Below are 144,179 nucleotides of genomic sequence, written 5' to 3'. Positions count from 1 at the left end.
CTGTACCCAACGAGGGTGCTCGGAGCAGCAGGAGTGAGGAATGGAGAACCAGTCACTCGGTCATGACGAGGCAGGAAAACCACGCGGCTTAAAGTGACCAGTCAGTCATCAATTCCTGCTGTGAAAATGTTTGTCTGAGCTGTATGGGTGGAAAAACGAAAAGAGCGTGTAAAGAAAAATAAGCATTGCTGCTTAACTGGAAAAAACCAGAAGTTCATTCCAAAATGAATAATGGAGCCAGCGTGGTACGAAATTCAGCTGTTTTAAAATAATATCTACTTTAATTGCATCAATCTTTTAAAATAAGCATGTGAGAATAATAACTTTTCCTTCCATTACAGAGCTTTCTGTGTGTGTTTGGAAAACATTTTTATCTGGTTTGCTTCCACAGTTGCAGCTTTAAAGGTCGTCTGGTTTTATCAAGATACCATTCCGTGGCAGCTCTTTCAGCGTTCTCAGTGGTACTGACAGCAGGCGGTGGGTGAGCTTCCTCCAGAAACGGGACACGGTGTATGCAAACAACCCCAAAATAATGGATATTCCTTTTGCATTTTAATTTAGCACTGTTTAACTGATATACTTTGCATATGTGTTTAGAACACAAAGAACAACTCTGGCCCCCTGAGTGGATTCTGTCACTGGGTTTCAGCAAGTAAAACAACTCACTGAACCTCAGAAGGAGGATGAGTGAGCGCAATAAATGCTGCAAAACATGAAATTGTGAGCTTAAAATGCAGTGATACAGAGAATAAGGCTAAAACATCTCTGAGATGTTAAAGAGCGTGTTGATAGCTGCATGCATCCTTATTTCTTTGAGATAAAGTCATTTGCTTAATGTTTAGGAGTATTTCATACCCTCTGTTTTCTCTCCAGAAAAGCTTTCAGTAAGTCACAATATAAATATGGTTTGTCAATGAGCCATAGGCCTGAACCGATACCCTTCTTGCTGCAGGTGCTGCAATAACTGAAAGGTATTCTCATAGCTGTTATAAGGACAGGGGTGTTTTTTTCATTTATGCAAGTGAAACGTGGTGTTGCCATCTGATGAGATGAGTTGACTCTGAGGTTTCTGTATTTGTGGCAAAAATCCGAATATTCCTGCGGCATCCTGCAGTCAGCAGTTTCCCAGCACTGGTTATTTGCAAAATAGCCTCCACTTTATAATGCGGTGACACATAAATCTGCTGCTCCCGAACTGCCAGCACTGGCCTTTCCAAATCCAAAGTTAAATGGATTCTACCCCAAGAGCTGAATCGTCACCTCAACTGTAGCGCTTGAGAGATTTGCTGTTACTGAGGAAATTGGTCTCCTACATATTTTTATGGAATAATTTCCCAAGGATGTATCTTCAGTGTATGGGTAATACAGTATATAACAACGTTGTACCTTCTGGACAGTCCAATAGAGATGTAATCTTCTTTTAGCAGAAATCTGGATGCTCATAGACTTACTCATACAGAGCAGTAATTTGCTGTACAAACAGTACCCCTGAAATGGATAGGAAACCTGGTGCAGGTATTGTTTGGTATCTGAAAGTACCTTCACAGCTCGTTCGCTTACAGCAGTGACCTCAGCAGAGTCCCCTCCTCCATCACAGTAACTCCATCCTCCTCCATCGCAGTAACTCCATCCTCCCCCATCACAGTAACTCCATCCTCCTCCATCACAGAAACGCTCGGGCCCTTTTCTGGTGAGCAACGTGTTTTTCTTTGTGTAATAGTAAAATAAGAAAATGGCACCTGAGGGTGGTGACTTTCCACTGCATTTCAGGCCTCCTTAACCCACATTCGTGACGTCCTGCATGCTCAGAGGATCTTAGTCACAGTACCTTAATCTATCGTTATTCATGGTCACAGTGAACTCCCTGGTACATACAGCACCACTCCTGCACCCCCGTAGTGAGATGTTGGCCTGGTTTTTGTCTTGGATCATTGTGGATAGGAGGGAAAACAGTAAATCACGTATATTCCATAGAGTAACCCTGTTCTACCCATCTCCCCCTTCCCTGAGCACACTGGAAACCAGCAGCAGACACCAGTTCCCCACTCATGTTCTCACCAGCTTCCTCTTGATCTTCCATAATTGCTCTTTTCTCCCTGCACCTTGCACAGATGTAGATGGACACGGGGGACGCTTTGCTGCTGAGCAGGATGAAATGCGCACCTCTGACAGACGTGACTGCAACTTGCACTGGCTTTCAATTGCAGCAGAGTGTGAAAACCGTGACAAGTATTCACCTGGGCAGGCGCAGTGAAGATCGCCCTTCGCTCTGTTGCTTCCGATACACTCAGCACAGGCGCTGCCAACATGAGTGGCTTTTCTTCAGCATCGCTGTGGTCCTGTGCAACACAGCTGTGATGTTCAGATGTTATCACAAGTACCGTTCTTGCCATACCTGCACTAGCCACTCCTATCAAAGAGGCTTTTCAACTCAGATCTGCAAACAATCTCAAATGGGACCTTTCCCTGACCTGTGACAAGCAGGTGCACGTCTTACCTATCGCACGCCGGGACGTGCAGCTGCCTGGGGCGCGATGCTCCAGGCGCACCTCGGCCTATCAAGAAGCCCAGTCCGCAGCCGTTTTGCTCTGATAAGCGCGGCCGGGGACCTTGTGTGGCAGTCTGTCTATTTGTAGATGCGCTGCATGGACTCAACCCCATGCGTATGCTCAGCTCTCACCCAGACAAAACAGCCTGTGATGACTTCCCCAGTAAAGAGCAGCAGTGTGAACAGGGGCTGGAGGACCAGCTCCAATAGCTCGAGAGGCACTTGAGGCTGTCGGGAAGACGCGGCCACGCGTGAGTCCCCGCGGGTGCGCGGGAGGCCGCTGCTCCTGCAGCAAACTGTTCTCTCACGCCGAGCACTCTGCAGGCAAACACAACCTGAATAAACAGTGGCACTGTGGTCTTCTGAGAGCCCGAACAGAGGGCTCTGCTGGGCTCGGCGCTGGCACGGGGGCTTGATGTTGGGTATCAAAGGACTTTCTCATAGTACTTGATTTCTGTGCTAAGAATTAGCATTTTATGTTATTTTCAGATAAACAGAACTACATTGAACATACTTGATGCTATCGTAGTTTTTTCTTCTTAAGGAAACAATAAAGTTTTGACTAACATTTAGGGGTAAAAAGAAGTGATGTTATTGAATACCTTACCATATCAATTTCCTGTTTTGTTTGATGGGATGACTATGATTTACAGTATTTCTTTATGAGACTCAATTAAATATAGAATTTATAATATTCATGCAGTTTCTGTGCCAAATATACATAGTGCTGATACAGCAGGGATCTCAAAATATCAAGCACCTGCTTGGAAGGAACAGCGTTATGAATACATCTCCTTAAACAATAATTCATCATACTCAGAAGCCTAAAGTTAAGCTGCTCCAGAGCCAACACAGCTGCTTTATCATCTTATTTGCGGGATACTGCTGACTTACAGTGCTGGATCCGATTCTTGCCACTCATGACTAAGGCTGAATTCCAGGATTTAGAGCCAGAGAAGCAGCACTGACTGTGCCGTGAAGGCTCCTGGCTGGCAGAGGGAATCCGAGCTGTGGATGGTGCGTCCGCACTTCTCACATAACGCACCAGGAAATCGCATCAGTCAGATCAGGGAACCATCCAAAGCTGATGCATTCACAGAGAACCTTTGCAAACCTCCTCACGGACTGCAGGGAAATGGTCCCTCTCCACCAGGATCCTCATCCTTGACCACCTCCCCCCAAAAAAGCCGGTAATGGGCCAGGGTGTTCCCTAGTTAAAGTCAGCTGAGGCGCCAGCTCAGCAGAGGCGAGGCGACACCTTTTCCCCAGGGAAGACTGCTCTGCTCAGAATAATGAAATTAATTTTAATCTGCATGACTTCCTCATGAGAGGACTTTGATCTCACATAATTTAGGTTTATGATATTATTTTTCCAGACAGGCAGCACTATAGAAGCGAGAGAGCCTGAGAGCACTCAGCGCGGCTGGGAGCACCTGCGCCCAGTTTAGGATATAGACGTGTGCAGCATGCGTGGGATTCTGGGGTACAAAACCCAGCACCACAGTACGGCAGTGGTTTCCAGTCCATTTTCGCTGCATGGAAGCAGAATCCTGCTGTGCCCATTCCAGACAGGTGTTGGTATAATTGGTCCTTTATAGCTCAGATTTTACAGCAGCCAGCTTCCCTGATTAAGTATACTTCATTAGGAAGCTTTTCCAAATCTCTAATTGAAACCTTTGCTGCATGTGGAGCCACCACTTTTCCTGCCCCTTTGCTGACCAGGACAGTATTTCAGAAGCATTCTCTTTGCAGACTTCTTGATAATTAGAAACCTTTATCATCAGGTCTTTTCGTTTCAAAGCTCTACATATTCACCACTTGACATTTTCTGCTTACAAAAAGTAAATTTGTTTAAACTTCCTTAAAATGCCTGTTGCTCTCCTGGGACCAGAGACACTTGAGCCCTTTCTGCCCCTGTTCACCACCGGAATGTATTTCAGACGACTGCTGCTGTGATGTGCGCACTGAAAGCTCTATCAGTCGATACTGGGCTGATGCCTTATGAACGTTGCTGAACTTGTTGGATGTATTGGGATTACAGCCTCCTGAGCAATTTCAAATAGAGTATGAGCAAGTCTACCACTGCAAAACCAACCTGTTGAAAAATACCAATCCTACCAGTAGTATCCACGCTTCAATACAGTTGCTTATAGTAAAAATAAATAATTAAAAAAAAAAATAAAAAGAAAAAACCCACAAAAGCCAAAGAAACAAAAGCAAACACTCTGAGCAAGAGCTTTTCCAGCCCAGAGCGGGGTTTGCAGGGCAGCTCTGGACACCACAGACGCTTTGAGAGCATGATTGCTGGGCAGCCTTTAAACACCACTCCAGACCACACAGCTCAGGCCTGTTTCTATTAAAGTCTGTGCCATTGTGAAGGCAGCAACCGCCCTCTTATCTCCACGAAATAACCCTTCGGGTTTGAACAAATAAGGAGTGTTTCATCCCGACTGCTATTGCCTGAGGTGTAAAAATAGACTGAGGGCTGTTTTCTGAAACAAAATGCATGAGCATGGCAGACTTGGGATGGGGCAAGAACAGAGCAAGAAAACCTCAGATTTGTTTGAGATACAGGGAGATTTGCCTGTCTAATCCAAACCCCTGTTATCAGCATTTTCAGCATCTCACATACCGTCCCGTGGTACCTTTTGCTCCCGTCAGCAGGATGGCTGGGTCGGGACGGTTCTCTGCACTCTCCGTCTGCCGCGTTGCACTGAACCTCCGTTTCAATGATGCAGAAAATTAATTAGGGCATTTTATTTCCTTCGCATGCAGACCTAAATACTGTTTCCAAGGCTGCAAACACGGTAACTCTGTAAATGAATAAACACAAAATTAGACTTCTTTTGCATGATTTCTGAAGCCAATAGCAAAAACAACCATGATGAGACCTCGACACAGAATCTGCTCTTTTAACCATACTCGAAAAACTCCTGTGTACCAATTACAGAGATTACATTGCTCAAAGTGATGCAGAGAACTAAATAATCAGGCAAATACACGAACCAGATGTCAGCTCATCAGACCCAAGGAAGCAGTACTCCGCGGTGAATGGAAGACGATCTGTGGGATGCCCATTGGCTCAGCCGTAAACTTCCTCCCCATCATTGTTTTTTCTGTGGCCTTTTTGCTCGTGAGCAGCACAAATCCCTCCGCTGCGCTCGGTGCAAGAGCCCAGCGACGGGCTGAGCTGGGCTGGCGGGGACGTGCGCCCAGGAGGCGGAGGCTGCGTGTGGGATGATCAGCGCTGCGCTCACCTCTCCCGCTCCACTCGTGCACCGCCTCAAATGTTTAAATGCCAGCAGGACAAAATGTGGGTTCAGGTCTTTAGTGTCACTCATGAAAATCTGTACAGGGCATGCCCTGGCAAAACTGACAGAAAAAGACAAGGCCAAAAAAGACATTAATAATACCAGAGATGACTAAGTATCCTTGCCTGTTTTCAGATGCTATGGTTCACCAAGCCTTTGGAAATCTTAGCCATATTCAGGTTTTTAGAAGTCATGCATTTCACCAGATGAAAACCTTTGCCATATTAGTACTCCGCTACTGAAAAATACTTGTTTCCACCCATATCTAATAAATATATGGTTGCAGCTCAAGTTGATCTAATGTGAATTCATGCTCAGCTGTGCATGTGATGTTTGGATATGAACATCCTTTTCACATTGTACAATACCACCCCACTGCTGTTGTGTCTTCCCCCTCAGCCTTAGTTGTGTGTTATTGTATCATCAGCTCAGTGGCTGACTGGATAACTTAAAATGTCTGCACAAAATTCCCTTCTCTTTAAATGGGGCTAAAGATGTCAAAGCGTAGCTATGTCTATGTTTAGTCCAGTTAGATTTCTTTGACCGAGCTAACTTGCCATGAAATGGCACAGTTTTTCCAAAATAGGCCAAGAAGTTTTCCATCACGTATTGTTGGCAAGTTTAAAACAATAAACCAAATAAAAGCCAGTTCCAGACTCTGCTTACCTGGAAATCCCCTGTGATCCTGGCTGGGAATTATTTCAGCCATGTGCCGATGCACAAGTTCCGCACTGCAAGAGAGCACTAACGAAAAATGCATCCCTGCTCACAAGTCCAACCTGCAGCCACTTTCTGCTCGACCCCAAGAGCGCGCTGAATGCTCGGCCATCACTTCAGTCCTTGTCTGCTCCATCTGAATCGTAACAGCTGCAGTGGCTTCAATAGAGTGATGAGCATTTATTCTAGCAGGAAGTCCTACCCAAAATCTTTCCTAACTGTAAGATCACTCTCGCTGCTGAACAGGATATTCCACGTGACATTATGCTAATGTAGTGGCATATTTTCAGCAAGCACAGTTGAGTAACTCATCAACAGCACCATGGAGACAGCGGTGACCACAATCCCCTTGCTCAGCCTTGTAGCACATCTTCTACATGTCGTTGCACTTTTAAGTCCTCCACAGGTACTTTCTCTTCGTGGCCACAGAATTAACAGATCTGTTGCACTCCACGAATAGGAACTGTATTCTCAAAAAGGTAAAATACTAGTTAGAGAAGACTCTATCTGGAGATAGTTTAATCTAGGAAAGGCTCATTGTAGTGTGGATATTTCATTGAATCATGAAGTGCATTTAAATAAGAAAATGCCAGGTAGGGGAAGAAGACAAATATTTTTACTATGCTACTATTGTCTTCATTAAATATCTTTAAAAAATAAAACAACCCCAAACCAACCATTTGTGTCAAGCCATGCGCAATACTACGGCAGTGGAAGATCAAGCAAAGAAGCATTTTTAAAAAGTTTGGGCTCTGTTTAGTAGGTGGGAGGTTCCAATTGAACATCCCTGGGCTGGAGATCACCTTGTATCTCCAGAACCTGTTTTCACGCTCCCCGGTCCGCACCGGTACCCGCTGCCCCTCTCACCGCCACCCGCTGCCCAGGCTCACCTGCTGCGCTGTGCAGAAGGCAAGAGGTGACAGGGGACACATCCTGCGCAGTGAACACGGCCTGCAGACAGCAGCTTCTGCAGACAGCAGCTTCTGCAGACAGCAGCTTCTCTCAGCATCGCATGGCAATTATTTCTGTGTAACAGGCAGTGACCCCATGACCCCCTCCTCAGTGTGCACCGCTCGCCCTGTCAAGTGTTAATCCCGTTGTTAGCGAGTCAGCTGCACATTCATTTAGGAGGGCTAATGACTTACACTGGTCCTTCTTCGCATGATTTCAGCGGACGTGTAATTAGAGGTGAGCGGAGCCTTCAGAGGTGCAGCGGCCGCCAAAGCCGGGGGCAAAGTCAAACTATTTGTCTAATTTTGCAATCGGCTGTTTCAGTGAATGAAACCATGTGGTCACCTGCACACAAAGGAACAGAAAGTACAAAAGCCAAAAATCAGCCTTTAAAAAGAAATACATAACAAATTGGATTGCCTGGCACTCACAGAGCTCTGAGATGAAAAGGAATGTGTTTCAAAATATTTTTGTCCGAGGCGCCAGGGAGCACGTTGTAAGATAAATGCCCATGAGGAGCCTGTTCTTCTCACAGAGATTGAAAAAGTATCTAGAGGTGAAAAGCTTTGTTTTAAAGTGCTTGAGATCCTCAATCATTAGTAGAAAAAGTGTGAGAGCTGGAAAGCAATAAAAAAAAGATCTGAAGGTGAAATGAAGAACTTTCCGCGTGCCACAGCGCTGGCTGAAGGCCGGAGGGTGTGCAACGAAGCCAGCGCTGCGTGCCAGGCCCCAGGACACCCTGCAGCCCTCGCACTACGCGCGGCCGCCCCTTGGAAGTCCAAGGGATTTTTGCGTATGTATTAATACCACAGGATGAAGTAGAAAAGCACAACAGAGCCATAGGCCTGAGAGATTTTAGATGGAGAAACAAACACAAACTCTTCTAGCTCTTGATTTCTGTGTATGCACAAAGTACAGAGCAGGGCCCGTTTTGCTCTGAGCTGCCGCTCCGGTTGCACCGCGCAGGGTTTGCGGGTGAAAACGGGTCCCAGCGAGAAGCGCCGGCACTTTATCGTCACTTTGGCGCTATGGCACCGATCTCCATAGAGATCGTGCAAAGGTGCATTCCTGGGTGACACGACGTTTGCGTTAAGTAACACCTACTCTCAGTTACAGAGCAGCCAGTCGCTGTGATGTTTTTAAGGAATTAAAAAAACACACTTTCCCTAGTGCTTTGAATTCAGGAGCATAATTTCATTGAAAATTAAAAAATAATTAATAATTGTTTTAATTCAGGCTGGGCTTATGAGCTAATATCTCTCACACACTTGTCTAATACAATTATAAAGATAATTTCATGCTTAATGAAATATAAATGAAGCAATTGAATGGCATGCCACAACACAATTTCCCTATCAGTCAGTTGCCCCCCCAGCCCCTCCACCTTCAGTTGGTTATTTGATTTGAAGCAGAGCTTGTGTTTTGGAAAGCTGTGGTTCAAACCTGCAGGCAGCGGGTAATCCTTTACGTCCAGCAATGGTGAACTGCCAGCACGACTCATACCGCCTGCCTTGTCACCAGCATGAGGCCATTACCACAGCAATTTCTTCCACGTTTTCACCAGCAATGCCCAGTGGCGTCATTGTGAAAAGCCTCGTGTGCCGTTGCGTGGATTGCAGCTACAAATAGGTAATACTGTAAAATAAATACTTACTGATTTCTCCTGTACACATTCCAAGAGCCTCAGCGGTGTCCGTCCTCACTGCGCACCTACAGAGCGGGAGGGAGAAGGAAAACTAATCCCTCTTATCAGAGCTGTAACAATCCTGATGAGGGGCAAGCGGAATCCAGCAGACTGAGGAAAGCTTGCTGGGGCTTGGCTCTCTGCAACTGTACATACATTTTATTTTGCTGGGGTTTGGCTATAATTGAACCAAAGTTTGTTGGACACTTAGCGCAGGCCTGCTGAAAGCTTCAGCCAGCTCCAACCCAGGCAGTTCTGCTTGGGTCAGGTTTAATTATGAATGGTTCACTCAGCCTCAGTAATGACTCGTATTCACTAACCATCCTGTATATGAGATGTGACAAAAGTGCAGTTCAGATACACAAAGCATAATTATTTAATGATGAAGTAAAGTTGATTAGGAAGCCTTTAAGAGCTATTACACTCTTAGTAGGGCATTTTGCAGTCACTGAATAAATGAACATAATTCTTAAAAGCTATATAGCTCCTGCTGCTTTTTAAAATTATATGTAGCTAACAAGTTGGTAGAATTCTATGTGCTGCAACAAAGAGTACACAGAATTCAATGTATTGCCACTAAGAATAAGGGAAACTATTCTTAGCAACTATCCAGGCTAAAAATGATAGAACTTGCATAGCCAGTAACAATCATGAACCTACGAAATGAAGCTTGTAAAGCCTGTGGCATGATCTGGAAACCCAACAAGCTCAAGAAGGATATCTGCTTTAAAAACACACTCTTTCCTTCTGGATTCTTTCTTTTCCCCCTCCATAAGATGTGCAAGACTGAACAGCATGAGAACAGCATGAGAACGGCTGTGCCACCCAAGGGCTGCATTTCTATATTATGTTGCTGTGTTCCAATTATGAAATTGATCCATGGATAAAAATCCCTCAAGGGTGGCTATTAATGAGATTGCCTGCTCTTAGTGCATCCACTAAAAAGATTAGGTATGCATTTATCCAGAGCACAGATAAACCAATGACAAGTTCGTGCCAAGATAAGACAGTTTTGAAAGGCAATTAAACGTGGGACATAATGTGCGTGCATATGTCCGTGGGAGGCTGCAGAATGGAGAGTTGCTTTTCAGCTGCAGAAGCGCTGCTGAGTGTGACAGGTAGGGAGAAACAGGCTTTTCACAGCGGGGAAATTAAACTTGAGCTTAAAAATCAAAATATTTGAGTTTGGCATTTACAAATGGGGTTTCTAAAATGTGCAGCCTCGCCTTCTTGGCTTTTTCTTCACTTACAGGAGGTTTGGAAACACCTTGACAATTACCAGCTGCCCGGTGAGACAAGTCTTGACTGGCCAGTTGGACGTGTACCGCGCGGAGCCCAGGGCGCAGCGCCGCAACAGCGGGACGCTCCCAGGAAAAAGCCCCATTATTTCCTGCAGGATTTGCAGTAGAAACACCCATGTCATAGCCACAGCACCACATGGGTCGCAAACGCTTGCACCGGGATTAAACCTGGAGAGTCTGGGTAGCACTGAGGAGCAGCCAAAGCAGCACGGAGCTCGGCACACGCAGAAATGCACATAAAGGCAACGGCTCTCACCACAGCGCACATCGTCTCTGTCCCCATATCATGGCCATCATTTGCTTACTCATCACTCTCCTGCAAGACAGCTGAAATGTCTCCTAAAATCTTATTTTTAGAGCGTTGGGAAAAGTTTATCCTTCTTAAGCTGTTATTACTGCGGTTGCTCAGGATATTGTTTGGTTGTAGCATCTCCAATAATTGGTGTACACAGAGCGCAGAGGCCAGAAATCCCTCCAGAAGCAGAATCTTCTCTTATACATAAACAACTCAAGCTCAAATCAAATTTTGAATTACTGAGCTGATTAAATAGACCTTAAAATCCTGCCTCTGCTGCGTGTATCTGAACCAGAGCCAATTAGCCCCAGCCTGTGCCTGTGCGGCGAAGCCCTGGGCGCTGCATGGGACGGTACCGGGCAGCGGGTAAAAATGTGACCGGGGAGGACAATTATAACCCCACTTCTGGAGAAGTCTCTGGGGAGATAACACAACGACTACAGCATAAAGGGTGCAAACAAAGGTAAACACCGACACCACTTGTGCTCCCTCCAGTTTTTGCTGGATCGCCGTGCGGGGGGAATGAGCAGCCTGGGGCGCCCGCACCACACTGCCTGGCACGTCTCTAAAGAGAGGTACGGAGTGAGCGGGCAGCGCCGCAGCCACGAGCACGGGCGCCTGCCGCGGGACACTGTGCGAGCTCTCACAGGCAAGAATAACGATTTCTAGTAACAGTGTGCCTTCAACAGTCCCGTACTCCAGAAATATCAGCGTTTCAATGATGTGTGCAGTAAAGGAAACTGAGTTCCACAGGAAATTCCCTTCTTAAAATATGAAAACCTCCTGTTCAATTGTCAAATATCCAAACTTCTTTAAATTGAAATCTGGGTATTGGACATTTCATCTACATGTAATTGAAAGGGATAAACAGACTTTCACTATATATTCACAGGCCTCAAAAGGATGGCTGTAAGTTTTCACACATCCACTGAAGGGGTGTTCTGCTCTCAGGCGGTGAGTACAGAAAGGAGATGCAGGAGATGTGTGTGCCTGGGGAACTCCCGAATGCAGCCATGTACTTTTATGAGCCTTCCGTTAAGAACTTGCAAAAAACCATATGGTATCTATTAATAAATATATTTAGCATTTCCTGATTTATTCACAGGTAATTATGTGCTTAACTTATTTGAAGTTCTTAGCTGCAGAAAGCTGATTTACTTCCACCTCTGAAGTAAAACACCAGGATGCCTTCGCTAGCCCATCTCATCTGAGAGAAGCTGTGCTTATGGCCAAGGGAAGCCACCCTGCTCCTGCTTCACTCAAAAATAATGCATAGCCTGCCTTTCTGTTTAAAAACCTCATTACAAAATACTAAGAAATGCCGTAATTAGGTGAGCGATGTTGGCGTGAGGTGCTGGTGCCACCGGGCTGCCCAGGGCCGGCCCGGCGGGGCTCGCGGAGCCTGTCCCGGCGTCACTCGTGGACACAGCGCGCAGCAGCACCGCCAGCTCTCCTAACACACACTTGGAGTCATCAACTTAGTTCTGCCTCTCGGGGTGTCCAAAATCATGTGTCTTCTAAATGAGCAGCCAAGATTTCCTGGTTGGCTGCAAGATGTCTGGGCTCTCTTTGAAAACTGGCACTTTTCTTTCTGTGTCCTTCCTTCCCTGTCGCTCCTGTAATCAGGATCCCGAAGCGTGTGCTTTCTGATGAGGATGAAGCCGTGACCCATGCATGAGTGCAGGAAATAAGCCTTTCAAATACGCCTAAGTGCTCTGCTTGTTTGAAGTTACCGATCCTTAAAATAGATGTCTGAAAAAATGTGTAATTTCAAATGTTTCTGCAGATATTGTTCCAGTATGTGTAACAAGGAGACACAGCAAGCCAAGTTACATCAGTTATGCTCCATTATATCATGAACTGAGCCAAATGAATCAAAATATACAGTAATACTTCAAATAAAAATGCAAGCCTTATAGATTTTCTTTCCCTAGTTACCACTTACAAAGCATTAAAATACTCAGCTTGATTTGGAGGGTTTATTTTAGCTATTTATGAGAAATCTTTTCACTAGGAAAAGTATTTCATGTATTGTGAGAAAGGATGAACAACTGTTCCCTGTTTCTGTTACCAGTATCACTCATGCCTGGACAGCCCAGCAGGGTGTCCTCTCCCACCACCGCGGCCGACGTCCGTCCCGCTCACCTCACACGGACGTTTCTTCCTTCCAGATCCGCCTGGTTTTCCTGATCTCCATCCTCTCCTGTTCTTTTCAGGCCTTTCCAGAGCCGATCACGAGCGGGGTTTGTGAGCTGGTGCACCACAGGATGTTCCAGCTTTACCGAAGGTCTCAGCCCCCTCACGCCCGCGTGCGTGCAAACCTACCAGAAAAACACTCCAGTCACCGCTACAGCAACGACCAAAGAAAAATCACAAATGCAATGGACTTCAAAGACAAGGGCAACGGCGCAGAGCCAGCGCTGAGGCAGCGTGCACAGCATCTGCGACATCTGAACTCAATGGCTTAAAAGCAGCTCCCAGTTTGCAGCACTGGTTATTTAAGGGGGCACGAGCTCTGCCAGGTCCAGGGCTCGCAGCTGCACGGCCGCAGAGGTGGGAGAGGAGCGGGCTGTGCTGCAGGCGCGTTTGCGTTTGACAGCATCTACCGGGGCAAATGGCTGTAGCCTTGAAACGCCGCAGCTCCTCTGGGCCAGCACAGCTCCCCCAGCAGCAGTCCCAATGCTGTAAGTTATTTATTGCCCTAGGTGTGCTATTTAAACCCACCTTGCTAATGTGCATCACCGACAACCAAAGGCAATTTTCTGTGGGTGCCTGGGGAGATGGGAGAAGCGGCCGCGTTGCCCCGCGGAGCCGGCACGGGCCGGCTGCGAGCTGAACGTCAGGAGTCTCATTGAACAGAGTTAAAGCTTCAATTTCCGCACATTGTGGTGCCTGCACAATCATGGAGAAATAAATCTTGGTTAAATTTTTGATGAGCTTTCGGTTGCTCTAAATAATTAACTAGGACCTCTCTCATTTGAGCAGGGGTGCAACTTTCCGTGTTTCAGGCACTTCCTGCCTTAGTCACGAGGGAATTGCTCAAATTATTCAGGTCACTTCAAATGTTTATTTATTTTCAACGTCTCTAGTCAAAACAGATTTTGAACCTTCACACAGGGAAGGGAGACAGCAGTTCCTTTTTGATCTCGCTCCAGGTAAATCCCCAGGAGAAGTATGTCTGGTTTCCAATACCTGAGCAATAAGAGATTGATAGGTTTATCAGTTCCAATACAACTTACATAGCAATAGTGTGCACTCGTCCCCTAAGTCTTGACATTCCCCCAGTCCAGGACATTTCGAAGATGATAGTGCAGGGTATCACAGGATAGGATTTGAAAGACAGATGCATTAATTAGGATAGTCCTGTATCCCCCTCATGTGAAGCACTGGAGACCGAGCCTGCTTTTGACAGGCTGACTGTATGACAGTGGAACTACTGAAGTCCGTCCTGCTTCACCACCATGTAACAGCATAGAAAATGAGGCCGTAAAACTGCTCATTCTGTCCCTTCATTAAGTGTCAAAAGCAGCTTGAATGTTGTTTAATGCAGAAACTAGGCTATCTTATGAGTATATAATGGGCATTAAGCGTATTAAATACTGGACTCAGTCCCCTAATGAGGGCCTTTGATCTCCTATCATAAGACTCAGATGTGAAAACTGGGCTCCGGAAGCAGATTAGTAAAACAGCTCCTTCCTAAGCACTCCATCCCAGCACTGCTCCGTGAGTCGAGACTGTGCCTGGACCTGGATACAAAGCCTGCAATAGGAAATCAGCAGTGTCCGCTCTGCAAGCCCCGTTTCCTGCAAAGCACAAAGCAGGGACACGCAGGGGAGGGGGTGAAAATTTGGCTTCAAGTCATAATTCAGCGCATCTACCTCTGAGCTTCAACATCTCACCCACAAAAATGGGCCGACCTGCATCACTGTCTCAAAGGCCCCATGGGAAAACAGACGTATCTGAAACGGCAGAGGGCTTCAGGAATATCATCGATGCGGGAGCAGATTGTACTCCCAGCTCAGTTTCTAGCCACGGTTTACCCAGGGCTTTCAAACTTGTCAATAAATGCAGGATTAATGGTCTCAGTCTGTGGCAGTTTGTAATTCGTTACTTTAGGCACCGAAGCCGGCGAGCTGCTCCAGTCCTATATGACTTTCTTTCTTTTATGGATGGTCATTGCAAAAATCTGAGCCAATTAGTTATTTCCCAGCAACTCTGGTCGTTGGTGTTTAGCAGTTATTGGAACCAAGTTTCTCTATGTGCTGTTTTTCACTAATTTGTCCCCTTTTGCAGTGGAAACTGTCACAACTGCTTGATTTAAAATGCAGACTGCCTGAGAAAGAGCCTCCGAGCAGTGGCAGGTTCAGCGCAGCCTGTGTGCAGCGGAGAGCGCGTTCAATTGCAAGCAGAGCTCCCGTGTTCTGCAATGAGACTGGCAGAGCCATTAAAACTGGCCTCTTATAAGAGTTTCTTCAAAAAAGCGTCCTTTGCTGCTATCCCTCCCTTTAACCGGTTTCTCTGAATTGTGCATATATAGATAGCCAAAGGTCAAAATCCATTTAGTTTTTACTTGATGGTTGTGTTGCCAACACATATTTTTGGCCATAAGTACTGAAAGCATCTACCACGATGGAGAAGATCAGGAGCAATAGAATTGGGTACAAACTGCCACAGTTTGGCTGTCTCAACAGTCCTGTTTCTTTGCTCCAGCCCAGCACCAAGTCACTAAAGGCTGAGCCAGGAGCACCATCTCACAACAGAGGCACTGCGAGATCTCTCAGGAAAGCCCTGCACAAAGCCACCAGCCTGTGAGCGGTTCCCGTGCCACAGGAACAGAGCGGTGCCCAGAGCCCAGGGCCGCCCGGGGAGCGCCGGAGCCACCAGCCCCACAGCTGATTAAGAGACATAAATGTGAGGTGCCGGAGCCACGGTGCAGTGGGGGACGCGGCAGTGCCAGGACAGTGGCTGGACTTGACGATCTTAAAGGTCTTTCCTAATCTAAATGGTTCCATGATCTTTTTCAGTCTTTTCCAGCTTAATTTTTATATATCTACATACAATAGGCCATCTAGTATTTCTGTGGTCTAATGCATTGCCATACGTTCTATTTCAGTGCCTCCTGAGTGTGATTTATTAAAACGACAGACCACAGTACCATTTGCAATGCAGGGCTAATTCATTCCCACTTTTTAATACAGTCCCTCACATAATTTCCAGCATTTGAGAGAATATGTATTTATTTTAATCACCGTGTGCTGCATATATAATCTTTTTCCTAGGTGAAATTTCCTTTTAATGGAGGCTGGGGCAGGTGAGAGCAATTATATGAGTTATGTGCACGTTACAGAACAATTTAAAATCAGCTTTCAGGTCAATCTTTTTTAATTATCTATTTCATCAACTGTTTTTGACTAGCAGTTTAAATAATTGTGTTTGCCTAATACCTGGAAATGTAATTGCTTTTAGACGGCCTTCATTGCGATCTCCATGTCAGTGTCTTTCCCTGCACACTGCGCATGTTTGCACCTGCCTGCACGGTGACAGATCTGCGCTGACAGCTCGTATAACTTATTTATAAAATGACAAATTATTTCAGAATTTCTTTAGGTTCACAGACTGGAAATATGGAGAACACCTGCTCGCTGCACAGAGCTGAGGAGGATCTGCCAAGTCAAAGGGAAACCACGTGAATTGGTGAAGAGCACATTCCGTGTGAAACAAAGCCTGCGGGCCATCCTTCTGTCGGTCCACATTTCAGGGAGGGCTCTGCAGTGGACAATGAAGGCGATTTTTTAGCACAAAAACAAAAAAGGGAGAATTATGGGGGACTGCGGTGGGTCTGTGGATTCCCTGACGGAGGGCATGGGAACAGAAATTAGCCTTGAAGATATGAAGGCCTACCCATGAGAAAGGTGGGAGCAAAGGAGTATCCGGAGATGTTAAGGATGCACCCATGAGAGAGAAGGGAGTAGAAGAGTAACATTGATGACAGCAAAAATAGCCAAGGAGATGTTACTGCTGTAACTTGTAACCAACAGTGAAGAGACACATGAATTGGTAAAACCGTATAAAAATGCACTTGTGGCAATAAATGGCATCTACTACTTGTATCCTGGAAGAACTTGTTTGTCCGTCTCAACCACAACAGGCTCCATGGACGTTACATTTTTAGCTACGAAGTCCCTGCTGCTGAAGCCAGAGGTCCCCAGGAGGGTTCCCAAAGGCTCTGGGACACAGAAGCCTCATCTGGAGTACGGAGGAGAAACCAGCTCCTCCTGGGGGTGGTTCGGAGCAGGAGCCAAGCGCAAGAGCTTTGGGTGGCGCTGGCAGCCCCTCCAGCCAGCGCAGTGCAGCTGCGCACCCTGCCCTCCGCCGTGCCGCCCGCGCAGAGCCGCCCGCACGCGGCTGTTCCCTTCCAGCGTTAAACACCCCGCGCCTCTCGCGGTAACTGCAGCCGGACTGCTGCTATGGAACCATCTTGTTAACGTAAAAGGATGAGTCCATCAGCAGGCAGCTGCACTAGGTAAGGGAGTCTGGATGTCCAGCTGATGTGCTATAGAAAGAGTAACGAGATCCTCTGACAGCAATTAGTCCTCATTCCCAGCAGTACAAGCAGGAATAAACAAGAGAATTGCCTTGCAGGAGCCATAAGTGGACAAAGCAACTGCTACAGACACAGACTGAATTGCACAACCGGTAACAGGTACAGAGCACGCCAAAGAAGGATGCCAGCGGAGCAGCACACACAGAAAGTGTGTTCTGACCAGCTGCTACAGCAGCAGCACTCAAGAGCACCAGTTCGGGAAAGTCTATGCAGGGCAGGCAGTTTCTATACATGTAGGAGTCATTATAACAACTAGCTGTTGGCTTAACTGTTAATATGTCTGAACAGAGGCAGCCCAAACCAGCACACGCTCTCCTCCTGTTGCATTTTTGGTATCTGCAATTTCAAGTCATACCGGTAGTGCTGTTGTTGGTTCATTTTAGACAGAGTGATTCCTGGATCTGTGGCCACAACTGTACTGCCTGCTGCGCATCCCTGCAGCTCAGCACCAGTTTAGGGGATGTGTGTTAGGACGGATAATGAGAATAATCCGCAATACACCAGCTGATGGTGTGGCCCTGCATTTAAAAAGAAGTTATCACATATACCTGAATGAAGCCTTCCTAGACATGTCCTTCTAATTGACAGATAACCCATTATGCACCTTTCTCACAAAGTCACTCTCACAGTTGCTTTCATACATAAAGATCCTAATCAATATGACTCAGAAAAGGCATTGGTTTGAATTTAGCACGTACTCACAGAAAGTTCTGTTTTTCAGCTCCTTAATGGCCTCTTGGTCGGAGGGCAGCTTCTTTTCTAAACTCGTGTGTGGTTTCATATTGTCCAGGTCAGTTACTGGTTTTATTAAGCAGCCCCGTGTAGGTTGGCATTTCTGAGCCGTAATATTCTGAACCAGACTCAGGTCACCAGTGGACCTGGCTGTTCAAGCTCTGTGCCAGCTCTGCTTATTACTGTGCACTGCCCAGCCTGCTCGCTCTACGGCAAATCAGACCAAGTCTGGGCCCAACCTGGATTTCCAATGCTTCAACACTCATAATAAAGCAATATAGCAGCGTATCAGTGACTAGGAAATGAGCTGTACAATTGCTGCTGGATGCAAATGTACACAGCATTGACATTTATTTTCCTACCAAGAAAGACTTAATTTTATTTTTGAGAGTGACTAAAATATTGGCATAGTGCTTTGTGCTTTTCAAATTGTCTGTGGCTGAAAAATGAATTATCCCTCGAGGTAAATTAAATGAGCCTTTTTCTTTCTTCTTTAAATCCTTCTGCGAGAAGCCGAGCGCTGTTCAGCTGGAACTGCGTGTAAGTCAGAGATACACAGTTGCTCCTTTGAGTATTGATTTCCCAGGAAGCGTAGAGACAAAGAAAACCCAGCAGGGATGAAACTAACCAGTCCAGACTATCTGCACTGTCAGAAGAAATGCAGCTATTTACTGTGCTTATGGAGGAATATGACTTGGTCAGGCCATGTGGTGATGCACTCAGTAACACAATTACAAGAGTAAGAAGCGAGAAGGGAATACGGGAACGTCCAGAAAAGATGGTGGCGGGAGTCCCACCCCAGAGATCACTCCGCGCCTGATACCACGCTCTTAGAAGGCAAAATTCTGGCTCCATTTAGACCCATCATCCTGCTTGCAGCATCAATTTAATTGAACATAGTAGGGTTCCTAGTAGACCTTGTGAATACTGTGCAATGTTTCTCCATCAACACAAAACCCTCTTCCCAGCTTTTTCTGCCTCGGTGGGAGTGCAGTGCACACAGGGGAAATACAGCTGAACCAGAACCAGAACTGTCCACGTGGACTCACCTTTCCAAACGTAATCTCGGTCCTGGGAGAGAAGCGCGGCTGGTGTGTGCTCTCCTGACACTGGGCTTGTCCTCTGCTTCCGTGCAGCCTTCTATTCCACCTCTTCGGTAACGTTTTCCACTTGCAAACACACTTCCTGCTTGTTCCTGCTGGAGTGTGAACACACATGTCAGTGCAAATCTATGCTTTTTTCTCTATATTTGTATATGTGACTGTGTTTGTATTTCACTTCTAATTATTTCCTTCCGGCTGCACTGAGAAGCTGTGGATATTCCCATTTCTTCTGGCACACACAAGCAGTTGTGATTACAGCCGTGCAAGTCTGGAGATAACAGCTGACGCATTCAGTTCTGATCACAGCTTTGGGGGAAGCTTGCCTCTTGGGGGCTGTGTTTGGTAAGGAAAATAGGAGTTCCTCACTAAAGTAAAACTGTGTCAGCTGCACTTACCTGGGGATGTGCTGAGCGCTGAGACAGGTGAGCTTAGTGCTGGGACTGAAGAGCACGCTGTGAGTTGAATGCTACAAATGTATTTTTAGGTACGTGAGGATCAGGAAGCCACCTTACGTTTTTAAAATAAATTCCAGAAGTTCTGCCTAAATAGTAGAATAATGTCATTAAGGTGAAAATACATTGAAATGGCAGAAAAAAAAATGTATATACTCACGTGGGGAAGATTTCTGCAGTCGCACTCCATATGAACAAGGGTTCACATCACTTAGCCCTGACACGGTGCAAATCTGAAGAGCACCAAAGACCTCAGATTCCTTCATTTTTTCATTTTACTTTGAAGTATCAGTATCTCAGCTGCATCTGTAGTTTGATACAAAAGCAGCACTTTGATTAGCGACAGGTCATTTGTAAAAAACAATTCACTGAACGAACCTGTCTTTTCTTACTCCCATACTATCTCTGAACGCATCGCAGTTTACATGAATCTGACCCCATTAAAGAACAGAACTCAGCAGCTGGTGTTAAATGTCTGACACCTGAACTGTTCTGTGGCCCCAAAGCTCCAGCATTTAATGAATGGATAGATAGGTTAAAAGAACAGATAACACGGATGATGGAGATCTCAAAGCAAACGATTTCTCTGCCATGTAAAAGGCTTTCCCCTTGCCCAGCCAGCTGCGCCGCCAGCGTTCAGAGGGGAAGCTGCTCCTGCCGGCTCTGCGCTGCTCCTCTTGGCTTCACTGCAGCCGCTGCTCTGAAACCGCCTCAGGCACCTAGGACAGTCTCTACGATGAAACACAGCCTTGCTTATCTATTTGCTTTAGTGTTCACTGTGTAAAGCCAGGAAAATTCGTGATTGAAATCAGGTTTCATTTGTTGAAAATAATCACAATTTGTGAAGTGCCCCGTATTTACTGCCCAGCATGAAATCAAAATGCGTGACGGTGAAACGGCTCTTCCATCAGCACTGAAACACAACTACCGGTCTCAAGGGTTGGAGGGCAGGATAAAGCCCTCCCAGGTGCGCGGTTACAACACAGAGATCCCCACCAACCCGCCTGGGCCAGGACCAGCGGCTGCGCTGAGGTGCCAGGAGGTTTATCTGCCTCACCCGGGGCTTTGCCTTCTGCCGGGCCCCTGTAACGACATGGGTGAGCCCCAAAACCTCTGCAGCAACGGGGATCCAGGAGCCAGCAAGGAACGGGCAAGCCAGGACCACAGTGCAAACAGATAGAGCCAGCGCCACACCACAAGCTGGGTTTGCCCACAGAGCTCCTGCATGGTTTGTAAAACCACCCGACCATGAAACAAAGACTTACGGGGAAACAGAGCCACGGTTTCCAGCACTGTTAGCGGGGGTCAATCTCCTGCTTTGGTTCCAGCGAGCCTGTCCTGCAAGACAGCAAGTCACACCGAAAGCCACACTGTGCAACTGTAGTGTGCACCAAACCTCTTGGATGAACAACAGCCCATCCAGGCCCAGACAGAGCCATTATAACATATTAAGTCAATACAGCATAGAGTCCTTTACATTTTTGTCCTGCTCTGCAGACATTAATTGCATTTATAATAGCTCCAGGGGGCCTGCAGACTAAAGGCAATTTCAATGAACTATTAGAGCTCTTTCTTGGAAAGGACCATTAAGATTGCAGAGCAAGTGCCGTTTGTACAAACTGTGTCACAAACAGTGGAAAGGACTCGCAGTCTCCGTAGTGAACAGGATGTGAGGCAGCACGCAGTGAAGAGCTTTGCTGAAACCCTCCAGACCTTGGTCCTGTGCAGTATTTGAGGCAGGGCTTAGAAGTAACAGGGTACACGGACAAGTCTCACTGCGAGACCTTTTGGCAGATTGAGGTGGTTTTAATCGAATGGAGCTTAGTAATCAATCCTGTTCTACCACTGCTATTCATAACCATTCACTCCATCTCCACGGAATTACAAAAATAGCTCCCACCCCCTTGGGATTCGGTATTCAAACACAAATAACTCCTATGCGATGAATTGTTTTTAGCAGCATCAGAAAGCTCTGGTACTGCTTAATCTTTTGGTGATTGAATTTAGTGTTTGGCTTTTGAAACGAGGCACGACCAAGTCCTTACGTTCCAGCAGCACCAGCAGCGGGGAAGCGCTTGCGAGGCGGCTCTGCTCCCCGATGGCGCCCGACCGGGCCCAGCGCCGCGCCGCCCGCGGGGACGGGACCGCGTGCAGGAAACAAAGCACAGGGAACGGTGTCTGCAGCGTCACAGCTTGCCAGACCTCTCACACCTTTATGGTTGTCAAAAGAGATTCATAGTATGTTTATAAACATGTAGCTAATTTTCAGATGTTGCCTTGGGACAGACACCGAGGCCCGTCTGAAGAGGCGTGGCGGAGGTTCATATGAAAGGCCTGAACAACACCTGCTGTTCATACAAGACACTGAAGGTGGTTTTTCTCGCATTGCAAACTGCCCGTGAGAAACTGAGATGAGGCCCTGGGACTGTTTTTCAAGGCTTTAAATGAACTAGGGTTACAATCACACAGTGTTAGTTTTGTCATGTTAAACGCCTTTTGTGTTACATCTTTGCAGACACTTGTAATTCATTCTTTTCATTTTCACCGGCAACGTGAGCTTGAACAAGAGACCTGCTGTAGGTCTCTTAATAATATATAAATAAATATAAAACCAACACTGGATGCAGAAAAAATAAAGACCAGCTTAGTTCCTACTTCCATCTAAAACTTACCTGGCTGGGGACACGAAGGGGCACAGAAGTTGCCACTTTTCTGAACTCTGAGAAGGGCAGAACAGGGTCCGTGAGTGCACGACGTGCAGAAGAACCTGGGTGCAGGTTGGAGCTCCCGTCCTTGCTGCAGTGCTGCAATGCAATGAACAAAACCTGTAGTGAGATTAAAGGCCAGGAGCAGTTCATACAGCTCGCAAAAAAGTAGAAAACAGATAAAGCTGCTTCCTACCAGCAGGTAGATGTGGTAGCTTTACAGCCCTGTTTTCTGTGCAATTCTAGGTCACATGAACAATTTCATAATTTCTTCTGGATCCAATATCAAAACCTGGAGATGGTGAATGCGGCCTCTCGCTCTTTCAGAAGGAGCAGATTTTCCAGGCACTGCAGGGCTGGATGCTCCTCAGACTGGGCACCCACGGTCACAGGGACTGACACCAAGAACTCCCAGTCTTGTTCAACACCCAACAGGCTTCTCTGTTTGAATCCTTAATACCACCGTTAGGCATAAAGGTCTGTTAAAATAATGGGGGTTTGGATGTTCTGCCTTTTGCCTGTTTCAAATTATCTTCACAAACCATACAAAAAGTCACCTGTCTTACAGTGACCTTGCTTGCGGCAGCCTGGATGTGCTGTCACCTGCTCTGCAGGCGCCATTCGCACAGCTGTACTCTGTGCCACCCCGTTACCAGTTCGGTCAACTGTCTTTCCCAGGCAAAAGCCATTCTCTTTCATAGAAGCTAATCTCTTTGTAATTTATACATAAATTAATGAAAAATCAGAATATAAAGATGTTCATTTTTGATTATTTGCCCATTTACATGAAATTCAGTTTAAACTGTTGAGTTTTATCAACAGTAGACAAAATAAGCATGACAGAATATTCTGAGCTCTGGATGATGCAGATAACACACAGAAACGTCATTTACATTTGCATTCTTTTCACAGAGCAACAAACCCATGTTTGCAAGCAAATTAAAATTCAGAACTTAATTGGATTTTTATACTCCCTTTAAACAGGTAGTATTGTTTTTCTTCTTTTTATAATTGTACCTGAACACGGGGTTTTCATTTTGCGAGCGTGCCACTGAAGGCGAGAGGTGCCCTGTGCCAAACGGTCCATTTAACGCCTCCTTTAACAGCTGCTCTTACTCAGCACGTTGGAGGGTTTAGGTTGTTGAACACCAGTACGTCAGTATCACTGCTGAGCAAGAGAAAGGCTGCGGAAAATTATTTTCTTGTGTGTATATACGAACATAGGTGTGTATGGGCAGCTTAGGCAAACACAGCTAAATATTCTAGAGCTGGCCAAGCAGATTTAATTGCATCTTTCCTCTTCCTTCCCACCCTACTCTCCTCAAACTAGAAAATTCCACACAACACCTATACCAATCTCAACACCCTCGGCACAAAAGCGCAGACGGCTCAGGAATACGCTGCAGGAGACGCCGCTGTTCCTGCCATTCATATAAATGTGGCCAGTTTATTAATGAGTCATTACAATTTGCCACCTGTCTGTCCCCGTGGCAGTGAGTGCCAGAGGCGCCACGGGCTCTGTGACAGTCCGACCACCGTGACCAGTGTGACCACCGTGACCACTGTGACACCTCAAGCCTGAACCCACTTTTACAACTTTCTGCCTGGTGAAGAGATTAATTTGTGGCAAGATCTACCAGTCATGGGTTTTCCTTACTTTGTTTCCGGTTCAAAATATAAGCTCAATATCTCTAATGCTTGAGACACAGGAAAAGAAGTGGAATGTGGCCTTTAAAGGGTTTGTTTGTATTGTTTTGCCACCTTGCTGACCCACGTGGCACCTCAGCAACACCCCCGGCAGCACACCGTAGGGAGATAATGCCCATGTTGATTGGCGCGCCGCCGCTGCTGCGCAGGCTGGGTGGCCCAGCGCCTCCCTGCCCCAGCTACGGGTCATCCGCCCTGGCCCAGGTTTGAAGGCAAAGAGAAGGTCACCGGGCACTTGCACCGCATCTCCTGCTGGTGCTGTGCCAAAACACCACAACAGCCCGGCTCTCGGGTACGTCTGCCAGCCTACACCTCTTGTCTTAGACTGGATCTCAACAAGCAGTCGTGTATCCGCACCATTCACAAACGGAGTTCACGTTCTCGTGCACCAACTCTAAAGGCCTTGACAGGAAGCAGCGAATGAGCTGGAAATTAAGCTATAAAACACGCTATATCTGTACATTAGAATACGGGAATGGGCAGGTAACAATAAATACACTCATGAGTATTACAACAATAAATAGAACCTAAAGGGGAAGAACTGTTACATTTTTTTCTATCCTCTGGGCCATACTCTTCCTTTGAAAATGCTGGTTTACACTTCATTACGAAACAAGACCAACAATATCAGAATTTCCTCTCTTCCGTTTTGGAAACCAAATCGAAAGTACAGCATGATTTTAAAGTACAAGAGGTTTTGATTTTTCCAGTAATTCCACTATCTAGTTGTGCTCCTTTAATTAGCTATCAGCACCACTTCATTTCTTTCTAGCGCGTTGTTGCCAGCTTTTTGCATATCTCTCCCAACCTGTGAAAAATTACAAAAATAGACCCACAAAAATTAATCTCCCTGTTCCCTGTGCAGGGATATTAAAATGGTAATTGCATTCTTTATACCTCTAAAACCTGGTTCTACTTCCAGATACTTATCTGAGAGCCCAACGAAATTGTGTGATAGCTGTTGTTGATGCTACTTACACGTTACCGGGAGCTATTGAGATCTGATAATAACGACTGCATTGTAGCAGCTTCACACAGTCAGGCCAAAGTTCACCGGTGCCTCTGATTTCTGTACTGAAGGGTGATTATCTGCACAAATAAACTCCATTTATTAATTATCAGCATCATACTTACCTTTATTTATTACAGCACAGGAAGATATCTTGTCATCTCAAAGGTATTAGCTTGCAAAAGGGGAATTTCTTAAAAACTCAGAGCTTAAATATAGACGGTTTCCCCATGAGGTCGTGCAGTCAGATTCCACTTTACTCCCTCACGTAACTCACTGCCCCACAGAAACTCCTTCTGTCCCCCGGGCCGGGGCCACGCGCGGCTCCGAGTGCTGCGGCTCCGAGTGCTGCCGCTCCGAGTGCTGCGGCTCCGAGCGCTGCGGCTCCGAGTGCTGCGGCTCCGAGTGCTGCGGCTCCGAGTGCTGCGGCTCTGAGCGCTGCGGCTCTGAGTGATGCGGCTCTGAGCGCTGCGGCTCCGAGTGCTGCGGCTCTGAGCGCTGCGGCTCTGAGCGCTGCGGCTCTGAGTGATGCGGCTCTGAGCGCTGCGGCTCCGAGTGCTGCCGCTCCGAGTGCTGCCGCTCCGAGTGCTGCGGCTCCGAGTGCTGCGGCTCCGAGTGCTGCGGCTCCGAGCGCTGCGGCTCCGAGCGCTGCGGCTCTGAGTGCTGCGGCTCGCTGCTCAGCTTGTCAGGACCAGATCCGCCCTGAAACTCTTTCTTCCAGTTTAGCTGTTTGCTGCACGCTCCATGACAGCACAGACTTCAAACGATACCTCATCATCGGGCTGTGTAACAGGAACGAGTCAGAGGCTGCTCACCGTTGTCTCTTGCGGAACGTGCCAGATGGCGGTTCGGGGTATTTTCCAGCGCTGGAGTGGCGCGGGGCCTGTGCCCCGAAGCACGGCGCGGTGTCCCAGCGCCAGCGCGCCGGCCTGCAGCGGTCGCAGCACTGCGGGGCTTCGGGGGTTTGCTTTCCCATCAAGTTATTCGAAGGCTTTGCTTCCTCCAGGCCCAGCACACGGAGGCTCAGCAAGAACCGCCAGCAGCTCAGGAGGCACCTTTCTCACCTGTGACCCCTCAGGATCCACCACTGCTCCGACGTTTGTTCCAGAACCGCAGCCTGGGCTGAAAGAGTGCTAGCAAAGAGAAGGAAGCAAACAGGTTACACTGAAAACCTCTCCTCTAACACCTGGACTCAGTGCAGCGTTGTTTGGCAAGTGCTCGCAACAGGCAGCTTCAATGCCCGCGAGTAATTGCAGAAGAAAGCCCATTAAGAGACCCTGATGAGGGAAACTATTAAAATTGAATATACTATTTGCTCTGATGAATTTTCTACTTCATTTTTGCATCAAATTATATAGTTCCATGTGGGTTTTTTTTTTGTTTCACTAAAATCGTGAATTACAGTCCTATAAATTCACCCTTACTGTCAATTAACTTAAATAAACATTGTCTGAGTGCATTAGGAAAAGATACGAAACAATTCAATATCAGAGTTAGTTATTAAGGAGGCTTTTTAATGACCATAAATGGATGTAATTACAATGAATCTGCTTTCCCCGTGTCCGGCGGCCGCCCTGCGGCAGCTCCTGCAGAACGCCGCAGCGGAACCGGCTCCGGGCCAGAGCCGCGGTGCTGCCCAGGCGGAGCCGGAGCTCCCCGCTCGCCGGCGCGTGACGGACGCTGGAGGTGCCGCTCACACACACGTTTCTTGAATGAGTGGAAAAGAAAAGACAAAGAATATTGGTTTTGTTAAATGGAGTTTTTCCGCCAGCATCACCTTCTTTTTACAGACGGAAATGAGTAGACAAAAATGCCTTTCAATATTACTTTTTATAGGCTGTTGGTAACTATTTGGTAGCTTCTATGAATTCTGCTATTGGAAGGTGTTTTGTGAGTTGTGATACCATCATATGTTAGGACCACATTTAAAACCAGCATGCAGGGTTAGAGAAGCATTTTTCTGTGACAAGATCTCTCCCCCTCCCTTCTTTGTGTTCCTAAAACAGTAACAACAGGATCGGCACCATTACTGAGGGTTTAGGGGCAGGAGGTACACGCTGTCTCTGGAGCAGCAGCTGCCAGGTAAGCACAGGTAAGGTGCCAGAGAAAACTACCGTATCTGACAAGACCGCCAGTCCTCCCCTCGCCTCCACTGCCTGAGTCCTCCAGCTGAGGCTCCATGGCCTTCATCAGATAAATCCTCCTCGCCTTCCATTTCAGTTCTCCTTTGCATGGTACAATTATCCTGTCTGGAAAATAAGGAAAGGATATTTTTTGTGTGCAACAGTGTCATTGAAAATTAGTGCCTTTGGCATCTCCTCTACAGAGAGAGGAATTTCACTCTGTAGACGAATAAAGAGCTGAGGTCTCCAGGGCTGTCAGCCTTTAACGTACACTAAATGCATGCAATGCTGCAGAAGGGCATGTAAATCAGAACAGCAACTTGAAGGGTCCTTTTTAATAACACAACATATGCTTATCTCCCAGAAAAGAAGGCCTGGCAGCTAGCAAGCACCACAGAATTCCCACACACCACGGCACTGTCTACGGCTCTTAGAGAGGTAAAACGGGCTTGAGTAGATGTCCATGTTCTTAACACCAGCAACCTGCACACCTAGAGGAAGGAGATGACAGCCGCTGCTGCTCCCGAGGCAGCGCGGAGAACTGTGCCTTGGAATCGCAAGCGTTGGATTTAAACACATTTCCACAGCCCTGATGAGTTGTGCTGCAAAGCGGCAGCAGCCCGAGCACGGGCTGAGGCTGTGCTGCACAGCACATCGAGTCCTTAAATCTCGACGCACATGCCTCTCCAGCCTGAGAAGACGGTGGCTTTGATAAAGGCGCATAGCTGGGAAGCACAGGAGTTCATTTACAGAATGCTTTTAGCGTCAGGCAGTTCTGCTCTTTTCAGTGTATAAATCTTTCTCTTTTTCCCCCTCGCTCTTGTGATTTTTTCAATGTTATTATCTCAATGCTTTTTCCTTGGTCCCAGCTCCTCTGAACTCGAGTTCACAATGACTCACAGCAGGGAGGCACAGAGAGCTGCCACTGCAGCCTCCTCCCTGGAGAAGCTTCACAATGCTGCCTGTTATTGAGCAACTTGAAGCGCTGGCTTAATGGCCCAGGTCCTGAGCACCCTTCCACGGGCTCGCCCGGGGACCTCGGGGCCGTCTCTGCTCTGTGCCACCGTCCCCGCTGGCGGGCGCAGGGCACAGGGGCTGCACACCTCAGCCCGGCTGGGGCCGCCAGCACCGCCCCGCCGCAAATTCAAGCGGTGGGCTCCAAAGCTACGTGCAGCCACTCCTTTACCCACCAGTGAAAGCCCTAAAAACTATTAGAAAAACCCAGCACATCTTAGGGAAGCATTAAATTTGGGGGTGTTTTCCTTGATCGCTGTCATTCCTCTAACCCCAAATCAGAGGTGGAATGGAGTGAAGACACTGCAGATGTTGTGGCAGTTCTGGGATGAGGGGTGAAAGCTTCTCTGCTGCTGCTCAGTAGACGACCTCTTTAGTAGAACTAAACCATCCATAGCAGAAGATGTTGCTGCAGTTTAAAAAGTCAGCCGTCTCTTCTTCCACTCCCACACAGTATTTATAGAGCAGAAGAGGACAGATATTAGAGATACACAAACATAAAGTTCTGGAAGGAATTAGACTCCTCCAGTCTCGTTAATGATGACAAAAGCCAGACCGTTCTGCCTTGGTGTGGGCTTTAGCCCTGCAGCTTGAGGACAGAGTCCTGCAGGCTGACAACAGGATCCAGGGCCATTACGTGCTATTGGCAAACCCTCCAACTAACCTACCCGTCATTTCAACCTGGCAGGTGAAATCCAATACCACGCACTGACTCACAAATAGCTATTAACTTTCACAAGTCTTTCACCTGAATCTCCTCTTAGAAGCTTCTGAGGAAAACACGAGGTAATAGAAAGTGTAGGTGAAGTGACAGGTTGGACTGATTGCACACAACAAACAAAGCACCTGGGGCTTCAGTTTGCCACGGCTTGCTTTGGACGAACAGGACCATGACGTGAGCCCAGCAGTGGCTCAGGATTACCGGCTACTGCTCGGTTCTTCATTAAACTCACCTTGTGATGCTGACCATGCCTCGACACATTTGCTTCTGCGTTAACCATTTGCAAGAGAAGGTTCTCAGAAGAAGGTCTGTCTTCTTCCATAGACTTCTCTGTCTCTGTTCCAGCCCCAGCACCATAATAGCATCTAGAGATTGTCTTAGCATGTATAAAATTAGTACTAGTTATAATAATAGAAATAACGATGGGATTTACGGTCTTGTGACCTGTACAGCAATTTGTTGAAACATTAGTCACATTAAGTCCAAGATGATAATGGTAACATTCAGCCCCTGCGATGACTAGACACAGGGTGCTGGGCGATCGCTTACAGCAAAAATCGTTGTTTACAAGGTACTGAAGAGATGGCAGCACTGCACTATTAAAAACATATTAAATTAATGCAATTCACACAATGAGCCACCACAATCAAAAGGAGGAAGTACGTCTCCACCAGGAGAGCATGCAAAAATGAACCCTCCTCATCAGACGTGGCACGCAGGCAGACGGGTCAGCTTCTGCTCCTGTTTCCTCTGTAACCTTCATGGGATGTGACAAGAGGAAATGTAGAAAATGGGGAGTTCTCCCCTGGCTCCTCGCCCTCACCCTGCTCCTTTTAGCAATTTAAGAACAGCACAGATTAGAAACAGCACTTTCCTTCCATCCGGGATTGCTCCCCATAGGGAATCGCCTGCAGAGCAGCAGTGTTGGATCTGCACCTTCCCAGACCCACAGCGGCAGACGAGCTCCGTGCAGCTGGGACGGGATGCCTGTTCCTGTCCCCGTGCCACGTACCGACCCTGTTCGCTGGGTCTGCGAGCACCCCCGATCCCGGAGCGCTGAGCCAAGGGGCTCGGATGGTGGCTCCGAGCTGAATGAAGCCCAGAAAGGTGCTGCAGTTTGGCAAAACACCACAATATTGAAAAACCTACCAAAAAATCCGCTGCCCAGTGGAGGAGGGTTATAGTCTTCCTGTGGAACTTCCTCCTTCACGTCACTGAGGAGTCCAAAACGTCTTTTTCTTCAGTATGAGATCAACCATTTCCATGTGATCACAGAACAGCAGGAGGAGAAACTTCAGCCAAAAGAGCAGAAATTGCAAGCCTGGCGACACTGGAGAGGAGAAGAGAGGAACACGTGCCCTGACACAGCGGCATCAGCCGTCTGTGGGTAAAGGGCAACTGGATTAGGCACAAATCAAGTTAATGGAGGGCGGAGAAACAATATCCTCCCTTCCCCAAGGACACCCCGTTAAAGCGCTTCAGCGCGACAGGGCCGAGCTGGCCCGCAAGCTGCTGGATGGTGCTCCGCCCCGCGCCAGCTGCACTGGTGGCCCCAGCCCTCAGCTCCTCCTGGCCCCCGCTGTCCCGCTGCGGCGCTGCAGCAGGAGGGTTCACGAGGTTCCGTCAGACTCACCTGGAACTGCAGCGGTCCGCGCTGGCCCAGCGTGCCGTCTGCTCTGCCAGCAGTCCCCGCTCGCTGCGGCGGGGACACCTGTCCTCCTGTCCTCCTGTCCCCCTGTCCTCGGCACTGCTGGACACCAGCGCTCCAGAACCAACACCGACTCCTCAGAAATCGTTAACACGATGCAAGCCATGCTCCAGGAGTGCTGTAGAACAAAGCAGCGCCCTGCTCGCAGGGTGCCGCTTTCCACTCTCAGGCCGATCCCGGCAGTATTTAAACATGCAGCTACAGTCTTATGCTGAAGCATTAATACAACAGATCCCAAGGATATTTATGCTGTTAACGTACCTTTTGAAATGGTTACTTGACTCCCATTAGATCCTGCGCTACAGTAACATTTCCCGGGAGTTTATTTGTATTTCAAAGAACACACTGACCATGTTCACACTTTCCAATATTTCTTCCAGACACGAGGGATTATTTACCCACGCCTGCATGCAAATATCTCATCTAATTCATTCTGTTCTTTTAAAATGCTGTTTAAATAAAGCTTTTCAGGGAAATAGAGCCTGTTTCAATTTATCTTAGTTGAAACTAGGACTATAAATCTCTTCGGTTTCCTTTATTGATCTTAGACAAAATTACAAATATAAATTACAGCTGCTGCAAATTAAATGTTCTAATGACTGTGTTTGAAAGCAAATGCAATAGCATCAATAACACATTAGATAAGACACAGCGAGAACAGCACAAAGCTGCTATTCACTGGTGAAATCCCAAAGATCGCTGTGGAAACGGCAGCCGGGGCTCCTCCTGCAGCCAGACCGCTCGTGTTCCTCTGTAAAACCACCTACACCAGCTCTACAGGACCTGCGCATGACTTCAGGAACCCACCAGGAACATGAAGGTTGTCAGCTGCTCGGTTAGACACCATCGCTTCAGGGCCTGACGGCCACTAAAAGCGCTAATCTGGGAAGTCTTTCTTGCAAATGCACCATAAGTGCCAAGATTTGGCTGAAAATGTATCAACTGTCTTTAGGAAACCAGGACTTTGTACACTGGACCAAGGCTGAATCACCGCACCTGAGGAGACCACACGTGTTCCATACGGCCCATACTGAAACATATACACATATCTCCAGATGAACTGTCCCATCCATCCTCTTCACTCTCAGTCTCACTGAAAACACTGGCCACAGGGTCATGCTCCACAAGGGCAAATATCAAGTGATGCTGCATCAGGTGTGATACATGCCTTACGAAGACGCTCCTATTTCACAAAGCAGCATAAGCATCTGTTTTCTACACCACTGACACTTGGACCCTTAAGCACAAAGGTATCTGCTTACCAGTCATGAAATTACAAGTATAATGGCAGTGACTTTGCTGCACTTGATAAAACCATAGAACATTTCATTCACTGAGCTTTAAGAAACGCCGCCACTGGAGAGGAGACGGCACTCTTATTACACCGAGTATCTCAGAATACCTGCTTTTCTGCTCGTGATCTCTAGACATGCACTTTCCCCTCACTCCAGCTCTTCCGCTCCTTTCTGGTGCACACAACACTGTAAATTCCCAGGAAAACCAACTCCTTGTATGGTTTCTTAAGCGTTACCTGATCACAAAGCCTCTCTGGATACGTACATCCACGCATAGTCAAGGTATTAACATTCCTACACATTTTATGAAATGGGCACCTCTGTAACTAGACAAACAAGCTCTCAGTTTATCTGGAGATAAACACAAAGAATGAGGACTGGAAATGCCGTTGTCTTTGTGGCTCACAGAACTAATTGCTTCTCAGCAGAATTCAGCTGGTCTGACAGACACCATTGTTTCAGGGCCTAGCAGCCATTGGAAGTGTTGCTATTGAAGCCTTGCTTCTAAATGCACTATGAATGGCGAGATTTGGCTGGAAGTCCACTGGCTGTCCTCAGGAAACCAGAAAGACTTTGCACCCTGGACCGAGGCAGGAGCCCAGGCTGGCCGGGGGTGCTGAACGGGAAGGGCAGACCTGGCAGACCCTCCTGGGCTCTGGGCTGTGCCGTAGACTACACCTGGACTAGCTTCCCTCGTCACGTAACAAGGAAAACTGCTGGCGCAGCAATCTCTGTTGTGCTGCTCGTGCTCCGGTGTCGGTCGGGCTGCTGCTGAAGAGCGACCTCCACTGACACCCAGTACTGCTGGCATCTCTATGGTTTTGGAGGAAGAAGCTGGATTTATTTGTCCAAATCAAAGCATTCAGCCAAGTTCCCCCATTCCTTGTGATGATTCAGGCACCACTGGCTGTTTTAATAGTGAAATTAGTGGGCACTGCAGTCATATTCCAAAGCTCTGGTCAATAAAGCCGGTAGACCCGCATCTCAGAGGGGCAAGAACAGCTGGCCCTGATGCAGGGACAGCACTTATATAAACCAGTCTCTGACATTCTGTGTTATCCTCCACTGTACAGCAGTTTCTGTAATTTCATTCATGATTTACTTTGACCTTTAGCTGTGTTTGATATTTTCTGGTACCAAAACTTGACACTTAGCGAAGGCAATTTGAAGAAAACACCAGCCAGCAAGCTAAATATCCACACAGAAAAGGCAGATTTGATAGTGAACTGATAAAAATCATTGTGTTGCTGAAAGCCTAGAAAGATGCCCCCACTTCGGCCTCAAGGTGCCCAAAGTACGAGCTCCTTCCGCCCTAACACTGCAGATTTCCACTGATTCTTTCTCAAAACAGCCAGGTCTTTATTCAGCAATTCTGGGCAGCAATGCTGTATGTACCTGGCTTTAGGAAGATTTTTCTCCTTTTCATTAATATTACTTAGCCCAAGCTACTCTGCATGCGTGCACCCATGCATGTATCCATTTCACTATCTTCCATGGAAATATGCTGCAAAAATCATCTGCTAGATGCAAAAGTTCAGCTGCGAGAGTTATTAACATCCCCCAGTAAATGCTGTAATCTTGGTGTTAAATGGCAAAGAAGCAATTACAGAGATCAGGTTAAATACCTTCCAGAATGCCTACGAGCTATAAGCCTTCAAACATTAGCTGTTGGAACGGTGACTGGGCAGCGTGGTCTGGGTACAGCGAGCCGGGGGGGCTCCTGTGGCGCCGGCCCCTCCTCTGCCGTTCTTTGCAAAGGGAAACCACAACCTTCGGGTTCAAAACTCCCAGGGAGCTCTGCAGGCAAAAGAAACACGAAAAAGTCTTTGATCATGTTTAAATATTTCAGAGAGGTGACCAGACTTCAGAGGCTTGATTACCTTCAGCCACGAGAGGGCACGGAGCGAGGGCACCGGCAGAGGCAACGAGAACGAGAACAAATGAACTTCTTCCAGGACAACGGGATGTTACTATTTATGAACCTGCAAGAGAATTAGAGCTGAAATAATCAGACAGAACAAGAGATTTTAATTAATGATGGTAATTCTTATGAAAGGAACCAGACGGCCAGCCCTAGAAACTGCCAGTTCTTCTTATTCACAACGTACATACAATCCGAACGAGACCATCGCAAAGATCCCCAGCACAGACATCACCCTGAGCTGGGTCCAACGTCTGACCGGTTGTACGTCTCGACTTTTGCTGCAGCCGAGCTCTGCAGTGTGAATACCTGTGCACTAAATCAATGCCTTGGTACAACAGATCCTTTGACACGGGTCAATTGATCTCTAATGACTTGAAGCAGCTTATAGTGGTGACCAAGAATCACAAAACCTACTGAAACACAGTCATCCAGGTTCAAATGACCACCGAGCCCCAACCTGGGAAGTCGTGGTAAATGGATTACAGGCAGGCAGGGAAGACCTTTCATTCACATCATGCCACTTTGATTAATTTCCTAGCATCGTGTCACTTCATTCCAGCCCGTGTGGGTTCCACGGCGGTGGGGGACACGAGGCTCTGCGTCCTGGGAAGAGCAGCAGCTGCGGCGTTTGTTCCGCAGGTGGAAGCTGAGGGGAAGGGACTGGTTTGTTAGTTGTTGTTAATAATATTCTGTTGTAATGAAATGTTAACAGAAGCCTTTCACCATCTACCTTTACATCCTGTTCTCCGTGGCTGGATGGAGAATTCCAGCTCCCCGAGCGCTGAGCAGACCGGCACACGGGGGTACAAGTCCTCTGGTAGAGGAAAAACTAGTCTGGCTGGTCCCTGACAATGGAATTTCTAATCCCTGTTGGCTAAGTCACACAGCCGGCTTAAGCTAAGTTTGAAAAGTAACCCCTTGCTGCAGCTCTCATAAGCTGCTACGGCATGGAGAGAACGATCTTCACTGCTTCAGCCTGATGGGAAACAGATTAAGTCAGATGTATCAGCTTCACTTTAACGTGAGTATTTCTATTACCTGGGTCAGAGAGTGTGTGCAGTCACTCTCCAAAACCTGCGATCATTAATTCAGCAATTATAGCTTTATGGTGGCGGGGAATCCTCAGTGTCTGAGCTGGCACTGGAAAGCTGTAATTCTGAATGGGACATGACATGAATTACTGGATTGCTGTAATTTTTCAGCTTTTCATGCATTTTCACTGGATATAAAAAAAATATAGCAAGTAATTCACTTTTAATTATGCAAGTTCAAAGACAGTAAGACAAGAGATGGATGAGTTTTTAAATGCCTGCTCTGCCTGGCCACCTGTGGTTAGAACAGAAACTCTACCAGCTCATCGGGTAACCTGCCCCCCGCGCTCCTGCCCGCGCGGGCACGGAATTACTTGGTTTCAGTATTCAGCACCGTTACCAGAGCACAGAGTACAGGAAGGAAACTGCCAGGCAGCTGGGGAGCCGGGCAAAGGCAGAGCTCATCTGAACCCAAAGGCAGAGCTCATCTGAACCCAAAGGCAGAGCTCATCTGAACCCAAAGGCAGAGCTCATCTGAACCCAAAGGCAGAGCTCATCTCCACCCAAAGGCACAGCTCATCTGAACCCAAAGGCACAGCTCATCTGAACCCAAAGGCACAGCTCATCTGAACCCAAAGGCAGAGCTCATCTGAACCCAAAGGCACAGCTCATCTGAACCCAAAGGCACAGCTCATCTCAACCCAAAGGCACAGCTCATCTCAACCCAAAGGCACAGCTCATCTCAACCCAAAGGCAGAGCTCATCTGAACCCAAAGGCACAGCTCATCTGAACCCAAAGGCACAGCTCATCTGAACCCAAAGGCACAGCTCATCTGAACCCAAAGGCACAGCTCATCTGAACCCAAAGGCACAGCTCATCTGAACCCAAAGGCAGAGCTCATCTGAACCCAAAGGCAGAGCTCATCTGAACCCAAAGGCACAGCTCATCTCCACCCAAAGGCACAGCTCATCTCCACCCAAAGGCACAGCTCATCTGAACCCAAAGGCACAGCTCATCTCCACCCAAAGGCACAGCTCATCTCAACCCAAAGGCACAGCTCATCTCCACCCAAAGGCACAGCTCATCTGAACCCAAAGGCACAGCTCATCTCCACCCAAAGGCACAGCTCATCTGAACCCAAAGGCAGAGCTCATCTGAACCCAAAGGCACAGCTCATCTCCACCCAAAGGCACAGCTCATCTCAACCCAAAGGCACAGCTCATCTCCACCCAAAGGCACAGCTCATCTCAACCACCCAAAGGCACATCTTGACCACCCAAAGGCAGAGCTCATCTCGACCCCACAAAGGCAGAGCTCAACCTGCCACCCCCCATTCTTCAGGTGCTCAAGGAGAGCTGACACACAGCTGTCCTCACATCTGACAGCAATACTAGACCTCACAGGCTTTCTGTTATTTGGCAATTAGCTTCCTGACATCAGGGCTTGGTTTTACTGGTACAGCATCCTCAGCCACTATTTCTCACGGGAAAATTTGCCCAATAGAGATATTATGAATAACTTCTAATTAGCATATTCACAGCAGGACCAGGGCACGCATCGGCTTACACTGCCTGCGTCTCCACCATCAGCCTCCTCACCGTTTCTTAGCGAAGTCTATGGCTGCAACCGCCTTTTACACACGTGTCCATGCACACGTCTGTGAGTTCCTTGTGAAGGAGAAACAAGTTACACTGCTCTCTAAGACACTGCTGTTATATTGTAAGATAGCAAGTGTGAGTAACGATGGCTTGTTAAAAGTCTAGTGGCTGTATCTAATAGCTGCAGTGTTCAGTGTGGTAATTATAGAGGCGAGAGATTGCTGAACACGTGTAAAAACAGAAATAATTGGGGTAGCAGTAATACAAAAGCCTCTCCAAGCCTAGAGCAATTGTTATTCTGCCCTCCTACTGGCGTGCTACTTATCGGGGATACAGTGGTGAGAAACCAGCTCTTTAATGAACGTTCAGTTTAGGTGTTTTCTATCCAGGAGCCCCAAGGCTCCACATCCAGCACATCCCCAGTACAGGACATTGAGGTGAAATTACCCAAACATCTTATCATCTTGCCCTGGAATGACACATCTGTCTCTTTTCCTTGGGAGCCTGAGAGAACTTTCAAGCAAGCAAATTAGCAATGCAGATCTCCAGCCACCTATTGAAAAGAGGGTGCTGAAGAAGGTGCTGGCAAGGCACCGCTGTGCTGAGTTCTTTACCTTAGTATTTTCAAACCAGGTGGAAACCTTTCATTTTCTCTGATTTCTTCGCCCTCCTCTCTGCACTCGGAGGTGACTCATTTCAGTCTCGCTTCTCTAAAGGTGAGTTCTTGCAGCTTCCTGCACTCGAGTCTGTGAGTGCTGCCCTGAGTGCCCAAAGGAACAAACCTTCTGCAGGGGAGCGGGCGGTTGGAGCGGTTTCTTCTGTTATGTCCTTGGCACTGCTGTACAAATCCCACTCAGGTAACGCTACCTGCCCTGCAATTCAGACATATTCCCATGGATTCTGAAACTCAGTGCTCCGCTCTGGCAGCCCCACCGAGCACAGCCGTTACAAATGCAGGCAGAGCTGAGCACCACCTCCACCTTACAGCCTCGGGAACCTCGGCTGTGTCAGCCATTTGCTGCCTTGGCCACTACTGCTTTTAAGGTTGTGTGAAACTCCTGCTCTTCACAAAGCGAAGCCCAGAACTGGCTGGCTGACCTGTTCACCTGCATTACTTTTACAAGGCTGTGCCCCGTTGGGCAGGGGAAAGTCATCATTTCGGTCGCTCACCAGCATGTATCACCAGCTCATCCCCTAATTCTGCTCCCCAGCCATTGAGTGGTTTCTGTCTCGGTGTCCTCAGGGAACACTTTGGCTAGATCGACCAAGCATCTGAACGCGCTGTTTCTCTATGAACTCCCAGTGAAGTCTAAGGCCACAGAGCTGAGGAACTGAGACACCGTCTTCCTTCTGCAGCAGGAGAAGCAGCTCTTGCTCGCTGTGAGCAGAAGAGCTTGGACTTCGCTCCTTCCCAGTCTTGCTAAAGGAGAAGCTGAACCATATTTGTGACCGGAAGGAAATGAAGAGCACAAAAGACGTAGATAGTGTGATTAAAGACTTATTTTAAACTACAAAATAAAGCACAATTAATAGCTTGGTTTGAAGGAGATTAAAGACTTGTGTGGATTCTTCCATTCTCACCTGATATCACTATTATGTATCAACGGTTCTTATAACTGTCTCAAAATGAACTCTGCAACACACATCTGCTGCCGGCTCTACCACCCGAAGACGGTATAAAGATCAGCTTGTAATGAGAATCAGTTTAACCCCATTAACTTTCTTAATGTCAGTGGTATCATCAAGATCGCTTATAACCTTGCATGTTAAGTGCAGCAGTTAATTGTGCTGCTGTACCAGGTTTAGACATAAAAGGCAGAATTAATAATAGGTTTAAAGAAAGGGCTTAGAATAGAAGTTCTGAATGCAGAAAAAGGGCTGGCATGAGTTAACACCAGCTTGTACATAGAAAGGTTAATATTTCATTAAGAGGTGAGACTATTTTTTTTTAATTTATCTAAAGGTCTTATACATATGATAGAGGATAGAAAATGAACATTTTGATGAAAACAAGTGTCAGAAGCACCAAGGCTGCCCCGCTGTTTGCAGTATGGTGCTCCTGAGCAAACGTGGCTGCCAGACTAGAAACGTCAGTTCCTGAGCTCACCTCCAAGCAATCTCATACAACCAGCGGAGACCAGAGATGCTTCGTGATCCCATTCGGTGCTGGACCCGGGGAGGCTGCGGGTACCCACGCCCAGACAGGCGGGTGGGTGCTAAGGAATGGCTGCACTGCTCGGGTTCCCCTGAACCAGCAGGGTGCAGGTCAGTACCGCGGTGGAGGCGCCCTGGGGGGCACTGGGGCACACAGCACCGCTTCGCTGGCCTGGAGGGAGCAGGCACACGGCTCCGCTGGGTTTCAGGGACCGCCAGCAGCCTGCCCTTCGTTCCGGTGCGGGGAGAAAGACGAAAAAAGGCCCACCACTCTGAGCCTGTTTGCATCTTTAGGCACTTCAACACCTTTTTTAATACCTTTATTCTCAATGGTCTGAATACCTGCTTAGAGCAAGCAGGAGCGTAGGTTGGCCGGAGAGATCAGAGACTTTCACCTCGTAATTCATTCCCCGGCTGTTCCTGGGGCTCAGCAATCGCACCTTCCCCTGCCCAGGACCGGCTGTGAAACGACTGCATTGTCCTTAGAGACTAAATCAAAGGAACAAAAGGTAAGTCAACAATTTCTACATGACTGCTGCCATTTTATAGAAAAACCTATTGAACGTAAAATGAAAGGTATCCATAGGTACATAAACAACTCTATTTTGTTTTAGTTCTAATGATCCAAGGCATTGTTTAAACAGCAATGCTATTGCAGGTTCACTTAGGTGATTTCTGAGTGCCCCAGAACCCTGCTCCAAAGTGTGCTTGTGCAGCAGCGAAACAGAAAGAACTGGGACAATAATGAGCAACCAAATAGTAACAGTGAAGGGTGCTGCTGTGCAGGAGACAAGTGACTGTTCTGAGCTCTGAAGTGCCAATGTAATGAATCACAAGAGCCCACTTAAATGAGAGCAAACATATAAATTCTTCTTATTTCAGTATGTACAAATATCAAAGCAATTTTGGGTTGTTAACCTCCGCAGCTTGAGGACAATATGTTCATCGTTATTGTACAGCACTTCTCTCTTCAGAAATTCTCAGTATATGGTTTTGATGTGCCACTGCAGTGCAATGCGTGTCTGGACGGAGGCTCCATACCAGACCACGCTGAGGAGCTCAGAAAAACGAGGAGTTCTTTTTCTTTTGTAAATCAGCTAGTACAGGAAGCGAACTGATACCACACCTTGTTCCTGACAGCACAGATTGTGAAGAGGTACGAAAAAAATCTGAATTTTTGCTTTTCCGTGGATGCCACAGCTCCTCCTTCCCCCGGGACGCTAACAGCCTGGAGCTGCCCTGGAGCGGCGCTCGTGCTCTGCCCCGCGGCCGCAGCTGCGCGCCCGTCCCACCCGCTCCGCTCCAGCCCCGGCCAGGACCACAACCACGCGCCTGTCAGACACCCGACTGCCAGGACCGGATCTGACAGGAACTCACCCAAAGGACAGGGAGCGGATGCGACTGCCTGTGGCGTGGGGCTGGCTGGGCTCACCGCGCTCCTGGTGCCACAGCCAGGGTCGCCGTGTCCTGTCTCCTGGGCTGGACACGTCACCCTGTACTCGGATTTGAGACCCTGTCTAATGCAAATTCTGTCTTCCTACACATGGCTGAGGATGGCCTTCCAAAGACAAGGCACTGCACTATCCGCCTGCTATCGCCCCTGTGGGGAACGTCGCCGCCACGAGGGAAGGTGGATTCAGGTACTTCAGCGCTGTCCCTGTAGATGTGCACCGCAAGTAACTCCTGTGCTATAAAATCACCTGCTAATTGCAGCTCTGACCGATGTGTTCGTGCATTGCTGCCATGTTTCGCTGAGCCTCGCTTAGACAGAGCTGCCCCTCGGCACTCCCGACGGGACGCACAGCGCGCGAACTGAGGTAGAACACCAGGCACAGGACGAGAACTCTCCTCACCCTAGGAAACGCCTTCTCAGCTTACCTGAAGTTTCAGGACAGATATATTATAACGGAAATGTAAGTAGCAAAACCCAAACATTTCTACACCTATTAATTATCCATGGAGAACAAAGAAACAACAACGAAAAAACCCTTAAGAATTCTTCAGTAGGCAATTGGGTCTTTTAAGAAATACCCCAGAACGTGCACGGCCACTTCTTTAGTGGAGGAGGGGAAAATACCATAAAGCTTAAGCAGCACTTTATTCAGGAAATCACATCTCTCCCATTTTCCAGCTGACACATTGCACTGCAAGTCTGTCACAGCACATTACCTCGGGATGCCACGTAACGCAACATTGCTGATGCAAACCAATCCGACGTGTCTAATGTGATCCATCAGCTACAATGTTTTGGAGGATTTTTCTGAAAACAACACCCATAGAAGAGATTCTTCCCCCATCTTGGCCAATTAAAAGAGCCTTCCCAAAGAACTGCATCACCTGCAGATAATTGGTTTTTCACAGGTGATTAGCAAATACAATTAGTTGTGGGAAAGGTTTGCTGTTCAGCAACTCGGGCAAACATGATGATAGCTGACGCGTAACTGCTTTCTCCAGGCTAGGATAGCTCACCTGGGTAGGTGTTATTCATGGGCCTTGGCTGTGCCACCATCAGGCTGATTTTTCTTGTTTCCCTATTGATAAGCAAGAATTGAGGCTTTGGAGCTCTGTGCTCACAGTTTTTCATTTAGGGCCCCAAATTACAGTCATGACCTGAGAGAAATGACAGTAAAGTCATCCATTTGTCCAGAGGTGCATTGGAAGTCCAGGACAACAGGCAATGAATATCAACCTTACGAACTCTTCAGTGCACAAACTGCCTGGCAGTTAAGTTGGTTGATCTGTGCAGCAGATCAGTATCACCAAAATTAGAATCTAATAAAGATTCACCTCTCAGCAAACATGGCGGGCAAGTGTAGTGAATTCAGAGTGATTTATTGCAACGTAAGCCCCGAGCGCTGCAGGAGTTCAGGACCACCTGAAATCCCGCTCCCCTTGTTTCCCAAACCAACACCAGCTGCGGACAAGTGCTGGATTTCCCCATAGAGAAGGGACGCGGTCCATGGCATGGTGGGCAGCTGGACAGTGAGCATCACCGGACACGGGCCGTGAACAGCCCACTGCTGCGGGGATGCTGTTTGCCGGCAGAGGAGACTGCAGCTGAAGGGACCGAAATGGCACCGGGCTGACCGCAGCACAAAGCTGAGAGTAACGGTTCATGTGTCACATCTACGACTGGGGGAAAAAGAGAATCGCTTTTCTACTCGGGGGTTTTGTTTAGAAGTTCACTGACACGGGAATTCGTTATCTGCTTCAACATCAGGTAACAGCACCACCTTCTGCCAACACGTTACCATCTCTTTAGAAAACTATTGCATCAATTTGCGCTTTGTGATTTCAGCAGCTTGCTCAGACGTTTCTGATGTAGACAGCAAACTTTGGACCCACATCCTTAAGGCCATTTTAGAACATTCCAAGCTGCCCAGAAGAGACATAGATGAAATTACTGAAATTTAACACATTTGTTTATGAAAATATAATAAATGTAAACATGCTCTGCTTCAGTAAAACACTTAAATACGTGCTTAACTGCACTATGCTTGAATGAAGTGTCTTGCCATTGCGAGATTACCAGTCCAGCTCCCTGGGCACCCGCACGGCACCTGCAACGTGACCTGGGAGAGCAGGCGGGGCCGCAGCACCAACCTCGGCCTGCAAACAACACCTGGGTGCTCGGGGTGTCCGTCCTGGGAAAAGGAGGAACAACAAACAGCAGCAGAGGAAGAAGGAGCCGCGAAAGGGACAGGTCTGTCCTGCACGGGTGTAAATCCAACTGATCACCCCCCGCCCTGCAGGGGACATCTGGCACATCTGTGTTTGTGTGGCACACACCACACGCGTTTGCTCAAATGGGCACTGCCAGCATTCCATAGGTACAAATTATTGTATGCACATACAGGTACAGGCAAATACACCTCCTACGATACATAATTATATAATGTACTGTCAGGTCCAAAGCTTGTATATCCATCTGATACATTAATAAGAACGCACTTCAAGTCTCTAAATTAAAGCAGCCCCAGGCGAAGGCGAGTCAAAGCAAGGTCAGCACACCGTCTCTGCCCCTTGGTTGCCAACACGAGCCCCAGCAGCCCCGGCTGGGCAACTGCTGCGGCGAAGGGAGGGCCGGGGTCAGCAGGGAATGCTGAAGAAAGGCTGCAGGGCAACCTGGCCCAAAAGCAGCAGGTTTTTCCTCAACCCTCCTGTCCAGAGAGCAAAAAGAACAGCAATGCATCCTCCCGCCTCCTCTTTCTCCCCCAGCTCTTATTTTGCTTCCCATAACTGAATGGCCAACACTCACCCGGCAGCGCTGGCGACACAGAGTTCAATTCTGCACACACAGCGGGGAAGCCTTGGACAAACTCCACTTTTCAACACTACAGCCATACCTAATGCTACAACCATCCAGTGTAAATATGTCTTAACAGTTTCCATTCACATAATCACCTTTTTCCAGGCTGTCGGCAGAAGCACAGGAAGGAATCGGCAGCAGGTTCCTGCACCGCCGGCCACGCAGGTGAACGCACCGCGAGACGGGACGCGCTGCATCCAGCAGTAACTCACACCTGCCGTGCGCTGCATCCAGCAGTAACTCACACCTGCCGTGCGCTGCATCCAGCAGTAACTCACACCTGCCGTGCGCTGCATCCAGCAGTAACTCACACCTGCTGTGCGCTGCATCCAGCAGTAACTCACACCTGCCGTGCGCTGCATCCAGCAGTAACTCACACCTGCCGTGCGCTGCATCCAGCAGTAACTCACACCTGCCGTGCGCTGCATCCAGCAGTAACTCACACCTGCCGTGTGCTGCTCTGCTCCCTCCCTCCCCGGGGAAGGGTGAGAGCAGGGAGGCTTTGGTTATGGATTATCATCATCCAGGCTTGTTTATCACAGGAGCTGCAACGTTTTATTCTACTAGTTCTTGCATCCAACTCGTGACTGCTGCCTGAACTGACAACTTGGAAAGGAAAACCAGGCCCATCGGCAGAGAGAAGATTGGTGGTGGCAAACACAGCGCGTTTCTAGGCAAACGGCTGTAACTATTCTCTCTTTAAAGCCAATTCATTGTTTCTAATATTGCTGTTTGTTTGGCTTGGGTTTTTTTGTTCTGTCTTGTTGCTGTTTGTTTGTGGGGATTTTTTGTTTGTTTGGGTTTTGTTGCTGATTTTGGGTTTTTTTGTGGGTGTGTTTGTTTGTTTTTCGATTGGGTTCTGGCATCTTCCAACCACTGGGCAGCAGTAACACCTGAACACTTGACACACTACGCTGGGTGACATTGCTGGGCAACGAGTGACGATTCAAAGTGGGGACACCAGTTCCTGGGCAGATAATGGACCAGCTCTGACCGAGTCTTCAAAGAAGACTCACTTCCCTTTTCCTCCATGTTTTCCATCTCATTTTCCCCACATTCCCTCTCTCGACCCCCCCGTTCCTGTGAGTTATAACCCAGGGTGCTGGTGTGAAACTACTGGCGCCTCCCTGCAGCAAGGACGAAGCAGAGCTGGGGAGCTGTGCACCAGGCCCTGCTGGGGACGCTCCTGCTTCTCCTACATCTTCAAAAGATTCCTAGAGACTTCCAGGGGAAAAAACCTCACTTCAAAGCGCGTGTAGAAACTCACAGTGGGGTCTTTTAATAGCAGAAATCCTGCAGGAGGAAACAACCTCCCGCCTCATTTAAGATGCTTAAAGATTAGGCGCCTGTCCGAAGGCCTCGTCCATGTCCTCTGGTACCGAACGGGCACCGGCGAGCGGCCTGCCCTGCCTCATCTCCACACAGCAGAGATGAGTCCTACACAATGCCCATGGTTACTCTGAAGAGTGAAAGTGTGCTTTAATCACAGGAGACATCGTATTTTCATCATCAAATTGTCCCCTGTTGTGGAAAGCACACCGAGGTGCCTTTGAACCATGGGGTCTGGGAGAGACAGTGTCAGTGGACACAGGGATAAAGAATAAGGCTCTGATGAGCCAATCAATAAACCAGTAATTAAGGCTGTTTGGCAGGTTGGGGGTGTTTTGGTTTTGCTATTTTACTTGTGTTTTTTTCCTCTGGATTTGAAAGAACTTTGCTTATCTAAGTTTTATAACCACTTAAATGAATCCCAGTTCTGTTCAAATCAATGAACGCCGTGGTGAGACAGCTGTAATTTTATGTGCATGTGTTTTAGTAAATTAGAGGGTTTAGCCTTAAGGATTCACTTTAGTGTAATCCACTAAAACGATAAGTAGAGCCAGATGTGGTGTCTTACAAACTGCTGGACAGTTGCAACTGGAGCAGCAGCACTGGAAGCAACTTCATAGCACAGGCAGCACATTTCCTGACTCAAAAAAGCAGTATTTTACAGAAAGAGTTGTGCATATGTTATATTTATAACGCAAAGAAAGAAGGGTGAAAATAGGTAGAATTTCAAAAAGCAAGCCTCAGTAGCTGGTAATGGTTTTAACTTGTTCATTTGTGCATATCCATGGAGAAATACAATCTGTAGTATAAACCATTTAACTAAATTAAATTCTAGTTAGCATCTGGGTTTCCATCAATAAGAGTCTATATTTCTGAAGAGCCACAGACTGGTGGCACTAATAGGCACATAAAGATTGTAATAGGTAAATAAATTTGTTGTTGCATTTCTCCCGCTACCAGAACACAGTTTAACAGAGTAATTAGTGGTTAGATATCTGACTATAATGAAGAAAATTCCCTAATCATTAAAAATTCTCAAGACAGAGCCCTCCCCCAGCCCGCAGTGCTCGCTGACCCAGGCACACTGGGCGCCGGGAACGGCTGCACCTGGTCCCTCGCTCTGCATGGGTCTTTAAGAGATTTTCACCACCATCACGAGGTCACCACCAATCCGTGATCACTTCTTGTGTCCTTCGCCACCCACATTAAAAAGATAAAAGCAATACAGTTTAGCTGTAAACCCACAAGAGCTGAGTTGTCTCAAATTGTCTTTATCTAATAGTCCCAACTTCTTATTTGTAAATCTCACAACTCTTCTCAGTCGTCATGAGATCTGTGCATGGAGTAAGTGACCACAATAAATCTAGAGAGATAAGCATTCACTCCAGCTAACCAGACGTGTTATGTTCAGGGTTAAACGTCTGGGTGAGTACAAGTTTGACTCTGGTTCCCAGCGCCGTTCCACAGGCGCACACGGCGCTGAGCCCCACAAGGAGCTGGACACGGGGACCTGAGGCTGGTCCGCGTCTGCCCGTCTCTAACGATGACGTGAGGCTGGACCCGCGGTGGGGCTTTGCCAGCACGCTGGAAACTGAACCCACATCTCCTGATGTTAGATCTAGTGCCCTCTTCACAAAACCCCATGTGCTTCTGGTACACAATTTGCCACTTCTGAACAGTTCGGGGACCAAATTCCCATTGAAGTCAATGGAAGTTAAACAAGAACAAGGACTGATGACAATGCAATTGTATTTTGGAAACTACCAAGGAAAATAAAGCTGGTGGTGCATTACATTTGATTTTCAAAGGCTGTATCTCAAGCTTTCTTATTGCAACTTCCAAACTGCAAACTTGCCAAGCTCAACGAGAAATCCGTAACAATATTAAGCTGATTTCTTTTGGATTACAAATGATCACCAGTAACAAACATTTCCCAGAGAGGGAGAAAGGATTGCAAAGTCACTGCAAGACAGAGAGCAAAGAACTCATTCGGACCCCCCAGAGCAGCCAGCGTTAGAGAGCAGACCACAGGGACAGACTGGAGAGGAGGGGGCAGTAACAAACCGCATCACAGCATTGAATCCAGGGGATGGGCAGCCCACAAGAGCCTAATTCCTGTCAGTAAGGCACGCAGCTATCATTTGGAACACCCTGGAAAGGGGACATTTCCACTGAAACAACCAAACACCAACCTTCCTGCTCACAGGCAGACGGTGGGAGCTGCAGCGTGTCAGCGGTTTGGCCGGAGCGCTAACGGGACGGCGCCTGGTTCACAGCACTGGTGAAGAGCTTCAAGGCCAACTCAAACTGCAGAGGCCAAACAGAGTCTGGGTGCAACCGCAGCTCTCGATCTGCAGCAACACGCGTTACAGCAAACAGGCTGACATCTGGCAAACACCTGGACGGAAAGACTACCAGCACTTCTGCATTTGCTGAAATGCTTCTCTCATCCTCTTCTGAACTTCTTCCTTTTTTTTGGTGAATTGGCAATAAGATTACATCTTCTTTATTGCCCCTCATTGATTTGCTCCTCAGAAGCAAATGACAGCATTTCTGAGAAATAAATAAATAACGAAATAAAGCTGAGAGGCAATCTGCATGTAAATCAGCGTTAGTCATTGACATTTGAGACTCGACAATGAGCCATCCCGGTCCCAGCTGTCCCCACAAAAGCTGATCTCCTTTGTGCGACAGGGAGCAGCGCTAGCAAATGGAACCAGGGAGGAAAACGGACAAGACATAAACCCTCTCTGCTTGAAGTTTTTCCTGAAACCTCCTTTGTTCCTGAGCACTGGGGAATACTCTCACCTGCTGCTCCACTGGGCGAGTTCTGTCCTTGGTGCTTTCTCCCAAGGCTGCAGTTCCCCACAGTTCACACTCAAGTCGTTTGCAGTTTGGTGCATGTGCAGCTGCAGCCCAGGATGCTGCTCCAACTGGGGAGCAGTAAAAGCTGGAGTCAAAGCTGTCAGGTTAAACCAGGTCTTTCTACTGCTCTTCCAACTAATTTCTTTTGCTCTCAATATTCTAGCACCATTCAGACAACATTGCTTCTACTAAAAATCAAGAGATTTGCATTTACAACACAAATATTACCGGAGATTGTGCATAGCTTTGAATATCACTAAAAATACTTGATCTGGCCAAGTCAAATTGCTTGGCTCTGGATCTTGGCAGTATTTCTGCTGAAGGCTCAGCGGCAGGTTTGCTGCCGCTCTGACCTTTGTCATCCACGCGGCTGCAAGGCAGCGCGACGGGGAGTAACGCACAGGGCAGGCTGTGCAGGGACCGGAGCGCTCCAGCACGTCCCATGGGCACCACCCACGCCAGAGCACGACTCCTATTGCTGCCAAAGCCCGAAAACCTGCAATCAGTTACCATCTCACACAGCAGTGGAAGATGCTGCATGGGATCAGAATAAAACCTTTCCCAACATCTCCCTTAATCTATTACACAACGGAGAACATCATGTAACTATCACCCCCAAAAGCAGCTCGCTCAGGTGTGCCAGCAATTACACAGAGCTACACGTGCCCAAGTGCAGCTCATCATTCCCTTTTAATGGGCCGTCGTTCTCCTCCAGGGCCCTGGTGGCACCGTACGTCTGAGCAGTGAGGCGCTCGCTGCAGTGCTGCCCCGGCTTCACCTGCAGTCCTTCGGTGTCCCCTCTGTGTCGGTAACACTGCAGCATTGTGTGACCTTCCAGCTCAGGAAAGGTCAGGACCGCGGGCAGGAGCCGGACTGTCTGGACACCGAGTCCCTCCTTCCTGCACCTTTGTCTTTGCTCTTTTTTTTTAATTAAGAATGCAGAAAACCATCGGAAAAAAATCCCTACGCTGGAAAAATCTTCATTCTAGTTACAGATAACATACCTCCAAATTCCCAAAGATCTAATTATGTGCATAAGTTTCATCATAATTTAGGCTTGGTGTTGCTAAACAGAGCAATGAGGTTACGGAAGAATGAAAATCTTGATTTTGTTTGCCGGGGAAAGGGAGAGCTCAGCTCTGGGCTCTTGCACTGCTGTCAGCAGCTTAACTGGGTCTAGTTATCGTCATTCGTTGTGGTCAAGTTTAAATGCAGGTAGAAGAAAAGTCTCATCAACAACCAAGAGCACAACCAAAGGCCTAGAAACACTGGCCCGTATTAATTTTTCCTGCCCTTCCTACACTTGTTGGAACATGGGCAACCCAAGCCCTTGAATCCCCAAAGGGCGACGCACTCCGAAAGGCAGCAAAAACCCACTCGTACAACAAGGTCTTAAAACGGCAGGGACCTGGCGCTGGGAACCCCGCGGGGAGACGGGAACGTCTGCCCGTTTCCGCACGCGCTCGCCGCCTGCCTAAAGAACCCACACGGGTCCGCAACCAACCCTCACGTTTCACATTCCGAAAGAACAGTTCTGAACTTTTCCGTGCTGCTTCACTCCTCCTGCATTTTCAGTTTATTCATGAGCAGTTCCCACCCGTCACCGTTTTCAAAAAGCAGTTTTACGACACAGCATTGTTAATGCTGGCACCTGTGTGTTACACCTCTGTACCTGATATAACCAGTGCTGCTGGAAAAACAGAGAAAATCAGATGCAAAAAGTACATTGTAAGATAAACCAAGTAAGTTTATTCTGGGTTCTTTGGCCACCAACTCTCTCCCTGGCTCCCGTGTGAAACAATCCAAGCAAATGATAATACACCTCAGCAACCACACAGACTACGAGCCATCATTTCGCCCTCTGTCACAAGATACCTGCTACGGCAGGAATTATTTCACCTGTATCCCAGATCACAGAACACCCAGAAGCCCGTCACCCCTTACTCTGCTTTGCCCTGCTCAGAGTGATGTTCATCACCAGGCACAAGCCCACGACGGTGTCACAGGGAACCCTAAGGGAACCTTTAAACAAAGTCTGGCTGGTGTCAGCAACCGGTAAATTGCCATATATTAGAATAATTCCCCCTCCACCGCATTTCCCCCCGGGACTCCTCTAAAGCAGCCACGCCTGGCTCAGCGTGGCTGCGCAATTACCTGATGGCTATCAGAGCAGTGGTCCTCCAGTCTGCAGCCACTACCCTCGCCTCTTTTAGCATCCCCTACAACAAGATCCAGATGAACTCCTAGCTTAGCGAAATTCAGGCTCCAAATCAGCTTCACTTCTGCGTGTGCTCATGTGTATTACTTGTATACTGCTTGATTTTTTTTCTAATTTCTTTTTTAAACCCAAGACAAAAGCCTCTCATTTCAGCACCTTGTTCACTGGTCTTTCCAGCCATCTGGGTGTTGCATTTTGTGGGTCCCAATTTAGCTGTCCTTTATTCTCACCAAACTGAGCAGCTAACACAAGAATGAGATCAGCAACAATTCTTGATGCTAAAAAGAAAAGCAGTAAGAACAAAATATAACTGGCACCGAATAATTTCAAAATGCTTCTGGCTCTCTCAGCCCTATGCAGGAAATAGCCCTCTCCTCGCCCCAAACTGCTGCTCCTCGCCCCCGAACCGCCGCTCCTCGCCCCCTTAGAAACATTTGAGCCTTGGCCTGTTTGCACTTGGTTCCTTTTGTCTGCCTCTGGCTGACCGGGCCAGCCTCCCCGCACCCTGATGATCATTTCTAAACGCAGCACAAAACCCACCTCGCTACGACTTCCAAGGTTTCTCATACAGCCCCTTGCGGCTCACCAGCCGTGCTCCAGCAGCCGTGCCCCACAGCTCCACGTCCAATGTTACGCTTATGGCCCTTCAGGCGCCAGTTTCCCCCTGCTCCTGCAGCCCCCAGGGCTGGGTGCCTCCTGCCAGCACAGGACACACTGACAGACGGACAGAACAGCTGGAGACAGAGGTGAAATGACGCTGTGACACTGGTGCCTTCACTTTACTGCCCCTGTTTTGTAGTATTCCAAGTAAAAGTAGCAAATTGATTCATGCTCTAATTAGTGTTTTTGCTGCTCTTGGAGTAATTCTGCACCTCAGCAGATTGCATTTTATTCCACTTTCAGGTACATAGTACTGAATTTCTTCTGAGTCCTTCCAAAACGCAGTTTGAAAGATGACGACACATCAGTCCCCGGTTTGGAACACTTCCACCTACTGACGGTGAGCCAGTCCAGTCTTTTCATTTTGGTTTGCAACATTCCCCTAAGAGGCTTTGATTCAGACAATACCCATTACTGCTGCCTGCTGACACCTACCCAGAAAGTGAAGGAGATTACACTGGATAAGCCTGAACATGAATGTCATAGGTTAGTTGGAACAGATCCAGGAGAAAAAAGTCCTGCTAATGTCCACTGGACATAAATTACCAGTTAAAAACCAGCACCAGTTCATAGATTTGAATGGATTTTTAATGGACTCCAGCCTCGCGATTAAAGCAATAAGAGGATGCGATTCCTCTGTCCCCAGAGGCATCATAAGGGCTGCACTGACACGCGTGGCCGCGATCCACGGCCGACCGCCTCGGCCAGAGCTGCGGCGCCGTGGGAGGCGCCCGGGCACGAGGCGGATGATGCCCAGTACGCGCTGAAGCGGCCTCCAGAGCGGTTTGCACAGGTGGCGGTGTGCCTGCGCTCGGGTGTCTTCAGCAGCGGCGCTGGGGCCTTTTGCTGATTGCACCGGAGTCAAATAATTTCTATGTAAATCAATGTCACACACTAGTTTTTATGGGGGTTTTTTTGTTGTTTTCCCTTTTAAGCCCTATCCATACAGTGACTTTTAGCACTTTCATAATGAGCGAAGTCTTGATGTGCAGAATCAGAAAGGCAGAGGGGCCAGATCTCCGCTGCCCTGGTGTCACCTGGTCGCTCTCGCTGTGCAGAGGCAGCGGACACGAGTGACAGCTCCTGCGCTGCTGCCGCCACGCAGAGCAAACAACAGCCTCACGCTCTCCATGCATTTCTTCACTTGCTCTGTGCACCAGCATTTTTACATGGAATTTACTGCAATGGGGTTAAGAGTAAGAGGAAATAATGGTTACCAAGGGCCTCAATGATAACAGTTGGTGTCTGAAGGGCAAGCTCTGGGGACGCGGAGTCCGCCCGGCCCCACCGAGCACCCAGAGATGGTGAGCGAGGCACATCCTGCCTTGAAACGGTTAAATGGAAATGCTGCAAACACAGCTTCCCGGGAGTTTATCCTTGCTTTTGATGTTATAACCATTATAGCACAATCATTCTGAAGCATTGTGATTTCTTTCAAAAATCAAAACGATTCCTACTGCGAGACTTTCTTCTTTTTCCCCTCCAGAGGCAGTCTGCCTTATCTGAGCTTCGTCCCTCACTGCTAAGCCAAACTGTATCTTAGATGTCACATCCTGTCACACTTATCTATGATTTCATGCATGCTGGATTTTAGCTCCCAAGCTTTGCCATTGCCCCTATCTTTTTAGGTTGCGACTACAGTAACTGTACCAGAAGTTGCTTCTAAATAATCATAAAGTGAAGCAAATAGTACAGGAGATGTCTCCCATTACTACGCTTTAATTTATTCTATAATCACACTGCAAATTAGGCTGGAAGAACCAGGAGTGCTACCATTTTCACTTAGGGGGAAATTTCTGAACCAAAGGAGGTTAAAAGTCAAAATAAAGTCCACAGTTACCTGAAAAGGTTTAGTGCCATGAACACAGACCTGCCGAGGGTGGAACAGCTCCAGCTGCACTACAAGTCTCTGTGCCAGAGCAGGGTACTTTCTTTCCCCCACACAAACACATGCTGGGACCGGGGATTCCCCGTTCACCATTCTTACCTTTTTCTCTTTTTCCCTTTTTTCCCCTAACTGCGCACACGGGCACTGGTCGAGGTTTAGAGCCGGGGAGCGTTCTGCGCCCCAGCCTGCAGCAGCTCTCGGCTCAGAGCATGGACGTGGCATCTCGATTCCTGCCCAACGTGAAACAGAGGAGAAAACCCGCCCACGTTGTTTTAGCTAATGGCAGCATCAGCTACGAGTAAGCCAGAGCTCAGATTGAAAGGCTGATTGACAAGGAGCTGATCATGCTCACTTTATCACTACGAGCACCCGAGTTAGTATTTCAGGCAGGATCGGAGGTGGCCGCGGTGGGCGAGGTGCTGCAAGTGACACTAATGCTGTTCTGACAGGCCGTGACTCTCTAAGTGCGTAACTGAAGGGTGAGGCTGAGCCACGGCGCGAGGTCCGGCAGGAATGGCATCGCTAGAGGATGCGACAAGACAACTTTGGAACTGCCTGGCTGAAACTCTTCCATTTTTCATAGGCACTTGACCTGATACACCTGTGATCTGCCGGCAGGTTCACCTGGCACAGCAGGAGAGCAATGAGGATCCTGGAGCTTACCGACTCGAACGGGTCTGTTATCAAGGAAACATGATAGAACAATTTCAATCACTTCTGCTTGGAATCATCCAATACAAGAAATAAAGATTGAAATCCTCTTAAAAATTCCGTAGTAAACTAAGGATTGAAAAGATCTGAGATGCCCACTGTGTTTACCCTTCTCAGAGATATTCAGATTGCTGGTTTCTAGTCCCAGGTTAATTATAAGTGAATTTGACTAAGAACCCTTACAGCACCTCCAACTAGCGCTGCTGCTAAAAGGGCTGGAGAAAACAGCCTGCAACACTGACCCGAAATTCTTCTTTTGACGGCAGTGGTGAATAATTCATTCCAGCACTAAATGTGAACTCGCGATGCATCAGTAAGGACCCACAAAGGAGCCAAATGGCCGAGCAGTGTTCCAGCCCAGCTGAAGACACTAGGGCTGCTTACTGGCCTCTGCTTTCTAAACATCCATGTTGTGCAACGTGAATCACTGCAAAGCACAACAGCTGGTCCCAACGGGTCCCACGCGGCTTCTGCACAAGCAGCGTGAAAACACAACACCCCACATCTCCCCCTTCTAAACGGCACAACAGCCAAAAATCAGTCTGACGGGTAACCCAAAATCCAGCCACTAAAGCCTCTTCACTACAGCTTCTCAGCAACGTCCACTCGGGCAGTTATGTCTCCTGTGCTGCTGCCAGGAGCCGTAGGTCTCAGACAGACAGACAGACAGACAGCCTACCACATCTGCTTATACCATGTGTCAGGTCTCTGCCATTTTAAGAAGCTGTTGGTATTGATGGTGCAAGACCCTTCCCGCACACGCAGCGATGCAGGAGGGCCTTCTCCCTCGTCACGGGCTCGCGTCCAGCAGAGCTCCGTCAACGCACACACCCCTGCACGCAGCGCTGACCCTTTCTAGGGGCCCGGCAAATACAAGACATCTGGTCCTGCAAGTGGAATAAAATGCAATCTGCTGAGGTACAGAATTACTCCAAAAGCAGCAAAAACACTAATTAGAGCATGAATCAATTTGCTACTTAGAGAACTACAAAACAGGGGCAGTAAAGTGAAGGCACCAGTGTCACCGCATCATTTCACTTGTCATACACCAGGGCCTGAGGCAAAAGCCAGAGGATGACCCCAAGATGGGCTCACAGAAACACAATAGGACTGTAATTTTAAGTTTCTGTATTTCAGAGTAACATAATAGGACTGTTTTTCAGAAAAACCAACACTTGATGAATATGAAGCCTGTTTGCCACTCCAGAATAAATCAATGGAGTAATCAGATTTCTTTTATCTTGGATAGACGCCTTTTCTCACGAGGACACTGCGAGAGGAAAGGGCTGGGCTGCGGAACAGCACTGCCATGGCACTGGGTAACAGAGATGGCTTGTTTCATGGTGCGAGTCATACACGAGCCTTACATATTCCTCAGGCACTTTCAGCCATTTCTTGCACATGTCCTAAAAACCACCACCAGGACTTGGAGATTTTTTATCAGAGCCCGAGCTGCTAAGTAGTCAGTGCAGGCAGGATCACCTGTTACTGAAACCTTCGGCCACAAAGTGCCGCTTACGTAGCATGTGAACCTCAGTGCTGGAAGCACAGGACGCAGCTGGGAGACACGTCAGAGTTGTTCACACACAACCTCCCCAAACCCAAGCTGGGAAAGCAGAGGCCGCATTCTGTCCTAGCTCAGCCCCGGAGAGTGCAGCCCGTGGGCAGCGGGGACCCACGGGACCGGGGGGAGAGCCGGGCCCAGCCGGCCCTTCACCTGCACCCAGGCCAAACTGCGCTCTGCTGATGCTCTTGGGAGGGTTCTGCAGCAACAACACTTATTACATGAAAGTCACAGATCCTCTTTCTCAAATGAACACACAAGAGAAAGGCTGAAAATAAACTGCAGAGAAAAATTATCACAGCTGCCACCAGACACAAGAAGAGCTTCACACTGTTTCCAGTAAAACCCCCAGCACAGGGAGGAGCGGACGAGAACAGACTGTGGGCTCAGGCTGGGACTGCCTCCCCGGGCAAAACCGTCACGGGGAGGGGAAGGACGAGGAGCAAGGCACAGGCTGTACTAAAAACAAGTAAATTGCAACGATCAGCGGGGCTGCAGAGCTGGAAGAAAAGGTCTCAGTGTGCAGCGCACAGCAGCACAGGAAAGATTGACTGCAGGAGGAAAACAGCACTTCAGGGGAGATCCCCTTCTGCGGGACCCAAACAACACGCAGAAAGCCACATCAGGCGGCAGCTGCTCCACAAACCTGAGGCGCCCGCACATGGAACGGCACGGCCGCTGCGCCAGCCTGAGCAAATGGGCCAGGGCTGAGCGCGCCGGGACCCCCGCGGACACAGGACGGATCGTGGCAAGGACCGTCACTGCAGCAAGGACCGTCACCGCGGCAAGGACCGTCATCAACACAACGACCCCGATCACAGTGATGACCGCCATCAACACAACTGCCATCACAGCAAGGACCGTGATCCATCATTGCAAGGACTGCTATCACCCCAAGGACTGCGATTACGGCAATGACCGCCATCACCACAAGGACCATGGCAAGAGCCACGGCCACGGCCAGGACCACCACGACGGGTGCGCGCAGCCGGCGCTGGGTGCTGGGCAGCAGGGCGGCGCCCGGGAAGCACGAGATCCAGGCCGAACGAAGCTCTCCCTCCTTCACGCCACGCGCCCCAGAGATTCAATTTCTCCTCTCGCTAAACTTAATACAGTGGATGTTACAGCGGCATCGCTGAGTCCAGGATTTAGCACACCCGATCACTGAACTTGATCTCTGTGTGCATCTAAATCGCGTTTGGTGAAAAGAAACATAGAAGGAGACACGTTCAAAACAGGTATGTCTGATATATCCCCATGCTCATAAGCTCCGCAGCGGCCTGGGGCTCCGTCTGACCGTAGCACCAGCCTCCTGCGCCCTCCGAATTTGTGCTGGGCCAGCCAGTGTCAGTAATTCAAAACAAAGGATTTTCAGTCCTTGAAAATCACCCCTGTGTATTTACTGGTGGCTGCCATGACAGCGTTAGTAATTCTTTCTCTGGGATGTTTTTTTCTTTGTCCTGAGATCCATCAATATCCTCCGGGATGGTTTTCAGCTTTTGAAGCTCATAAGAACATACTTAAGTTTCCACTTCGTTGCTACAACATTAATTTGGAATTTTTAAAAGTGCTCCTCTCACAAAAATTCAAACAGGCTTTTGGCACAATCAAAGCACTTAATCCCTTGAGGTTGTTTTACAAAAAGAAATGTAATCAAAATTGATTTTCCAAATATTGGGGGAAATGGTTTTGTAATTGAAAAAGTCGTTTTGATGAAAATATTCTGAGCAGTTCCAAACCTCCCATTTGTTCTCCAGCCTTCTTGCTCACACGGAATCAACAACAAAGCACAAACACACACAGAGAGGAGCAGCTCTTTGGGAAGCACTTTGTCTCCTGCTGGATGTGCAACTGGGCTGTGAGGCAGAGCCCTTCCCAGCCCAGAGAAACACCGACTGAAGAGAACTCTGCTCTTGGATGAAACAGATAAGCGACCTGTCAACACTGATCAGAAGAGCCGTCCTGGTGCACGTGGGAGTCTCTTAAAGATAGCTGAGCATAATTTTGACATAAACCCCTGAAAATGGCTTCCTATAATAGAAACATTTCAACAGTTCTTCAGACTTGAGTTTAATGTGGCCACAACACAGAAGCTGCTGTGTTCCCTCCCGCGGGCTCTCCAGTCCCACCCTGCTCACAGCCCCCGTCGCTCAGAGGGTCAAGGACAGCAAACCGCTCTCTCCTTTTCCACCACGCTTCTATTTTCTTCCTTTCTTTACCTTTTCTTAGGTCAGTGCGCCCCTCCTCGGCCCGGCCCGCGCTGCGGAGCCGCTGGGACAAGGCTCCTCGGCACAAACCCTCCACGCGCCGGCCGCGCTCCTTGGGCCTGTGAATGGGGCGGGAGGACGCGGGCAGGAGGACGCGGGCAGAGAGGACGCGGGCAGGAGGACGCGGGCAGGGAGGACGCGGGCAGGAGGACGCGGGCAGGAGGACGCGGGCAGGGAGGACGCGGGCAGGGAGGACGCGGGCAAGAGGACGCGGGCGGGAGGACGCGGGCGGGAAGACGCGGGCAGGGAGGATGCGGGCAGGGAGCACGCGGGCAGGAGGACGCGGGCAGGGAGGACGCGGGCAGGAGGACGCGGGCAGGAGGACGCGGGCAGGAGGACGCGGGCAGGGAGGACGCGGGCAGGGAGGACGCGGGCAGGAGGACGCGGGCAGGAGGACGCGGGCAGGGAGCACGCGGGCAGGGAGCACGCGGGCAGGAGGACGCGGGCAGGGAGGACGCGGGCAGGGAGGACGCGGGCAGGGAGCACGCGGGCAGGAGGACGCGGGCAGGGCGAGCGCTGCCGCCCCACTGCCGCTCCCTTGGCGCTTTTAGCAGGAATGGTAAAATAAAACTGGGTAAGAAGCTTCCAGTTACAAAGCATTTGAGTGATAATAAGGCCCAAAAGCTGTTAATCAAATAAACATTGTTAACCTGCCTTTTCAGATGAGAAAGTGAGCTGCAGGGAGGAGAAGGGATTTACCTCCCTTTACTGAGAAATGCCAAATCTTAATCTGGTTTTCTACAACCTTCCCTAGGAACAGAGAAGTGAAAGGGAGTATTTCAAGGACACTTTACGTAGACACTAAACTACATGGTGATCAGCATATGGGGGGAAAGACAGCCTTATCTTTTCCGGAAGCCACTTTAAAAACTCGTTTTGACCTTTCATCTCACAATCACAGAGACTATCTCGCAAGAAATGAAGTCACCTGGGTCTGGGAGAAGATGCTCTCAACTCGACTCTCTTGTGAGCTTTGCCCCTTTACATTTCAAGCAAAGCAAAAATGTTATCTCAACGGTTTTTCATTTTCTCTTCGGGGCTGGCACAGAGGTGGAGTCACACCCGCTTTGGGACAAGGGCAAACACAAAAAATACCAAAAATCAGAAATTCCGTTCAGGTGGGATTTCAGACTTTTTTCTTTCTCCTCCTACAGGGAATCTACGAAATCTGCACCGAAAAACCCCTTATCCAGGATCGCATCGACTCAGCAAAATTGTCTGAGAACACAGAACTTTTTTGCTGATCACTCTGTAAAAGTGTCACTTCTGGCTTCCCAAAGGTAATTAGCACACAGAATAGCGATTCTTAAATACCTTTTTCTGCTTGGCTGCCACCCTACGCGCGCTGTCTGCTCCGAGGGGAGTCCTGGAGAGGCGCAGGAGCACGTGCAGCGCGGCTCCCCCCGCGGTGCTGCTCACGCTGCACACAGCGGCCGGTGCAGGACACCCGCCTGCTCCACGCGGGGCCTGAGCGCCCCTCGTCCTCCTGCGCACCAGCCAGCGTGCACAACCCCAGCTGCTACACGGGAGCACCGCCATCGCTTACAGAGATGCACAAACCTCTAAGAGCTCAAGATCGTGCTCCCACTTTTTCACACGTTCATTGGGATTCTAGGATACCATCTCCTATTGTTTTAAACTCTAGTCCAAATCAGAGCTGGCCAAAGCGCACTACACCCTGTGACAGCGCAAGACGCTTCTCTAAAGTGACGGGTTCCTCTCTGAAAGGATAAAGTTCCTTTCACATCACTTAGAACAGATGGGTTGTTTTGCACAGCGAGGCCCCGCTCCCGGGTCAGTGACGGACACAACTGAAACACGGGCTGGGCAACCGGACACGGGCACGTCACAACACTGCAGGTGTCTGCAGGTGCTGGCCGAACACAGCACAGTCGGCAGTGCTGCTGCCCTACACGAGCCCGCGAAACACGTTCAGAACAGCAAAGCCTCAATATTGCATGCAGCAACTACAGCTAAACTCCTTGGGGTACTGTGTTTTTCAGAGTTTGACCCTTTCTGAGAATTAACCTCTCTTCTTGATGATATCTGTACTTTCCTCTGAATTAGCTATTCTAAACCTGAAAAAAATTGACACGTTCAAAAGATTCGAGGGAAAAAAATGCAGTTCTGGGCATCCGAATCTCCCCAATGCAAACAATACAACACAGCTACCCACAAAATAACGATGTAAGAGACATTAGTCAATGAATGGGAATCAGGAAAAAATATCTTCTGCTGCTCTAAGCACTAGCAACCAATTAAAATGGTATCTGTGAAATACAGGTCACACCAGAACAGCATTTGTCAAAGAGAGGTCACGGTTTAGGCTTGAATGCCTAGTGTCAAGATCACAGAACACAAAATATGCTTTTAATTAGCAATTAAAATTACAAACCTAACGTTTCTCATTTAACGGTTGAACCCGCGGTTGGTACCAGGTTGGACTGTCTTGTTTTGTGAGATGCCTCTAGATGCAACTGCGCCTTGGAGACCAGACACAAGCAATTAAAAGAGTGCTGCTTGGGACCTGGTATCATTCTGGAACGGTTCGTCCTGACGGGAGACTGACTGCTGTGTGCTCAGAGAAGAGCGGGCGCAGCATCCATTGCACACACGAGCCAGCCGGTTCGGGACACACAACGTGGAATCCAGTTTAACGTTTCTGCAGTAAGAACACACATCCCCCCAGGAAGATTCTGACGGAGCTGGCTGCGTTCCACTCAGCAGCGCCCTACCAAAAGCAGGCACTCATCAAGTTTTGGTGATCTGCCTACAGCATCCCATATGCTGCCTTCAACACCCAGGAAATCTCACAACAGCTTATGTCAGGTATCTCTGTCACGCAGTACACGTTAGTTACAGCTATGCCCCGCTTCAAGGAAACCAGTATGCATTTAGGAGAAATCCTGAACCTGGAGGCACATGTGAATTCTGGGAGATTCAGGTTTTTAGGGGTACAACCACCTTCTACTTGGCACATGCATGCTGATGCACATCACCTCGGGGAAGCATTTATAAGGGAAAAATCTCATCTTCATCTTCCCCTTAGATATATTCCCGTAAAAGGCAGTGACAGTAACCTGGCCACACCACGGGGATTGGGCCCCTCTGCCAGGAACGGCCCACGGAGCAGCTTTCCCAGCGCACGGCCTCTGCGGCAGAGGAGCTTCTCCTGCCCCTCTCCACAATGAAATGTGGGAGGAACCAGTATTCTGCACTTCCACTTACATTTCTGCTCATTCAGTGTTGCAGCAAGTGCCTTAAGTGCCCAAAATAGGCCCTTCAACCCCCGCTACAAGCCCCGCTGACTCTCAGCACGCTGTATAACTGCAGGGGCAGCGGCGCCGGCTCCTGCCACGTTCCGCCTTCACGCCTCAAGGGAGACGCGACAAAAGTCTTCAAGGTAGCTACAAAAAGGGAAGGACAAGAAACACTGAGTTTACATAGCAGTGAGATAAGATTTAAATTAGATAGTAAGAATATATTTCTAATAGCACGTCTAAAGAAGCCTTGAAATGGATTTACTTGCAGAAACTGAGAACTCTAGATCATTGGAGGTGTTTAAGAACAGGCTGGAAGCTCCATGTCACGTGCCCTGGGGCAGAGACGTGGGCTCCGTGACCCCTTCGCGTCCCCTCCTGCCCTGTTATCCACTCCATAAGGCACTTAACTACAACTGCAACACAGCAATTGGGCTGCGAACCGCAGCTGTAAGATAAATTCTTCTGCACAGTGCTTCTTTCAAGACCAACTCAGTTGTGTCTGCTGCCTTCCCAGCAGAGCACTGAGGGCTGCTCAGACAATGGGAAGACTCAGAGCCACAGCAGCGCATCTTTGAATTTAAACAACAGCAACAACAACAAAAGAGAAAGAAAGACAGAAAAGGTGAATGTTGGCGAGATCGTCCTTTCTGGTTTCCACTCACACGAAGTCCCTGCAGGTTCACTCAACTGTCTCCCTGCTACACCCTGGAGTAACTATACGTGACCTTTGCTGCAATGGTGCTTTTCTTAATATGCAACACCATCAGAAGCTCGGAAAGAACAACCCAATGTCAATCCAGCTTCTAACTTAGGAAAAATAGTTATGCTATGAAGCAGCATCCTAGGCCACTTGTTTCTTTACACCATTTTGAGGCTGACCCGGTAACTGAGCACGCGTGCTCTTTCCGGCACCCCGCACTACAGCCGCAGGCCCGAGCTGCTGCGCTGTTCTCTGCAGACATGCTGCGCTTTGGTGGTAGTCACAGAACAACCACTTGCAGAACACCTAAGTACACCCTCGCGTGTATGTATTTGTATAACACACATGCAAAGCTGTCCATCACTGCACTTGAGTTTATTCTCTCAGAAATTCTTGCCAAAAACTGCACAGTGAGGGAAATTCACAGGGGAAGACAAATACCTGAATGCTTAGAAGCAGCCGCTCTCTGACAATCCCGTGCTCCCCCGCAGCATTTGAATACGAATCATTCTGGTGGTGTATCAAGCCCTTAATGTTCTTTTAATGCTGAGTTTCTCATCTGAATTGCACTGGGACTTAATAAACACAGGCTTTTTCTTTCCCTATCTCATATTGACATGATTACAGTAACTATGTATAATTATCTGCATAGGTAAACACACTAATTGTATAATTACAACATTCAGGTAAATCCTGGAATACAGAGAGTGTTCTTAGGGCAAGCAGGACACAATCTGACAGGTGTAACAGAACCAGAAGTACTCTTCTTATTTCCCATTATCAATGTGTAGAGATAGAACAGAACCGATCTACCACCCCGGTGAGCGGGGCTGGACGGCGAGCCCTGCCGTCACGAGAACGGAACTCAATGAATACCCACCGATACTGCAGGGTATCGCTGTCCAGCGGTACCATCTGTGTGCTGCGAGCAGGACAACTCGCATGTTGAACTGCATCTACTTACTGACTGTCTCAAACCTGCAGAAGGCTACTTGGAAATGCAAAATATGTCAGTAATTATTTGTCTTTGTGAAGAAGATCTATTAGGAAAAATGAAACCAAAATTGTACTCATATACTGAGAGGAAGAGGATGCAAACAGGGATGCAAACCTCTTCACATTTTGGTGCTTTATTTTTTGAAGAAGGAAACAAGGGCAAAGACACCTGAAGAGAAACGTGCAGATCTTATTTCTGCCAATGATTTGATGTGTGATGTTGGATTAATTACTTCATGTCCTTTATTTCCTTTCCTCCCTCTGCACTTGAATTGACACCTGTCATCTTGCATTTGAACCTGAGCCGGCAGATCGAGACGCTGGACTCACCGGGTGTCCCAGTGCTGCCGTGGGCTTCAATCACACATTAGAAAAGCAGCTGAGATTTGTCTGATCAAGGTAGACGTGACCTTCAGGGATGCAGGAGGGCAGAAAGAAAGGGGAAAAGGGTTCGTGGTTGTTGTTAAGAAGCAACAATTCAGCTGGGATGACTTCCCAGTCGATTAAAGGAAAAGGAAAACAAAACCCAAACCCCCAACTCTTAGGAAAGGAGCGAATGTGAATGATGCTGTCAGCAGCTGCAGCGCCGCTGGAAGCTCCAAGAACACCACTCGAAACCACAAACATTCCGGTTCCAGCACAGTAGCAAAGTATTTATGACGCGTGTGAAAGCATTCACTTCCAAGGCAGCAGGAAACAGGCTGAGGTGAAGTGCAACATCCCAACCTGTCACTAGAGCTGTGGGCTTGTGCCCATCCTGATACCAGCCAACATCGCTGAATGTGCCTCAGGGATCACTGTCAATGGTCTTTAAGGTCAGAAGTTACAGCACCCACCCCTATTCCGTGTGCAGAACAGGTAGCACCGGGCCTGCTTCACCCTTCTGTGCCCAGGATGAGTAGCAGACCTTGTAGCACATACGAATTCTTTACGTAGATGTGCAGGTTTGGCAGATATGCAGAAGTCCTGAAAGATGAGCTGTATTTTCACTTGAGGAAAGGTCAAGAACAGGTGCATGAGGTGCAGGGCTCCATGCAGAAAGCTCTGCCCTTGTACACTGGGTGGTAAAAAATATCTGCCATGACCTCAAGGACCCTGGTTACTGGTGACTTCTCATCTGGAGGCGCTCGGCTCTGAACACCTTTGAAAACTGAAATAAAAGGTGCTCAGGACCCTGTGAACCAGAGCGAAGTCACCCCAACCCGGCCGCGTCTGGCAGAGCCTCCGGGACCACCGGTCCCGCTGCTCCGCACGCCGCGCTGCTCGTCTGCAGGTACAGATGGCCCGGGTCACGTAAGGTGCGCTACACACCTGCATCTCTAAAGATCCAGATCCACTTCTAAATTATCACTTATACTGGGTCGCATACAAATGAATTTTTATGCTCTACTAATTTCCCAGAGACCTGAAGTACTTACATACCAGAAATAAGTCATTGTAATCCCTGGGATCCAAGCCAAACTCTTTTATTGAAAGCACGCACTATGTATTAAAGCACAATCCTTGTACGCGAGTGGCCTGTTTTCACAGCATTGGGCTCACAGCGGCCCCAGAAGCAGCGAGAGCGGAGCTGCCCGGTGACCTCGCTGCTCACAGCCCCGACGCTGCTCATCCCAACTGCGTCTGGTACAACACGCACGTTCTTCTGCATCTTTTATCCACCCAATGATCGAAGGCGAAAGAACTAACCAGAAATGACACCTGAAATAACTACATTTCCGGACCTGGCAGCACTCTCTATTTTTAATTCTAGCAGGGCTGTGAATAGACATTAAGGTACAACTTGGGCAAGAGATTAAATAAGTGATTCTAGGATTTGAACTCCAATCCATGTTATGAAAAGCAAGTGTGAGACGATCAGAAATGAAAGCAATGCTTCCTCCGACTCCGGTTACCTTCAGCGAAGCCTGAAAGCCACCTAATGACCTGACAAAGCGAGTCATTAGCAACATTTCACCTAGGTCTTAAAATATTTTCATTGCAAATGACTCTCCCATTAGATGAATGCCCATTGCAGAAAGTAATTACCCTTTCTTTGAACTTGCATTGCAGAAATTGAAACAACTTTAAAAAAAATGACAGAGAAGAATAAGCACACACTTTTTATGATGTCCCCCCCGTTCCCCGTCCTGGTGCCACACCAGGAACACAGCGAGGGGCACGCGAACAGCCCGAACTGTCAGCAGTGGAGGTCAAGGAGACTGCAAACGTGTCACGACCAAGAGGAAGCTCTCACCAGCCATCTCTCTCACACTGCTGCTCTGACATGTGTGAACTGACGGGGCAGCAGGGCTGGGCTGAGCTGGGCTGGGCTGGGCTGGGCTGGGCTGGGCTGGGCTGGCACTCGGGTCCCAGCTGGCAGCTCTGAGGCCGCAGCACGGAACTGCTGGCTCTCTGCACGTGTGCTCCCCGTGCACAACAGGGACAGCAAACACAGATTCCCACAGTTCATTGAAAACATGCACCCTGACCGAAGGACCGAAGGCTGAGTTTTCTAACAGGTTAACTTGCTGTGTGTCCTGGGCAACCGAGCGTGGAAGCCGCCGGAGCCGCGCTGGCACGTCCCAGTTCTTCAGCTCTAGAGACAAACATGCACCTGGAACACCAGAGAATCACCCACTTATCTTTTTCTGCATGTGCATCTGCTGAGGTAGACAGGCTAAAATCAGGGTGAATGCTCTGTCACATATGTGTGTGTGTATGTGTATGTGTATAAACACACACAGACATTGGAAAGGGAAAGGAAGAAAACGGAACTGTCAATTAATAACAGTATCTTAATTCTTTGTTTTACGTTCATTTTGTGTTCATTCACCCTGGCTTTGACTCACGATAGGAAGTCCATATGGCAGCAGGTCTGTCCAGATTCCAGATGTGCATTTCAGGACAATGATACAAGACCAGGCTATTACCAAAAATAAAAGATCTCTCCATTAAGAAGTCAATACATCTCCTCTGCGGCAGAAAGCGTGCCTGTGTCTCTGCACAGGATTTGTCTGAGCTTGGGAGAAAGCTATTACAGAGGATGAATCACAAACACAGCACCATTTACCCGTGCTTGCTTTAAGGGAGTAGAAGAGAGAATAAAATTGACCCTATCATAAAATATTTACTTTTTTTTTTTTAAATCACAGTACAGAGAAAACAATAGGAGAGAAAAGGAAGATGATGTTCAAACAAAGTCTTCAAAAGTGATTTTCTTCAGCAAAGCTGGGAAGGGGGTGATGGGGAAGGGAAGATAGAAACACTGAGACTACATACGTCACTTGAGTACGTTCTGCTCCCACAGAGCTGCACACCCGGCCCCACAGCCCTCCTACAGCCCTCCTACAGCCCTACAGCCCTCCTACAGCCCCACAGCCCTCCTACAGCCCTCCTATAGCCCCACAGCCCTCCTACAGCCCTCCTACAGCCCCACAGCCCTCCTACAGCCCCACAGCCCTCCTACAGCCCCATAGCCCTCCTACAGCCTTCCTACAGCCCCACAGCCCTCCTACAGCCCCACAGCCCTCCTACAGCCCTCCTACAGCCACCAGGAGCCTCCGCTGCCGTCAGACGCCCCCGGGGGCTCAGCCGGGTGGCATCGTCTGTATCGAAAGGTCTAACGTTCTTATCGCTACAGTTATAAACAGCTTTGGCCTTTTTACTTGGGTTGAATTGATTTCCGTGTGTTTAAAGCTCAGTGCAGGTACCAATGGGTGCAGCATCACAGCATTAATTCAGAATTAAACCCCTCTGGATTTTGAGCAGCTTCAGCTTTCACTATGAATATTTCTACCATCTCTACTAATTGCACCCAGTGGAATTTTCTGAAAGTACAGCTCGATTTTGGCGGTAAGAAAAACAGGTTGCATTGACTTTTTAGAGGTTTGAAATCAAAAGGAAGAAAACAACAAAACCAAACACCACCCATAGCTTTAGTGAGAAAACCCCACAAGTTTTCCTACTCAGCCACTTTCAACGGCTTTTTGTTCACTCTCAATCCTCCTCAGAACCGCTATTTTCAGAAAAAAAAACCCTGCACATATCTGAGGTAATTCGGATACTGCACTGCAAAATGTGTCCTTAAAGTGCAGATTTGGGCAAAGAATGTCCCGCAGAGATACCATGAGAAGCTTTTATACTTAAGCAATAGCCTTTGTATTGTACAAAAGGAGAAGGAAATAGCTACTCAGACAGAAAACCAGGGATCTATTATCCCAGAGAAAGAAAACTCCCTCTGAGGAAGCGGCCGGGCGGCACGGGCGGCACGGGCGGCAGAGCGGGTCGCTGACGCCCCTCGGCTGCCGCTGACACACCCAACACAGCAGCTCACCCGGCACGGTTTGCGCCCTGGGATGGACATCCATCCACCTCGGCTCTTCCCCTCGGTGCTTTCCAACCCTGCCCCAGGATGACGAGCCTCTGCAGGGGACACGTGGCAATGAAGATAAAGGCCACTGTAAGGCTTGGAGTCCTTTCTGTAGGGACTATTTTCCAAGGCTTGTTATCTAATAAGAGCGTCTCCAAAAAGGTGCACGTGTTCTCTCCATTCTCTGCCACATCACATCTCTGCTCAACACAATGCAGCAAACCTTGGGAGTGATTTGTGGAATATATTAACATAGTTTAACAGTGTACATAAGATTTACCTGTTAGTGCTGTAAGGAAAGGCGATAGGTCAGAATAAAATGGATGCTTAAAAAAAAAGTTGATTAACTTCCGTAGCACTATTTCAAATAGATGTATTGGAATAGAAAACTTGACTCGCTTTGTCTGAGTACCTTAATTACCCCAAATGAAAGGAACAATGCTGTGATCATCCCTGCACGACCACGTGGAACAATCAGCATGTGTGTAACGTGGGGCTGCTGCTCGGCGCTCATCCAGCGCACCCGTGCTGGGCTCTCCAGCTCAGCTGTCTCACCTTGCAGCTCTCATCTTCCTTCCCTCACATCACCTGAAATCAAAGCTCGCCGTGTATCGAGGTGTTTTCCTCTCGAAGGACGGAATTACATGTGAGAATACATCTTTTTTCTTGGATCGGCAGCCAAGCAGAGGCACAGGGGCTTTCACTCGGGCACTGGGCTGAACCACATCCAAATACCTGCACAGGACGAGGCACTCGGTCAGATTCTCAGCCCCAGGGAGGCTGATGGGATTCTGTTCAGCCATCATTTCTAGTGGGGCCAAAATTCCTGCTGGCTGCAGGGAGGGCACAGCAGTGCCGCAGCCCCCGGCCCGCCCGGCCTTGCTGCAACAAGAACAGTGACCCATAAGGGCTGGCACCAGCCTGGCCCGAAGCTCTGTCTCGTGCACCCAACTCTGATAACACACCGGCACCCGCGCACCCGTCGCGGCGCTGCTGCGTCTTCCCAGGGGGCTGCTGCTTTTGGTGGAACTAATTGACCTCTGACCTGTTTATTGCTTTACTGCCGCCAATGTAGCACCAGTTTATTCATCAACATCTGGTGGTCGGAAAATTGTATTTTACATTATTAGCTCTCAAATGGATAGCTAATGCTGCTTAATGGGGCAGTTATATGCTATTATAGATTCATTTTTTCTCATTTTGCTAATGAATGGAGAATCCTCATCAAATAAATATTTGTCAGTTGGCTTAATATCAAAGCTGCTAATTAAAACCAGAAAACGCTCAGTATATGGAGAGCTGAATGGTGGTGGCACATGAGTTTTAAAGAAGTACCACTTCTGCCACACTGCTTGCACAGGGGCCAAATTGGCAATCAAGCGATCAGCGGGAGGAAGGCTGAGCTGCATTTACATATTGTCTCTGTAAAATGCTACTGATTTATTTCTCTGGTGCCAGAGACACAACATGGGCAGAGCTTAAACTGGCTTCTTTTCCTGGCTTTTACAGAAGAAATGGAAAAAATACAAATATGGAAATAAACCATCTTGGCCTTAGTCCCAAACAGAATCTGGTTTCCCCCCGCCAGGCAGCAGGGCTGCGTTTGGCACCGCGAACGCGCGGCCTGGCCGCAGAGCTCACGGGCGGCTCTGCACACCCAGCGCGCCCGCAGCGCAGCGCCCGGCGCAGAGCGGCCGCCCCCGTCCCACACGCGGCAAGCCAGGGCTCCTCAACGAGCCCTCCCATCGTAAGCACCAAATGGTTTTATGGTTTAAAGGTTTGTGGGGATTTTTTACTACACACAAACACGTACACATCTATTACTGTTGGACTACTTTCAGCTATGCTATAATATCCAGTATCAGCTGGTAGTGTTCAACACACAGAGACACTCAGCTTTTCTTACACCCAAAGCTTTCTCAGCTGAAGATTCTACAAAGGATCTTAGGGAAGCAGCTTCACAAACAAAACCACCGACTTCAAGAATGGCAAAGTGCGAGCACGTCTTGTTTGCAGGACTGGAACCCGCTGCCAGCCCTGTATTCCATGTGCTTGCAAACAACCGAATGTTACCATCGAATCGGATACAACAGCTCACAAGTTCAGATTCACGCAGGAATTCAAGTGCTTTTTCGCCAGAGTGCAAATGTGAACACGGGTGGAACCTCACCCGCGTTCCTCGCACGCTCCCTCTATGGAGAGGTGCGCAGAGAATCCCCGGGTATTTCTGACTCCCCCTGTGATGTCCAACAAGAAGCTGTGGTTTGGATCTCAGAAGCTTCCAGCATTCAGTGCAGTTCAGCCATGCCATGTTTTCAGCACAATCCACATGCATCTTGAGGCAAAGCAGTAAAGGCATAACCAACACAAATTATTGTAATAGCACTATTAAAATGTGAGGATCTATTTATTTTTCCCAAACCAACTAACTCCTGTCATTTCAAAGAGCACACACTCTAGCCTAAAGCTACGGAAGCACACAGAAGCTGCCCCAGCTCTAACACATATACTGGTTCCATGGACCGTCAAGTAGCGCAGATGGCACTATGAATTATTTCTGGAAATGTCGATACGTACCACAGGCACAATTTTGCTGATCTTGGGGTGCAGCCTCCCCGAGCGGAGCTCCCAGCGCGGCTCCCGAACGCGAAGGCCCCTCTGCGGGCAGGGGGTGCAGCCAGCAGGGCCCCGGCCCCGCGACACGCGCCTCGCTGCTGCGGTCCCGACGGCTGCCGGGGCGCTGGGAGGGGGCGAGCGCTCCTCCAGCCGCACCAACGCGTGCCACAACAACCAAACACCAAAGCCCGGGCAGTCATCGGAAAAGCTTTCCTTTTTGTTCATTTTGAGAGCTCTAAGGCACTCTGGAGTTAAGAAAATAAAACAAAGAAAACAGGGGAAAAAAGGGGGGAAATAGCTGTGTCAGGCAGATTGACACGGCTTTGCTCTGCGCTCATTTGCAGATCCCTTGGCACACACACGATAAAAGCATAAAGAACTAGTGCTTCACTAATACAGATTATCTGAACCTATGCTGAAGAGTCATGAAATCATCATGTCTAAGAATTCTGAATAAAGCTACAAAATACAACAGTTTAATATTTGTAGCCGGATGCTCAAGCATAGCAGTACTTGTCATGGCCTGTGAGTAACTGATCTAGTTCCAAAATCCCTTATTTATTAATAGATATATCTATTGAGTAAGGGGATTTTTGCTCCCCCTTCAGTTTTTTATTTTTGGTACTAAATTTGTTAATAAACCCCTCAATCTCCATTCTTTCGCGTGTGTTTTACACTCAGCTCGCTCGTGGCCAGGAGAAGCAGACTCGGAGAGCTGAGAGAAAAACCTGCGGCTTTCACTTCAGCAGACACCTCTGCTTCACGTACAGGCAACGAGGGAGTTACAACCGCACAACCTTCAGCTTTCAGAGCGACTTGTCGAAGGAGGAGCAGCTCAGAGGAACAGAGCTGATGGTTCTGCACTGTCAGTGCATTCAGACCAAATCAGATCTACGTTAAGATCCCTTCTACCTGTCCAGAAACGTGAGATGACACGAACATCCTCCCTCCTGGGCTTTCTGTCTCACCGAACTGCTCAGCCGCACATCCGGCCGGTGCGCCCTCCACCCCGCTCGGGACGCGGATCACCAGACCGCCTTCTTCTGAGCTTCAGATGAGGAACAAGGATGACACTAGTACGAACAGAATCTTAATTTGTGCCTCTGTGCATGCACATTAAAGACTGAAGTCTATCTCCTTTTTATCACAACGAAAAGTAAAGCTAACTGTGGTATCCACAGCGTACAGGACAAAAATGAATCAGTGAAGGTGAATGGAAACTAGAGTGGAGGTTTCCCTCTTTGGAACAGAGTGCTCCTGACACACAACGGTCCTGGAGTGTGTGCTTCTGAGTTATGATTTGGTTTGTTCTTAATTCAGCTGCAACCTCACCTGTCCTGCAGACGCCCTGGAATGGCTGTTCAATGTCTGAGGCAAGTGCACTTCACTCTGCACCTCTCGCATTCGCACGGGTCTGATGTGGGCCGAGCTGAGTCACCCCAGTTTGCCGCAGGGCGGGTGCAGGCTGACTCACTGAAGGGAGTTCCTCTCCAGTGTTGTGCTGCTTCAGAAATACCTGACCGCGTTTTTGCTGGGTTTGGAATTTGTGATGACTTCACACATGGTGATTCGTTGCAAACCTTCCGAGGAACACCTGTCGAACTGTACAGCAAATCTCTACACTGCCTCTTTTCCCGTGTAAAATAACCTCCTTTTTGCAAGAAAAGGGCCTAACTTGGCCAAAAGCAGGGGGGTAAAAAAAAGGCTCAGCAGGATGTATTGATACACACACTCCAGCCAGGAGAGCTTTTCTTTATGGATACATAAATACACGGGTCTTGCAACAAGCCTGTAGTTCATTTATCGTTCCCAGGTGGCTCCTGCAAACTCCTTGAGCTCCATGTGATAGGGCAGTGATTCTTTCCTGCCTCACCGGTGTAAATTGAATGTATCCGACAGCAGAGGACATTGGCAATAGAAAGGTTCTTCTTTTTGAGATCTATCCAAATAAAATATACTTGGGAGGCTTTGAAGTTAAATTTAAAAAAATCTTTAGGAAATTGCCTTTCATTTCTGAGAGCACAATTCAAATTCAATCTGAGGTTTGCAGGAGCCACCTCAGGTGCTCTCTGTTCCAAATTCACTTGATTAATGTTGCCTTAAAAGATTTGCTGAAGAGTCAGGCAGATGTAATTAGGGGAGCGGTAGCTACTACTATACATAGATCATCAAAGGATAAGTATGCACAAAGGAGATAACGAATCTCAATACAATTGTAATAATCTCTGCAGATTAAAAAAACCAACAACCTACAGTTGTAACTAGGAGAAAGTAACGAAAGCTTGCAGAGTGTAGACCCACGGTTTGCTGGGGGGACACTGGGCTCAGAGCTGCCCCCAGGGAGCCGAGGGGAACAGTGCAGAGACCTCAGGGACAGCCCAGGCTGAGGCGGCCGCCAGACCTGGCAGGAGCATCACCCCAGCGGGGATCGGTGTGACCGCTGGGGGGTCGGCGGGAGCAGAAGAGCGCGGGGGCTGGTCCCCAGGAAAAGTGGGTTGGTTTGTCTGCAGACGCACTGATGGCGCACTGAAAACAGGCCCGCATTCGCTATGCAGAAAGGCCGTGAAAAACTAGGAGAAGAAACGGAGAGAGAAAGGAAAAGGCAGCACAACGGCCACAGCAATTCAATTGCATATTTGCTAACTAGTTGAAATACACAGGCAGGACGTATCCTTCCTTGGATGATTCTTTCTGGCTAGAGACACCTCTCATCATCTGAGATGCACTGGCTAAGATTCACACTTGACTGTGACTTAATTGTTTGGCTCCTTTATTTGTCTTTCATCTGGTTCACTATTGCATATTTATTGGTACCGAACGGAGTTTAGAGTCGGAACCAAGTCTCAAAACATTCAGGTCCCACTGCAGCAGAGTCAGAAGCGCCAGCAGAGACCTGGACACGGATCCGTGTCTGTGCTCGGCTGCTTTCCAAGCTGAGCATTCACATGCTTTTCCATCACCCTCAAGACCTCGGAATCACCAGCACATCACTCCTTTGCTATAGGTTCAAGAGGACTTCGCACAAATTAGCAATTTCTAAAATAATTTAGAAGTTTGACGATCAGCTTATAAATGTCAAGGCTGGCTTTCCAAGATCCTAACACGTAACCCAGTAAGAATTTCTGAGTTACTTTAAAAACCCACCAACACCCCCCCACACACACACAACGGGCAAACAAAACCCCAAATAAATAAGTAGCACTAAAGGCACAACAGCTCCATGTAACTGTGTTCCCAGGCATGCCAGATGATAATGAGGAGCTGGCCCTCACCACAGAATGCGGATCCAGATTTGCACTTCACCAGACCCCGGGAGGCCAAGTTCTGGGGCAGGTTTCGCTCCAGCCCACCCTAATGGAGCAGAAAGCTGCTCCGTCCAGATCCGGAGCAGATTCAAAACCTTCCCAAAATGTATCTGTGTTCACATCCTGACTTTTGATTCCAGCTCCTCTCCAATTATAATTATTACACAGAATGTCAGATCTCAGGTTATGCTCTCTAAAGTTCTCCCTATAAACAATTAATTAGCTCGCTGCAGCCTTTCTAGAAATAGCTTGTACATATAAATTATTCTCCTGTGCTCAGACAAACAAACCCCGCTCTGTTTTGCCTCCTGGCTTTCCAAGCGGACTGCAGCTGCCAGGCAGACACGTGTGTGTGCTCCTCGTATTCAGAGCTAAAAATAACATTACGGGGCTAATTGACAAAGTTTTTTGTATTCAATTAATGCTTGAGAAATCAGGTTTTCCCCCAAAAATGTCTGAAAGCAGCATTTCTATCAAGTTGACTCTGCTCAAGAGCAGCCCCCCACAGCAGCCGGGCTGCCGTTCAGCCAAACAGCACGCGCTCCTTGTTTTGAGGCATCTTGCTATTATGGGATAGGATACATATGGTTGCTCACGTTAATTTTGCTGACAGGTCTCCCAAACTCACGCTGTAGGTGCTGACAGGCAAGATGGGGCCACGTGCAAAGGTGAGACGGGCTGCTGCAGGCAGAGCGCTACAGCGACTGCACCAAAAATTGCAACAGTCGTGAATACACAAAGCGAACGTCTATGTGAATACGCCAGAACCGGTTGCCGTAACCATTGCTCTGGGTCCGCACACACCTGTGAGATGTGAATATCGATAGTCTGTGTCTCATCCCTCTGTTGAGCCTGAGTAAGCAGTATTGGTAAAGCACTTTGGAAGATTATAAGCCAGTGCAACAAAGCGTTATGATCACTTAGAAACACTAATCTATATGTTTTTTCCCTGCAATCTAGCACACAATCACCATTGTGCCCAGCCAGAGAGAAGAACGCAGGACTGTTGGGCATTTTAATGCTTCACAGCATAATGCTGCTATCATAGTGGGATCAGCAGGACACTGAGCAGAATGCCCTTGGTTTATGGCCTTCGAGCTCTGATAGGAATCACTCTGGTTATCTTCTGAGCCAGCAGACGGAGCCCGGGTGAGCAGAGCTCAGAATCACTACAGTCTATCAGCCTCTACCCGTCTCTCTGAAAAGCTTTTCCATATGCACAGTTTTGCTGCCTGTAGTTGGTGAGTCTGAACCCCTAAAACCGCAGCGCTGCAATGTGCTCCGAATACCTGGGAGCACATTGTCTCCTCACCTGTCCACAGGCAGCTCAGCATTGTTGTGACAGGATCAAATAGCTACTGACGTAATCAAATCTGGAAATGAACTACAACGGCATTACCGCCACTGGGCTCCCATGGCATCTCTGTGGCATTTTTTGCAACTGCATAATCATCCTTTTTTTAATAAAGGTAAATTTAGAAATCAATACATTCACCCATATTAAAATCCTCCATTTGTAAACAGGCTTATTTTCTGCACAGTAGTTTTTTCCCCTCTACTATATTCCTAAATGTTTTTCCAATGTTAAAATATTTTCTATAGAAGAGATATGACTTTTTTTCTTTGCTATGGACTAAATCAAGAGACCCAAACCCCAGAAGATTCTTCCATGACTGTGGATGTCTAAGGAAAACTAGCGTTTAAGTGCAATTTTTCAAGTCAGCAACATGCCGATGCTGAGTAAAGTGATACAGATGATTTCAGATTGGAGTAACCGAGCTGGGTAATTCATCCAGTCTACCCGACCTGACAACCCCTTTCCTTATTTCAGAGCAGTAACTGAGATGCCAGAACGCGGTACGATGAGGACACAGGATGACAATACAGGTCCACGTCAACCAGCGCCACGTCCACGTCGACGAGTGACACCGCGGGCTGGCAGCTCGGCCACACACGAGGTCCACATCAGCTACCCCCCGCCTCTCTTTCCAGAGGATGAGACAGCTGTGGAGATTAATACATGAATTAACCTGAACTCCTTTTTCCTGTTGTCAAAGACAAGGAAGTGCCCCGGAGCAGCCCTGACACCTTTCCTGATGATCACATTTAGCGCACTTCGTCCTCCCTTCCATGTCTAACCAAGTATTTGCTCCCATTTAAACGAGTGCCTGGTCCTTGCACTCGCGGTCCTCTCTCCCGGGCTCACTTCTTGCTGCAAAATCACCTCCTGTGTTTCCAGGCAGAGAACCACAGTGAGGGCTGCAACCAAAACGATGCTTAGAGCACATAACAGGACCTGTAGTTTAACACAGGGATGCATAAATAATATATGATATGAAACAGAAGCGAAGCAGTAAGTAGAAACACATCAACCAAGCAGTCCAGTACTGAACTGCAAAGCAAAGGGAGAAGCAATATCTGTAGGTAATACACTGCGTGCTGGAGGACCCACACCGATTTCAAAGATAGTCAGGGAAAAAAAAGACACTTCAGCATCTCTAGATCTGAGACACTCCAGAGATATTTTCCCCAGGCGGAGCTAAGAAGCAGCACTTCAGCGTGAAAATGGAACTGCCTGTTTGGCATTGCTGTCCTGGAGAACTCAGCAAGCGCACGTTCTCCAGAGCATCACAGCTGTGGAAGTGCAAATCGAAATCCAGAGCAAGACCTGCAATGCTACAGAAGCATTATGGAGGTAATGGGGATCTCCTATAGGTATCCCCTGTGCTGAACCCAGCTCATCTACCCCAGCTTATTGTAAATTCTTGGCAGAGCCACAGAGGAGAAACACAGATATCCAGAATAAACCACACTCAGTGGTGCAAAGTTTATTTCAAAGCGAAGAAACTGTGATCAAATGGTTCTGTAGTTATAAACACCTTTAATTAGAAAGCTTATTTCACTTAGTGCATATTCAGAGAATTACACGCTGCCTTCAAGCTACTTTCATTTTCCAATCTCATAAGACAGTAGGAGCTACACATAAAATGACACAAAAATTCTATCAGCTTGTTTTGCTAGAAGCAGAACTGCACTCCGCGGTAAGGTGGGCTCTCAAGTGTTTCCCCACGGACGGCTTTAGGCGCTGAAGGGAAGCAGAACGTCCCTGGCAGCAGACTCGGGCTGATTTCGGGCCGGAGCAGCTCCCGCGCCGCCACAGACAGACGGCGGGACACGGCCGTTCCTTTCCACACCACGCGAGTGGCACCAAGATTCATGAAATGGATGGGAGAACGTTGTGATTCATGTACCTGACCACATGTCACACTGCCTGAGTCCTCTCTGCCTTTTCCCCACTAGAACGTGAGGTTAATTTATACACGGAACCTTCTGCACCATTTCCCTAAGGAACTCAGTACAGAAGAAAACCGCATGCTGTACAGAAAACCCATTGCAGTAGGCAGAGCACTGCTCCTTGCTCCAGAGCACCCCAGCACCACCTCTGCTGCAGAGGTGCCCTTGACCAGGTCTCTCTTTGCATCCTTCTTTAAGGCAGGAACGTGTAGAGAACGTTCATCTTGGCTTCCTTAAGGCCTGAGTTCCAAAACTACACCATGACCATTGCTGTTCAGATCTGAACAAGGCAGAGGTGACTAGAGATATACGTGCACATCCAGATTATGTCAGGTCAACAGCAGGAAAGAAGGCGATTACTTTTCTGAAGTACTTTTTCTGCTCTGCACAGGATTACAGCACCAGCTTCACTGGGTGAAGATGACGCACCAACAGCCCTGGCTAAAACCAGACCTTTGGAGTTTTGAACTAAATCCCTCTTCCCATTCAATCCATTTTTGTCTTGATTACGGAACGAGATGCTGCTGCAATATGCAACAAGATGTCCATAAAACAGCAACAAGGACGTGTATGTCTGCTATAATTTCTGAATGCCAGCAAATTAGAGTTGACCAGACAATGACAATTCCATTTTGTGAGAACTTTCAATGTAACCACAATAAAACGTGGAAAATATTTTCCAAATGTTTTCTGCTTTGCGTTGGAAAGAAAACAAACCCATTTCCATTTTTTGCCATGAAAACAAAACCAGGCAAAAATGTCCACTTTCTGAATAACATCTGAGCTTTTCCACGTGGAAAGGGATGCGGGAGCGTCTGGGCTGTTACGCAGCCACTGGAAAGCTCCGGGCTCTGTTTCTCATCCCAGAGCAGTCGCAGTGTCAGCTCCCCCAAACTCCTCCACTGCTCTGAGCCCCAGCCCTTCTCAGTTCAGCCTCCACAGACATTACAGCTGCACAGAAAGCGTATTTACGAACAGGAAATCCTCTGGTTTAGCCAACACCAGTAACAACTTGTTCTTCCACTCTTTCAGAAATTTAAGGAAATTATTCTTATAAAAATGAATAATGAATGTGAGTAAGCAGAGTTACCGGTGTGCTGAAGCAACGCTGAACTAAATTCTTCCCTGTAACTGTTTGCTGCTGCCATAATTCTGTCTTAAGTACAAATGACTGCACTGCTTTCAGAGAACTTGCTATAACTGCTCTTTGCTGGAGGAGAAGATAAGTGCTGCAGCTCTAATCTAGACGCAGCAAAAGCTGCACAGGTTCCCTAGCGACACAGCCAGTGGGAGACAGCGCTGCACCGCCAGCACAGCGCTGCACCGCCAGCACAGCCCTGCACCGCCAGCACAGCCCTGCACCGCCAGCACAGCGCTGCACCGCCAGCACAGCCCTGCACCGCCAGCACAGCCCTGCACCGCCAGCACAGCCCTGCACCGCCAGCACAGCGCTGCACCGCCAGCACAGCCCTGCACCGCCAGCACAGCCCTGCACCGCCAGCACAGCCCTGCACCGCCAGCACAGCGCTGCACCGCCAGCACAGCCCTGCACCGCCAGCACAGCCCTGCACCGCCAGCACAGCCCTGCACCGCCAGCACAGCCCTGCACCGCCAGCACAGCGCTGCACTGCTCCACGGTTTTCATTCCTCCAAGAGCAGAAAGGGAAAACACACGCGGTAGCTCCTCAACGAAACAGGTTGAGCAATCGTGTCCGGGAAAGCTTTTGTCTTTCCCGCTGTTCGTTAGGCTGCGGACAAAGGGTCGCACAGAAGAAAGTTTCCGCAACTCAATCAGCATCAGAACGGGACTTTCAAACAGTGACGTGCAACACAAAGCCATTCGCTCCACGCAGCTGCAGGGAGATCAGAGCTGCAGGACGGCTGGGTTGGAGGGCACCTCACAGACCAGCTTGTCCCCTGGACCCCCAAGGCTGAGGTTTCAAATCGAGATCAAACCACTTTTGCATCAAAAGATACACAAGACACACCAGCTGTTTACGCACAAGCTGTCTAAAGTGCCTCATACACATAATCAAATATAATCTTCACTAACACTAAATAATATTCAATACAAACAAGAGTAAGCACGTACACTGAAGTAAGAGAAATTCCATATAATAAATTCATGTCAAAGTTTTAGTTCTAAGAGTGATTAACAAAAACTCTTGGAGAGAAGGATTACGGAGCCTTTCAGAAGTGGCTGAGCACTCGGTGCCCTTCCTACAGCTGAGCAGGGTTTAGAAGATCCCGTTCACCATGCACATGGTAGGAAATGGACAGACATGCACAAAGTGAAAGGAACAGGATTCACAGCGACTCCACCCTTCTTTCCAGTCATGTCTTTGTAACACTTCTATAACTCAGAAGTATTTTCTTTGGAAATGGAATGCCTTATTAAATGGACACATGGAATTTATAGTGAAACAGGTTATTACTAGTAACAATTACGAATCTATCCCACCCTGTTGCTCCCAAACACACTGTCTTGCCTTCTGCTATTTGCACTAAGTCAGTCAAAGCCACGCTGGCAGCCGACGTGCTGCCCTGTCCTGGAGGCAATGACTCCGGTCTCCAACCTCCCGGGACTTCATGAGATGTGCTCGATGTGCTCCAGGGCATCCCCCCACATTTCCGCATCTGCTAAGAATGACCTTTGATTTGCTGATTGTCGCTTTCTTAAACACAGCCTGAAACACATTTTGCAAACTAGATTAATTTTCATTTGCACTTTACCATTTCTGTTGAATGGGCCAGACTGGCTTCGAAAAAATAAACTTCTTCAAGTTTAAATCAGTCAGTGTAATGTCTGTGAAATGTGCATAATGATTGTTATTAGGAGTCATCATCTAGGGAAAAATACTAAACACATAAAACCACGAGAAGCCACAGTAATTCAAAATATAATTTTCTTCCTAGAGAATCTAATTTTAGCTACTAACAGACCATCATAGCATTAATACTGATGCTTTTGTTGTACATGACCTAAGCTGGTGTTCAGCAAAACCCCAGGTAACACACTTGAAGCTCAATTGCTCTCCTTAGATCAATATGAAACATCTAAATCTAGCAGAAAGGAAGGCGGGAGGGAGACGCAGCTTCGCTGTATGTTTCACATGCGGACTGCGCTCGCGGGTTTCCCGGCTCTCAAGGAGGTTTCACAGCACCGTCCGTACGCCAGGGAGAGCAGCCGCGGCTGGGAGGGCACCGGCCGCCCCTCCGCCCCCTCCCACGGCTCCTCCGCAGCAACGGATGGAGCTGAACCACTGAGTGAGCTTCACAAAACCCAATCGACCCTTCGGAGAAGTCGGAACTGCAGAAACATTGCCCTGCCTTTGCGTTAACTCCACGTCAATAGCAGCTTCTATCTTCCATTCACATGCCCATCACATGTTGTGACTTGCGGGAGATTTTAGGAGCTGTTTCTTAGTAAGCAAAACACTGCCATTGCTTAGCAAGCACACTGCTACTTCTCTTAATGCAAAGTGACTCCCAAAAGCCATAGTCGAAGAGGCAGAGACAGGGATCTCTAGCGCCTTGTTTTTAGTATAGACTGTAAGGTTTCCTTTGCATGTGCATGTCCGTGTGTCTGTGCCTGCACAGAACAACACGGAACAGACACTTTCTCAGGCAGCAAAATCCACTACGATGTATCTCCTGAAGCCACTGTGAGGACATGTGGAATAGCAAGTCCCCATAATCACACACCCCAATTTCCTGGTACCGCACTGGTTGCCAACGGCAGTGCAGCTGAAGCGCTGTGTGTTAGACACTTTAACAGACACACAGAGCCCGTCATTTATAACGCAACGCCCGCTTCGGCTCCAGCGGTGCCGTGTGCCTGCAGGAGCACACAGCCGCAGCAGCGGATGTGCGCACCCCCGGAGCCTCTCCAGCCCATTTACAGCTCCTCTCGCACGGCCGCTCCTCCCCACGGCCACAGCCGCAAGCTCGCTTAACTGAGCCTCAGGCTCCGTACACGTCATCGCAGCAGCCCAAGGGCTTTGTCTCCTCGCACAAGTCCAGTGGCCTTCAGCACCTCGATCCTAAACCTGCCCGCCTGGACCGAGGGGTGTGACGTGACGATGGGACACGTGTGTAGCCAAAAATTGGCTGGGCCTGTGCTGTTATTCCTGAGAAGTAAGCAGGTATGGATCGCAAGGGCTGAGCAACGGGCAGCGTGTGGGGCGCAGTCGGTGCTCCCGGGTCCCCGTGGGGTGAGTCAGGACGGCCGAGCCCCGAGAGCGGGGGGCAGAGCAGCCCTCGGGGGGCAGAGCAGCACTCGGGGGGGCAGAGCAGCACTCGGGGGACACGCAGCTCCGATCAGCTCGGAACACTGAGAGGTCCCAGCGTTCCCCAGCCCCTGAACATTTCATCACATAACCATAGCTTGGATAGGAATGTACATATATAGTAGTGGAGAAGCATCATTCTTGCAGTTACCTTAGGCTAGCATTATTTCCATTATACATGTATGAAGCATATAAGCAGTTTTCTCCTTACCTTGTATCCATTTGAAAAATAAAGCTGGCATTTCTGTTATTTTATGGATTTTTAAGAGCCAGAATGAACAGTGTTTATATGAACGGAATATAAAATCAATTCTGTCTTGATTACATTTGACTTCAATGAGTACTAAGTGACGCTCCTTACATTTAATCAGGGACCACTGTTGTAGCTGCGCTATTTGCATTTTAATAAAAATTCTTTCAAGATCCAATCAAAAAAGCAGCAGCACAGCTGAGTGCCTACAAACGAGGGATTTCTCTTTCAGGAGGAATTTAGCTTGTTTAGATGTTATTTTGCTCTTAATTTTAAGACTTATTTAATAAATAGCACCAAGCTGAAAAATTGCAAGGCTTATACATTCCTTCAAATGCATTTAAAACCCTACATATGCAGAGGTTTCCTGTCCTTTTTCATGTGTGTTCACACATATATAGGTGTGTTTACACCTATACAAGCACACACTTAGATATGTACACGTGTGTGTCTGTGAAGGACTGAATGAAATCCCTTAAAACAGCATCGTATTTTAGCTGCTAGAAAGTAATTCAGGCCATCATCACCCTCTGGCTTTAATAAAGGATGACGTACGAATTCGTGGAAGGCAGTATCTGACCTCTTTGCCTCACAACATGAATAATGACCTTTTTTCCAATGTCTAAAAATTCCAAACTGGGCCAAAACTAATCCTGACATAATTCCATTAGTTTTAATGGAACTGTGCTAGGGATGAATTTATAGCTACAACTAAAATGGCACCGTTCTTCTCATACACTGGTTGTATTCTGAACAGTCAGAAAGGAACAGCGCTGAGAGCACGAGCAGCACTGGGTTTCCAAAGGTGTCCTTCTCGAATTACCTTTTAAATCAAAGTCACATTCAAACTGAAAACTGGAGAATCTATATTGCACTGCCCGTTCTTAGCGATCCGCAGGTTCACCAGCAAAGCGCCCAAAACGTGACGATACAACTCAGTCTCTTTAACAGAAGAAGGGGAAGGTGCTGATTTCTGGCTGAAATAAGTGCACAGGAACCCAGGAGCAGCGAGGGGCCGAGCGACGGGTGCGCAGCGGGGACTGCGTGCGCTGCCGTGCAGTGGCACTGAGCTTTCGAAGGCCGTTAAGGGCTTTGAGTGCCCATTTCCGTTGTAATTACCTTTTGGTTCCCTAGGTAGCTCTGAACATTCAGCGTAGGTGTGTACATAAGCCACATTATTACCAAATCCTGGAGCAGTTCAGCAACATTAAATTTTATGCGCCATGTTCTCCCCTGATGTCACTCAACAGAGCCCCGCTGGGGCCGTTAAGGTGCTGGTGGTGGGTATCGAAGCATCTGACCTGGAGCCTTCACCTCTTACCAGTTTTTTGTCTCGTTTGTACACTTTGGATCAATAGCTTCATTACCAATAATGATCATTCGTAGGTCCTTCACAACAACTGCAAATTAATCAGATGTTGCAGGAGTTCAATTGATTCAGTCGCATGTCACGGAACTCCCGCGGTGCAGCTCCGCAGCAGCACTGCCGGCAGCAGCTGCTGGCGCTCAGAACAGAGCCACCAACACCACAGCTCTGAAACTGTAACGGAATGGCAGTTAAAAGCTTGCAACGCTCTTTTCTGCTTTGTATTTCCGCAGCTACCACGTGGAGGATAACCCCGCGTCACACAGCTCTGCGGTGCCTGTCACGCCGCCCCGTCTCATCTCCAAAACGGGGCTGCAGCTGCCCCGCTGGACCGAGAGCAGGGTTGTGGTGTCCTGAGCTCATCCCCATCCCCAGTGGAGATGGAGACACGACTGTTGGAAGGCAGCAACCAAAACCAAAGTCCCTCACTGCGGATGGGGCGGTGGAGAGGTGGCGTCTTTGAGCTGCACCCGTTAACCACTACAGAGCAGCAGCAGCAGCAGCGTATGTTCCCCGACACATCCTGATCCCAGCGCGGTCGCACGTGCACCCGCACGCTGGCTTAAGCAATCTGCTCCAGAGACAAGGAAGCGCAAGAGCAGGGGCAGAGCAGCTGTCTCCAAAAAGCTTCGCTCAAATGCACCTCAAGCCAAAGGCAGCGACGTGCTGCTGCGTCACAGCAGGGGGAGCCGGGAGCTTCTCCTCGGCCCCGGCTTCTTCCTGGTCTGACCGCCCTATCTAGCACCAGTATTACCAATAAGACATGAACAGCTCTTAGAGAAAGCAAGCATTTTGTCTCTATGGAAATTAAAACAAGGTGTAATATTCTGTAATACTGATCCTTCCTCACTTTCGCCATTTTTTTTCCCAAAAAACGAACGCGTGACTCGTCTCTGGCAACGGCATCTCGGTGAGCCAGCGGCTCCTCATCGCGACATCTCTCAGGCGCTCGGGTCCGGTCAGTCTCTGAACAAAGCATGGGACCTCTGCACCCAGAACTGCCTGCACGCCACGGCTCGCCACATCACACACACAGGTCTCTCGTCCCCTGCACACATGCATGCTCGTAGAACCCACCATCACACCCGAAACAGACGCCCTCGGCTGAGCTTTAATTTGTGCATTCAGAAGAAATTAATAAGAGTAAATTAACTCCAAGTTAAGGTCACTGTTTCTGATGTTTTTCACCAGTGTTTTTAAAGCACTGTCTGATAATTGGATATTGATTTCAATGCCCTACCAACTGACCCATCCAGTGGTCTTGCCTCTTTCTTCATTCTCCTCTATTAAAGCATTGATGATGATAGTTTTAATTATTTTGGAACATTCCTATTTCAGAAGGGAGAAGAAACAGAATCTTTACTGAGCCCTTTTTTCATTGCAGACCCAATCAAAAGGATATAATTACTTCCATGCTGGCCAACACCATACTGGATTTTACTTTAGTTCCTACCATGAACACTTCACTGTAATTAACAGCCCAGAAACTGATGGTATGAAGAATGTGATTCATCGCTGTACAATCGAATCACTGTTTTATACATCTGTGCCCACTTAACTTCCTGGCAGTGCCATCATCTCAAGATCAGTCCCAATCTCATTAACACAGACCGGTCGACCGGCAGCGATGCTGAGGAGCTCCCAAAAGGCAGGTGGAGGCTACTTCATGCTTCAGGTCCTGTTACGTGCACCCAGACCCGAACAACTACAGCAAGCGTTCAGATTCTCTCATTTCCGCCGGTGTTTTCAGCACCGGAGCAAGGCGGACGAGACACGACCGTACTCCGTGAGCAAAGAGCCAGCGCCTGCTGCTTGTGAAGAGGAACCGGGTCTGCACACGGCGAGGGCCTTATTAACGCACAGGGTTCCCTGCCGGCCTCTTACGTGACACTGCACCCTGGCACTGAACAGGACTGAGTCTGAAACATGAAGGGATATCAACAAATAACGTGTCTTGAAAGCCTCAGTTCTCTATCGTCTGTCATCTGCTACAGCTACACTGTATTTTTCTGATTTTCTCTCCTTTGTATGACTGTATCTTCAAGTACCTCCACTGTTTCACCTCTGACAAACCCTACACCCCCCCAAAAACAGTTATTAACACCGTTCCTGCTGTGTCTGGAGTTACGGAAGCAATCGAGCACCTGCCGAAGTGCGCAGCAGCAGCAGCATTGTCGAGCAAGGCACCCCGTTCTCCGCCAGCAGCAGCTGCGCCGCGCAGCACTCAGGACCAGCAGCACCACCAGGGCAACGAGCAGGGGGTTCTGTATTTACCAGCACTGATGTGTGCGTTAAGTCTGCCAGTTGGTTCAAATACGCAAAGCAGCCTGTGAGAGCTCCGCACAGTTCAACACAACCTTGCACTTCTAAATTGTGATACGACTTTGCAGTTGCAATTGCCACAGGCGACAGCCACAAACAGCACATCTAAGGCAGACAAACGTGATTCCAATCATTCCGAGACGTCACTAACCAAGTCTACACGTACTCGTGTCGGCACATACGCACCGGGCAGAGCAGTTACTCCAAGTTCTTTGCTGCTTTCCAGAAAAAATTAAGGATACTTGTTACAGAATGTCCAGCCCCTCACCTTCTGCCACACCGAGTGGATGGGATACTTGCATTTCTAAATGTCTACACTTGAATCGTATCTAGGATTAAATCATTTTCATATATTTTTCTCCAAGTTTTTTTAATTGTCCTTTGCCTAAGATTGTTGCATCTACATATTGCAAAATGTTGTGTCGGAACTGCCTTTGAGGGGGAGCGGGAGGGGAAGAAAGACACGAACAGCACATGGCCAAAGCCAAACCCAACCCGCCCTCTGCACCACCAGCAAAGGGATTTACCAGCGAAAATCCCACTCCAGAGCAACTCAAACCTAAAGCACAGTTTATTAATTCACGCTGGAAACAGCAGCAACCACCAAACCAACCAAAACATTTCCTGGCAGCGGGAGATGTTCTGCTGCCGGTTCATTTTGCTCTGGCAAAGCGTCACAAACCTGTTAGACAGCGAGGAACAAGAGGTTGATGGTGGCTGGTCTCCGGAGGAGCCGCCTCTGCAGGGACAGCCCAGCCAACAGCAGGGTTCCACAAATATGTCATTACCAAGCCACAGTATTTGGTTCACAAAGAAAAAGTGCTAAAGAAAATGAAACTGCTAAAAGCATTCTGATTGAGTGGATGGCCCCAGACAGGTTTGCTTTATAAACATTAATTGCACATTAGCTCAGCTAATTAAAAAATAAATACTGTAGACAGCAGGAAACTCCTTCTTAAAGAAACTTCTCCCGTGGGAAATGACCCAGTGCTTTAAAATAAAAAACCAGAAATACAAGAGCCACAAACCCCGTGGTGTCAGTGACGCAGCTGTTCCAGCCGGGGAGGCTCTGAAAACACCACGGGGCTGGCACCACCGCTGTGCCAAATGTGCCAAACCGGAGCGGCAGCAAACGCCAGGAGACACTTAATGAAAGGATCTCTTCACGTCCTCTCACTGCCCACCCCGACTAAAAGCCTCAGATACTGTGAGCGAAACAACACGAAAACACAAACGATCATTTCGGGGAGGTGGCGGGGGTGAGGCCCAGGCCGTGCCGAGCGGCCGCGGGGATCGCTGCTCTGCGCCCGCCGCGCTGCTGGGAACACCGGGCAGAGCCAGCCTCGTGCAGGCGCCTCAGCGCCCGCAGCCACACCAGCGCCTACACCCGCGGAGCTGCCGCGGGCTGCGCTGGAGCCAGACCCTCCTCCTGCTGTCCCCAGCCTGCGGCCGCCTGCACGCCAGGGCCTGGCCCAGCACTGCAGCGCCCCCCACTGCAGTGCCCCACTGCAGCGCCCCACTGCAGCGCCCCGGCGGGCCCTTCTAGTGCCCTTCTAAGTCGTTTCCAAGGAACAGAGCAAGAATGTGAGCTATTCAGGATCTTAGGGCTCTGTTAAGGACAAAACGGAAAGGCTGTAACGAGCTGGTCTGACTGCGGGAGATGGCCATGGTGGTGATAAGCACCGTGAGGCTGGAAGACGCAATAAAAAAGAACAATGGAAGAAAGAAACAAAGGAAAACACCACACGCAGCCTGCAGCGCCTTAGCAGAGCAAAGCCCACCCGGCGGGACCAGGCCGGCACCCGGACCAGCTCAACTCCAGACCAGCGCCAAAGACACGGGGCAGTTTTGCACCTAACTGGCATTACTGAAGGGATGTGCAGTTGCTGACAGCTGTATCTTCTTAGAAAACATACACATGTAAGAATGAGAGATTAAACACATGTTCAGATGTGAATGTTAGCTTTCTATACCTGCGTACACTCCAACGAAATCTTTGCTTTCTTAACAGAGAAGCACAGACGCTTCCAGCAGTGCAAAGCTAAGCAGCTAACGCAATACTAGATAAAAATCAAGATGTCACATCCATTTGCATGAGAAGAGTTGTGCTGCTGTATCGGGGTTCACATCCAAACTGCCGCAGAGCAGCTACGCAGCCCCGGGCAGGCGGCCCCTCACTTCACTGCTGAGAGCGGGAGTGTCCCTGCTGTCTTTAACCTGCTCCCCATTCGGCTCCTTGGGGAAGCTGCTTTGCCATCAGCCTTTGTGCAACACTGAACATGCAAAAGAGCCGGCCTCGGTTTAAACATTACAGTAATACAAATAATAAACAATCATCATTAAGTCATTAATTTGCTTAACAGACTCTTTCTCTCGTTGTGCAAACACACATTCTGAGTTATAAGAGGTTTCTTTCAGCAGGGAGGTGAAGTTGTACTCTCTTGTAAATGGAAACATCATGTGCCAGCGTACTCGCAACGCTGAATAAGAATAATAATAAATGACAATCTGATAAATTTCTTGACAGTGCCACAAATCTCCTCTGCACGTCACGGCACGTCTCAACAGCCAGCTCTGTTTAGAGGACCCAGAGTGATTACAGGGCTAGCTCAGATGCCATTTGGGTTTCACTGATAATCAAATGCTGCAACCTAAACACACTAATTGCAGTATCGTTTCCAGCGTGTACGTTATCAAATACACATGAATGTCCCCTCCCCGGGGCCGCTGCTGCGGACAGGGCACCTCCTAACGCTGCAGTCACGTCCCGGGGCAGCTGTCAGAGGAATTGCTTCCTGCTGTGAAGGAGCGGGCATTCCGACTGAGAACGGGCTCCTGAGATCATACTGCCTGCCGACAGTTTATTTTATTGCAACTTGGAGATTAAGGAAATCACATCCCCACCAGAGACTTTATTTCTGGCAGGTAAGAATGTCATATTTACTCTTTGCTAAGCTGAGGGAACGTTCAAGAGCATCCCCGGAAAGCCCAGGGTCCGCCCACACAGAGCGACTCCACCACACAGCGGTTGGAAACCAGCACTCGGCTCTACGGGCAGGGCAATATATCCTAACAAGAAACAGGTAATCGGGTCCCACACAGAGCTGGTGCCAGGCTAACAGCACAGCCCGTAAAAGCAGTGGCAAAAAACTTCTTAAACTGTCTCATTAATCTATATATCACTTACGAAGATAAAGCTTTCATTTTACTGAGCATTAGGGCTGGTATAACCATTACCTCATTACTCCTGTTACATCTCCAGGGCAGCTACAGGTACGCAACATAAAGAGCATCACCAAGTTCAGCTTGCCGCCCCTCCACGCTAGCTCTGAAACAGGCCCAGGGTTGTCTTCCTGGCATAATTTCTTTCTTCTCGGGTTTGTCTCCATGTCACTGCACTTAAAGAAATACCTTTTAATATCTTGCTATTTCCTTTTTGTCCAAAGCCAAGCTCTGCAAAATCCCTGCTGTTCTCCACACTCAAATGGACACGTACAAACACACACAGAGCGTGTTTGGTTTAAATCACAGAACGAGTACAGAACAGCAAATGGCCACAAGCCGCTTGCCTGGCGCAGCTCCCTGCACACGAAAGGGGATCTGATTGCCCGTTGCAGCACCCGCCCGCGTCCCCCCCGCGCAGCCGCCCCGGCGCAGCCCAGCGCCACCGTCACGGCCACAAAGCACGCCTGGGGTGTCCCATGCAGGACAGCGATAGCGCTCCAGGACAGGCTCCACGTGTCCCACGTGCAATAGCAAGCGAGGAAATGAAAGCTTCCGTGATTTATGGGTGTTCTGACCCAGTAGGAGTTAAAGACCTTCTGCTTCCAGGGGGCTCTCCAAGCAGCCCGTGCAGAGGAGGGGATGAAGTCAGAACAACAGTATTTCTAAGATCTGTTTTGAACTTCCAGCTGGTTTAGCTGAATGTCTGAGATCTAACGCCCAATGAACACTGGTTTGATGCTAAGGCATGGCAGGCATGGCGGGGGGGCAGAGCGCCTTTCTTCCAAGCAGAAGCCAGCCTTCAGTAGTTGTTCTGTTTCTATTCCAGTTCCATCCTTCACAAACTCAAGGAAACTTGCATCTCAAGTGAGCTCCTGTAATTAGATTTCAAGAACTGGCTGGTACTTGGGTTTCATTTACAAGTATTTTAAAGCAGCGCAATGATCAGCAGCGTTATCTGCGTTACTGCTTTAGGGGGAGTCTTTTAACAGGTTTGAAAGAGGAAGAAACCCCAGAGAAGGCCAAGGGGGCGGACGCGGCAGCAAACCCTGCGCTCGGACGGCCGCACGCAGGCGTCGGATGGAGGCGGGCGCGCTGCGCGGCTGCCTCTGCCCCGGGGGGCACCTGCACGTCCCACAGCTGCAGGCTCACAGGGCTCAAGTTCAAGACCACAGGAAAGGACAAGGCTTAACTAGGGCAGCGCAGCCTGGGTGGGGTGAGACTTCCCCATCTTCAGAGCTACTTAGTTAAACATCTCCCAGTATCTAAGGAACGAGAATCTCACTGCGTCAGGATCAGCACGGACCCTCACCAGGGGTGGCCAACCGCCCACCCAAAGGGGACATGGTCCAGTCTGCAGGGCGGCTTTAGGCGATCTCTGCAAAGTGTCACCAGGGAGGAGGCCAAGAATGGGGGCAGGGGGGCTCGTTTTGGGAAATACGCAGGGATTACTGTACAGTTTCTTCAGTTTTGCATCATATCATGCAAATGTAATTAAGTCGGTGCTTACGGCTAAAAATGAAACAGGTCTTAGAGTCCGTGTCAGGTCAGACTCTTCCCAGGTAACGAAGAGAAAGATGCCCCCGTCCCTGAAAAGAGGAGCAAACCCCAGCACAGGTCAGCACGAGCAGCTCCTTGAACACCAACGGAGAAAGCACAATGGGAAAAAAGACTCCAATCCGTGATTTATGCAGAGAACTCATGCTGCCAGGGTTAAATCGTCCTTGCAATTGCTGAGAAAGTATGGATGACAAAATCTGAACTCAGAAAAGATGCATCCAACACAGATAATTCTATATTAGAGCTCATCTGTGTGACAAGGAGCAAATTGATCACACACACAAAGATATCATCTGAAGAAGAAGTGATCATGACTTGATTGCGTTTTCAAGTGCAAACAGAAGACTTTGTACTTTGCCAAAACTACTAATATACGTGTTTGCTGCTTGGAAAAGATCGATGCCGTGAAGCTGTGGGCGGAGGGCAAGGAGCGCGAGAGCCAAAGCGGCTGCGAGAAAGGGTTTGAGCAGAAAAATGTTACAGTAATTGGGAACTATGGATGCCCAGAAACGCCACAGTCCCAGCCCAAGAAAGTGGGAGCTGCTAAAAACCCAAGTTGGCTTAGGGGAAGTGCAAGCAGGTATGAGACGTACATATAACAAATGCAAACAAAGGCAAAGTGCTTTGTTTCAATAGAAATCTGAATACAGAAATTGCCACAAATGTACAGGAAAGCCATGGATTTCTCCTTTTGCCTGGCTGTGTAAAATAAATTTAAAAAAAATAAGGATTTGATCAATACCTGTGACTGTATCAACGAGGCCTCATCTTCTGGAACAGACTCGGGCAGCTCCCCGGGTGGATTTAACTCAGTTTTGCAACTGAAAACACATCCAGAAAACCTGATGCTAATGAAATATTGCACCATTCCCCAGAGACCCTGCCTCCCCTCCTCTCAAAGCCACCATTTTTCCATCACTGCTAAATACCACCTGTCAAGAAATAGCTGCATTTGATTGAGATGCGGAGGCATCAATAAAATAATTGCTGATGTCAGACAGCATTCTTTGCTTAGTGTTCATTCCCCTGCATGACTTAATTAACAATGCCTTCACATCAGAACAAGTCAGCTCTTCTTTATTTACCTGATGTCTTCAGACAGTTCCACGCGTGTGACACGGGTGTTCCGTCATCGCTTTCCCGGAGCACGGGGCAGGAGAGGGACACGGACTCGGTTCGAGCTGAGGCGCCCGGATCCCTGTGGTGCGACACAGGAACGGAGACGCAGCTGCGTCTGAGCCCGTCCGAACGCACCGAGGCCTCAGAGACGGCTTATGTGACAAAGCAGTTACAAAGCAACTTATTACAAGTGCCACAGCACAGAGAAATACAATAAAGCCTAGCAAATTAGATGATACAACAAAATTAGGAGCTACAAAGAAGAGTCAAGACTGGCACATGAACCATCTCCTTAGGACAAATTGTTGCACTTTCTTGAACTAAATGGACAATAAAATGTGTGCTTTTAAAATTACATTTAAAAAACTGACTAAAGCTTCCCTTCAGCATCACTCGTACTCCCAGCAGCTGCGGTGCCTGAGGCGGCGAGCAGGGCAAAAGGAGCCACACGTCTGCGCTCACCCACGTCCTCACCGCAACAAGAGCAGCAGATTCTCTGCAAAGCGCTTCACAAGTCAGACAACAGCCCCGCTCACACCCACCAGCACTCAGAACGACTCCTCTGATGCAAAAGAGACCATTCCAGAGTCATGCTCCTGTACGCAAGATCAAGGACTGGGACTGTGCTACCTTCACCCAGCTAAAACACTTATGCAAACAGCTGATATTGCAAAGCAGAACATTTTCCCCATGTCCTCACACACAGTGGAAACAGTTACCGCGCCATTTACTGCTCAATTCTCATTTCAAAGCGCAGCTTAAACCAGTGGCTCTAGACAACAGAACAGATAATCAAACAGCAACGAACCGCTTAAGCAGAGCTTTTCAGCAGGTACGGCGGATGAAGCCTGCGTGCCAGCAAGAGACCCAGGCGGGACCTGTTAGAGACGCTGCTGCTTAGGCCCAAGCCAAACGGTATCAATAATGAGCCACAGTAGGGTTTCTTGTTATCTACAGGAAAGTGGAATTGGTATCGTCATTTCTTAATGGTAAATAAAGTATATAGAAGCAAAATACAGGTTCCAAATTAGATTCAGTGTTAAGTAGCATTAGTACTACACAGACATCATCTGAAGAGTTGATTAGTAAAAGCTACATTTGAAAAACAAATACGACATTTCTGAGGGACAGAAAAGCCCTCGTCTGATCCACACTTTCATCCCCACATTGCCAGGACCGAGGTTGAGGCCACAGAGTGCACAGCCATCTTAACAACACACCTGCGTTCAGGGACCCGTGAGCAGCTCCAGAAGCAAACCCAGCCCCTGCTCCCCACGCTGCCCTCGCGCCCCTCGCAGGCAGAAATCGCTGCCTCCAGAGTGACCCCAAAGGCGAGCTGCTGCCCATCCACCAGATCTCACAATGCCGCTCTCTAAACAGGCTGGAAAAGCCTCCCTCTTCGAGGCTGCACTCCAAACCCAGCAGTGAAATGCTGTGGTACCATGGAAGCAGCTGCAGAGCATTTTTACTGGAGACAGGTTAATATTCAAGCAACCCAGTCCTCCTAAAAATATCCCATGGGAGAGCTGTTAGAGTCTAATTTGGGTCTGTGACTAACATGCCTAAGTTACAGTCACTTCTCTCATGCCTCATAGGCTTCCAAGTCTATACATCATATAAGGCAACAGTAAAGTCTAAATAAGTCTCTACAGGTTCATTTATCTTCTTTAGAAAACCCAGACACCTGGCTGCACCATGTCAGTGTTCATTTTACTTAAAAAAAAAGAAGAATATAAAGAAAGTGCTGAGGTTTATTCCTTATGGTAATGTTTAAGGGGGGCAGAACGAACCCCTTCAGTGTTTCTAACAGCTCTGTTGTGACAGATACCCAGCAAGTCTCTTCCTTTTGTCTCGAGGGCTGTGCCCCACTCACGTTTGGCAGGAAAACCTGTGGTGCAATGACACCCTCATCCGCTGTCCAGCAGGCAATCCTGGCCACTGGGCACCGGTGCTGGCCCCTGGGCACCGGTGCTGGCCCCTGGGCACCGGTGCTGGCTCTCTGCGGGCTCCTGCGGCTCCTCTCACTGCAGCTGGAGCAACGCAGACCCTGCCCGGGCACCGGGGGGATTGGACTAATCCAGGAGAAGTCAAAACCAGAACTGTGGCCTCAACACGCCACTTACCATTTATACTGTCCAACAGGCTCGTTAAACACCAGCAAGATTATGGCCTATTAAAATTAATGAAAAATACTTCAGATTTCCAACAGGTTTTGGCCTCAATTTACTGCTTCACTGGAGAAAAATTCCTTTATTCTGGTCAGAGGAGCAATGGCCTTTACCCTGGAGAGCCCAGCCGGGGGCGTGTGCGCCAGCCCGCCCGGCAGCCCCGCGGGGGCCTGTTAGGCTGCGGCAAAGAACAATTTCAGCAGAACTGGTTAAGCAGATTATAGGTCTGTTGCTTGCTACAAAAGTTTTACTTTTGGAAGCACCATTTGTTCAAGCCCCATCCGCTCCCTCTTGCGCAGTTCTGAAGGAAGCCCGAGGGTAGTGCTTTTACTCATTATGACAGGCAGGGTTCTCAGCATCTGTTTAAACAAGAGAACAAAGTGATTATCTGTTGCCATGCAACCACTAAAAATGATACATTTTTAATAGCCGAGACCAGCAAAGGCAGCAGCCACATGGGCTCCCATATTTTCAAAAGAAGAAAAAAGGGTTAATGCCTTAAGTTAAACCACCTTTCAATAGAGGGGAGGGGAACAAATCTTCCCGGAGGCCGGGAAGAGCATTGCTGCCAGCGGGCACAAGCACCGCGACTGTCACACAGGCAGGCTGGGCTTCGCTGCCCGGACCTTCCCGTGTCCGCTTTGCCTGTTTCTTTCCATACCATCAAAACACTTGACCTTCCAGTCAGGCCAGTCCAGGCCCCGTCCCCGCACCTGCGGCTCTGCAGCGTCTATACAGAGATCTGCACATGAACACCATACAGGTGCTCGGGAGCGTTTGTTCACTCAGGCTCACCTGGTAAGACAGAGAAAATCAGAAAAAGATCTAGAGCAGGATCAAAGCAATCGCTTGTTTCCTTTTCAGGAATTGATCTGATTATGCAGCTTGGGCACAGTGTCTAGAAGAAGGAACAGTTTTGAACAACATGACACACTTGGTATAGATCGCACAACTGATGCCTGCAGAGCAACGCCGGTTCATAGCGGGGGATCGGGGCTGTTGGGATACAGGCAATGTCACACAGTACAGCTAATGCTGAGGTTTGCAGGACAAGGTGTAATTAATGGGGTGGGTTAACGCTACCATACTCTCATACCCCCAAATGCCTTTCAAAGTCTCAGCCATAGTTAGGAGTTAGGCAAAAAAGCCTTTTAAAAATTAACCCATCTAGAGAACCAGAAAAATCCTGGAAGCAACCCATTTCTGTAAGATTAAACTGTTCCCAGGGGAAGGAAAAGAGACGTGCCGAAGCCCTGGCTGCCACAATCGTTCTCCAGAGGATGTGAGCAGAGGTTTGAAGTGTCTGGAAAATGAAGCTGTTCAGGGAAGTACGAGACCTCATACAGATATTTTGCTACTACACATTGTCTATAAGGTCCCGTTCTGTCCCAGCCGAAGCCGCTGCCCGAGGCAGGGCTGCGACCCCACCTGCTCACTGCCCTGAACCACGCACTGAGCCGCCGCAACAACGGCCCGAGGACAACAAACAGCCCTGCTGAGTTCTGGAGCAGCCGCCTTCAGGGTTTCACAGATACCTGAAATTGTTTATGGAAAGGTAGCAATGTAAGTCTCACCCTTAGCAGCCTAGAAGGTCATAGAACTAACCTGTAAATGAAAACTACTCCTGTTCTTCCAAAACCATTCCAACCTGCAATCAGCAGACCTGGTTTTGCATTCAGAAGCAGCTTAAAACGAAGCTTCCCTACTCCCTCCCCGGGTCCCAGCCCCAGCCGAGCGGGGCCAGCAGGCGCCTTGCTCAGGGCTGGCTCTCTGGACCAGCGCGGGCTGGCTGTGCGCAGCCTCCCCCAGCCCGCCCGCTCCTGCCGCGTCCCTCAGGAACAGCACGGACACAGCGGAACCCTCCCGGCTTTCACACCACCAGCTCGCGCTCGGCTGGAGCTGAACACAAACCTCTAAGGTTAAGCCACCTTGGCGTGTTTTTGTCTTCAGCGCATGGAAGTTGTTTCAAAGCAGTCAGCGTGACAATAGAGACTTACGCCTCTGCTGCCGTGCCCTGTGGTGCGAGAGTGACGGACCAAGATCACACCAAATAGACTCTGCATGTGAAATAAACAGACATGGCACGAGACATTTAGATCTCAATATGCAGTTATTTTGATTTTAATCAAGCAAACGAACAAGATCTATTTCTTCTTGCATTGTTTGTGTCATACTAACTAATTGATCTGTTCTTATGAAGATAATTTATTTTTTCAGAGTGGTAATCATCACCACCACCAGGCACGTTCTGGCAGCTACGGAAATCATGATACAATTAGGAAATACTGAAGGAACAAATTATTTCTTATTAATACCTAATGATCATCATTAATACAAACGCTATTTAAAGTTAATTTAAAAGAATGGCTACATTAAGATCGCTGTGTTGCTCTCATTAAGGGGCACGAACACTCCCACCGCACCTCCCCTGAGCTGTTCTCCACCTTCGGGAAACTTCTGCAGAGTTCCAGTTGCAGTTTCCTCTCTTTCCTCTACAACTTACTGAATTGAGCAGAACTAAGAGCAAGGCAGGCAATAAAGAGAAATAACCTTCTCATGACTCGCCCTGTCACATTTGTAGCTAGAAATGAAGTGGAAAATAAAAATTAAACAATCAATTTTAATATCATAGAGGTTGGTCCAAGACCACAAAACCAAATAAACAAGAGTTTCTACAAGAGAGTTGCTCATCCACACAAAACAGGAATCAACAATGTTGTCCTGACTGTGGCAGGGGCTTCCCCTGGCGGGACAGGCGGCGGGCACGGGGCACAGCGGCGCCCGCACAACGAGAACAGGATGAATCCACAGTGTCTGTCCTGACTGCGGCAGGGGCTGCCCCCCGCGGGACAAACAGCGGGCACGGGGCACAGCGGCACCCGCACGACGGGAACGGAGAGCGGAGCAGGAGCGGCAGGGCGGCCCAGCCAGCACTCAACATACGTCAGAGAACAAAAAGAACATCGTTTAAAGTTGGCAGACAAGCAAAATGTCATTTTCTAATTGTCAGTGATTGCCATAAATTATAATAATTCATTATGCACAAAGAATGTAATAATAGCTTAGCTAAAATTCACGGAAATCTTGCTGTTGGCAAAAACAGGGGCGGTAGACACGACACCACAGCTTTGGCCACGTGAGAACACCTCCCAGATCGGAGACCCACTGAGTGCAGAGGACATAACCTAAAGGCCACGGCATTGCGGGAAATGTTCCCGTGTATTCCTGCTGCTGCAGCCCCGGCCCCCTGGGAGCTCCCACTCACCCTGTGCTGCCGCACGGACCCCGCACAGGCCTGCTCGGCGCAGACCTCCCGCTCACGGCCGGTCACCGCGGCCCCGCCGGCGTGCCTGCCCCCCCCCAGCACCGATGAGTTTGCCATGGATACGGTGGTGGTTGTTCTGGGCTTTGTTTTCCTTTTTCATTTAGGTGCCCCATCTCAAAAAATCCTCTGGAATGTATTTGGTAGATGTTTCTATGTGGTTTTGAACTTCCGTGCGGCTTCACAGAATTTGTTAAGCATTCTTTAATTGATTTTAAGTGCACTTTTCTCATCAACAGACAGGCAATTAGTCCCCTCTAGAGACCAAAAAAATGAGTTTGTTCTCTCTGTTTGATCTTGGCACCTGCTCACAGATACCAGGATCACTGCAACAGGGTCACAGCGTCGCACCAGAGCAGAATTCAGCTCCGTGGTTTTATATTGATAAGACCGTGTTAGGCAGTCACTGAGGTGAAAATAGTGCAAATGCTTTAGTTTGAACACCTGCCTCTTCGGGGACTTTTCAAAGCCTTCCTTCGGTTTATTAGCGGATAACTCGTGCTAGAGCTCGCGCTGCTCCGGCCCCGCCCCCCAGGCGCAGCGCACACGACCCCCCGAGCTCCGCAGCGCCGTCCCAGAGGCTGCGGATCCAAACGAGCGCCCTCTGCGCCGGAGCCGCGCGCGGTTCCGCCCGGGGAGCCCGCGGCAAACACCACAGACGGCGGTGCTGACGTCAGTTTGCGTGGTAACAAATCACTTCAGCCTTTCCTTGTGGAGAACTGCTGGGTGCTCAGTAAGTTCAGAGTAGGAGTTTTCAATCTTTTGATTTACGGACCCTAAAAAAAATGTTCCCGTCAGAGTGTGGAACAGTCACATTCTGCACGTGAACCTGCTTTTCCTGAGGCCTTTAGAAGAAACAGAGAAAACCCAGAATGTCCACAGACCACAGGTCAAAAATCACTTGCTAATTATCTCTTTCTCCATCAGAGTTGGTGACGAGAGCGGAACAGGAACGGTCCGTAGGCACGTGTACCCTTGCAGGCTTAAGCGTCCTTAAAAGTCCCTTCATGCAACCCAAATACTTCCATAAGCAACTTTGAACAGGACATTTTCATGCTGCAAAAACCAAAGCTGGTATTTTATAATGTGGTGCTCTAGTGTTTCTTTCGGTCTGATAGATCAATTATCTTGTCCTCAAAGTTCCCCCATCAGCAGACACTGTCCTAAGTTTACCTTTTAATGTTGTGCACGTTAGGTCAGGTGTCCTGAACTGCAGGAGCGCAGAGGGAATCCAGAAATCAAAGTTCAGCATTAATGGAAGGCAGGTTTTTTGTTTCTACAACAACTCCTGCTGGTTGCTGAGACCACAGCAATGGCATAAATGAGAACCAGAGCCAAATGCTTATGCTCTAAACCTATGACACAAACCAGCACGGCACATTCTGGTTTCGTCTCCTGTTTTGCTAAGTTTATGTGGTGTTAACAAAGTTGGAAGCAGCAATAGGAGAATAGCAGCAAAAGTGTTTTACTACTGGAGACTCCACACAGCAGATCCACCAGACAACCAAACCAACCAGCCCAAAACACACTTACCAGCCACAAGGGGGATTTCTTAGGTCCACTTAAACCCACAAACGACCTACGCTGACTTGCACAGCCACCCCGAGAGGCCCCTGCTCCCAGTGCTCGGAGGGACAGAGCACAGGCCTCTGCGGCGCTGAGCAGCACGGGCTGCCCACACTGCACCTCTGCCCTGCACGGTGATTTGGCTGCTCGAGTACAAATGGTTTGCAGCTTAATCAAACCACAAGGCACACGGCTTTAGCCTTCCAGTTCGTGTAAATAGAAAAGTCATGGTGACTTAGACAATAAGCTTCAAGTCCTAGTCATAAATCACAAGCATCGATTAATGTTCTAGTTGGTGTATATTAAAAGTCCATACTTCTACCCTGAACACATCCACTGAAATACAGTATTAGAACTTGGAAAAACAAAAAATTTAGGAAGGGAAAAGATCACACTTAATTGTCCATGAAAATTTTAGCCAACTGCAGGTGTACTTAATTAACATCTCATTAAAAAAACCTCTTGAACTTCAAATAAGCCGTCAGCCTTGTATAGTGTAAATGAAGGGTATAATTGATAGCCACAGCAGCGCTGGGTTAAGTGCTTTAATAACATTCTGGATCTCCAGAGAAAGTCAGCTCTGTTTCATCAATATAAAGAATCCATGCCAAAGAAGTTTCAGAGTTTAAATGAGTTTTCTGTGGCTGCAGCAGAATGGAGGCAATAAAGTCAGGGGGAAACTCAGCATAATGCAGCAGGAGGTTTTCTGCTTGCTTCTGGAATACTTTTCTCTATTTCGACTGTTTTCAAAGCACAAATACAGCACACACCTTATTTTCTTTGATAGGCTAATGGGTACAGATTACCCACAAAGCATGAAATACAATGCATTTCCAAACATGTGGCCCCAATTCTGATCTCACTTAGAACGTGTCTTTGCCAGAGGCAGATTTGTGACGCTGATTTAGGACCCTGCCCACCAGCAACTGCCCAGCACACGATGCTCAGCTCCAGAGCACCTGACGCAGCTGCAGTCTGGTCCTGTGGGCACATATTGCAATGTATATTCCCTGCAACAGAATTATTTCAGAAGTGTCAGAGATCAGTATCTCATCCGTCTCTGCTCCATCCAGCCAACCCTGCACACTTTGGGAAGGTCTGAGCACAGGGCAATGTCATAAATCTAGACTCCTAGAACACTGGCTGACGAGACACGGAGGAGGAAAATATAACAAGGTGTTTGATCCCTGGCCTTTCGCGCACTGTTACTGCTCTGGCCTTTCTACAGCAGAGGCTCGCCAGGTGCAGCAGCTGGAAAAGAGCATCCATGTTCCCTGGGACCGTGTTTTCTGTCCTCGAGGGAAAGGAGAGCTGCACATTTTGCTGTGCCTGCAGTAGGACACGCAGCTCCAGCTCTGCTCCCTGCAGCCGCCGCTGCCCGCAGGCCTGCCAGCATGTCCCCAGCATTGCCGGCAGCGCCCGGCCCTGCAGCTGCTGCGCCTGCGGGGCTGCGCGCCACGGCGGGGCTGCACACCACGGCGGGGCTGCACCTCGCGTCTGATGTGCTCCAGAAAAGCCAAGTAACAAAAACGATTCTCCAGTCACTTTAAACTTGATCTGCACCCTCCCTGAAACGTAATGGCCAAGTTTAAAACAAAACTCTAATCAGTTTGGACTTCGCATTTCATACTAAAATGCACCCGCTTCAAAGAACACTCGTGGAAATAGTAATTACTACATTACACGTGCATGTGATACCAAATCAAAAATACACTTAAACTGCAGGAAAAAGAACCCATCATGAAAAATATAAACCACCAAAGCTCCCATAGGATTTTCTAAAATCAAAGGTTCAAGTGTCAGAAGTACTTGTGTGTGAAATCATTCATGCAATTAAATAAGTGACTGATAACATCCAAGCACACAGTGTGTTTCTCACACGTCCGCACTGTCACGGGGAAGCCGCGGCTGACGGGCAGCGCTCCGGGGCTGGCGGGAGGCCCCGCAGCGGTGAGCTGTGCGGCGGCCGCAGGCACAGCGCGCAGGCGGCACAGCGCGCAGGCGGCACAGCGCGCAGGCGGCACAGCGCGCAGGCGGCACAGCGCGCAGGCGGCACAGCGCGCAGCAGCTGCGGGGACGCGAGCGCTCAGAGGCAGGAAGTCTCCGAGCACATCTCCCACCTTCTCTCTCTCATTGCTACTGGCAAGGATCATCACACGGATGAAGGGCAGCAAGATCTACCGGCTTTGACCACGTACTTCATCATATTCTGATCATCCTATAGCAGGCAAGAACTGCACCTCAGAAGTGCCAGTGACATCCTGGCAATGAAATCGTGCTCGTTGTAGCTGTCACAGCGCCGCAGCTCCCGGGAGACAGCGCTATTATTTGTCTGCTGAACGGAGCCTCTGTTGTTATAGGCTTTAACAAAGAAAACAGAGGGGATTTCATATTGGGCATGGCTGGAGTTGACTTATTTGCTTATCTTGTGAGTGTTCGCCCTTTTCAATACCCCTCACATCACACAGACGTTTCCCCCATGCAGCACAGCTTCGTAACCCGCTTCACAGGAAGAACCGGCCCGAGTTAAAAAGAGAAGTTTCACCCAGCACCTCAGCAATAGCTGAAGGAACCATCTGGAATTTGTACGCAGCGCCGCTCAGAAATCCGTAACTCCACTAAATGCAGGGAGGAGGAGCAAAGGCCACCAGAAATCCACGTGCCAGCACCACTGTCACCCAGGACTAAAGCCCCGCGAGGAACGCAACGCGTCTGCGGCCTGACACGCGACAACCGCGCTGCTGCGTGTCTGCCCGCCGGGCGCTGCTGCTGGCGCCGCTGCTCCTCGCGCCCATCTGAACATAGCGGTGCTACCGCAGTTAGGACATCCGGCTTAAAGACTCAGGCAAGGCTTTTGCTGAAAATATCATTAACTAGATACAAAATCCATTCATAACCCCAGTTTCACACTGAAAAAATAAAAAGGCAGAACTTTGACAGGAATTCTGCAGATGGAAATTGCAAAGGAAATCAGGTCTTTAATTTTTAATACATGGGAATCGTGACTCAATTCTGCTGCTCAGCCAGAAGTTCAAGGAGAGATTTAATACCTACATAATATGAGTTTAGATATTAAATCAGTCTTGGAAACCTACCAGTTGGGTCATTTGGAACTGGACAGGGAAAAAGCATTAGAGAAAAACTGCAGGGAAAAATTTTCCAGTGGTAAAAATGATTTCTTCAATCTGCTTCCTGCAGACGGGGCCGCAGCACTCGGAGCCCCTACTAACCCAACACAGCCAGCTTCACGCATTTCAAAACAAAGAACACTCATCTGCGTCACCCCACTGAGTTTTAAAAGAACTTCTCAGTGTAAGTATCACTTCACAGCTCAGTACAAATTAAAGCTTTTTTGATGCAACTGAGTTCTGTCCTTGTCTCTCGCATCCTTCATGGTCCAAGTGCCGCTGCAGACTGCAAGGCCACTGCTACCTGTAACACCATGAGACGCCGCTTCTCACCTCCTGACACCAGCTGCATCCTCCACTAAATGCTTGTTTTCTATTTACCTCCTGCATGTTGACATGTCATCGTGATTCCAGGTAGCAGTGCATTTAAAAGACAACATTATACATCAGACTTTTATCAAGCATGGCCAATTATGCAAATCCCTCCTAGATTTATTTTTAAAGAAAAGGAAGATTGATTGCAGAGATTTACCATTTACACAGACAGTGATTTAGGAGGGTATTTCAATTGCTAATGCATCTAACAAAGATGTGCAATTTGTTTGTAAACTTCAGGTCTACAAAATTGAATGTCAACACCAGATAATTATCATGTCCTATCCAAAATGCTAAATTTAATCAAAAAACTCTTTGTAGTACATCAACAGTCAGCATTAGCCTTAATGAAAGTTGATTATGATGCTGTCTGTATGTAAAATGTAAGTACAATCACACAAGTAACAGATACCTCAAGCAAAAACAATGCATCATTTCTCCTCGGTGCCTGGCATGAGGAGTACGACAATGGCATCACATTCGATTGACTTCACAGACGTTGGTGCTTCAGGCAGAGGAACCAAACTCATCTGAACGAGGGCCAGAGTCCATATTTAATTATGGCCTGTGGGCTTGAGCATTAATTCAGGACACCTTTCTCGAGGAGAACGTGAGCTGAAGGGAGTGAAGACCACAGCCTTCACAATAAATAATTAACTATTTGGTCAGCAACACCTTATGATGTTCACCTAGAAAACCCTCAACGCTGCTTCTGAACTTTTTCTCTCTCCTCTGCCCCATTCTTCCCTTTTTCATCCGTTCTCTTCCATTCTTCTCGTCTCCTTTGCCTCCCCGCGTGCCGCTCCCCCCCTGCGCCGTGCCAGCGCGGGCCCCCCCGCTGGAGCGCAGCCCGGAGCTCCCGCGGCCGACACGCTGCTCTCCCTGCCGCGCCATCAACAGTCTGCTCCTACTCAAAATAGTTTATGCTCCCAGTAGGAAAAAGACATAACAGAAAGATTATATTAAAACAGATAGTGTTAACATATGTCTCTCCTCGCTGGAGTTTCCCGTCTCCTGGGGATAACCAAGGCTGCCTGAATTTTCCAAGAGAGGGAGCAGAAAAGTGTCTGCACAGCCAGGACAGGCCGCGCCACGACTCCCTCCTGGTGGCAAAAGTCCTGTTACCTCCACCAGGAGTGGGACCAGCGCCTTCCACAGCTGGGACTGCTCAGGTTTTTCTCCTTCTCAACCAAAATGGGGTAAATCCAACAGCAGGTCAGCCTGGAAACTCGAGGCCACAACAAGCATTTGCCATCTCAAGCAAACCTCTCTCCTCACATCCTGTCTCCCAAGAAACCACCTTCGTAAGTAAACTCACAGACTCCTACAGGAAACACCCATCACCAAGGCCAACTGCAGCATTTCCTGATGATCACCTACTAGTACCACAGTGGCTCCAGAACCATTCCTGTTCCTCATGTCCACGCTGAAAACGGTCAATCCTCAAACTTCCTTCTTTTGTAAAACGAGATTGCAAAACAGAAAAGCACGACAGCTTTGTGTTCCAGATGATGCACTTTAAACAGGGACACCAAGCACAGCAAAGCCAAGAACAAGCCAGTCGTGTGAACAGAATGAAACTTCGCTCCAGCTGCTGGTTTTGTCAAAACTGCCAAGGAAGCTACAGAGCACACGGATGGTGATGCAGGACCACGGTGCTTTGGAGCCGTACCAGAGCACCGTGGTTTGGTAACCGTATCACTTCCATCTCACTTCTCTCTTTTCCCAAAACTTCAGCATCCTGCAATATTTGACTTCTCCTTCCAGCCTATATATCACCTCCCTGAATTATGTGTGTGCATTCCAGCACATACGGGAAAAACTTCATTTCCCCTCAGTTTGCCCCAAGCTATTTACAGATCAGTTCTAATGATGGACATGAGAACTAAGATTCTGCCAGAGGATTTGAGTTTCCAGCTCCATGTGACTTCCAGGCAGTCCCTCGCCCCTCTGGAATTCGCAGCAGTTACAATTGCAAACAGTGGTTCTCACATTCTTTAAACAGAAGTAATCATACAAAAATCCTCACAAATAAACCAAGTCTGCGTCAAGCAATTTATGCCATTCTCAAAAAATAGAGATCTGCTGAAAATATGAATAATTGAATAGGACTTTGTTTCCTAAAGTCTTGTGGAATATTTCCGTTGTCGGAGACCCCTGGGGCCTGTGCTACCGAAAGCACCGCCAGTTAAACGCTTCCATTGCCGTAACTGCCTCGGAAGCCGCTGTGTATTTACCGCTCGTGTCACATACCTTGTTCTCAAAGTATCAGCTGCTGAATGCTCGTCTCATCAGTGCCGCTCGGCCCGCGATGTCTGAAGGAAATAGGTGATCCATCACAACAGCTACCAATGGAGCAGCCAATAGCATTGGAAATGGAACTGGAGGGAAAAAACAAACAAACAAACAAACATACATATATATATATATATATATGTGTATATAGGGAGATAAAAGAGTTCCCTTATATGGATTTCCTTATAAGGAGCACACGAGAACCAGTCTGAACGCTCTCCCGCTTTCACCCTGGGAGAAATCTGCCAAGGATGGAAATAAAGGAGTTCCTCCTCCTGCACAGCAGCTTTAATGACTTTTGCTCTGCTGATCCTTGCCTGGCCCTCAGATACGAGTATCGTCTATTCAGATACGAGTATCATCCATGTACAGCAAGCTGGCAAAAGAGCGCAGGGAACGAGGGCGGGTGCGAGCGCGGAGCGCTGCAGCGGGAGCTCCAGCCCGGGAGCCGGGACAAGCGGAGCCGCTCAGGTTACACAAACGCGTCCAGCCTACCAGTGCGCCCCACCGAGGAATCGTTCAGGGAGTTACGAGAACAAGCTCAAAGGCATTCTAGACTAATGCCGTCTGTTTGCAGCACATTTATCAACAAAAACAAAGTTTCATGAATAAATTATTCTCTGCAGGTTCTCTTGCCATTGCTCTTCATTAGTTTTGATAAAACATACACTTCCATCCACTTCACTCACCAATCCTTTGGACAGATCAACCTTTCCATTCAGTGTATTTTAACTAACCAGTAACAAGTCCCGAGTAACCAAGCAGTCTTTATGCTAAGAAATCAGTACCTATCAGAGCCTGCAAATAACAACCCGGGTTCCATTTCTTTACTGAAAACAACCAATTCCATCTGCAAAATGTCACCTTGGGTAACAGACATCTTAAAATTATATATATCTTGTAAGGTATTGGGCCTTGTTACAAAGCTGAAGTTTTACAAACACTTGAAACACGCTAATCTCTTATTGTTTACATACAGCCAAGCGCCTGTGTACCCATCCACTATATCTGCCTTAAGTACCTCATCACGAATGAGTGAAATAATTCATAACCACTTAAGTACCTATGCGTCTTACATTCCAGCTATCGCATGTGTCACCTAGAATGAATACTTCAAGTCAATCAGACTATAATAAGCAACTGTCTGTCTCCAGCTGCCACACACATTAGATGAAATTATTCAATATACATCAGTTATTTGGAACAATAGAAACAGAGTTACTGCAGAGAGCACTGTCCAAGTAACGTTCTGCTCCGTTATTTAGCTGATGTTCACCAGGCCAGCAACCTAACGCTCCCATCATGGTTGTTCCAACCAACATTACATCGTTATCCACAAATACAGCCTTAAACCAGTATCTTTTTCTACAGCAATACCTCTGGTGATCCAGGCTTCAGTCTAATTGTTGTGTTTAGTACCCAGAATGTCTGAAGTGTGTAACAAATTAATTGTGTCTCCTCATGGACAGTAAATATTAGTAGTGAAGAACCTCTGGCATAGCTCATACAGCTGCTCTATTTCACCGTGTTTATCGGTGTTTCATCTGTTCACCCCTACGGGCTGCCTCATTTTTATAAGGAATTACTCAATATTGGAGATTCATGTGCTGGAACATTCCATACACTCGTGCTTGTGATTATTATCATTAGATGTGCGCACCAAACCAATGCTCATCAAACCCTGAACAAATAACCTGCACAGCCCTTCAAGAGCTTCACATTTTAATACACCCTAATTTATGTTTGGAGTGCTAAAACACTAATATCAAGAAGTAATTGGCTGGCATTTAGAAACCCTATTAAACTAAAATACGTTAACATAAATCTGCGTTAGCAGGGAATAGCCGGTTGTCACCTACAGCATTTTATTCACTGTTTCCTTTCCTTTTTCTCCCCTCTGTGGCCTGGAACTTCAAGCAACAAAACAGATTCATGGCTCAGCTACATCAGCCCCCACGCCCAATGGGGTCTTTTCATGACACCTTCTAGAAATAAATTCATCTCTAGTGCTTTAAAAAACACCCAAACAAACCAAAGCCACCACACCCCCCCCACACACCTTACAGCTTTGACTTTCATGGTTTAGCCTATTTTTCACTCCTTTAAAGCTACTCCAAATGTGTAACGCCTGCAGCACTGCGGAGCGAGGAGGAAGGGTGGGCAGGATGGGCGCTGCGTTACACAGATCACAGGGTAGAACCACTGGGACCATAACTCTCTAAGTGCTCCGTCACAGTTCTGGTAAAGCCAACAGAAGTAAAGCCAACCCCTTTACGAGCAGTACTGCAACGACACATGAATGCAATGACTCCAAGAGGAGCACAGCCCTTCAGGCTCCCAGCGCCGGATCTCAGGAGCAGGGAGCTCCCAGGAAACTCTTCTCTGGTTCCTCAGGGAATCCAGAACGCCTGCTGGACGGGAGACGCCGCGAGCAGCCCGGTGTCCCCACGCAGGGCGGGACCCCCCACCCCGCGGACACGGGACACGGCGCCTCTCGAAGGGCCCTCCTCCCACCGCCAAGCGCCAGGAGCCCCAGCCGCGCAGCGCCCACACGGCTGGAGACAGAACACGTGTCTTTCCATTCTGCTCTCCCAAACTGCTTATTCAAAGCCACCTGCTGAACAGCAGAGCAGCCTTCTTCAAGTGCACTTTAAAGGATAAAATAAAAAAATAGAAGTGATTCTTTCTCAAAGATTCATCCATAATGTCTGCTATTGATTTTCATAAGGAGCCTGATAAGCGGTCAGTTTTTCAGATCACATATACTTTCTGTTCTCACAGCGGGATCGTGACAGGTACACAAATGAATATTTTACCCCACAGCAAACACGCCACACTCAGACGGCGGTGGCAGCAGCAGCCCAGAGCTCCCGGCTGCTCACAACAGACAGGCAACAGAACACCCCACTGTAAAAACCAGAGGGGGCTCCAGCTTGGCACAAGGGGCTTGTTCGTTACACCAGTACCACCGAAAACACGTGAAGAGCAAGGGAAAAAGATCTCCTGTCTGAGGCACAGCGGACAGCCAATGATTGCACGGGAGATTGATAGCACTGGTTAAAGCACCCTGAGAAATCATCATTTTAATTAAAGCTATTAGAAATGTGAACCCGTTCTTTGAACTCCACAGCAAAAAGACCTGTTCAAATTCCTTGTTTTCGGTGGGGGCAGTTGAAATTCTCCTCGGTGTTTAATACAGCCAGGAGTCCACCACCTTCTGCATTAGGTAACTCCTGCTTTGGGTGATGAGCGTATCGGCGGGTTCTGCTGGCTCACCAGACAATGTTTGTGTTTTAAAGCTGTAAGAGGAACAGCTGGTGGCCACTCCCCGGGGGATCCAGCTGTTGCCATCCCAGCCCCCAGGGAACCCAGCTGTGTGCCATCCCAGCCCCTGGGGAATCCAGCTGTGTGCCATCCCAGCCTCCGGGGAATCCAGCTGTGTGCCATCCCAGCCCCCGGGGAGCACCGACTCCAAACACAGCGCACGTCAAAGCTCCTGTGGAGGCTGAAGGTAATTTGTGCTGCTTCATATTCTTACTGATAAGTCTCTAGCAATTATTTCTGTAGGAAAGAATAAAAGTTTCATAGTAATTGGGTAGCTGAATAGGTTTAGGAATTTGAGCATGGAAAGCAATGTGGGAATCAACCAATGCCTGACCATGATCTTTTAATTATATATGTATACATATTCATATATAGTTTCACAAGATAATTTATGTATTCCTTATGAATACATATACATGTATATGTGCACACATGTGCAACAACATACATATATTTTCACGGGAATCATGGCTTGCAGTATCTCACAAAACCTAAAAGCTTTTAAATGTTGATGCTTAATCTCACAGTGGCGCTTCCACTTCCTGTAAGGGGTTCTGAACGTGACGGGAATTCGAGCAGCGCAGAATTGCCAACAGGCTTTTACCTGCTCCAGAAAGAAATAACAGAGCTGTTATTGGATAATAAACAATGCGCCTGTAACCTGGATAGCTTTGAATGAAACGAACGTCCCAGAGGAACCTGATTCAGCATCATGTTTAGATGACATTCACAATTCTTCTCATCAGTGCAATAAATCCAGAGTTCGGGTTTTCTTTGAGCGCGAGGTGTTGACCAGGCAGGAGAGGCTCCAGCAGCGCCAGCCGAGCGGCGGGGCGGGCAGCAGGCGGCGGCCCCGCTGCCGGGCGCCCCCAGGACCTCAGGTCACATCAGGAACAATACACTGCAAGGCTTATTTGTTTCTCAGTCTGGTTCAGGTGAGACTTGGAGAAAACTGCCTGGTATGAGGGCAGTTACCACCCGTAAATATCAGTTTAGTGAGCGGGGAATAGGGAACTATATGCAATACCCACTAAGTTTGGCTTTATATGACAAATTGCACCACAGCAGAACATTTTCAACTAAATCACAACACAGTCCTTCCCCATATATCAACAAAACCTGAGAGATGAGGGATTCTGTGCCGATCTCCCATCCTGGCCCTGTTCCGAGCTTCAGTTTAACAGCTTGGAAGCTGCTCATCCATCCTCAGCTTAGGGCTGTTTTCCCACAACGCTGGTTTATGGTGGCACTGAAGTCTCCATGTACTTGCAGCTTCCACTACTGTTCAAGTTTTATTATCAAGTGAAAAAATGCTGATACACAAAATGACTGTAGGTTTAGCACCTGCTAAATTGGCACTTCTCTATCTGGTGCTGCTCGGAGTCCACAGACTGGGGAAATGGAGAAGGAACAGGACAGGTTTGATGGATGGAAGCACTAGGCTGATTTCAGTGATGAACTCATCACAGTTTCCCCTCTTCCCTACCCAAGAACGGGTTTGGTTTTGAGCCGAGTTTGATGCCAGCGCTGTGGCTGCTGGTGCGGGACAACTGCAGAGCGGTCTCGCTCCTCCTTTCTTTTCAATGGACAAAGAGAATTTCTCATGGCCCCCTTCCCAATCTAACATTGAGTCATCCCTACTTATAAGCTGATAAGAAGCAATATTTCCTTGTGCAAAGTCTGCAGCCAGGCAAAAGCACAGCGTGGATCGAGGACCTGCGCACCTCTCTGTCAAGCAATAGGGCAGCACCGTAGCCACAGCAGCACCTTCCTCAGCCCGAGGCTGCAGCTCCAGAGCGCTGGAGCCGTCACTGTAACCTGCACTGGAAGCATCTACAGACAGACCCCAGCGCCCTTCTCTTGCCAACACAGACACTACAACTTCCTCCTGCCCTTCACCCCCTTGGGCACTGATTCCTGACAAAGAGACACAGCTCAGATCCTGCAAACCCCACGAGATCAGAGGCCCCGGGCACCACACCTGTACGGTTCTTTAAAACCATGAGAGCTGCCAAACCATCGTCCTCCCAGACGCTGCTCCAGAACCGCACCGAGACCAGCATGAGGATGGCATGCATCCGCACCCCAGCATCTCTGGAGTCCTGATTTTTAAATACAAATTGTACTGAAATATTTCTCTAGCTTTATTAAATAAATGTACATGCAGGGGAAATAAAAGTACAGATGCATCATTTGAATACACAAATGCAGTTTCCACAGGACTGTGAATGAGGTTTCTTCTGCTGTTATAATTTACAATTACTTATCACATTAGCTCCTAATTGTCTTTTCAGAGTGCACTCAATTACAAAATTAGAATCCTTATCTTCCCGGCGCAGCCACCTTCCAGACAGACACATAAAAATGCGCAAATTGACTGCACGAATATTCTTCCTTATTCCGTTCCTGCTCATCAAAGGTTGTCCTAAATCAAAGCCTAAGCATGCTTTTGTTTTCCTGGTGAAGAAAGCAAACGCGCTGCTTTCTGGAACTGGCTTATTAGTTATTTGCTTATACAGAGACCAGGTGGTGTCACAGATTAACTCCGCTCCCTGTTCCACCGGCAGCAGGGCACTCACATCGCATCCTTTAACCAACAGCCATCGGCTGCTCTGGAGGGCGCAGGAAGAAACGCCTCCAGGTTCATCCTTTCCTTCTCTTGTCAAAAGCAGGTGAGAAGTCTCAATGTTTTGTTCAGCATTTTGTTTTGTGGCTGTGGCCACCCACTCTCAAACGGCTGAGACACTTAGCAAAATCAGTCCCTCCTTTGAGTGAAACATTAATCCACACTCTTAGAGCTCAAATACCATTAACTCATGCTGAGCAGGGGGGCGAAAAAGAAAAAAGCACACCAAACAACCCCTCCACACTTTTGCATGAGGTTGTTTCCAGAGTGAATCAAGCAGGGACACGGCTTAGTGCTGGACTTGGGTTATGTCTGGACTCTGGTCCTGACGGTCTCTTCCAACTGAAGCGATTCCATGATTCTAAATGGGGTGAGACACAAAGGCGGCCGCAAAGCCCGGGCTGCCAAGGCCCAGGGCTGAACGCTGCTCAGTGACCAGCGTGCCCCAACTGCACTACAGATATTGCAATGCAGGAAATGAAACCAGAGCACATTTCACGTCTGCCACGATCAAATCCATGTTTCATCCAAAGGAGGAAAGCTTTGACACCCTACAAATTCAAGTGGTAATAGCCTGTAAAACAGAGCAGTTAAATATTAATGACCGTACAAATAACAAGCCTGATCCATTTGCAGTGCCGTTTCTTTCCCTCCGCCACGCGCTCCAGAACGCGTTACCTGCACTCTCTGAAGAGACCTGAACAAGGCTTGCCACACCAACTCCCAGAACAGTACAACTGAGTTTAACGTCACTGCCTTGGCACGTGTGAGTGCTCAGAGCCAAGAAGCCGAATGCCGCCGCTGTGTCACAGGCACATCGGAGGAGTACCGAACACGCAGCCCCACAGCAGCGCTGGTTCCATGCAGGAGCCCCCGCTCCCGGCTCACGCCCTGCTGCCCTCCTGGGCACCAGCCCCAAAGGAAGCGTCCTTACTGTCCTCTGAGGTGGGTGTGAGGCTGAATATGTCCGTGTACTAGGTGGACTAATGGTATTTCATTGTGGAACGGAGCTCCAATCACCTCTGCAGACAGGACAGTTTCTATTGAGGCCACGGACACTGGGCTAAACAGCCACTCAAAGCTCCCGAGCTGACACCCAGCGCGCAGTGTGCTGTGTCCAGGTTTAAGGCTCTATTGCCCAGTAGTACCCGTTTGCCAACGGCTGGTTTGGGCTGCTCTGAAGCTCCCTATGGACAAACTGAATTTTGGGCAAGGTTCGAATGAAGCCAGCCAGGTTATTCATGAGCCAGTTCAAAGTCACAGGGAGTCTCCTACAGGACTCTGTGGGCAGTGGTGCCGGCAGTGAAGAGCTGGTGCAAAGGGAGTTTAGGGTGGCAGACATGGGCAAGCACGCGACCGCCAGCTCAGCGCTGGGTGTTGCAGTAAAGCCACGAGAAAGATGAACAGAGCAGGCGGCAGAACTGCGGGCCCGAGCGGCGAGAAGTACACGGGAAAGGAGGAGAAAGTCCACAGCCTCAGGAGTGCCCCATTTCCTTCAGATGCAGGCGGGAAAGCCCCGAGTCGTGTACGGGTGACCCTCCACAACACAGACCTTTATTTCACTTCACAAAAATGTCAGGGAAAGCAAAGGCTGGAATTTTCACAATTTCAAAGTAGCTGCATAATTTTGCATACATTTAAAGTAAGTGGTTAATCATTATTAATTCCACTGGCATTCTCTGTGCTAACAGTAACCATTATTAACCTATTTGACAATATTGTGGATTCCTTTGGCATTAATGTGATTGTAATATGTAAATCCATAGGAATTCAATTGCAAATTACCATTATTCAATGTACTTAGCTTCAATGCATAATTCTGCAATTTGTGCAGAAGGAAATTACATGCTGACTCATGAGACATAACTTTTCAGGGCTTCATAAGACCAAATGTGAGCAATTTGTACCTATAATTACATTAAAATGTAAGTGAAATATATAATGCAGTCACAATGCATTGAAGGAAATATACTACTTATAACCTTAGCCACGTTGCTTAAAGGAAAATGATTTACATTAAGCTAGATATTTGCATTAACTACCCGGGCAACAGATTTACTTAAAAGCTAGCAGCATGCCAGCAGTAGTAAAGGCCCTAACCTAAAGTATATTAAAGAGGGAGTTTTGACAATTTGAATTTTAAACGTATTACTTTCCAATCTAACATAAGAGCCCTCTGGAGAACGCTGGATGACACGCTGGCAAAGCCCCGAGCTTTCCACAGCTTGCCCGCAGTCCAGGGGACTTGACCGGACTGGGTCAGGTCCTCGGGGAAGGAGATCAATCATCTGAACGCCCGTCTTGAAGCAGAGTGAGAACCTGGGCTTCATGTCTGTCCTAACCACCTGAGCACTGAGCCAACTGTACCTAAGGGCTCTGTATGGACCTACTGGAAGAAGTAAAACAACACACGGCATCACAACGTCCATCATGACCGACCAACATTTCATGCTCTGCTCTCAGAGGCACCATTGAGTTCAAACAGAGCTCAGAGAAACGACCACAATTCTATCTGCACGCTTCAGAGGGACTAAACTACTAGATCGGGGTGCCGAACTCAGCGCCACCGGGGGCCACATCCGCCTCACGATTGCCTTCAAGAGGCCAAATGTCATTATAGGGCTGAATGACATTCAGCCCTTTGAAGGCAACTGTGAGGCTGATGTGGCCCCTGGGGAACATGAGTTTGACAGCCTTGTTTTAGAGTTATTCACCTGAGTAATTTCACTGATTAATTTAATAGAAATCCTCACATATACACTGGAGGTGTGCAGGTCAGTAGTCAGCAAAAACCTTCCTACCAATGGACTTCAGATAACAATTCCAGAAAATAAAAAGGTTTGCTCCAGGCTGGGTAGCAGCATAAAATTGGGCTGAAAATGTCCTGATCCGCTCCCTTCAGCCACAAGTATTGAGAACAATTTGTGATTGTGATGACTAGAGCTGCCACTAAATATTCTGCTCTTTTGGGCATGAGGTTCATTTGAATTCCAGAAATAGAGGAATTTTGAAGGAAGAGATTCTTGAATTTATAGCCAGAGGATTTTTACGACCAACTCATGAGCCGCTCCAGGGGGAGTTTAAATTTGCACCTGTCAATACCAAAGTTTCAGAAGGCAGAGTTGGGTTTCTAAGTCAAACACTTTCAACTTGGAGCCAGTAATGACTGGAGCCTGGTCGGGTTCTTAACAGAAAACCACATTTCCGTAGCCAGTCATGTCCCTGCAGTCATTTCTTCCCCTTCTTGGCATTCACGCAGTTTTTCATGGTGGTTTTTCAAGCTCCCAGCAGTAATATCACTGAATAAGTCGCGGCACATGAGCAAACGGTGCATCTTGGTGCATCTTCTCTGAGAAAGAGGCAACAGATCCTTATGACGAGGTGGCTGTAGCGCCTTTCCTTGTCCGGGGAGCGGTGTGCGCGACCCCATCGGAAATGAGCTACAGTGAGTATCACAGAATCACAGAGTACTTCTGACCCCCGCAACACGAGCAAGCACACACAGTACATGAAGGTCACTGAGATCTTTAGAAAGAAATCTCCCCATTTCTCCGAGCACTGGACTGCATTCGTAATATTTGAGGGCCTGAATAATAGCAGATTAAAAGTAAAGGAGTGATTGACATATCCTTCCATACATCTACAGGCATTTTACCGCTTAATAATACTACCCCTTTGCTCCTTCACTTGAACTATCTCCTCTTCTTGTTCTGAAGAGAAGTGAGCATTCAAGAATACACCTTCCTGGTAGTAACGAAGGATTGAAGAAAATCTCCGCTGAACTTGAACTGCAGGACGAGCGCACCTCACACCGAAAGGCACCAGACAGCGAATAATGCATTCTTCATTGAAACAGTGGCATTTTTGACACATTTGTCAGCCAGAAAAGTAAACCGCATTCACTTTACATTGATTAAATACTAGAGTTGTCTTCTCACTTAAAACATCTTTTCACTGCGGTGTGTTAGTGTAAAAGTAAAAATAATTTTATAAAGGAACAGAGACATTAAAAAACGCCACAAACTTTAAATACCTTTTTAAAGCCCTCCAACTGCAACGACCAGAAAGCTTTCCCCTGTGCTGCAGTCATCAACAGAGAGCAGGGGCTAAGTGATCTCATTGCACAAATGGAACAAAGTTACCTTCAGTACGTTCCTAAATCAACGCAGAGATTCGGGGCAGCGTTACTGTGCTGCAGCAGATACTCGGCACCCTTATGCCTATGAGTGCAGTTGTGGTGAATGGTAAAAAAAGACTTGGCTTTTTCTGCAGCAATATTCTGCTTTGCTCTGCTCTTTTTTCTTCTAATGACTGCAGGGACCTCAGGTGTTTGTCACCCTTTACAGTCAACAAAGCACCAAGCGTGCAATGGGCTCCAACCCTTCCCGTCCTGCCTGCAGCTGCCGCTGTCCAAGGGAGATTCTGGTCATTTTGGACTCAAGGTTCTTTGAATTATTGATGGCAGAGACAGTCATACAATATTTAGTAGACTGGGCTATCCAGCCTGTGTAAAGTTGGAATCCTTCCTCCTCCATTTATAGCACCCGTACATGCACACACAAGAAAAACTGAGCAGCTTAATATTTCTTTGGCTTCCAGCTGTGTCTATTAGTCGGCACTGCTGCAGTCTCACGGTGAGAGATAGAGATGTACAACACGGCTTCCTTCGGAAAGCACGTGCTGAAGCACGTTACCTACAGACACTCCCAGAGAGCGAGGGGGAGGACAGCGCGTGGGCGCCCGTGTTTCTGCCCATCGCCGTTTGAGATCGGTGCTTCAGCTGAAGGACTCGGCTGCATCAACCACCGAGCAGCAGAGAAGAGAAAGTGCTAGTGAACAGCCTAGGGAGCCCTGTAAGCATGTTAGACACTGGAGCAGAATGGAGCTGTATTCTTGATTATGCAATGCACATACATTTTGCCAAAGGGAAAAATCTTCCCATAGAATGAGCAGCCCTTTTGGTTTTCACATGAGCATCCTCACTGGGAGGCTTTTAACATTAACTCCTTCCCCCTCCAAGAAAGAGGGCAAACATGGAGCAACGATGTGGTGAACTCCACATCGCATGCTCACGTCAACAGCTCTACAAAGAGATCGGCCAGCGTTAGATAGTGATCACTGTGTAAACCTGAACAACTTTTAACAGCTCAAAGCAGAGAGTAGCGTTTATTTTCACCACCCTATTAGATCGCCCTTTCACCTTCCAGGACTTGGATTCACAGTTTATCTTTGCAGCTTGGCAGCAGCCTTCCTGTCCAGGTGCCTGGGAGAAATACATGTCATTTTTTAAGTTTAGTTCATTCTCATTGTAAGTATTCTCCAAAAGGAACAACACAAGCCCCGGCACTCTGAGGCTGATGGATTACTCTGAGCAATCCAGCAGGGCTTGGCAGCACAGGCTGCAGCCACCGGGCCCACTGATAACACCGTTTGGCCCAGGACCACTATGTGCAAATCTCCCCCCATTGTTTGGTCCAGCCAGTTTGTAAAAGGGCTGGATTTGATCATTTGAAATGGGCCAGCAAGTTGCTGTCAGAGGTGAGAACCTTCCTGGCTACAGCAAAGCCCTGAAGCTCCTCTCTGCAGCAGCAAGGTGGCCAGAGAGCTGCCTCCCCCAGTGTGTTCAGGGGACTCTGCTGGAGGGTGCTTGGGACTTAAAGGCAAAGGAAATGAGCAAGTTAAAAACCATCACGGGTCTGCTCCTGGAAACAGGACCTGCTTTTGAACAAGAGGAGACGGAGAGAACCACCTGCAGCGGGTTGGTAACAAAAGGACATTGCGGTGTGAGTCACCTCTGGCAGTGTCTGTCCAGCCAGCGCACGGGAAACTGAGGGGCTGAGCACCATGACCCAAAGTGCAGGAGAAGTTAGAGAAATCAAATTATTTGACAGCTCTGCCAGGCTGAGTTCAGCTATGACTGTACACTTTGGCAAATAAAAGACAACGTAAAGAAAAAGGAAAGAAAGAGGACCAACATAATTTATCCGTCCACGTGAATTAAATTGCTTTAGTGGTTCGTCACACCACTGAAACAGCAGCTGGAGTGTCCGTGCTGAAGGAAGCAGAAGGGAGGGTCCAGCGGAACCAGCCTGCTCCCCGTGCCTCCAACACGCACGACACAGGCGCCTCAACAGCCTCTCCCGTCACAGGGCTGCGCGTCCTCATTTATTAGGACACAGCTTTGAGCCGGGGCCGGGAGTCAAAAGCCACGGGGTCTATAGCTAATTACCGTTAAAACAGGCCCAAGAGCCCAAAGGAAGATTAACTTCTCTGCTTGAAATGAAGATCTGCTTGTAATTATCTTCAGTGCTGTTTCCTACTTCACTTGTTCATCTCCCAGTATATTTTCAATTACATCCAAGAACTACAATAAAACAGCATTTTATTGTTAAGCCAAGCACGCCAAAATTAAGAATTGCCAGAATTAGAACTGCCCATGCAACTTCAATTTGGCCCCACTGTATATATGAATGGTTTTAATTACACAATCACACAATATTTTATCCACAGGACCCTTGATTAGTTTGCACTCTGAATGCATTGCTGGGGACTTCAGGGCTATTAAAAAAACCCAAACACCAACACAAACCAAAAAACACACTCACAACCACTTAGTTTTTAAATACCAGCTCATCCACACTTCTGAAAAGCAAGACAAATATTTCAAGGTAGTATTTAACCTCAGATTTCTATAGATTTGGGGCAAGAAGTGCAACAGTTGTGGATGACACAAGGCGGTCACCCACCCACGTGGCACCTACAGCTCACAGTGCAATTTCTCACCTAGAGCTGGTCAAAACGCCAGCTGGGTCATTTACCGCCGGCCACAAGAACCTCCTCGTTTCACTACGAAGGAGCCCACACCGCTCGCTCTTCTGAAACACGTCTTAGGAAGATATTGATAACCGGTGGCACATCGTGCGTGCCCAGCAGCTCCTCAGCGTGTTTTACTAGCGCTGTTAAATATCATTTTCTCTGTTCATAAAACATCTAAAATAGACCCTTCAGAACTACAAGTAAAATGGTAGAACCTTGTCTTCTTTTCAGCCCACAGACCACGGGTTTGCACTTTATACCGAACATAAGAGGTTCACAACAGCAACAAACAGTGAAATCAGATTGGAATTGAAACAAGCGACAGCGAGAGCAGCTATTGCTAATGATATAGGAAAGTTTTCCTAGGATAATATTTAGCTTGCTCTTATGAAGTACAAAACTGCTGTAAAACTCTATTTTTTAATTATGCAATTTCAAAAAGAAGTATTTGGATACCTAAAAAAGCCCACACTGAAACGGCTGCAATTATGCAGCTACAGGAGCCACAAGAGTTCTACACTAAACCTGCACTCCGATGACTTTGGATTCCGTGCTCCAGTTTAAGCACATTATTAAATAAATTTCATCTCACAATGAGAGCTCCAGAATTCAGGAGAAAGTAGAAGAAAGGCCAAGCCTGAGATTTCCATTTGGATTCAATCCCAATTATCCTCTTCTGGGCAGTTTCCTCCCTGTTATTTTTAATTAGCTCTTCTGACACCATAAATCACACACAATAGTGAGGGGGTTGGTGTTTTTTCCTTTTCTACCAAGTCCCCATTACAAATCCCGCTGAGCACGACGAACACGCTCCACCGACAGCTCCTGACTGCTCAGGGCTATGCACCACCTCCAGCCGCAGAGGAACACAGGAGCCCAACGGGCCTGAACGGAAACAAAGTCCGAACTTCGAGAAGCAAGACTACAATTTCTAGAACTCCTGAGTGCTCCTGGACACAGCGGGGGCCACGTCCCGCCTCGGCAAACCAGGAACAGGAACGCCCCTCAGCGCCAGCTCTCCGCAAGGAAGCCAGTGCACTCACCCTTTGCAGTGATCTCTATGAGGTTGTGTTTAGGATCAGCCAATTTATATGTTAGATAATTCTTGGCTACTTCGATTGTGTGGTATTTTCTGCCAGAAGCAGCACCTCTGCTAAGGTATTAGAAACAGCCCTTCCTGGCACCAGAGCACACGCCGCTCTCAGAACACGCTGCGCAACGCAGGCCGGGGGCTGCACGCCCCACATAGAGCTCACCCTTACTGCATGCGACATTTCTAACGTGAGACTCCTTCCGCAGAGAAACTACCACCTACATTTAGCACTCAGCAGGTTCGAGCAGCCAGCCAAGCCCTCTGCATTAACAACAAGGGCTGAAGGAGCAGCAGCAGCATTAGCAAAGGCACACACTGAACTTGCATTGATTTCAGCCTTATTCCCATTCATGTTCGTGAACACCATGCGCTGCAGCGTTACTCCAACATCACTATTCTGTCGCTGGGGTTCAGAGGCGTGACTTCAGTACTTTATATTGCACAGACTTTCCTGCATTAGAATATTTAGTAAGACATGATCCAAAATGTCACAAGGAAGAATATTTTTCAGGCTGGTGAAGCCAGTGCAGCTGGGTAATTAGAAGCACAGCTGCATTTAAAACAGCAGCTGATTGGGGAGGGAGGGACGAGGAGGATATTCTTTCTGGCATGATAACTTTTGAACTTTAAAAGGTAGAGGCACAATGAAAGAAAAATCTGAATAATGTTCTGTCATTATAAAACTATAGCCTATTATATCAGAGTGAGCATCTTTGCTATATTACTCTTACCAAAAGATTAATCAACTACACTGCTACAAGATGAGCAGCACTGTTCATTGCACTCCATCCACACCGAGCACATGGCAGCTTCAGAAACCACAAGAGGCTCTTTGACTGAACCAATACAAGAGTTCATGCCACCCTGAGGGATTCTGCTCATGTTATCCATAGCACAAATGATTCTCAACTGGCACATGACTCTCCCCCGTTAGTTTCCTGGCTGACTTAGAGCCGATAACCAAACGAGCAGCCCTCAAGCAGCGGGAGGGACGCTCCGGCTGGACCCACGCGTTACCCTGTTTCCCGGCAGCTGCTCTCACCAGGGCTGTTTTTCTGCCCCCCCGCTTCAGCGACACCGCAGCTTGGGCCGTTCCCAGCCCCGCCACCGCTCCCTGCGGCTTCCGGTCAGGAAACACGCGGGGCACTAGAACAGGAGAAAGACAGGTATTGCTATACGTTGAAAGGTAAGGAGAGTTTAGCAAAAGAAAACACCCACAGCACTCGTGTAACATCTTCCCTAGAAGAAACAATTAAGAGGGAGTACGCTGTTTCTCCAAAGACAGCAAGATCCTTAACCAATAGCCCACTTTCTTTGCTGACTTTAAATGAAGACAAGATTGGTATTGTAGCAAGCACTGGATGCGGAGTTTTGAGTCTCTAATCAAAGAGCTACAATAAACTTCTTCCACTGCTCGGGTTACTGAAGCCCTCTATATATGAGGAGCTCATTATTTTCATGTACTGCAATATTAGCAAAGCTGGCAGACAAACTCGCTAGCCATTTTTGTACCTAGAATTAAGCAATCAAATTTACATCACAAAGAATAAATGTGTTTTAATCAGTTTATTGCCTTCCCTCACTCTTTTAAGCACCAGAGAGCATGAAAAACATCCACTACCGTTCCTTCAACTGTTTGTGAAGCCTGGAAACAGAAAAACCACAAGTCCCCAATTACCAGAGCACCAGCAACGTGTGGAGCCTGGCTGCACTGCAGCCAAACGGGCCCCTTGCCAGCCAGGTTCACCCCCTGAGTTCAACAAGAGTTGGTGGAGAGAATGTGAATATCTCCATTAGGAGTCTGGGGTGGGAAAACAAAGTCACTTGGCAGTTGATTAGAGCAGAACAGGATGATAGATCAATGAAACACAGAATATTTACCTGGCACACTGAGTTTTGCAATGGTAACACTGCCATCAGTGTGAAGGAATAGTAAAGATTAGTTTTCCTGCACACTCTTACCACTTCAGAAACATTTGGCAGGAAATCACAGTTAGACTGCGCAAATAAAGCCTTCAGATAAGCTTTTCATCTTGTGTTTTTAGCTTTATATAAAGGGCAGAAGACAGAGAGCAACTACAGGTCAGGCCAGAGGAGCCCTCAGGGAAGGCTCCACTCCGTAAGCAGGTACCAAGGTGTGAGCAAACTCATCTTCCTCAAATACTCAACCTCGGTCCCGAAGTGCACCGCACTATCAGCCAGCACCAGCCTCCCCTTTGCAGGGTGGGAGAGTTGTTACAATAGCAACTCACTTACCTCCAGCAGACCAACCACTCCTCGTGTCAGCATCAATCCAACTCCTTTGATCCAGAGCACCACAGAAGAGCTTTACAGACAGACACCCCTCTTACTTCCCAGGCAGGCTGGCTCCTTTGTTACCCTCACCTCTTGTAAGCAGGTGTTTCCAATCACTCTGCTAGCCTGACCACATCACAGGTGCGCACATCTCAAGCTTACTCCAGTTCTCTTTACTGCAGTGATGGGTGCTTGATCCTTTCTAGGACGAAGCGGATTTCCACACCAAGAAACGCGTTTTCAGTTGGACCAGGTACAAACACCTTCTCCCAGCCCGATACCTCTAACAAGACACGCAGATCCACGCGCAGCAACACAACCTCTCTCCCTGCAGCGCAGGTGCTGCTGCGCCCGCCAGAGCTGCAGAGCTGAGCGCTGACACCCGCTGGGCGCTGCTCAGTCCCGCCCGCACAGGGCAACGACCTCCCCCAGCCGCTCTTTGCAAGGTGTAGCAACACAGATCTTCTCACCACATCGCACTCCTCTTCACCAAGGAAAACGTGCACTTCCCTGCAGTATGTTCTCAGAGCTACAGAAAGTAAAACACCTCCCTCCCTCCTGCTAATTACTGTGATTGCACTCTTGCGTTATTGCCGCCCGCTGTGAATCAGACCAGGTCAGCACAGCTGATGGCGCCGATGCTGAACACTCGGTGCAGAGCTGGCTCTGTTCTCAGAGGCCGGAGATACTGGAAAACTGCAAAACAATTAAACATGATTTTTCTCTCCAAAAATGTAGCACAGATTTTGTAACATGAATCCTATTACAACCCAGTCATTCTTCAGTGGAGCCAACAGCAACATTTTCTCATCACAGATGTGAGCAAGCCATAAATAATATGTAATTTATAGCTTGCTGTAATAAACCTCCAGAGTTCCAAAAAGCAGTAGGGACAAACTTTAAGACGAATCACCAGAAAGGAACTGAGCTGAAGGAAAACTACAGACTGCAGTAAGTCAAAGGCCTAGAAAGCTTTAGAAGCGGACATAAAAATGAAGACGGTGGTGGATTGCAGGATCTGCCATCACAGAGAAGAACAAAAGCCCGAGCAGGGTGAAGCAGCAGGTAGACAGTGCAGCCCCACGTCTGTCCAGACACCTCGGGCGGCCCAGGTGAGGGACGGCATTTAGATCCCGTTCTAACAATGCAACGTACCAGGCCGGTTTACACCACCAGCGGGTGCGTAATGAAGTTCCTGCAGGTGGTGTTATCAATAGTGATGAAATACTAACATTAAGAGTGAAAATTTGCTCATGCCAAGGAAATGGCAAAGAATGAATTCAGACATTCGATCCCCTTAGTTCACAACCTTCGTATTAGTTTGGTTGTATGATCTTTTTCTGAAGAAGCAAATAATCTATCCACCTATACCACGGGATATAAATAGGAAGACCAAGTGATAAGACAATATTGCAGATGCATAGACTTTGTTACACGCAAAATCTTTGGAATGTAGTTGAATAGGAATGAAAAGAACCAGGATTAATAATTGATTTTTTAATGTTTGCTGTTAGACATTTTATTTGTGTTTCTGCAAAAACACCTGTTCTGTTTTAATATTCTGCCTCTGATGACCTCCTTCATAAATATTTCTGCTTTGCAGTATAAAAAATTTAAGCTCTTAATTATAATGTCATTGATGTTTTATTGCAATAAATGCACCGAAATAAATAGCAGCATTTAACAACATGTGCACATTTTCCCAGGGCTGCTCACTGCTGACGGTCACGGGGTCGCCTGAACGATGGCACTGTCTCCAGGCTGCTCACAGGAAACACTTGACCCACCGGGCTCTGAGTGTTGTTAGATCAACACCGCTGGTGGAAAGAGAAGGAGAAGGGAGCGGAGCAGGAGGGACTGGGTGGCGTTGCGCAGCGCGGGCGGTCAGGCGGTGCTGAGCAGCCTGTGTTCCTCAGCAGGCCCTTGCCCCTTTGAGCTCAGGTATCTTCAACACCAGAGCCCCGGTTCTCTGCGTGGTTATTTCTGCAGAGGTTCTGGTCTACGGGCCTTCACACAAAGGAAAGACCGAAGAATTAAAAAAATAAACACAAAAAACCAAAACCAAACAAAAGACCCACAACCAAACAAAGTCTTTAAACAGACAATATTTTGATAGCGCGTTATTCGTACACAGAAATTACTGAGCTGGAACGAGTGGTTTGGAAGGGCCCGGCCATCAGATAAAGGTACATTACAAGGTAACCTTCTCACGGCAATTCAAAGACGTCTCTTAGGAGCACAAGCATTATCCCTTGTATAAATTAAAAACAAGATTTCACTTTCATTAAAGTATGTTCTATTTTTGACATGTACATGAGAGCTCTTTAGAGTGAAATTGCTTGTGAATAATTTTACAGATGATAAAGAAAAAAGCAGCTGTAACATACACTTATCAGGAAAACACGCAAGGGGACAGTATACGGTCCTGCCTCACCAGGACCTCAGTCCTGCCCTCCTGCACACGGGGGCTTCTGCAGCGTGGGGGCCGCTGCGGCGGGGGCTGCTGTGGCGCGGGGCGGCCGCCGGGGACGTCTGCAGCCGCGCTGCGGGCAGCCACGGGTCCAGCTCGCAATTTTCCAGTTCTGACCATTTTCTAGCCATGCTATATAAAAATAATGATTGAAAAAGAACTACTCCCCACCTCCTGCCCCCACCCCGAGCACTGCTGGGACTATCCATCATCAAACAGATTAGCAACCTTTAACCTTATGTTCCAGCTAGTCTAAATATTGCCTAAGGCCATGTTTTGTTGCTTTGCTTTATCCAATGGCAAGGTAATTAACAGCAAGGACAGGTACACGCATGATCTTTCTTCTAATTCACATACTGCCCTGGAGAGCGACGCCATGAAGATGCTGTGCAGCACGGAGTGCCGCTGGCTCCTCTGGTCACTCAGCGCCCTGCGCGGCGCAGCCGTTCCCCAGGCCCCGTCTCCCGGGGCAGCGCTGGGACCAGCAACTGCTGCAGTAACAGCGCCAAACCTGCTCTTCGTACCTGCTAACTGGCAGCTATTTGCATCACTCTGCCTTTGTTTGGGGAAGAGGAAAGACAGCACTTGGAGTGCAAAAGTACATACATGAAAGCAAATCAAGTTTCCTCTGCAGTTAGAAAGGATCAACCTTGATCCATTAGGAATATCATCCAGACTGTGTGTAGATACCTAATGAAGCGGAGCAGCCAGAGGCACTTTGTGTTCAGTTGAGACAAATCCCACTGAAACATGCTGAAATAGTACAATTGGCCAGTATTGCACAGCACACTTCTCAGATCTTATTTTGCTTCATAATAAGCAGTTTCTCCTTCTCGCTGCCTTGACTGCCTGACGACTGGGATGCGCACGCCAGGGACTAAGCCAGGTCCTGCGATCTCTCTGTGGCCCAGCAAGGTGTGCAGGACACGGGACGATCTGCATGAGGCAGCGGCTCTGCAGGACAGCACAGCCCAGCCGAAGTGACACACACAGCTAAACTGAGTTTGAACCTAAGAAACATGGTCGTAAACCAACCGGTGATTCTGGTACAAACTGAGGTTAAAGAAAAACACTTTGCATAAGCTCTGCCCACGATGCCCCAGGAAAGCTCTGTCTTCTGGGAAAAGGCCTTTTGCCTCTTGTCTTTGCCATCAGGCAACTTCTATGTTTTAAATGCAGCATCAGACAACGTGTGCAAGCCAATACCACGAGGTTATACAATCTCTTCCACCCTAAACTCAGGTCATGTCTTCAGGACATTCCCGAAGTAACGAGGGCGTCTTAAGAGACTGAAGCTGAACGTGTTCCAGCAACAGGACTAATTAAGGCTGTTGCTGATCTAGGTGGAATCTCCACAGGCTACTGAAAATGCGTTTACTCTTTCCTAAAGGTTTCAGTGAGAACTAAGATCCAAGTGATTCTTTGGGAGCCCATGAAGTCACGATGACACAGGAAGGAACGCGGCCCACGCCGAGTCAGGCGCTGGTGTTCCTCGTTGGCACCCAGAGACAGTCCTCGCCCAACCTTCTCTCCCTCCTGCTGCTCTGGTTCCCGCACACACAGATCCACTTGTTGTTGTGAGCAAGAAGGGAAGAAAAGTAAGTTGAAAAGACAACATTGTCCGCGCTGGTTTTTCTGTGACAATCTCTCTGGGTGGCACGTTCCTGCTGGCTGCCCTTGCACGGGTCCAGTATGGCACACTCGTGTCCGTTTCTGAAACAAAACTTATCCAGATCATTTTCGGATTTAAGTGGAGCTCAGCTGGGGCAGGGTGAAGGTTGAAGTAATCTTCAACAGCCCCTTCTAATGATTAGATACTCGTTTTCTATTCCTGTTCCGCAGGTAACCATAGCACAGAGTGACAGAGGAACTCGCACATGCTTGGCTGAACTTCTCATTAACGAGGACACCGCTATCTGCATCATCTTGCTCCCCTTCTCTCCCATGCTGAGAGGGAAGGACACCACAACAGACGTGACAAGATAAAATACTCCAGCGCTTCATAAAGCATAACAGCTCTTTTTGTTAATCGGTAACTGTCACTGGGCTGTGTGTCTATTGGTTCTCCCACAGCCTTGCTGTTCACTGAAGACAGAAGCATTTTCCAGACCCACCACAGACCTCCTGTGTGATGCGGGAGAAATACTTCACGAGTGTGCTTTGAAATACTTCACGAGTGTGCTTTGAAATACTTCACGAGTGTGCTTCGACATATTTAGTGAGTGCTTCGATACATTTCATGAGTGTGCTTCAGTGCCCCCTGAAGGTCTCAGAGCCACAGGTCCAGGTGGGAGATCTGAAATGGTGAGACCTCCCAAGAGCCTGATGAGCTTCTAGATCAGAGGTTAGTACATCGTTGCAATCATCTGTTCCTTTCACCTCACTGTGATTTGTGTAACCAACCAACCAGCGTGGCTCCGGGGGCCACAGCAGCCACTGCACGTGCAGCTACAGAGCTGAAGAGGCAGCAGAGAGAAGAGGAGAAAATAAGAACCAGGACCAAAAGAAAGCACGAGCACCCTCAGGGTTACAGTCAGCACCCTCGGGGTCACAGTCAGCACCCTCGGGGTCACAGTCAGCACCCTCGGGGTCACAGTCAGCACCCTCTGGGTCACAGTCAGCACCCTCAGGGTCACAGTCAGCACCCTCTGGGTCACAGTCAGCACCCTCAGGGTCACAGTCAGCACCCTCTGGGTCACAGTCAGCACCCTCGGGGTCACAGTCAGCACCCTCGGGGTTACAGTCAGCACCCTCAGGGTTACAGTCAGCACCCTCGGGGTCACAGTCAGCACCCAGCTGAGAGCTCTGCGGGGACAGAAAAGATTATTTACATCGAACTATGAATTTTAAAAGTAATATTATATAAGCCTTCCAGCTTTAACAATTAAAGAGAAAAGTAATTATAAGAATTACCCAAATGTTAAATGGCTTGAAAAGAACTGAAATATTTCTCTCTCCCTAGTGTAATGATTGCAAGGCAAAAAGAACAAGTTTCTGAAAGATGGGTAGGGGGGTTTTATCATCCATTTTAAAATGCAAATATTTTAATAGGTTTCTTTTAATATATATGATAATGAGCTTATAGATGAGACACAAACCACAGGCCAAGTAAGCAGATGTCTTGTCAACAAGGTCTAGAATTCAGAATCATTAGGGCTCTTTTAAGAAACATCCTTACTGTGACACGAAACTGAAGCGTAAGAGAATATTTCCAGTCCACGCTGCTCTGGGTGACATTTTTCCTCATTAAAATGAAGAATGACAGAGCCAGAGCCAGCCCCATCCTTCCCGCTTTGTATTTGCAGTTCAAACGATGTCTCCAGCAAATTGTCCCAGGGAGACAAAATATGAAGCACCTTGAGTGCTGTTGTGCATGCAATTAATTTCACAGCCTTTAGAAGTTTTTAATGCGCTGTGGTGACCAGTGAAATAATAATTAGTTGCTGCTCACTGTTCCCATCTCGCTCACTCTTTCTTTTCTGCAACCTGTCAAATCCTGTTTAACTCTGCTTATTTTTCTAGGTGTCAATTCCTTTACATTGTGCGGCTTTAACGATGAAATTCCTGAACTTCTGGTTCAGGCTTCAGCTTTGAAAACCAAAGAATCAGATAGACCTGAGCAATGGAAACTCAATCAACAGTAACGACACCAAGCGCCTCTGAAACTACAACAAGGAAACAACACATCTGATCATTAAGCAAGCCCTATAAAAATTAGGTCAGTTTTCTGAGTTAATTACCTATTAGGCTGGGGTTTTGCCGATCTGCTGAAATCAATAGGTTTCCTACTGCCCTAAGAGTCTCTCTTTCAAACTTTAAATTAAGTTCTCTTAAACACACTCCTTTAATCCTTCGGTGCTCACATACGTATATCCAAAGGCAAATTGCACCCCTTGACTCTCAGAAAGTAGTGAAATTTATCCAAACCGCCAGGACTCACATCGAATATGTTCCTGTGACTAAATACTCGTGAGAATGCTGTCATGTCTTGGGTAAAGGAAAGGGGCAGGGGGGAAGGACATGGTTATTTGTCCTAAAACCTGAGGAGAAGCGTACCGAAGAAGGCGCAGTGGTGCACCTGGGACGGACAGAGGGACGTGCAGCATGAGAGAAGCTGTTCTGGAATCACGGTGTCAGGGGCTGAGGGAGAGGAGCCGGCGCGGTGCTGAGGGACGGGAACCCAGCTCCAGGGACGCTCTGCTCCGCAGCCACACGCTTCACCACCCGTGCACCCTCGTTCCTTGCAGGAGGGTGACCTGACACGCCACTGGCAGATAATAATTCAGCAATGAGTGAGTGTAAACAATAAAATACAAAACTACCTGTTCCTAGAAGTGAATGAACTTGCACTCTTGAATAATGTTTCTGGAAGATGGTCAGTAACACACTATCGGAAAGAAATACATTAATGTTAAACTGGACTTCACTTTCCTATGTACCAACATCAAATGTACCTGGAAGGAGAGAACCACCACGCCGCGTGATGTTCCTTATCCAATTGGCTGGAATTTCTAGCCACGTTTCAATAAGATGTTCATGGGTTTACATAATATAAAGAACTGGCCAAGCGCGAGTTCTCTGTAGGATAACTTGTAGGGCACATGCCATTACATTTTAACAACTGTCAAACTTTCAGGCAGTTATTTGCTTTCCACTTACTAGGTTAATATTGGTTTTATTTATTTAATCCTGCAAACGCTTACACTCCTGTGAGGGCACATTATTCTATCACAGGGCCAGTACACTGAGTTAACACACCTAAGGAAACAAAGCTGGCCCGGATGAGCTCATTTCTGTTCTTGTGGTTTTGTTTCAGTTGTAATTCAGCAAACAAAATATTCTGGGCCACACTGACTAATGCACAAAGAACAGTTTTAACAACCCGTCCAACAATGAACAATTCACCTTCCAGTCTTCACAAATGACCTTCACGATCTGCCATCTCAGCTCGGGAAGAGCCGACGGGCCGCGGCCAGAACCGAAGTCCCAGCAAATCCCAGAGCGGGCGACACGTGGAGAGGTTGCCCCGGACCACTCAGGAACAGCCCGTGCTACCAACTGACATTAATCACCAGCGTGGCACCGCTTCACTCACCACAGGAACCCTATCGCACCATTCTGCCCTCTGGAAAGCTTCAATGACCTTTTAAGAAAAATGACTTGGCTTTAAGGTTTATTCCCAGCGTACTGAACCTGAAGAACACACAAATATGGCACAGGCTGTGCCGTGAGAACGTAGATGAGGCTGCGAAACTGAGGTCTGCTGCAGCCAGCAACAGAACCGTGAAAGGCCAGATCCACATATCCCAGTGTGCACACACAAGAGGAGGCAAACTCTATGCTAAAGTCACATACTTATCCATACATGTTTCTGGGTTTATCTAACTCTTCATCTCTCCTGTCTAATACCTCAGCCACCTCCCCCAGAGCAAGCCGCGGCACAACACACAGCCCCCCTCACCCCTGGGTGCTAACATCAGATGCAACAAGAAGGGTGGTTCACAAAGCTTTCTGCAGACAAACCTTCTTCATGACCTGTTCAAGTTTCCAGTTCAGGCACTGGTTTAAACAAAAGCCACTTTGTTTCAAATGATGAAAGCCATCCTACCTACTCAGAAGATGAGTTACTTTTGCTCTTGAGATTTTCTGCTGGCCGAGATGTACAGATGTTCTTCTGGAGGAAAAAACCAAGCAGACGACACTGAAGCACTGAAGAGATTAACAGGGTCAACAGGTTGACTCCTGGGGGCTGGCTCAAGGATTCCTGCTGCGTAAAACCGTGAGCGGCAAGAGATGACGGACCCGTCACCCAGTGAGAAGCAGAGCTGTCTCTGCAGCACGGACCTGGCTGCTCTCCACCCCTCGGCTCTGCAGGACGCGAGGGCTCACGGCAAAGTGCTGCTTTGATGGTTTGCTGAAACTTCTGTGGAACGTATCAGACACGAGTCCAAGGTGCCTCGGCTAAATTCACCGCTGCTCTTGATGATCTCCTGCACTGCTTCAGATGACATTTTAAGCAGGTTATTTAATGTGCTAATAAGCATACAACCAAGACTACCTGAGTAGGAACAACAGGGCTTTTGTAAAAAGATGTAGAACATGGAGTCACACCAACAGTGACAGATAGGAGGCCAAGACACACAGAGCTATCTAAGGACAGCTGGGGAGCGTGCTAGCATCTTCATTATGCCAAGGAGACAAGAGCGTTGCGCTAACAATGCAGAAATGTGGCCAGAGCTGCCAAAACGCGTGTGACAGCGCTGCAGGACAGCTACACCCGGCACCGGACTGCCCTTGCACAGAGTCACTGCAAAGCAACACGCTGAAAAAACCCTTCACAGAACCGGCCTGGAAAGACACCGTGTTCGCAGGAAAAAATAGAACTGAATCCCAGCCTAGATTCTTCTTCTGCCTCGTATTCTGTCATGCTATCTTTGCAAAGGAAGGATTATGCTTGCCTATGTTCATATCCTGTTGAGTAGCAGAAAAGGAAAACAGATCATGCCAAGCGGTTTCTGGTTTGAAGAATAAAGAACAAGTTTTCTTGAAGGCTTCAACTTCTAAGCACATCCACAGCCCTTCTAAGTTCTCCTAAGTTTCTAGGGACAGAGAGAGAAATTCTGTCTTCTGGGCTTGTGGTATCGCAAAGAGCCTCCTGGCATAATGCTGCTGGGCTCATGTTGCTCCATATAAACAAGCCTGAAGAACAACTATATGTGGGACACCATGGGCCAAGGGCTGCTGACAGTGTCAGAATCAGTGATAAACCTCCCTTTGGCATAGAAATGGAAAATTAGAGGCCATAAAAGGATACAAAGGAGTAACAGATGTCTTTAAGAACAAGGGTGTAAGTTCCACTCGAAAGCAGACCACTTGTAGAGACGGCTGAGCTCAGGATGTGGTGTCTGAACCTCTCTGGGTAACTGAAGCCTCAGACGGAACTGCTCCAGCTCTCAAGAACGGGGGTTATATTTCTGCCTCCATCTGAAAGGTGATTTCATGCTTCAGGAAGTAAAGCGAGCTTGTGCATGACAATCTAAATGCAGGTGCCTCCCACAATGATTGACACCAGAGGTCAGACAAGCGGAGCTTCATTCCTGCTCCCAGTAGATCACACAGCCAAGTGAATTAACATCTCTTTAGGAATTAGAAAGTCAAAGCTCTGACAGCTCTGGCTTCCCCCTTGAAACGAGCTCAGTTCTGAGGCTTCCTTGGGCTCTGATCTGCTCCTCACAATTATCTGTTTTAATAGACAGTGTGAAGGCCAGTGACACTCCAAGTGTACCGTCATCTAGAGGTGAATTTCTTTCCCTGCAAAGGACATAAGTGGCACTGAAAGAAACTATTACATAGAGCAACCAGTAAAACACTGTGTCGTAGAGAAGTATTAACGTCACAGAGCTGTGAAAACTGTCTCTGTCTCAGTCCTAAACGTACATCTCGAAAGGAGAGACCTTTCCCAGCTTATATCGGGAAGAATAATGCTGTCTGTGTGTAAACAAAGTATATTCCCAACAAGTTGCTTTTGCAATTTGTGCTCTCTTATAAAGAGAGAATTTTCCAGTACAATAGAAAAGCTATTGAGCTACAACCCAAATATTGTGACAAACAGTAAAAACTGCAGCTCAGCATTTCCCCTGCCATGTATATTCAGCCAACTGCCTGACTTCTTTGTGAATAAAGGTACACAACACGTAAGGCAGCACCGGAATATCAAGAGGGTAAGGAGCATTCTGACGGCAGGCTGGTTCGGCCCTCGCAGCCAAGTCTGCAGAACTGAACTGGCCCATGGCTCTGCCCAGGCCCAGGCAGCCGGCCCAGCTGGAATCTGCCCACACTGCCACCCATGCACTAGTTTAAGTCTCTATGTGCCACATTAAGTAGGACAAGGAGCCTTCAGCGGGTGAAAAGGTGCCTGCGTTGAACGGTGCAGAGCTGGTCTGAGAGTCTGACCCAGCACATGCAGAGGCAGATTGTGGGCGATCAAGCTTCTCTTCCAACTTTTCTGACCTCTCCAACGACCCCTACAGCAGTGATTTGCCATGTGAAAGGCACAACGCTTGGTGCTGTGTCCCCTGAAGCTCAGTGAAGAGCACAACATGCACACAAAGGTGATGAGCGGTACCCGAAGAAGGAAAACCAGGATTCCATAAAAATGAACCATCCGGGTTTACATGCCTCTCTACATTTTTCCTTCCACTCCTGAGTACAGCTTTGGTAAAGCATTTAAAAACTAATGAAGTCTTATAAATGGACCTGTTGTTAGTACAGGACAACTAGAGCATCTATTGATAGAAACAAGCTTTTAACATATGCCAATAGACCATAGAAGAACAACAATACTGTACTTGCACTGTAACTTAGAGCAAAAAGGTTTCTCTGACAAGGAGCAACACAATACCGTCCTTCATCTTCCTCTCACTGCTCTAGTTTCAAGGCAATAAAAATTAAGGCATTTTCAAACAGAAGCACTCCATCCTCACACAAAGGCTCATACAGATCAACAAAGTAAGCCCTGTCTACCCGAGAACACAGGAGAGAACTGTCAGACACTTGGATCTTTCAATTATTTTTGTTCCAATAGAAGGAAATTTGGACTGTGGAACCTGTTCTATACTTCACACCATCTAGATTTGACTATTTCAAACCAAAAAGAAAGTACCCAAAATGTGGGCAGTACTTCACAAGCATCAGGTGCTGTATGCCCAGATAAATCCACTCACGTGCACATTTCCAGTACACCTTCTTGAAGAATAAGACAAATACATGACTACACACACCAACACTAATGAAAACCACCCTCTCCCTCTTTCAAATCTTTCTGACCTCCTTCCTTTGATTTGGGGAAACAACACCACCATTGCCCTGATGCCGCTAAAAAGGTAAGTGAAAATACATTTGAAAACTGTGAGGGTTCGCATTTGATCCTGCTGTAATAACTTGCTGCAACTTTTTTGGAGACAGCGCAGACAAGAAGTTCAGACAAACACTCTTTACAGCCTTAGCAAGCACAAAGCATCTCAACACTACAGCTCAGGTTCAGAGGTGGGCAGTGCAGGACCCTCGCTCAGGTTCAGAAGTGAGTAGTGCAGGACCCTCGCTCAGGTTCAGAGGTGGGCAGTGCAGGACCCTCGCTCAGGTTCAGAGGTGGGCACTGAAGGACCCTCACTCAGGTTCAGAGGTGGGCACTGAAGGACCCTCGCTCAGGTTCAGAGGTGGGCAGTGCAGGACCCTCGCTCAGGTTCAGAGGTGGGCAGTGGAGCAATCCCACTCAACAGGAGGAATTCAGAGACTTCTCTTTGCTTCTTTACATGCTAATTGTTGGGAACGTTTACAGCTGGCTCTGAATAAGCACAGAAGGCAAATGGCACTGCAAGCTGTGTGTTTGTGTTTGCACTGCGGAGGAGCAATGAGCAGCTTGGCAAGTTCTTCCTAAGTGATGGTGAAATGGAACAGCGTCGATGCCACATGCATTATGCAGAAGTGGATGGATTGATTAGTGGGTCACACAATTCCACAGACCCATTATACAGCTTCCTTTAAATAATTAAGTACAGGAAAGTGTACCACTCCTGCAAAGCTAACCAGGATCACCGCACTACCTACAAGACCCGCTGTGTACTCCATTGCAAAGACAAAGCTGAGCAGGTTCTCAGTGACTCGGCGTCGCGGCGCTGCCGTGTCCCCTCAAACACACACTCCCCAGCGCGGCTGTGACCTCGTCCAGCGGGGCCTCTGCCTTCTCAAGGGCTTGGCAGCAATTCACCCGCCAGTGTGAGCAGGGAGTGCAGCTCATTTGTTTTTCTAAGCATTTCTCAAAGATTCAGGGTTAGCTTTTGTGCTTTATTTCTTGGCAACAGCATTGCATATCCAAAAAAAACCACCCAAACAGTCGACAACAGAGAAAATATTTCAGTTTGATATATATTTTTAACCAGAACTGACCATCGAGCCACGAGGAGTCCTGTTCAAATTCAGCTGGTTAGTGTCCTTTTCATATCAGGTTTGCTCCAAGGTTCAAGTGTTGCCAGGTTTTAAGCAGCGTATGCAGTAGCCCAAGAAACTGAATTATTTAAAGCTTAAAAGACAGAGCTATTAAGCAGCGCCTTTTTGATGGCAGCAGGCTCAGGGAAGCCAGTGCACATGAAAGAGTGACCCTGGCTGTCGCTTCAGCAACGTTTCCACAAAGGCACAAAAATGAATGGCATGTCCTGTGTCTTCCTAAAAGCTATTTAGAGGTGGACTAAATAAGTATCGCCATTTTAAAGGTAATTCCTTCAGAAACACACACTGTATTTAAAAAGAATTCATCCAGTTATAAAAGTACAAGCACAACGTATCAACTGCTTTTCACTAACCAACAGGTCCTTTAATGAACTCAAAGCACAGCAGGAAAAGAGCTACATGGTGTGCTGGTTTTAGCTGGGGAAGGGTTCATTTTCCCCCTAGTGGCTGTATGGGGCTGCGCTCTGGATTAGTGCTGGACAGTGTTGGTTACACAGAGATGTTCCGGTCCCCACAGCAGCCACCAGCAACACTGGGGGTGACAAGGAGCTGGGGCACAGGGCTGGGACAGCCGAGCAGAGGGAGATCCCAGACCGTGTGGCGCCACGCTCAGCACATAAAGCTGGGGAAGAGAATGGAGCGCTGGGAGTGACGGCGTTTGTGTTCCCAAGTGGCCGTCAGAGGTGACGGAGCCCGGCTCTCCCGGAGCGGGCTCAACACCTGCCTCCCGGTGCGAAGTAACGAACGAATTCCTTGTTGCGCTCTGCTTGTGTGCACGGCTTTCGCTTCACCTGTTAAACTGCCTTTCTCTCAATCCACAAGTCTTCTCACTCTTACCCTTTCGATTCTCTCCCGGTCCCACCGGGAATTTCTTTCTTCTTTCTTTGCAGGACCCCTGCCAGCACCCAACGGCCGCGTTTCGCCGAGGTCTGTGCAGCGGGGCCTGGTTACGGCCGAGACACCTCATCCAGCGGCTTCAGGCGCTCACACTAGAGGGAAGAAACGCAGCGTGCAGGGAGAGGCCCATTCCAGCTAAGTAGAAAAACAGCATCGTGGGAACAGTGCCGGAGAGGAGACTGGTGCTCGTACACATTTGGCCTGAGAATGTCAAGTGGCTTCTCTCACCTTCCCATCCCTAACGCTGAAGTGAGTGTTACCAGAATTAAAGGGACACTGTGAAGCTAAATCCGCACAGGTTCTGAAGCACTTCGAGGACTTCAGCTGGAAGGCATGACAGAAATGAAACACTTTTTTATTATTTTTCTCACTCAAAGAAATATGTGAGATGAAAGCAAATGTTTTATGGAACTTATAAAAACACGAGCAACCTGAGCCATTTCCAGTTCAGGCCAAAAGGAGTGTTTTCCACTGGCTGCCATGTGAGCCAGATTTGGACTGAAAGGCCTATAACAGTTCCTTATAAACATGTTCCTAAAACAACTTATAAATAGATGGCTGCTATTTGCTTTGGCTTTCATCCGTCTTTCACCAGAGAAACAAGTGGAGGAAGAAGATAATGAATCTGTCCGGAGAGAAATGTCTTGCATACTAATTTCTTTTCCTCTATTGACTCTGAGAGCAAGAAGGATTGCTCATTCTGCGGACTGAATTCCTGGGCTCCTCAAGCAGAATCAGAAAGACACCCCAGCATAGGCCTGTCTCCGTCTGCACAGCAGCTCCGCGGCTCCAAGAGCTGACCATGGCAAATCATCTCTCTACGGTATGTTCAAGTCCCACACCACCACCTCACAGCACATCACTGTTTCAGTTCAAGTCCCACACCACCACCCCACAGCACATCACTGTTTCAGTTCAAGTCCCACACCACCACCTCACAGCACATCGCCGTTTTAGTTCAAGTCCCACACCACCACCTCACAGCACATCATTGCTCCAATTCACTTCAGCTGATTTGAGCAGCCTGGTGAACTCAGGACAGTTTCACTCCCCAGCCGCTGTTCTGGCAGCACTGGAGCCAGGAGCCCTTATTCTGGACGCGGGCCAGCCCCTTGGTTCTGAACTCAGCTCACAGAGTGCTAAAGGAAGTTCAGCTGCTGCATATATTTGCTTTGAATAACTTTGCTGCTGCTTCAGCTGGGAAAGACTCTACATGATTGGAGTATATATCAGATTACCATGCTCTGCACTGTCCTGAGAAGATGCCACTGCCCTGCCGCACACCTTCTGCTGTATTATCCAGAGTTTTTCTGCCTGAAGAAATATTTGTGCCTCCTACTTAGCTCATGCTAATAATAGCACTAGTTGTTATAACGGTATTAATTATTTCCTCTTCACTCCACCACTCACCAACCAACATGACAAAGCAGCATCTCAGCATGGAACACACATTGCCTGTGCAGAATGGGATCCCCAAGGGTTCTCCAAACACCTCCTGACATCAGAACGTCAGAACAGCTCCCCTGGCCCCACCAGCAGCTCAGCTCCCGAGCAGCGCTGGAAAGGCGAGGGACGGCACTCCCCTCCTTCCCTCCCCCTTTGCCTCGGCTGCCTGGAACCACAGCGCTCAGCGTTGCTCACACAATATTCTTGTTCAATAACTGCAGTTTTTCAGAAGTGACTAATAGCCTGCAGCTTCGAAAGAGGATCACAACAGGAAAAGCATGTGATGGTGTTTGCATGGAACACTGCCCAGCCTTGGAAAAGCAGCAGCTCCGCAGCAGAATCTCTGGGCTTGGAGCCCTCAATGGATATGGTCTCTTTGACGAATTTACCTGGTTCTCAGTGCCACGTAGGTACCTGAATACATCCCAGAGTCTGTATGACTAGTCACGATCATGGAAGCTAAGTGACACTAAAAAACCAATTCTTCTCTGCACCCTGAACCAGCCAAACTGCCCCAGTGGGGTCACCTCTTGGCAGGGTCACCCCTCGGCAGGGTCACCCCCCGGCGGGGTCACCCCCCGGCGGGGTCACCCTCCGGCGGGGTCACCCTCCGGCGGGGTCACCCCCCTGGAGATCCCCCGTGCCCGAGCAGGCAGCCGGGGGAACGGCGACAAAAGGCAGTGTGGATGCACACACCACTCGGCTCCCTCCTCCAGCCTCCATGGTTCTCTGGAGTAACTGTTTTGTACTTCAGTTTGAGATAAGACATAAACAAATGCTTTCTCTGTTAAGAGAACATACTCTGAAACAAACCCAAAATATCTTCCTCAAAATTGTCAAGATTTCTGACCTGGGTTCTGGTTTTTCTATACTTAGGAAAATTAAGTATCTTAATGCATCTTGAATGTAGGGAAGAGCAAATGGTTAGTGACGAAAAGGAAAACACACATAACATTTTTCAGTGTCTTAAGTTTTAATCACCAGGAAACAAAAAATAAATGAGCTATGGGCATTGTATAATTGCAATAAATGTTGAGAAATGAGTAGTGTCCAGAGAAACCCAATTAAGTTTAATAATTTTGTACATCAGAGACTGAGAGGATGGGGAGAGGGGGATAAATCTAACAAGTTACTGATGAATATAAAGTTTTCAACTGTAGAAAACAATGTTCAAATTAATATGACACACAGTGGTACTTCTGGCTGCCTTTCTAATTGATTCTTCTTGTTAAATCAAGGGGAACTTGTGCACGATAAGCAGGTTGCTGAGAGGCAATCCCTTCCACAGAGATAAGTTACCTTTAGCCAGGCACACAGTGCCTTGTTCATAAAAGAACAGTATCTTTTTAATTTAGTGAGGCTTTACATCATTACAGCTCATTAAAAATAAGATTTTGGAAAGACTGTAAGGTTCAATTCGTGTGTGGGAGGGCCCAGAGCTGCCAAGAAAGAGGATGGCTGGTCAGTCAGGATGTTAACAATGAAGAAAAGAGGAGCCCATCTCTTTATGGTGGAGCATGGACAATTATACTGTGTTTTTTCTCAGCTAAAATTAGAGACATTACCTTAACTACTCTATTCTTTACTTTTACGGTCTGTGTTAATTATTTCGCATATGAGACAAACTTGATTTTTGCATGCAAGTTCAAACGCACAACAACAAGAAGGGGAAGCTCCCCATTGTTCAGCAAGTTCTCTGTTCTACTGATGTTCAGTGCTGGATTTTAATTGCAAAAGCTGCAGTACCTTAAGCATTTTTCAGTTCACCTTTCATTTCACAGCTCGTGGTGTGTCCCAAGGAAAGCGCCATCTCTGAAGCACCCGCGGCTCCTGAAACTGCAAGATAAGATTCACACCCGACTCCTCCTACCAAACGAGACACGTCCTGCACAACTCACCCGCTTTATTCCAGGAGGAGAAAATGTGTGCACAGGGAGACAGAAACAGAAATGACAATGGCCGGGTGACCTTGGGCAAGTCACTTCACTGCTTTGATTCTCTTTGCTGCTGTTTTCCTTGCTACCTTTGGTCTGTCTTGTCCAATTAAAGTGATCTGGAGTGCTCTCTGCACTGTCAGCATATCTAACCAACAAGGTGTCGACCTCCCTTGGACACAACAGCAATAACTAATAACCATGACAACAATTTACAGGTGATGCTCTGCATTTCTAATACTCTGGCTAAGGAGTGTTTCAATAACTTACTAAAGCACACGTGTAGGGCCTCCTTTACAATAGGAAGCTGCTCTTGTCAGCTTTAATAAACGTAAAAGCTTAGACTTCCAGGCTGATGGTTTCTGGTGAAAGGCTGCTGCACAAGTCCCCCGCTCCGCTGCTCTGAGAAAAGCCTCCTAATGACGAACCCAGTGCCCTCCTGGGCAGCTCTCACCTCGGCTCTCACGCCAGCGCTCAGAGACAACCCACAGCTCTTCCAGGCCTGTGTTCTCTGGGTGAAAGACGTCAAGCTTGCCTCTGAGTTACATGTTAAGCCTCCTTCAGAATCTCTGCTTTGAGCTCTAATCCATCACCCATGCAATCATTATAACCTAATTATGGACTTAAGCTCCTATTAAACTAGGTCAAAACCTTTCCGTTGTCTAAGGCCAGACCGGCAGGGTGACCAGCCCTGGGTCTCCATACATTTTTCCCTCAAATTAGAAGAGAGCTTTGTCCTTGCTCCTGAAAGGCATTGCTGGGTGCCGTCCTCACCTGCCAGCACCCAGCACCCAGCACCCAGCCCAGGAAGGGAGTGGACCGAACAAGCTCCTTCCTTCCAGCTTGGGATCCCCTCCATGTATCTGCGTAGCTGTGTGTGACTGGGGCCAGGGTACAGACGCTGTTGGAACTAATGGAATCTAAACAGAAAAGCATGAAGAGCCAAGAAAGAAACTTCAGCTTAGAAGAAAATGCTGTAACACGTTAAATATTTGCCGTAGGAAGGATGACTTTCAAATGCCCATTGGAAGGAAATGTATAAGAAGATCTTTTTTTCTCTATCCTTTCTATTGACAGCATATCACTTTCAAACATCCTAATTTTGCTGGGTGAAAAAGTATGCCCTCTTTAATACTGATAAGTCGTTTGCCATACATAAGCCCTGTTAATTTAGGATTAATGTTGCTGAAGTAATTAAAGTGACCTTATGCGAAACACATGACTGCAGCTCCGTACTGAAGTCCTGCTGGTTATCTGCAGGGCTAACGTCAGTCCAGCCCTATTAACAGTGTGGTTGGCTTTAGCCTGACGGCTCCAGAGGTCTCCAAAACCCACTTCTAAACAAAGGTCTTCCATTAAATCTCCCAAAGACAAATGAATGTCAGTTGGCTGCTCAGAGCTGACTGTGACAAGCACAAACTCTTCTCTAGGGCTGAAGAATCAAAGGTCGCAGACACAAGCCAAAGATGCAGAAGTTGTGGTATTTTGCCATCTGGTTTCAACGGCCACCAAAAAGGAAAAGGTAAACAGAAATGGGCCAGGAGGTGGCCGTGGCACTCCAGTTGCCCAGACAGGTACTGCTGTGGGCACTAACTCTGAATTCGGTGTGAACTTCATCTCTAAACAAAAGCTCGGAACAACTCTCCGCTACCCTGCAGAACAGCACTTTGAGTATAACGGAGAATTGTTTAGCAAGCAACTGCTGCTAGATCAATAATTTATCAGGTACAAACTGTGGGTATTTTCATATGGTTTCTCTAGTAAAAAAATCTGCTGGGAAATTTATATAAAAAGAAACTTAATATGAAACTAAATGCTACTGCATGGGCAAGGATGAAAAATACAAAAGGTTGCTTTGTTCAATAACACTTTGGGTTGGTGGGCATTTAAAATGCTTTTCATGCACACAGCCTAAGATCACAGTATTAATGGAGACAATTACCCAGTACAACTGGAGAGCACCACAGCAATCTGTTGTTCAGGCTGGCAAGTGTATTGTGAAATGGCGTTCACACGGCTGAAGCCCTGCTGATTATCCTGCTGGTCGTCCTGCTGCTTGTCCTGCTGATCGTCCTGCGGCGGGCTCCTCCCCAGCGGTACTGCACCCTCCCCTACAACACGGTCACTGTGTCAAAGAGTTTTCTCTTGAAGACACGAACATCAGCTCTGTCCCCTTTTGCAGCTGACACGAAGAAGCCCATTTAATAAACAGGTCCTCTATGTGCGTACGGTTTCCAAGGACTTTGCTCAAAACCAGCTCACAGTGAAATGTCATCTGCTTTTCCCCTGTTCATTAAATCTGCATTCATTCCCTGCACACAGCACCTCCCTTCACCTTCCCGATACCAACAAAGCTAAAGAGGGATGGACTGACCTCAAAAGGAGGCTGCGTTATTAGAAATTTCAAAGCAGGGTTATTTCAAAGACTATTGCCTAGGGTCACTTCTGACAGAAATTCCAGACGTTCGTGTTGAATTCTGAAAGACACTGCTATTCAGTCAAAGCCAAGTTCAAAAGCACCATTCTGTTATGTGATACAGATGCTATTTCTGATCCAGAAGTCATTATTAAAAGGAATGTACCCAGCAATGCACTGCAGAACAAGAACCAGCATTGTACGGGTTTGCAATTAAACGGAAAAGGAGTTTTATCTTTCCCAGCAGTCGCCTGCACAGATCAAGGGAAAAGGTACCTGAGTTCTGGGATCTGAGCACGCAGCACCTGCCCGGCTGCAGAAACGGAGGTGAAACCTGAACACATCCTGGCTGCACAGAGTTCACTGCTTAGAAGAAAGATATCTGTGAAAAGCACCTTTCTGAGTCTACACAGTGCAGCATCGATTAAAATAGTGCTGTTGAAGCAGAGACATCCTTCCCGCACACACTCGCGGAACTTACCCAAGCACTGCCGCGGGTCCCGAGCACACAAACTGACCGTGCTCCGGTGAGCCGCTCCTGCTCCGCACCCGCATTCTCCGGCCAGGTTCCACAGCCCCCATTGCACTGCACTACCGCCCCTGAGCAGATCCCCACACCGTAACAATCATTCCCAGCCCCCTTCAAATTCTTTATTAACACAGACATAACTAAACTGCTAAAGCATCCGCAGGTTTCTTTCTCACTTAAAAATTCCCCTGAAGTATCTTGCAAAAATCGCTGCTCACAGAGAACACTGTGCTTGCTTTTCCTCCTTGTTCTGCCCCTCCACCCCCTGGCTGCACCACAGACACGTAAGGGCGCCCGGGGCATCACCCTGAGTGCGGGAGCCCCCGGGAACCCCCAGCCTCCCGCTGAGCTACAGCTGAGACACCAGCAAAACAAAGGGACTTCACAGTGAAGTGACCGAGTAGATAACCCTCCCTACTAAGCTTCACCTCATCAGATTTCAGGTTTGAATTAAATGTTGACAGTGAAACCAAAAGCTCCTCAAAGCTCAAGAGGGTCTGCAGTTTTGCTACAGTCATCCCTCCGGTGAGACTGGTTGAAAGGCCAAACGTGATTGAGAGCACCGGGGCCCACTCGGGAGGACCCCAAGCTGAGGGGTGAGTGTGTGCCTCAGTCTTGGTGAAACTCAGTGATGTGTGCTTTGAACTGCTCCAAGATGGCACTGAAATGACTTGATATACGCTTGCACATCATTGTACCAAATATATTTATATAGCTCTAAGGCTTTAAAGATGGATGTTGCTGGTAACGAGAGGGTGAATTGCCTACAGTGAGTATTTCTTTATATTTTCCTCTTAAGTATATTAGTTATTATCTGTACTGCAGTGCCACAACAGAGGTCACGGGTCGGGATTCTGTTATTTCAGGCACTGTAAAAGCACCGACGTGATTCCTGCCTCGCATGATTTGTAATGGAAGCTGTGGAAGAACAGGGTGTCTTTTAGAGAAAGTGATGCTGAGTAAGGGGGCATTTCCACCATTCTCCACTAGGTCAGAAGCTGCTATTGCAAACCTGTTCGACGTAGATCAGTGCCTTGTAAATGAGTGTTTGGGGGTTTTAATGTGCATTGGAAAGCTTCCAGCATAAACAGATATATTAGTGTGATTTGCTCTTTTATCCTTACAAAACTTTGTTAAATATTGTTGATTGCCCAATGCAAAAAGAGTTTTTAAAAATGCATGCAAGAAGAATTCATTTTGAAAAGAAGTGGTGAAGGTTCGGGGTTTTTTTCCCCCCTTTTGTTTATTTGCCTTATGATTTTTAAGGGGTTTGAAATGAAACTTCAACATACAACACTGCCTGGTGAATACTCGCTCATCTTTCTTGAGATTAATGTGCTGACAACAGCATAACTTCCCTTGACAGAAATAGGTGTGCAGCAAATCCCTGGACATCATACTGCAAATATATTCCTAAGAATCCTTTGGATTTCCTAAAGCAGAGTGGAAACCAGAGATACGCTTGAATCCCCGAAGTGATGTGTATTGTCAGCAAACAGGCCGAGCTGCTGCTCCATGGGCAACGCGGGTAGAGTGCCCTTAAAATGACTGCACCGGCAGCAAAAAAGTAGCGATTCTTACGACTTCTGTCACATCACATCAAAACAGGTCAGATGATGCATTTTGTGGGGCTGTTTCACATCTGACCCTACAAAAATCACACGTCAAGGGATGGATGAGACGATTTCTCAGGAAGCAGCATGCTCCAGGTAAAGCCAGGATTAAAGTGAAGGGCTATCTTCAGCAAAGTAAGAAATATGTGACAAGCTGAGATACCTTTGTCATCTCTCAGTCAAGCATGCCACTGTTGATCAACGATAAAAAATGATACAAAATAATAGGAGTAATCAGAAGAGTCATCAGAGAGAAAATACCTGTCCTTTTTCCCTAGTCTGGAAACTCCTCGGAGTGGAAACAACCTCAAACAAAGACAGTTTTGCTTGGGCATTACTAACCCGTTGCAGATGGGGGTTGCAGCTCTAGAAGTGCCTGTGGTTACACCCTTACCCCAAGGACAACCCCTGGGACAGGAGCATTGCGAAGCTGACGGGAAGCTGGGCCATCTGCGTTGGGCAAAGACCGTTTGTAAAGAGCACAGGGGTTGCAGCAGACAAGCCTCTGCGGTGATTCAGACCTCCATCCAGCCTGTCCTCCTTTTCAGGCCCCAGAGCATCATGCCCCCCAAAAGCAAACTGGCCTGGGCCAGTAAAGCTCAGATGCACACAAAATCCTTACATTTCAACCCCTGAACTAGAAGTGGTGGTCTTGTCTTCAGGCTGTGACCTAACAACACATACCTGGCTGTTCTAAGTACTGAAGCCATGCAAATTAAATTAATTATTGATCTAAAAATTAGCATCTCCATTTCAGCACACAAGGGCAATATTCTCTTCTAGTTCTGGGAGCCAACAGCTAATTACCTCCCTGCAAGTGGAAACAACAGACTCTCTTCATTGGACAAAACTTTCTTTTCAAACAAGAGAACGCAAGCATAAATCTCATGTCTGAGAAAAGCAAATTCAACCTGATAGAACGCCGGAGGAACAAGGGCTGCAGTTCAAATAAATGCTCTCACACAGTCATCATTCACTCTCACATGATGACGTTGCCTACATGAAGCACCATCTTACCAGCAATTACCTCTTTTATAGGGTCAAACCATCTAGAGCTACTCACAGTTCCCCATCTTTAAGGTACCACATTTTAAGATTCCATTTTTAACACAGATAATAGACACGCACGAGCCTGAAATTCCACCTTCACATCCTCTCCATGGGTCAGCAGCCAAGGCGGAGCTGTCGCCAGGGGAAGGGGAACGGCAGACCCTGCATTACATTATATATATATCCTTTCACTAGACATGGAAGGGCACGAGCACATCTGGGGCTGTGACAGGACACTTATCATCCTGCTCCTTCTCCTGGAGAGAACGAGAGCCAGCAAGCGCTGCTAACAGGGCTGTCTCGGAGCACAAGAAGCTGCTGCTCCACGCGCGCGCGACACGTGTCCTCTTTACCAGGTGTGACCCAGCCCTCAGTACTCACTCTAGTCCTGTTTACCCCCCACAATGATTCCAGCTCAAGTCTGCAGAAAACTACAGGCCATACCGCCAATGCCTCACAACACCAGTGTTGGCAACAGTAGCGGCTGTGAGCTGCTTGCAAAAGCAATGCTGGTTATTAGCACGGAGTAAGCCAAATCAAACTAATCACATATAACACACACACATGTGCGGGCACACGCAGCCCTGTGGTTACAATGACCCAGGTACTGGACAGACACGTGTGTTTTCCCAAAGAAGACAGTTATTAAAAACACAGAGGAGCCAATTATCTTTTTATTACTTTCTATACTAAGGCCTTTTCCATTGTTCTACGAGGTCTGTTTCATCTGAATGCACATGAAACCTGCTCCTCAATTCAAAGGTGAATTTAATCAGAAAACTAATTGCTTTCACTTTTCTGCTATAAACTCTTCAATTTGCTGTAGAGATTACCAGGGCGAAAACTTTCTGCCAGCAATGAAGTCCAAAAGGAAATGGTCTGTGCTGCTTCTTGGAAGGAAATTGCCTTGAGGAAAATCCTATTTCTTTGCTAGAGTGTCAAGAAGAGACGCGGTTGAAGAAAGATACATACAGCTTTTGAAATTAATCATTATGATGGATGAGAGAAAAGCTGAAGGCTATAAACGATCTCCATAGTCTATCACCAATTAGTATCCAATAATTACACCAATAGCTGCCATCTTCGCTGTTTCTATGTAAATTTTCTCCCTACCAACCTCAGCCCCCAAAGAACCGATGTATAATATTAATCTCTCAGCTCACAAGTCTTAAACTGTTGGCAGCTACAAGAAACAAGAATTACAACCAAATACCATATTAAATTATTTCCAAACACCTCAGCCATCCATAGAATATTCACTGTTCAACAAATAAGTAAGAATTGCTGAAAACAAACAAATATTTGAAGTGAAATACTCATCTTTTTTAGCCTTAGAGTCAGCATCTAATGCAGCCTTAAAAAAAACGCGTTCATGTGCCATGGTATGTCATGACTTCCTTTGCTACGTTATCACATCTTCATGGGGTCGTGCTGGTTCCAGGCAGGAAATGCAGCTCTGGAAGCAGCACCATGTGTGCTTGAACAGAAGCTGAGCACGCACACAATGTACAGATGAGCCTAGTGCTAGAGCCCTGGAGAAGGGTTTGGGTTTACATCTGAAGAACAGCACCGAAGTCTATAACGCTACATTCAAACATACGATTTTCACAGTTTTACAATTTCCTTGAAGTATTTTTCCACAGCACGTGGAAGATGGTGATCGCTCAGCTGTGCTAAGGAAGCTCACACAGCCCACTGACCCCTGTCTCTGAAAGCGCCAGGAACCCCAGACCTCACCCCAGCAATCCCAGAGGTCACTGAATGACCAGAGCATGTCCCAGTTCATCAGCATAACAGCCACGCGGAGGGACAATCACACCACCCAGACCCACATTTCCTAAAACACAACACTGGATTTCACCCGGATGAGCCACAGTTAAACCCCTGATTCACGTTTCCTCTCTAAGAGGAGGATTCGCACCACCTCTACAGCAGCATGGGCTAATGGGTAATCACTTCAGCTCTTCAATAAAACCTGCATCTTGATTGTAATAAATCTGGACTTAACATCATTCAAAGAAAGGGAAAGGAGAGATGGTGCCAAGATACTTGCGAGGAAAGCAGAAAAGCAAGAGGCAATCTGGCTGCCTTGGCACAACCTGTTTTTCTTATATTAAGACCAGAGAATTAGAGGTAAATCAGCTGCAGCATTATCTAATTGCAATGGCAAGATGAGGCTGGTTTATGAACATCCATTGTACCAGATCTAAGCGGTCATGCTGTTCAAGGACAAATGAAAATGTGAGTTGAGCAGGGTCCAAGAAGTCCAGCGCAGGACTAAGGAGAACTGAGAGCTAATTTAATGCAAGCTCCAACCTAATGAGAGGACAGATAACTGGTAATGAAGAGCCTACCAGTGGTAGGAACAGAAGGTTACACGGGCATGTAAAAGCACGGCTTACGTACTTTGTTGAATGTGGGTTCCACAGGGCTCAAAACCAGCAGCAGCACCAAGGCAAATCACAAGCCCAGCGCCAGGCGGCTCTCGGCCCGTAAGCCGCACATACCGCCTGCCACACTGAGATCTGGAACGGCTCCTGCTGACTCGGCAAATCAGCAACAATGAAAACAGCAAAAGCACATTGTTAGCAGACCGAGGGAAGAATATTGCTGGTATCAGTAATCCCTGCAGACCACCTGCCCACACACTGCCGGCTGACAATGCTGTCGCCCCCACAGACGCAAAGCATCCTGTCAGGAGAAGAGAAAAACAAATACTGGGAATGAATAAACAAACAAATGGTGGGAAAGTTGATAAAACACAGAAATAAAATGCATGCAACAGACAAGTAAGAGAAAACACAATGAGGGAAAAGAACTAGCGCGTTTTACCAGCACAGAGAAATCAAAATCTGCCGGAAAGAAAGCAGTGAGGTCGCAAAATCAGGAAAACCAGGAGATATAAAGGATGCTGAAGTAGAGCTGCTAAGGGCAAGAGTTACTACCCAGAGCCTAAAATTCAAGTAGGTGCAAAAGACGGCAGGTCTTCAGAGAACAGATGGGGGAAAATAACAAGAATATGAGCACAATTTAGAGTTTAAGGCATTGTGAAGCTCACAGAAAGACTACTCATTTCTTTCGGTGGATTTTGGATTGGGTCCTTCACTTCTGAAGAGCTTTGAAGTTGAAAAGTGTTAGATGAGCGCTCAGGATTCTTAGGAACAGAAAAACGCGGCTAAAGAGATGTATATGAGCGCCTTTTAAATTCGCTTGTAAGGGTCAGAAGATGGAGAAGAATGTCGGCACACAGGAGGTGATTTAACGGGATCTGAGATGAACACTTCAAACACAACGTGTGGATAACACATGAAAAGGAGTTGAGCGTTTCTTAGAAGAATTTGTAGGCCATGGACTTGTCAGGACTATCTAAGAACTATTTCAAAAAGCAGATGAAGCTAAAACAGGGTGTTTTTCTAACTCATGAAAGCCCTGAATGTTTGCTACCTTATCATAAATCAGGGTAAAATAATTTATGTAACTTTTGGGGCAGAAATGCTGGTTTAAAAAGCTTTTATTACCGTATTTGCCCCAGCCACTCCTCGTCAGGGTGGAAGCTGCTGCCTGAGCTTCGCAGGCATTACCAGCAGGACGTGTCCTCGCAGCCCCGAGCACCAGCCCCCACGCCCTGTGCCACTGCAGTCACACTGACTCCAGTCGGG

The sequence above is a fragment of the Nesoenas mayeri genome (assembly GCF_963082525.1).
Source record: "Nesoenas mayeri genome assembly, chromosome: 15".
Lineage (NCBI taxonomy): Eukaryota > Metazoa > Chordata > Aves > Columbiformes > Columbidae > Nesoenas > Nesoenas mayeri.
Note: the sequence above shows the minus strand (reverse complement) of the source record.